The 144179-nt window shown below is 45.5% G+C and overlaps 4 protein-coding genes across 6 annotated transcripts in view; 2 read left to right on the top strand and 2 right to left on the bottom strand.

The window, feature by feature from the left end:
- Positions 1-32130: 32130 nt before the first annotated feature.
- On the bottom strand, positions 32131-72522 carry LOC311115592 (developmentally-regulated GTP-binding protein 2). 3 transcript variants are annotated; one of them, XM_084190752.1, is made up of 14 exons: positions 71928-72522; positions 70991-71097; positions 69822-69982; positions 66847-66936; positions 54944-55004; positions 48733-48823; positions 43115-43187; positions 36939-37029; positions 34651-34748; positions 34424-34500; positions 34244-34332; positions 32909-32967; positions 32745-32798; positions 32131-32632 (listed from the first exon to the last, which is right to left on the bottom strand). In XM_084190752.1, the coding sequence occupies exons 2-14, from the start codon at positions 71052-71054 to the stop codon at positions 32546-32548; spliced, it is 1095 nt and encodes a 364-aa protein (XP_084046878.1). In that variant the 5' UTR covers positions 71055-71097; positions 71928-72522; the 3' UTR covers positions 32131-32545. The 3 variants fall into 3 exon arrangements, with proteins under 3 accessions (XP_084046878.1, XP_084046877.1, XP_084046879.1); XM_084190751.1 differs by having other exon boundaries at positions 71671-71946; XM_084190753.1 differs by having other exon boundaries at positions 71876-71933.
- On the top strand, positions 72178-80250 carry LOC311115593 (FAD-linked sulfhydryl oxidase ALR-like; the record flags this gene model as incomplete). Its single annotated transcript, XM_084190754.1, has 3 exons — positions 72178-72423; positions 78386-78600; positions 78965-80250. 3 exons carry the CDS (start codon positions 72178-72180, stop codon positions 79125-79127), a joined length of 624 nt encoding a protein of 207 aa, XP_084046880.1. The 3' UTR covers positions 79128-80250.
- A 4763-nt stretch (positions 80251-85013) lies between these two features.
- Positions 85014-88306, top strand: LOC311115606 (synaptogyrin-3-like; the record flags this gene model as incomplete). Its single annotated transcript, XM_084190766.1, has 4 exons — positions 85014-85115; positions 86429-86663; positions 86799-86944; positions 88088-88306. The coding sequence occupies 4 exons, from the start codon at positions 85014-85016 to the stop codon at positions 88304-88306; spliced, it is 702 nt and encodes a 233-aa protein (XP_084046892.1).
- A 16328-nt stretch (positions 88307-104634) lies between these two features.
- LOC311115598 (E3 ubiquitin-protein ligase ZNF598-like) overlaps positions 104635-144179 on the bottom strand; it is a 68323-nt gene continuing 28778 nt past the window's right edge. The window contains exons 5-11 of the mRNA XM_084190759.1: positions 135674-135891; positions 135478-135586; positions 119721-120341; positions 116922-117886; positions 109954-110104; positions 109395-109539; positions 104635-106236 (exon numbers count right to left, since the gene is read on the bottom strand). Of these exons, the coding sequence (XP_084046885.1) occupies positions 105871-106236; positions 109395-109539; positions 109954-110104; positions 116922-117886; positions 119721-120341; positions 135478-135586; positions 135674-135891 (2575 nt within the window). The 3' untranslated portion in view covers positions 104635-105870. The remainder of the gene's footprint in view (positions 106237-109394; positions 109540-109953; positions 110105-116921; positions 117887-119720; positions 120342-135477; positions 135587-135673; positions 135892-144179) is intronic.

Consider the following 144179-nt stretch of genomic DNA (forward strand, 5'->3'; position numbering starts at 1 on the left):
GTGTGTTGTGTTGTTGCTGTTGTATTGGTGAGTGTGTTGTGGCTGTTGTGTTGGTGAGTGTGTTGTGTTGTTGCTGTTGTATTGGTGAGTGTGTTGTTGCTGTTGTGTTGGTGAGTGTGTTGTGTTGTTGCTGTTGTGTTGGTGAGTGTGTTGTGTTGTTGCTGTTGTGTTGGTGAGTGTGTTGTTGCTGTTGTGTTGGTGAGTGTGTTGTGTTGTTGCTGTTGTGTTGGTGAGCGTGTTGTGTTGTTGCTGTTGTGTTGGTGAGTGTGTTGTGTTGTCAGAGAGCATTATGTAAATGAATCATGTTAATTCATTGATGACTGGTTGATATGCCAGGAGGTCATGACTGTGGCAGATATACATATTTAATAGCTGCCCTGCATTCAGCCCACGCTGCAGGATAAAACATTCATCACGACCAGCTAAATATACCACTGGGTTAACCTGATAAATATATAATAAATATACCACTGGCTTAACCTGCTAAATATATAATAAATATACCACTGGGTTAACCTGCTAAATATATAATAAATATACCACTGGGTTAACCTGCTAAATATATAATAAATATACCACAGGGTTAACCTGCTAAATATATAATAAATATACCACTGGGTTAACCTGCTAAATATATAATAAATATACCACTGGGTTAACCTGCTAAATATATAATAAATATACCACTGGGTTAACCTGCTAAATATATAATAAATATACCACAGGGTTAACCTGCTAAATATATAATAAATATACCACAGGGTTAACCTGCTAAATATATAATAAATATACCACTGGGTTAACCTGCTAAATATATAATAAATATACCACTGGGTTAACCTGCTAAATATATAATACATATACCACAGGGTTAACCTGCTAAATATATAATAAATATACCACTGGGTTAACCTGCTAAATATATAATAAATATACCACTGGGTTAACCTGCTAAATATATAATAAATATACCACTGGCTTAACCTGCTAAATATACAATAAATATACCACAGGCTTAACCTGCTAAATATATAATAAATATACCACTGGGTTAACCTGCTAAATATATAATAAATATACCACAGGGTTAACCTGCTAAATATATAATAAATATACCACAGGCTTAACCTGCTAAATATATAATAAATATACCACTGGGTTAACCTGCTAAATATATAATAAATATACCACAGGGTTAACCTGCTAAATTTATAATAAATATACCACAGGGTTAACCTGCTAAATATATAATAAATATACCACAGGGTTAACCTGCTAAATATATAATAAATATACCACTGGGTTAACCTGCTAAATATATAATAAATATACCACTGGGTTAACCTGCTAAATATATAATAAATATACCACAGGGTTAACCTGCTAAATATATAATAAATATACCACAGGGTTAACCTGCTAAATATATAATAAATATACCACTGGGTTAACCTGCTAAATATATAATAAATATACCACTGGGTTAACCTGCTAAATATATAATAAATATACCACAGGGTTAACCTGCTAAATATATAATAAATATACCACTGGGTTAACCTGCTAAATATATAATAAATATACCACAGGGTTAACCTGCTAAATATATAATAAATATACCACTGGGTTAACCTGCTAAATATATAATAAATATACCACAGGGTTAACCTGCTAAATATATAATAAATATACCACTGGGTTAACCTGCTAAATATATAATAAATATACCCCCGGGTTAACCTGCTAAATATATAATAAATATACCACTGGGTTAACCTGCTAAATATATAATAAATATACCACAGGGTTAACCTGCTAAATATATAATAAATATACCACTGGGTTAACTTGCTAAATATATAATATATAATAATATATACCCCCCACCCCCCCCCCCCCTCACACACAGCGGAGTCGCTCACCACCTTCCGGAGACATTTGAAACCCCACCTCTTTAAGGAATACCTGGGATAGGATAAAGTAATCCTTCTACCCCCCCCCCCCCCCCCCCCCCACCCCACCCCACAGCGGAGTCACTCACCACCTTCCGGAGACATTTGAAACCCCACCTCTTTAAGGAATACCTGGGATAGGATAAAGTAATCCTTCTACCCCCCCCCCCCCCCCCAAAAAAAAAAAAATTGTAAAGTGGTTATCCCACTGGCTATAGGGTGAATGCATCAATTTGTGAGTCGCTCTGGACTAGAGCGTCTGCTTAATGACGTAAATGTGCCCTTGAGCAAGGCACTTAACCCTAATTGCTCCTGTAAGTCGCTCTGGATAAGAGCGTCTGCTAAATGACTAAAATGTAAAATGTTAACCTGCTAAATATATAATAAATATACCACTGGGTTAACCTGCTAAATATATAATAAATATACCCCCAGGTTAACCTGCTAAATATATAATAAATATACCACTGGGTTAACCTGCTAAATATATAATAAATATACCACAGGGTTAACCTGCTAAATATATAATAAATATACCACAGGGTTAACCTGCTAAATATATAATAAATATACCACAGGGTTAACCTGTTAAATATATAATAAATATACCACAGGGTTAACCTGCTAAATATATAATAAATATACCACAGGGTTAACCTGCTGAATATATAATAAATATACCACTGGGTTAACCTGCTAAATATATAATAAATATACCACTGGGTTAACCTGCTAAATATACAATAAATATACCACAGGCTTAACCTGCTAAATATATAATAAATATACCACTGGGTTAACCTGCTAAATATATAATAAATATACCACTGGCTTAACCTGCTAAATATATAATAAATATACCACAGGCTTAACCTGCTAAATATATAATAAATATACCACTGGGTTAACCTGCTAAATATATAATAAATATACCACTGGGTTAACCTGCTAAATATATAATAAATATACCACAGGGTTAACCTGCTAAATATATAATAAATATACCACAGGGTTAACCTGCTAAATATATAATAAATATACCACAGGGTTAACCTGCTAAATATATAATAAATATACCACTGGGTTAACCTGCTAAATATATAATAAATATACCACTGGGTTAACCTGCTAAATATATAATAAATATACCACAGGGTTAACCTGTTAAATATATAATAAATATACCACAGGGTTAACCTGCTAAATATATAATAAATATACCACTGGGTTAACCTGCTAAATATATAATAAATATACCACTGGGTTAACCTGCTAAATATATAATAAATATACCACTGGGTTAACCTGCTAAATATATAATAAATATACCACTGGGTTAACCTGCTAAATATATAATAAATATACCACTGGGTTAACCTGCTAAATATATAATAAATATACCACTGGGTTAACCTGCTAAATATATAATAAATATACCCCCAGGTTAACCTGCTAAATATATAATAAATATACCACTGGGTTAACCTGCTAAATATATAATAAATATACCACTGGGTTAACCTGCTAAATATATAATAAATATACCACAGGGTTAACCTGCTAAATATATAATAAATATACCACTGGGTTAACCTGCTAAATATATAATAAATATACCACTGGGTTAACCTGCTAAATATATAATAAATATACCACTGGGTTAACCTGCTAAATATACAATAAATATACCACAGGCTTAACCTGCTAAATATATAATAAATATACCACTGGGTTAACCTGCTAAATATATAATAAATATACCACAGGGTTAACCTGCTAAATATATAATAAATATACCACAGGCTTAACCTGCTAAATATATAATAAATATACCACTGGGTTAACCTGCTAAATATATAATAAATATACCACAGGGTTAACCTGCTAAATTTATAATAAATATACCACAGGGTTAACCTGCTAAATATATAATAAATATACCACAGGGTTAACCTGCTAAATATATAATAAATATACCACTGGGTTAACCTGCTAAATATATAATAAATATACCACTGGGTTAACCTGCTAAATATATAATAAATATACCACAGGGTTAACCTGCTAAATATATAATAAATATACCACAGGGTTAACCTGCTAAATATATAATAAATATACCACTGGGTTAACCTGCTAAATATATAATAAATATACCACTGGGTTAACCTGCTAAATATATAATAAATATACCACAGGGTTAACCTGCTAAATATATAATAAATATACCACAGGGTTAACCTGCTAAATATATAATAAATATACCACTGGGTTAACCTGCTAAATATATAATAAATATACCACAGGCTTAACCTGCTAAATATATAATAAATATACCACTGGGTTAACCTGCTAAATATATAATAAATATACCACAGGGTTAACCTGCTAAATATATAATAAATATACCCCCGGGTTAACCTGCTAAATATATAATAAATATACCACTGGGTTAACCTGCTAAATATATAATAAATATACCACAGGGTTATTAACCTGCTAAATATATAATAAATATACCACTGGGTTAACTTGCTAAATATATAATAAATATACCCCCGGGTTAACCTGCTAAATATATAATAAATATACCACTGGGTTAACCTGCTAAATATATAATAAATATACCCCCAGGCTAACCTGCTAAATATATAATAAATATACCACTGGGTTAACCTGCTAAATATATAATAAATATACCACAGGGTTAACCTGCTAAATATATAATAAATATACCACAGGGTTAACCTGCTAAATATATAATAAATATACCACAGGGTTAACCTGTTAAATATATAATAAATATACCACAGGGTTAACCTGCTAAATATATAATAAATATACCACAGGGTTAACCTGCTAAATATATAATAAATATACCACTGGGTTAACCTGCTAAATATATAATAAATATACCACAGGGTTAACCTGCTAAATATATAATAAATATACCACTGGGTTAACCTGCTAAATATATAATAAATATACCACTGGGTTAACCTGCTAAATATATAATAAATATACCACTGGGTTAACCTGCTAAATATACAATAAATATACCACAGGCTTAACCTGCTAAATATATAATAAATATACCACTGGGTTAACCTGCTAAATATATAATAAATATACCACAGGGTTATTAACCTGCTAAATATATAATAAATATACCACAGGCTTAACCTGCTAAATATATAATAAATATACCACTGGGTTAACCTGCTAAATATATAATAAATATACCACAGGGTTAACCTGCTAAATTTATAATAAATATACCACAGGGTTAACCTGCTAAATATATAATAAATATACCACAGGGTTAACCTGCTAAATATATAATAAATATACCACTGGGTTAACCTGCTAAATATATAATAAATATACCACTGGGTTAACCTGCTAAATATATAATAAATATACCACAGGGTTAACCTGCTAAATATATAATAAATATACCACAGGGTTAACCTGCTAAATATATAATAAATATACCACTGGGTTAACCTGCTAAATATATAATAAATATACCACTGGGTTAACCTGCTAAATATATAATAAATATACCACAGGGTTAACCTGCTAAATATATAATAAATATACCACTGGGTTAACCTGCTAAATATATAATAAATATACCACAGGGTTAACCTGCTAAATATATAATAAATATACCACTGGGTTAACCTGCTAAATATATAATAAATATACCACAGGGTTAACCTGCTAAATATATAATAAATATACCACTGGGTTAACCTGCTAAATATATAATAAATATACCCCCGGGTTAACCTGCTAAATATATAATAAATATACCACTGGGTTAACCTGCTAAATATATAATAAATATACCACAGGGTTATTAACCTGCTAAATATATAATAAATATACCACTGGGTTAACTTGCTAAATATATAATAAATATACCCCCGGGTTAACCTGCTAAATATATAATAAATATACCACTGGGTTAACCTGCTAAATATATAATAAATATACCCCCAGGTTAACCTGCTAAATATATAATAAATATACCACTGGGTTAACCTGCTAAATATATAATAAATATACCACAGGGTTAACCTGCTAAATATATAATAAATATACCACAGGGTTAACCTGCTAAATATATAATAAATATACCACAGGGTTAACCTGTTAAATATATAATAAATATACCACAGGGTTAACCTGCTAAATATATAATAAATATACCACTGGGTTAACCTGCTAAATATATAATAAATATACCACTGGGTTAACCTGCTAAATATACAATAAATATACCACAGGCTTAACCTGCTAAATATATAATAAATATACCACTGGGTTAACCTGCTAAATATATAATAAATATACCACTGGCTTAACCTGCTAAATATATAATAAATATACCACAGGCTTAACCTGCTAAATATATAATAAATATACCACTGGGTTAACCTGCTAAATATATAATAAATATACCACTGGGTTAACCTGCTAAATATATAATAAATATACCACAGGGTTAACCTGCTAAATATATAATAAATATACCACAGGGTTAACCTGCTAAATATATAATAAATATACCACAGGGATAACCTGCTAAATATATAATAAATATACCACTGGGTTAACCTGCTAAATATATAATAAATATACCACTGGGTTAACCTGCTAAATATATAATAAATATACCACAGGGTTAACCTGTTAAATATATAATAAATATACCACAGGGTTAACCTGCTAAATATATAATAAATATACCACTGGGTTAACCTGCTAAATATATAATAAATATACCACTGGGTTAACCTGCTAAATATATAATAAATATACCACTGGGTTAACCTGCTAAATATATAATAAATATACCACTGGGTTAACCTGCTAAATATATAATAAATATACCACTGGGTTAACCTGCTAAATATATAATAAATATACCACTGGGTTAACCTGCTAAATATATAATAAATATACCACAGGGTTAACCTGCTAAATATATAATAAATATACCACTGGGTTAACCTGCTAAATATATAATAAATATACCACTGGGTTAACCTGCTAAATATATAATAAATATACCACAGGGTTAACCTGCTAAATATATAATAAATATACCACTGGGTTAACCTGCTAAATATATAATAAATATACCACTGGGTTAACCTGCTAAATATATAATAAATATACCACAGGGTTAACCTGCTAAATATACAGTGCCTTGTTATGTTACAGCCTTATTCTAAAATGGATTTAAATTAATACAAAATCCTCAGCAATCTACACACAATAACCCATAATGACAAAGCAAAAACAGGTTTTTAGACATTTTTGCAAATGTATTAAAAATATAAAACAGAAATACCTTATAGACATAAATACTAAGACCCTTTGCTATGAGACTCAAAATTGAGCAGAAGTGCATTGGTCATCCTTGAGAAGTTTCTACAACTTGATTGGAGTCCACCAGTGGTAAATTCAATTGATTGGACATGATTTGGAAAGGCACACACCTGTCTGTATAAGGTCCCACAGTTGACAGTGCATGTCTGACAGAGGAATTATGATTATGACTAAAATGGTTAACCCCAATACTGATGATGACTGTGTGAACTGTGTTAGGGTTATCATTATGAACCCACTAACACAGGGGGGGGAGTTAGAAACTGCTGAGACAAACATTCCAGGATGAAGGGGACTGAGAAACTGTTTAAAGGCCTCCTAAAGGTGGGCGGAGCAAAGTGCCTTTGTGTGTCAAGGGGTATAAAAGCTGTATATGTGTGTTTTGGCGGCAGAGCTCTCCATGATTAAACATACAGATCATTCTTGCCGGTTGTGGACCTTCGTTTAATTCATGATTAAACCAGAGCCTTACACCCTCTGGGAATTATTCAGAGCATTAAGTTTGATTAATTAGAGATATAAATTCTCGTGACAATGTCAGAGCAAAAACCAAGCCATGAGGTTGAAGGAATTGTCCGTAGAGCTCAGAGACAGGATTGTGTCAAAGCACAGATCTGGGGAAGGGTACCAAAACATTTCTGCAGCATTGAAGGTCCCCAAGAACACAGTGGCCTCCATCATTCTTAAATGGAAGAAGTTTGGAACCACCAAGACTCTTCCTAGAACTGGCCGCCCGGCCAAACTGAGCAATCGCGGGAGAAGGGCCTTGGTCAGGAAGGTGACCAAGAACCCAATGGTCACTCTGAGAGAGCTCCAGAGTTCCTCTGTGGAGATGGGAGAACCTTCCAGAAGGACAACCATCTCTGCAACACTCCACCAATCAGGCCTTTATGGTAGAGTGGCCAGACAGAAGCCACTCCTCAGTAAAAGGCATGACAGCCCGCTTGGAGTTTAACAAAAGGCACCTAAAGACTCTCAGACCATGAGAAACAAGATTCTCTGGTCTGATGAAACCAAGATTAAACTATTTGGCCTGAAAGCCAAGTGTCACATCTGGAGAAAACCTGGCACCATCCCTACGGTGAAGCATGATGGTGGTAGCATCATGCTGTGGGGATGTTTTTCAGCGGCAGGTACTGGGAAACTAGTCAGGATCGAGGCAAATATAAACAGAGCAAAGTACAGAGAGATCCTTGATGAAAACCTGCTCCAGAGCGCTCAGGACCTCAGACTGGGGTGAAGGTTCACCTTCCAACAGGACAACGACCCTAAGCACACAGCCAAGACAACGCAGGAGTGGCTTCGGGACAAGTCTCTGAATGTCCTTGAATGGCCCAGCCAGAGCCCAGACTTGAACCCGATCGAACATCTCAGGAGAGACCTGAAAATAGCTGTGCAATGACGCTCCCCATCCAACCTGACAGAGCTTGAAAGGATCTGCAGAGAAGAATGGGAGAAACTCCCCAAATACAGGTGTGCCAAGCTTGTAGCGTCATACCCAAGAAGACTCAAGGTTGTAATCGCTGCGAAAGGTGTTTCAACAAAGTACTGAGTGAAGGGTCTGAATACTTATGTAAATGTGATATTTGTTTTTTATTTGTAATACATTTGCAAAAAAAATTTAATAAACTGTTTTTGCTTTGTCATTATGGGGTATTGTGTGTAGATTGGTGAGGGGAAAAAACAATTTAATCCATTTTAGAATAAGGCCGTAACGTAACAAAATGTGGAAAAAGTCAAGTGGTCTGAATACTTTCCAAATGCACTGTAGGCATTTTATCTGAGAAAATGTAGCCTATTTCATTAGGAGCCGGTATCTCTCTTTATATTTGGAGCTTCTGGTCAGTGGTGATCAATAACCTGAGTTACTGAGAGCCTCTTAGCTGGTGTGTTTCTGTTATAGAATGAAAGATATATTCTCTGCATAACATAGACAAACAGCACTCACTGCATAATGTTCCTATAACAGACAAACAGCACTCACTGCATAATGTTCCTATAACAGACAAACAGCACTCACTGCATAATGTTCCTATAACAGACAAACAGCACTCACTGCATAATGTTCCTATAACAGACAAACAACACTCTGACTCTGCATAATGTTCCTATAACAGACAAACAACACTCACTGCATAATGTTCCTATAACAGACAAACAACACTCTGACTGCATAATGTTCCTATAACAGACAAACAGCACTCACTGCATAATGTTCCTATAACAGACAAACAACACTCAGACTGCATAATGTTCCTATAACAGACAAACAACACTCTGACTGCATAATGTTCCTATAACAGACAAACAACACTCACTGCATAATGTTCCTATAACAGACAAACAGCACTCACTGCATAATGTTCCTATAACAGACAAACAGCACTCACTGCATAATGTTCCTATAACAGACAAACAGCACTCACTGCATAATGTTCCTATAACAGACAAACAGCACTCACTGCATAATGTTCCTATAACAGACAAACAGCACTCACTGCATAATGTTCCTATAACAGACAAACAGCACTCACTGCATAATGTTCCTATAACAGACAAACAGCACTCACTGCATAATGTTCCTATAACAGACAAACAGCACTCACTGCATAATGTTCCTATAACAGACAAACAGCACTCACTGCATAATGTTCCTATAACAGACAAACAACACTCTGACTGCATAATGTTCCTATAACAGACAAACAGCACTCACTGCATAATGTTCCTATAACAGACAAACAACACTCTGACTCTGCATAATGTTCCTATAACAGACAAACAACACTCACTGCATAATGTTCCTATAACAGACAAACAACACTCTGACTGCATAATGTTCCTATAACAGACAAACAGCACTCACTGCATAATGTTCCTATAACAGACAAACAACACTCAGACTGCATAATGTTCCTATAACAGACAAACAACACTCTGACTGCATAATGTTCCTATAACAGACAAACAACACTCACTGCATAATGTTCCTATAACAGACAAACAGCACTCACTGCATAATGTTCCTATAACAGACAAACAGCACTCACTGCATAATGTTCCTATAACAGACAAACAGCACTCACTGCATAATGTTCCTATAACAGACAAACAACACTCTGACTGCATAATGTTCCTATAACAGACAAACAACACTGACTGCATAATGTTCCTATAACAGACAAACAACACTCTGACTGCATAATGTTCCTATAACAGACAAACGGCACTCACTGCATAATGTTCCTATAACAGACAAACAGCACTCACTGCATAATGTTCCTATAACAGACAAACAGCACTCACTGCATAATGTTCCTAACAGACAAACAACACTCTGACTCTGCATAATGTTCCTAACAGACAAACAGCACTCTGACTGCATAATGTTCCTATAACAGACAAACAACACTCTGACTCTGCATAATGTTCCTATAACAGACAAACAACACTCTGACTGCATAATGTTCCTAACAGACAAACAACACTGACTGCATAATGTTCCTATAACAGACAAACAGCACTCACTGCATAATGTTCCTATAACAGACAAACAACACTCACTGCATAATGTTCCTATAACAGACAAACAGCACTCTGACTGCATAATGTTCCTATAACAGACAAACAACACTCTGACTGCATAATGTTCCTAACAGACAAACAGCACTCACTGCATAATGTTCCTATAACAGACAAACAACACTCTGACTCTGCATAATGTTCCTATAACAGACAAACAACACTCACTGCATAATGTTCCTATAACAGACAAACAACACTCTGACTCTGCATAATGTTCCTATAACAGACAAACAACACTCACTGCATAATGTTCCTATAACAGACAAACAACACTCTGACTGCATAATGTTCCTATAACAGACAAACAGCACTCACTGCATAATGTTCCTATAACAGACAAACAGCACTCACTGCATAATGTTCCTATAACAGACAAACAACACTCTGACTGCATAATGTTCCTATAACAGACAAACAACACTGACTGCATAATGTTCCTATAACAGACAAACAACACTCTGACTGCATAATGTTCCTATAACAGACAAACGGCACTCACTGCATAATGTTCCTATAACAGACAAACAGCACTCTGACTGCATAATGTTCCTAACAGACAAACAACACTCTGACTCTGCATAATGTTCCTATAACAGACAAACAGCACTCTGACTGCATAATGTTCCTAACAGACAAACAGCACTCTGACTGCATAATGTTCCTATAACAGACAAACATCACTCTGACTGCATAATGTTCCTATAACAGACAAACAACACTCTGACTGCATAATGTTCCTATAACAGACAAACAACACTGACTGCATAATGTTCCTATAACAGACAAACAGCACTCTGACTGCATAATGTTCCTAACAGACAAACAACACTCTGACTCTGCATAATGTTCCTATAACAGACAAACAACACTCTGACTCTGCATAATGTTCCTATAACAGACAAACAACACTCTGACTGCATAATGTTCCTATAACAGACAAACAACACTCTGACTGCATAATGTTCCTAACAGACAAACAACACTCTGACTGCATAATGTTCCTATAACAGACAAACAACACTCTGACTGCATAATGTTCCTATAACAGACAAATAACACTCTGACTGCATAATGTTCCTATAACAGACAAACAGCACTCACTGCATAATGTTCCTATAACAGACAAACAACACTCTGACTGCATAATGTTCCTAACAGACAAACAACACTCTGACTCTGCATAATGTTCCTATAACAGACAAACAGCACTCACTGCATAATGTTCCTATAACAGACAAACAGCACTCACTGCATAATGTTCCTATAACAGACAAACAGCACTCACTGCATAATGTTCCTAACAGACAAACAACACTCTGACTCTGCATAATGTTCCTATAACAGACAAACAACACTCTGACTCTGCATAATGTTCCTATAACAGACAAACAACACTCTGACTCTGCATAATGTTCCTATAACAGACAAACAACACTCTGACTGCATAATGTTCCTAACAGACAAACAACACTCTGACTCTGCATAATGTTCCTATAACAGACAAACAGCACTCACTGCATAATGTTCCTAACAGACAAACAACACTCTGACTCTGCATAATGTTCCTATAACAGACAAACAACACTCTGACTGCATAATGTTCCTATAACAGACAAACAACACTCTGACTGCATAATGTTCCTATAACAGACAAACAACACTCTGACTCTGCATAATGTTCCTATAACAGACAAACAACACTCTGACTCTGCATAATGTTCCTATAACAGACAAACAACACTCTGACTGCATAATGTTCCTAACAGACAAACAACACTCTGACTCTGCATAATGTTCCTATAACAGACAAACAGCACTCACTGCATAATGTTCCTATAACAGACAAACAGCACTCACTGCATAATGTTCCTATAACAGACAAACAGCACTCACTGCATAATGTTCCTAACAGACAAACAACACTCTGACTCTGCATAATGTTCCTATAACAGACAAACAACACTCTGACTCTGCATAATGTTCCTATAACAGACAAACAACACTCTGACTCTGCATAATGTTCCTATAACAGACAAACAACACTCTGACTGCATAATGTTCCTATAACAGACAAACAACACTCTGACTGCATAATGTTCCTTAACAGACAAACAACACTCTGACTCTGCATAATGTTCCTATAACAGACAAACAACACTCTGACTCTGCATAATGTTCCTATAACAGACAAACAACACTGACTGCATAATGTTCCTATAACAGACAAACAACACTCTGACTGCATAATGTTCCTATAACAGACAAACAACACTCTGACTGCATAATGTTCCTATAACAGACAAACAACACTGACTGCATAATGTTCCTATAACAGACAAATAACACTGACTACATAATGTTCCTATAACAGACAAACAACACTCTGACTCTGCATAATGTTCCTATAACAGACAAACAACACTGACTGCATAATTTTCCTATAACAGACAAACAACACTGACTACATAATGTTCCTATAACAGACAAACAACACTCTGACTGCATAATGTTCCTATAACAGACAAACAACACTCTGACTGCATAATGTTCCTATAACAGACAAACAACACTCTGACTGCATGATGTTCCTAACAGACAAACATCACTCTGACTGCATAATGTTCCTATAACAGACAAACAACACTGACTGCATAATGTTCCTATAACAGACAAACAACACTCTGACTCTGTATAATGTTCCTATAACAGACAAACAACACTCTGACTGCATAATGTTCCTATAACAGACAAACAACACTCTGACTGCATAATGTTCCTATAACAGACAAACAACACTCTGACTGCATAATGTTCCTATAACAGACAAACAACACTCTGACTGCATAATGTTCCTATAACAGACAAATAACACTGACTACATAATGTTCCTATAACAGACAAACAACACTCTGACTCTGCATAATGTTCCTATAACAGACAAACAACACTCTGACTGCATAATGTTCCTAACAGACAAACAACACTCTGACTGCATAATGTTCCTATAACAGACAAACAACACTCTGACTGCATGATGTTCCTAACAGACAAACATCACTCAGACTGCATAATGTTCCTATAACAGACAAACAACACTCTGACTCTGCATAATGTTCCTATAACAGACAAACAACACTCTGACTGCATAATGTTCCTATAACAGACAAACAACACTCTGACTGCATAATGTTCCTATAACAGACAAACAACACTCTGACTGCATAATGTTCCTATAACAGACAAACAACACTCTGACTCTGCATAATGTTCCTATAACAGACAAACAACACTCTGACTCTGCATAATGTTCCTATAACAGACAAACAACACTGACTGCATAATGTTCCTATAACAGACAAACAACACTCTGACTGCATAATGTTCCTATAACAGACAAACAACACTCTGACTGCATAATGTTCCTATAACAGACAAACAACACTCTGACTGCATAATGTTCCTATAACAGACAAATAACACTGACTACATAATGTTCCTATAACAGACAAACAACACTCTGACTCTGCATAATGTTCCTATAACAGACAAACAACACTCTGACTGCATAATGTTCCTAACAGACAAACAACACTCTGACTGCATAATGTTCCTATAACAGACAAACACCACTCTGACTCTGCATAATGTTCCTATAACAGACAAACAACACTCTGACTCTGCATAATGTTCCTATAACAGACAAACAACACTCTGACTGCATAATGTTCCTATAACAGACAAACAACACTGACTGCATAATTTTCCTATAACAGACAAACAACACTGACTACATAATGTTCCTATAACAGACAAACAACACTCTGACTGCATAATGTTCCTATAACAGACAAACAACACTCTGACTGCATAATGTTCCTATAACAGACAAACAACACTCTGACTCTGTATAATGTTCCTATAACAGACAAACAACACTCTGACTGCATAATGTTCCTATAACAGACAAACAACACTGACTGCATAATGTTCCTATAACAGACAAACAACACTCTGACTCTGTATAATGTTCCTATAACAGACAAACAACACTCTGACTGCATAATGTTCCTATAACAGACAAACAACACTCACTGCATAATGTTCCTATAACAGACAAACAACACTCTGACTCTGCATAATGTTCCTATAACAGACAAACAGCACTCACTGCATAATGTTCCTAACAGACAAACAACACTCTGACTCTGCATAATGTTCCTATAACAGACAAACACTCTGACTACATAATGTTCCTATAACAGACAAACAACACTCTGACTCTGCATAATGTTCCTATAACAGACAAACAACACTCACTGCATAATGTTCCTATAACAGACAAACAACACTCTGACTGCATAATGTTCCTATAACAGACAAACAACACTCTGACTGCATAATGTTCCTATAACAGACAAACGGCACTCACTGCATAATGTTCCTATAACAGACAAACAGCACTCTGACTGCATAATGTTCCTAACAGACAAACAACACTCTGACTCTGCATAATGTTCCTATAACAGACAAACAGCACTCTGACTGCATAATGTTCCTAACAGACAAACAGCACTCTGACTGCATAATGTTCCTATAACAGACAAACATCACTCTGACTGCATAATGTTCCTATAACAGACAAACAACACTCTGACTGCATAATGTTCCTATAACAGACAAACAACACTGACTGCATAATGTTCCTATAACAGACAAACAGCACTCTGACTGCATAATGTTCCTAACAGACAAACAACACTCTGACTCTGCATAATGTTCCTATAACAGACAAACAACACTCTGACTCTGCATAATGTTCCTATAACAGACAAACAACACTCTGACTGCATAATGTTCCTATAACAGACAAACAACACTCTGACTGCATAATGTTCCTAACAGACAAACAACACTCTGACTGCATAATGTTCCTATAACAGACAAACAACACTCTGACTGCATAATGTTCCTATAACAGACAAATAACACTCTGACTGCATAATGTTCCTATAACAGACAAACAGCACTCACTGCATAATGTTCCTATAACAGACAAACAACACTCTGACTGCATAATGTTCCTAACAGACAAACAACACTCTGACTCTGCATAATGTTCCTATAACAGACAAACAGCACTCACTGCATAATGTTCCTATAACAGACAAACAGCACTCACTGCATAATGTTCCTATAACAGACAAACAGCACTCACTGCATAATGTTCCTAACAGACAAACAACACTCTGACTCTGCATAATGTTCCTATAACAGACAAACAACACTCTGACTCTGCATAATGTTCCTATAACAGACAAACAACACTCTGACTCTGCATAATGTTCCTATAACAGACAAACAACACTCTGACTGCATAATGTTCCTAACAGACAAACAACACTCTGACTCTGCATAATGTTCCTATAACAGACAAACAGCACTCACTGCATAATGTTCCTAACAGACAAACAACACTCTGACTCTGCATAATGTTCCTATAACAGACAAACAACACTCTGACTGCATAATGTTCCTATAACAGACAAACAACACTCTGACTGCATAATGTTCCTATAACAGACAAACAACACTCTGACTCTGCATAATGTTCCTATAACAGACAAACAACACTCTGACTCTGCATAATGTTCCTATAACAGACAAACAACACTCTGACTGCATAATGTTCCTAACAGACAAACAACACTCTGACTCTGCATAATGTTCCTATAACAGACAAACAGCACTCACTGCATAATGTTCCTATAACAGACAAACAGCACTCACTGCATAATGTTCCTATAACAGACAAACAGCACTCACTGCATAATGTTCCTAACAGACAAACAACACTCTGACTCTGCATAATGTTCCTATAACAGACAAACAACACTCTGACTCTGCATAATGTTCCTATAACAGACAAACAACACTCTGACTCTGCATAATGTTCCTATAACAGACAAACAACACTCTGACTGCATAATGTTCCTATAACAGACAAACAACACTCTGACTGCATAATGTTCCTTAACAGACAAACAACACTCTGACTCTGCATAATGTTCCTATAACAGACAAACAACACTCTGACTCTGCATAATGTTCCTATAACAGACAAACAACACTGACTGCATAATGTTCCTATAACAGACAAACAACACTCTGACTGCATAATGTTCCTATAACAGACAAACAACACTCTGACTGCATAATGTTCCTATAACAGACAAACAACACTGACTGCATAATGTTCCTATAACAGACAAATAACACTGACTACATAATGTTCCTATAACAGACAAACAACACTCTGACTCTGCATAATGTTCCTATAACAGACAAACAACACTGACTGCATAATTTTCCTATAACAGACAAACAACACTGACTACATAATGTTCCTATAACAGACAAACAACACTCTGACTGCATAATGTTCCTATAACAGACAAACAACACTCTGACTGCATAATGTTCCTATAACAGACAAACAACACTCTGACTGCATGATGTTCCTAACAGACAAACATCACTCTGACTGCATAATGTTCCTATAACAGACAAACAACACTGACTGCATAATGTTCCTATAACAGACAAACAACACTCTGACTCTGTATAATGTTCCTATAACAGACAAACAACACTCTGACTGCATAATGTTCCTATAACAGACAAACAACACTCTGACTGCATAATGTTCCTATAACAGACAAACAACACTCTGACTGCATAATGTTCCTATAACAGACAAACAACACTCTGACTGCATAATGTTCCTATAACAGACAAATAACACTGACTACATAATGTTCCTATAACAGACAAACAACACTCTGACTCTGCATAATGTTCCTATAACAGACAAACAACACTCTGACTGCATAATGTTCCTAACAGACAAACAACACTCTGACTGCATAATGTTCCTATAACAGACAAACAACACTCTGACTGCATGATGTTCCTAACAGACAAACATCACTCAGACTGCATAATGTTCCTATAACAGACAAACAACACTCTGACTCTGCATAATGTTCCTATAACAGACAAACAACACTCTGACTGCATAATGTTCCTATAACAGACAAACAACACTCTGACTGCATAATGTTCCTATAACAGACAAACAACACTCTGACTGCATAATGTTCCTATAACAGACAAACAACACTCTGACTCTGCATAATGTTCCTATAACAGACAAACAACACTCTGACTCTGCATAATGTTCCTATAACAGACAAACAACACTGACTGCATAATGTTCCTATAACAGACAAACAACACTCTGACTGCATAATGTTCCTATAACAGACAAACAACACTCTGACTGCATAATGTTCCTATAACAGACAAACAACACTCTGACTGCATAATGTTCCTATAACAGACAAATAACACTGACTACATAATGTTCCTATAACAGACAAACAACACTCTGACTCTGCATAATGTTCCTATAACAGACAAACAACACTCTGACTGCATAATGTTCCTAACAGACAAACAACACTCTGACTGCATAATGTTCCTATAACAGACAAACACCACTCTGACTCTGCATAATGTTCCTATAACAGACAAACAACACTCTGACTCTGCATAATGTTCCTATAACAGACAAACAACACTCTGACTGCATAATGTTCCTATAACAGACAAACAACACTGACTGCATAATTTTCCTATAACAGACAAACAACACTGACTACATAATGTTCCTATAACAGACAAACAACACTCTGACTGCATAATGTTCCTATAACAGACAAACAACACTCTGACTGCATAATGTTCCTATAACAGACAAACAACACTCTGACTCTGTATAATGTTCCTATAACAGACAAACAACACTCTGACTGCATAATGTTCCTATAACAGACAAACAACACTGACTGCATAATGTTCCTATAACAGACAAACAACACTCTGACTCTGTATAATGTTCCTATAACAGACAAACAACACTCTGACTGCATAATGTTCCTATAACAGACAAACAACACTCACTGCATAATGTTCCTATAACAGACAAACAACACTCTGACTCTGCATAATGTTCCTATAACAGACAAACAGCACTCACTGCATAATGTTCCTAACAGACAAACAACACTCTGACTCTGCATAATGTTCCTATAACAGACAAACACTCTGACTACATAATGTTCCTATAACAGACAAACAACACTCTGACTCTGCATAATGTTCCTATAACAGACAAACAACACTCACTGCATAATGTTCCTATAACAGACAAACAACACTCTGACTGCATAATGTTCCTATAACAGACAAACAACACTCTGACTCTGCATAATGTTCCTATAACAGACAAACAACACTGACTGCATAATGTTCCTATAACAGACAAACAACACTCTGACTGCATAATGTTCCTATAACAGACAAACAACACTCTGACTGCATAATGTTCCTATAACAGACAAACAACACTCTGACTGCATAATGTTCCTATAACAGACAAATAACACTGACTACATAATGTTCCTATAACAGACAAACAACACTCTGACTCTGCATAATGTTCCTATAACAGACAAACAACACTCTGACTGCATAATGTTCCTAACAGACAAACAACACTCTGACTGCATAATGTTCCTATAACAGACAAACACCACTCTGACTCTGCATAATGTTCCTATAACAGACAAACAACACTCTGACTCTGCATAATGTTCCTATAACAGACAAACAACACTCTGACTGCATAATGTTCCTATAACAGACAAACAACACTGACTGCATAATTTTCCTATAACAGACAAACAACACTGACTACATAATGTTCCTATAACAGACAAACAACACTCTGACTGCATAATGTTCCTATAACAGACAAACAACACTCTGACTGCATAATGTTCCTATAACAGACAAACAACACTCTGACTCTGTATAATGTTCCTATAACAGACAAACAACACTCTGACTGCATAATGTTCCTATAACAGACAAACAACACTGACTGCATAATGTTCCTATAACAGACAAACAACACTCTGACTCTGTATAATGTTCCTATAACAGACAAACAACACTCTGACTGCATAATGTTCCTATAACAGACAAACAACACTCACTGCATAATGTTCCTATAACAGACAAACAACACTCTGACTCTGCATAATGTTCCTATAACAGACAAACAGCACTCACTGCATAATGTTCCTAACAGACAAACAACACTCTGACTCTGCATAATGTTCCTATAACAGACAAACACTCTGACTACATAATGTTCCTATAACAGACAAACAACACTCTGACTCTGCATAATGTTCCTATAACAGACAAACAACACTCACTGCATAATGTTCCTATAACAGACAAACAACACTCTGACTGCATAATGTTCCTATAACAGACAAACACTCTGACTACATAATGTTCCTATAACAGACAAACAACACTCTGACTCTGCATAATGTTCCTATAACAGACAAACAACACTCACTGCATAATGTTCCTATAACAGACAAACAACACTCTGACTGCATAATGTTCCTATAACAGACAAACACTCTGACTACATAATGTTCCTATAACAGAAAAACAACACTCTGACTGCATAATGTTCCTAACAGACAAACAACACTCTGACTCTGCATAATATTCCTATAACAGACAAACAGCACTCACTGCATAATGTTCCTATAACAGACAAACACTCTGACTGCATAATGTTCCTATAACAGACAAACAACACTCTGACTGCATAATGTTCCTATAACAGACAAACAACACTCTGACTCTGCATAATGTTCCTATAACAGACAAACAGCACTCACTGCATAATGTTCCTATAACAGACAAACAACACTCTGACTCTGCATAATGTTCCTATAACAGACAAACAACACTCTGACTCTGCATAATGTTCCTATAACAGACAAACAACACTCTGACTGCATAATGTTCCTATAACAGACAAACACTCTGACTACATAATGTTCCTATAACAGACAAACAACACTCTGACTGCATAATGTTCCTATAACAGACAAACAACACTCTGACTCTGCATAATGTTCCTATAACAGACAAACAACACTCTGACTGCATAATGTTCCTATAACAGACAAACAACACTCTGACTGCATAATGTTCCTATAACAGACAAACAACACTCTGACTCTGCATAATATTCCTATAACAGACAAACAACACTCTGACTGCATAATGTTCCTATAACAGACAAACAACACTCTGACTGCATAATGTTCCTATAACAGACAAACAACACTCTGACTCTGCATAATGTTCCTATAACAGACAAACAACACTCACTGCATAATGTTCCTATAACAGACAAACAACACTCTGACTCTGCATAATGTTCCTATAACAGACAAACAACACTCTGACTCTGCATAATGTTCCTATAACAGACAAACAACACTCTGACTGCATAATGTTCCTATAACAGACAAACACTCTGACTACATAATGTTCCTATAACAGACAAACAACACTCTGACTCTGCATAATGTTCCTATAACAGACAAACAACACTCACTGCATAATGTTCCTATAACAGACAAACAACACTCTGACTGCATAATGTTCCTATAACAGACAAACACTCTGACTACATAATGTTCCTATAACAGAAAAACAACACTCTGACTGCATAATGTTCCTAACAGACAAACAACACTCTGACTCTGCATAATATTCCTATAACAGACAAACAGCACTCACTGCATAATGTTCCTATAACAGACAAACACTCTGACTGCATAATGTTCCTATAACAGACAAACAACACTCTGACTGCATAATGTTCCTATAACAGACAAACAACACTCTGACTCTGCATAATGTTCCTATAACAGACAAACAGCACTCACTGCATAATGTTCCTATAACAGACAAACAACACTCTGACTCTGCATAATGTTCCTATAACAGACAAACAACACTCTGACTCTGCATAATGTTCCTATAACAGACAAACAACACTCTGACTGCATAATGTTCCTATAACAGACAAACACTCTGACTACATAATGTTCCTATAACAGACAAACAACACTCTGACTGCATAATGTTCCTATAACAGACAAACAACACTCTGACTCTGCATAATGTTCCTATAACAGACAAACAACACTCTGACTGCATAATGTTCCTATAACAGACAAACAACACTCTGACTGCATAATGTTCCTATAACAGACAAACAACACTCTGACTCTGCATAATATTCCTATAACAGACAAACAACACTCTGACTGCATAATGTTCCTATAACAGACAAACAACACTCTGACTGCATAATGTTCCTATAACAGACAAACAACACTCTGACTGCATAATGTTCCTATAACAGACAAACAACACTCTGACTGCATGATGTTCCTAACAGACAAACATCACTCTGACTCTGCATAATGTTCCTATAACAGACAAACAACACTCACTGCATAATGTTCCTATAACAGACAAACAACACTCTGACTGCATAATGTTCCTATAACAGACAAACACCACTCTGACTCTGCATAATGTTCCTATAACAGACAAACAACACTCTGACTCTGCATAATGTTCCTATAACAGACAAACAACACTCTGACTGCATAATGTTCCTATAACAGACAAACAACACTGACTGCATAATTTTCCTATAACAGACAAACAACACTGACTGCATAATGTTCCTAACAGACAAACAACACTCTGACTGCATAATGTTCCTATAACAGACAAACAACACTCTGACTGCATAATGTTCCTATAACAGACAAACAACACTCTGACTCTGCATAATGTTCCTAACAGACAAACAACACTCTGACTCTGCATAATGTTCCTATAACAGACAAACAACACTCTGACTGCATAATGTTCCTATAACAGACAAACACTCTGACTACATAATGTTCCTATAACAGACAAACAACACTCTGACTCTGCATAATGTTCCTATAACAGACAAACAACACTCACTGCATAATGTTCCTATAACAGACAAACACTCTGACTGCATAATGTTCCTATAACAGACAAACACTCTGACTACATAATGTTCCTATAACAGAAAAACAACACTCTGACTGCATAATGTTCCTAACAGACAAACAACACTCTGACTCTGCATAATATTCCTATAACAGACAAACAGCACTCACTGCATAATGTTCCTATAACAGACAAACACTCTGACTGCATAATGTTCCTATAACAGACAAACAACACTCTGACTGCATAATGTTCCTATAACAGACAAACAACACTCTGACTCTGCATAATGTTCCTATAACAGACAAACAGCACTCACTGCATAATGTTCCTATAACAGACAAACAACACTCTGACTCTGCATAATGTTCCTATAACAGACAAACAACACTCTGACTGCATAATGTTCCTATAACAGACAAACACTCTGACTACATAATGTTCCTATAACAGACAAACAACACTCTGACTGCATAATGTTCCTATAACAGACAAACAACACTCTGACTCTGCATAATGTTCCTATAACAGACAAACAACACTCTGACTGCATAATGTTCCTATAACAGACAAACAACACTCTGACTGCATAATGTTCCTATAACAGACAAACAACACTCTGACTCTGCATAATGTTCCTATAACAGACAAACAGCACTCACTGCATAATGTTCCTATAACAGACAAACAACACTCTGACTCTGCATAATGTTCCTATAACAGACAAACAACACTCTGACTGCATAATGTTCCTATAACAGACAAACACTCTGACTACATAATGTTCCTATAACAGACAAACAACACTCTGACTGCATAATGTTCCTATAACAGACAAACAACACTCTGACTCTGCATAATGTTCCTATAACAGACAAACAACACTCTGACTGCATAATGTTCCTATAACAGACAAACAACACTCTGACTGCATAATGTTCCTATAACAGACAAACAACACTCTGACTCTGCATAATATTCCTATAACAGACAAACAACACTCTGACTGCATAATGTTCCTATAACAGACAAACAACACTCTGACTGCATAATGTTCCTATAACAGACAAACAACACTCTGACTGCATAATGTTCCTATAACAGACAAACAACACTCTGACTGCATAATGTTCCTATAACAGACAAACACTCTATTTTTTACAATTTTAATTGAAAACAATCAGAATTAGGTACTTAATTGTTACCCAGAAATGATTTGATATTGAGATAAAACAGCTACATTGGACCTTTTAATCCCTGCTTCTGACATCTCACCCTAAACAACAGATAGGGGGTTGGGTTAGTGGTAAATGTCTCTAACCACTACATCACCATAGATAGAAGATAAATGTCTCTGTAATGATCAGGTTAGTCCAGAGGAGGCAGCAGAGTCAACACGAACTGACAGGAAATAAACTACATGAGGATGGACGCACACACAATTAGAGCACCACTGAGCTAAACGCAAGGCCTTAGTACGGGGGGAGCTAAATCCAATCTTTCAGGTCTCAGACAAGGTTGTTGATCAGGTGAGTGCAGACCAGCTAGAGGTCTAATGTTTTCCTGCGTGGCGTTAAGGTGGGTTGCAGACAGGGTCTAAATAAGTCATCTGTCTGATAGCCTGCAGGCTGGAAAATATAGGATCTTCTCTTATTATCACACCAGCTGATGGCTGCCACTTGAAAACAGTACTGTAGGCAGGCTCTAAATAAACCATACACACGCTTCCATAGATTTAACAGTGGCTCAAACAGTATTTAGAAATATTGCAGTCTACTACTAACTTATACACAGGTAAAGTAAATATATATGCTGATAAAATGGTGGTGTTGATACTTTACAAAATACAAGCGTAACAGTTACTAACAAACTGTAAACCGAGTTGAGCTAAAGCCTAGGCATTAGTTTTGGGGAGCTAACTCAAATCTTCAGGTCTCAGCCAAGGGTTATTGATCGACATCTAATGAGGCGGCAGGTGGCTTAGTGGTTAAGAGCGTAGTGCCAGTAACCGAAAGGTCGCTGGTTCTAATCCCTGAGCTGACTAGTGGAAAAATCTGTCGATGTGCCCTTGAGCAAGGCACTTAACCCTAATTGCTCCTTCTAAGTCGCTCTGGATAAGAGCATCTGCTAAATGACTAAAATGTAATGTAAATGATGTTCCTGCTGTGAGACAGGCAGACAGACAGACAGACAGACAGACAGACAGGCAGGCAGACAGACAGACAGGCAGGCAGGGCCTACAGGACTACACTACAGCCTGGACAGATATAAAAGAGTGTCACTGCTCATATTAGCTGTTGGCTACCACTATAAAACAGTATTATAAGTAAACCCTTTTATAGGTCAACCACAAACGTATTTATATCTGTGTTGTTGTTGTTTTTAATCGCACTGCTTTGCTTTATCTTGGCCAGGTCGCAGTTGTAAATGAGAACTTGTTCTCAACTGGCTTACCTGGTTAAATAAAGGTTAAATTTTAAATTTTTAAAATAATTTATATTATACATAAGTGTTTGTTCTTGACCTACATATAAACATATAGCCTATACCAGCATTTCCCAAACTCAGTGTTTTGGTTTTTACACTAGCACTACACAGTTTATTCAAATAATCAAAGCTTGACGATTAGTTGATTATTTAAATCAGTTGTGTAGTGTTGGGCAAAAACCAAAACGTGCACTCCCATTGGGGTCCCGAGGACCGAGTTTGGGAAACCCTGACCTCTACTGTTAGACCAGTGTGTAGTAGGCCTTTGTGCTTCCAAATTCAACAGGTGCTGAAAGTAAACTGTTGTTTATAACACTGCAGTCAACTAAATGGCACATACACTAAAACATTATACTGATATAGTAGTGTGGAGTTTACTAAAACATTATACTGATATAGTTGTGTGGAGTTTACTAAAACATTATACTGATATAGTAGTGTGGAGTTTACTAAAACATTATACTGATATAGTTGTGTGGAGTTTACTAAAACATTATACTGATATAGTTGTGTGGAGTTTACTAAAACATTATACTGATATAGTTGTGTGGAGTTTACTAAAACATTATACTGATATAGTTGTGTGGAGTTTACTAAAACATTATACTGATATAGTTGTGTGGAGTTTACTAAAACATTATACTGATATAGTTGTGTGGAGTTTACTAAAACATTATACTGATATAGTAGTGTGGAGTTTACTAAAACATTATACTGATATAGTTGTGTGGAGTTTACTAAAACATTATACTGATATAGTTGTGTGGAGTTTACTAAAACATTATACTGATATAGTAGTGTGGAGTTTACTAAAACATTATACTGATATAGTAGTGTGGAGTTTACTAAAACATTATACTGATATAGTTGTGTGGAGTTTACTAAAACATTATACTGATATAGTTGTGGGGAGTTTACTAAAACATTATACTGATATAGTAGTGTGGAGTTTACTAAAACATTATACTGATATAGTAGTGTGGAGTTTACTAAAACATTATACTGATATAGTAGTGTGGAGTTTACTAAAACATTATACTGATATAGTAGTGTGGAGTTTACTAAAACATTATACTGATATAGTTGTGTGGAGTTTACTAAAACATTATACTGATATAGTTGTGTGGAGTTTACTAAAACATTATACTGATATAGTTGTGTGGAGTTTACTAAAACATTATACTGATATAGTAGTGTGGAGTTTACTAAAACATTATACTGATATAGTAGTGTGGAGTTTACTAAAACATTATACTGATATAGTAGTGTGGAGTTTACTAAAACATTATACTGATATAGTAGTGTGGAGTTTACTAAAACATTATACTGATATAGTTGTGTGGAGTTTACTAAAACATTATACTGATATAGTTGTGTGGAGTTTACTAAAACATTATACTGATATAGTAGTGTGGAGTTTACTAAAACATTATACTGATATAGTTGTGTGGAGTTTACTAAAACATTATACTGATATAGTTGTGTGGAGTTTACTAAAACATTATACTGATATAGTTGTGTGGAGTTTACTAAAACATTATACTGATATAGTTGTGTGGAGTTTACTAAAACATTATACTGATATAGTAGTGTGGAGTTTACTAAAACATTATACTGATATAGTAGTGTGGAGTTTACTAAAACATTATACTGATATAGTTGTGTGGAGTTTACTAAAACATTATACTGATATAGTAGTGTGGAGTTTACTAAAACATTATACTGATATAGTTGTGTGGAGTTTACTAAAACATTATACTGATATAGTTGTGTGGAGTTTACTAAAACATTATACTGATATAGTTGTGTGGAGTTTACTAAAACATTATACTGGTATAGTAGTGTGGAGTTTACTAAAACATTATACTGATATAGTAGTGTGGAGTTTACTAAAACATTATACTGATATAGTAGTGTGGAGTTTACTAAAACATTATACTGATATAGTTGTGTGGAGTTTACTAAAACATTATACTGATATAGTAGTGTGGAGTTTACTAAAACATTATACTGATATAGTTGTGTGGAGTTTACTAAAACATTATACTGATATAGTTGTGTGGAGTTTACTAAAACATTATACTGATATAGTAGTGTGGAGTTTACTAAAACATTATACTGATAAAGTAGTGTGGAGTTTACTAAAACATTATACTGATCAAGTTGTGTGGAGTTTACTAAAACATTATACTGATATAGTAGTGTGGAGTTTACTAAAACATTATACTGATATAGTTGTGTGGAGTTTACTAAAACATTATACTGATATAGTTGTGTGGAGTTTACTAAAACATTATACTGATAAAGTAGTGTGGAGTTTTAAAATACAACGTCCTAGCTAGCTGCTAGCTAGCTACTTCCAAACAATAACACACAGCCATATGATCCAGCATCAAGTGTAATGCCTACCCCATAACGTTACAACACAATGCGCCGCTCTCCCTCTGTATCTCCTGTCACAGTCCCTCCATCTTCTCTCCTCCTCAGCTCAGGTTATTCCAAAACAGAATCTCTCCATCCATTCCTCTCTCATCTTTAAAACTCCCGCTTACTAACTCTCACACCTGTTGATATAACCACTATCACTAGTAAACTCCCTCTCTCGCTTTCTTCCTAGTCTCTACCTCTTCGCCGTGTCGTACAGGCGGAATGGATGCGTTTGCATTTTTTATGTCGTTATTATGCCGGTGTTGTGTTGGCTGGTGAATGGAGCAGCCGCTAACCGCTCTACTCGGGAGGCGGAATGGATGCGTTATTCTGCCGGGTGTTGTGTTGGCTGGTGAATGGAGCAGCCGCTAACCGCTCTACTCGAGAGGCGGAAAGCAGGGCGACCGTTGGTAAAGGCGCCAACAGCAGGTCCACGAGGAGGACAGGTGAGTCGCGTGGGCGAGGTCAAAGTTGAAGGGTTGAGGGGGGGGGGGGTCAAGGAGCGCGGGCGTTGCCGTGGCGACTCACAACTAATTCATTATTTTGATTATTTTATTAATTCATCCACTACTGGAGAGAAAAGAGGGAAGAGGATGTAGGTATTTCACTGAGTTTCATTCACAGGTGCAACCATATAATTAGTCATTAGAATACTAGAATGGACATGAACCTTCTTATGATTATCCAAAGGTCAGCCAGTGCTGTGATAAGATATTGTGTAAAATAATGAATATATCTGCACTGTATGTGTGTTAGCTAGCTATCCAGACAGTTTTAGAGGAATGATTCCATACATTTTTCTAATTAAATGCCAATTTGCCAAAAAATGTCATTCAAACAATGCCATCAGTCCACAGCCATACCCTGGCTCAAATCTGTTGATGATAGGATTTAGACAAGTTGTAAATGAAACACATACTGATATTGTATCATACAATAGCACTCAGCTTTCCAAGAGAACCAAATCTGAGACATGTACGGCCTGTTTATATATATTCTAGAGGCTATTTATATAGAAAATATGTATAAAACCCATATAAACAGTATTTATAATTATATGACTATATTTTAGGTTGACTATAATTCCATTACACAATTTCTGATACATCACATGCCTTACATTTATTTTCCTGCATAAATAAAAGCACCTATGCCTCTACTGCCATTCATTCCAATTAGACTGGTTTTGGATTTCTCCCTGACCAAGATGGCTGCCATGTTCGCCCGATTTGGAACTTTGAGGGTTTATGACATAGCCCCTCTAGTAATTTAATAGGATCTCTATGGGTGCAACGTTTAATCTTTATTTAAACAGGGAGTCCCATTGAGAAGAAAGTCTCTTTTGCAAGGGACCCCTCCAAACATCAGTCACATTCTGTGCTGTAGAGTTTATTCGAGGGGTATCATATTTCCAGGTCCCCTGCCAGATTATTAAACCCAGAGAGGAAAAGGTGAAGCAAGAGGTATAACTGGGCCCAAAATCAGTCTTATCCAGCATTTTTTTTATTTTTTTATTTCACCTTTATTTAACCAGGTAAGGCAGTTGAGAACAAGTTCTCATTTACAACTGCGACCTGGCCAAGATAAAGCAAAGCAGTTCAATAAAAACAACAACACAGAGTTACATGTGGCGTTTTTTCGCCTATTTCTAAAATGTTTCTTCTTAAAATGTGACTTTAAACCTAACCTAAACCATACTGCTAACCTTATGCCTAACCCTAAATTTAAAAAAAAGCAACGTTTTGTTTTCATGAATTTTTAACGATATTTTGACTTTGTGGCTGTGGTAACTATTGGAATAAAGGAATTTTTATTGTTAGAGCGGCACCTACAGTTTCTGGTCAATATAATTAAGCAATAAGGCATGAGGGGGTGTGTTATATGGCTCAATATACCACGGCCCAAGGCTGTTCTTAAGCGCGACGCAACTCGGAGTGCCCTTAGCCGTGGTATATTGGCCATATAGGTGCCGTATTGCTATTATAAACTGTCTACCAACATAATTAGAACAGTAAAAAATAAAATGTGTCATACCTTTCAGCCAATCAGCATTCAGGGCTCGAACCACCCAGTTTATAATGGATAATATGCGTTAGAACCAATGATGTAAATTTAAATAAACCCTGGATTGCAGATGCTATGCATTGGCCATTGAGAGGCTTTGAAGCCACCGGTCCCATCAGTCATCTAGTGTATATATACACCATATTGAACCATATTGAAGGTCTGATACACTGAGCCATTTATGCGCTACAGTATTTAGACTAGAGTCTGAAGTCTGTTATAGCTCCTGAAACTGAGCCATATTGAACATAATGCTGAACATTACCAACTAGCTCAGAAAGTCTAGACATTTTTAAGGAAAGACCTTAAGACACCTTTATAGCTGTGTAATGCATTAGGCCTCTCAGGTTTTAACATTTTAACGTCTCATTTAAGAAAATGTAGTTTTTAGCTTTCTCACCTTACATTTGTTTAATCACTTTGAAACGCACGCCCAGTACGAAATATGCTCTAGAGAGTGTGATTTGACGCTCCAAATAGAGAAACGTGTTCCATGACTTACCTACGGGCTGGAAACGACCTCTTCAACCGTCTGAGCCAGCTCCTTCTGCTGCACTGTGAACCCTCCTCACTTCCGACAGTTTAACATTACATTTCCCTGACACACACACACACACTATAGGAGAGTTTAGCTGTTAATGTTTAACTAGTCCGAGGTGAAGATTACCAAAGATAATCAAATCTGTCCCTGACAAGCGTGTTAAATGTGATGGACCACACACCCAGAGCTTTCTATCACAAAAAAGGGGCTCCTCGTACCTTCCAGTAGCCCAATCTAGCCCTCCCTCATTTACATTTTAGTCAGTTAGCAGACGCTCTTATCCAGAGCCACTTACAGTTGTGAGTGCATACATTATTTTATTTTTTCATACTGGCCCCCCCGTGGGAATTGAACCCACAACCCTGGCGTTGCAAACGCCATGCTCTACCAACTGAGCTACATCCCCTGCCGGCCATTCCCTCCCCTACCCTGGGCCAATTGTGCGCCGGCCCATGGGGTCTCCAGGTCGCCGGCCGGCCTACGACAGAGCCTGGATTCGAACCAGGATCTCTAGTGGCACAGCTAGCACTGCGATGCAGTGCCTTAGACCACTGTCCACCACCCAAAGGACATCCAGCCAAGGAGGGAGAGGGAAAAAGGGGCTCCTCGTAACCTTTCAGTAGCCCACTCTAGCCCTCTCTCCTCTGCCACTGGTTTGAATAGGAGTAGGGTGAAGTTGGGGCTCATCGTTCCTTTCAGTAGCCCACTCTAGCCCTCTCTCCTCTGCCACTGGTTTGAATAGGAGTAGGGTGAAGTTGGGGCTCATCGTTCCTTTCAGTAGCCCACTCTAGCCCTCTCTCCTCTGCCACTGGTTTGAATAGGAGTAGGGTGAAGTTGGGGCCCCTCGTACCTTTCAGTAGCCCACTCTAGCCCTCTCTCCTCTGCCACTGGTTTGAATAGGAGTAGGGTGAAGTTGGGGCTCATCGTTCCTTTCAGTAGCCCACTCTAGCCCTCTCTCCTCTGCCACTGGTTTGAATAGGAGTAGGGTGAAGTTGGGGCTCATCGTTCCTTTCAGTAGCCCATTCTAGCCCTCTCTCCTCTGCCACTGGTTTGAATAGGAGTAGGGTGAAGTTGGGGCTCATCGTTCCTTTCAGTAGCCCATTCTAGCCCTCTCTCCTCTGCCACTGGTTTGAATAGGAGTAGGGTGAAGTTGGGGCTCATCGTTCCTTTCAGTAGCCCACTCTAGCCCTCTCTCCTCTGCCACTGGTTTGAATAGGAGTAAGGTGAAGTTGCCCTGAGATGCTGATCTTGGCCAGTTTGGCATGTTCAGGATATGGGGCGAGGGGAAGCTGATCCTAGACATGTACCTAACAGGGCTGGGGTCAATTCCAATTGAAAGGCAGTCAATTCAGGAAGTGATTTTAATTAAACATTTCAAAAATGAAAAAACTTGAAATGAAATCGTTTCTACTGCTCAGTTTGAGGTCATTGAAAATATATAGTTATTTCAAATTGTAATTTAAGTTTACTTCCTGAATTGTCTGCCTTCAATTTGAATTGACCCCAGCCCTTGTACCTTGGGGGGGGAAACTGTCATTTCAATTCAACACCTCGCTCTCTGCTGTCAGTCGCCTTACTTCTGCAGACTACAGAACCTGCTGGATTGGAATTCAAAAAACAAGACAAATTGCAACCAATGGAAAAACAAAACCAAAGAAGCAAGCCGTGTCCATTTCAAGTTCTTAGAATTTATTTAGTTTCCCTGTTCATTCTGGATGCGTTTCCATGTCAACAAAGATCAAATATGCTGATCCTGTCCTCTTGTAACTCAGATCACATCTGGTTCTTGATTGGTTATTTTTAGTTTCATACACAAAATAAGAATCAGGACTTTAGAATCTACTGTACACTGGTTCTGCATAAATCAACTTCCTGTTTTGTTTTTAACTCCTCCCACCCAGCCCGTCATCTGTCTAATCAGAAGCCCTGTTTTACTAACTCTTCCCACCCAGCCAATCATCTGTCCAATCAGAAGCCCTGTTTTACTAACTCTTCCCACCCAGCCCATCATCTGTCCAATCAGAAGCCCTGTTTTACTAACTTTCCCACCCAGCCCGTCATCTGTCCTATCAGAAGGGCTGTTTCACTTCTTAACAATCTGGATGACGTCCTCGTGCTCCATGATGTGTGTTAGCCCCACCCGCTGGGGGTCGAACTTGGTGCTGGTGCCCTGGAACACAACAGGAAGACAGTCACAAAATGGAGTCATGAAAGAAAGATCCAGTGTTTTTTAACGCAGAGAGCCAACCCAACGTTGCTAGCATGGAGTGCTGCTAACTTACCCAGACCAGGGCGTACTTGAACTGGCTGGCTAACGTTCTGTGGATCCGATGGCACTGCAGGGAGAGAGGGAGACCGTCTTTAAGGCTTTAGCTCAGCGGGTTAACAGTCTGGTGCCGAGCACCTGGGTTCAAAGCCAGGATGTAAGTGTGTGTGTTCAGCTCACCACATGTTCTACAGACGCTCCTCTCCTCATGATGATGGCGTCACTGAAGTCAGGCCTCTCTGAAACAACAAGACCACAATTCAACAGGAGACACCAGGGTTCTAAACACAGTGTGGGAGACACCAGGGGTTCTAAACACAGTGTGGGAGACACCAGGGCTTCTAAACACAGTGTGGGAGACACCAGGGCTTCTAAACACAGTGTGGGAGACACCAGGGGTTCTAAACACAGTGTGGGAGACACCAGGGGTTCTAAACACAGTGTGGGAGACACCAGGGGTTCTAAACACAGTGTGGGAGACACCAGGGGTTCTAAACACAGTGTGGGAGACACCAGGGGGTTCTAAACACAGTGTGGGAGACACCAGGGGTTCCAAACACAGTGTGGGAGACACCAGGGGGTTCTAAACACAGTGTGGGAGACACCAGGGGCTTCTAAACACAGTGTGGGAGACACCAGGGGCTTCTAAACACAGTGTGGGAGACACCAGGGGTTCTAAACACAGTGTGGGAGACACCAGGGGCTTCTAAACACAGTGTGGGAGACACCAGGGGCTTCTAAACACAGTGTGGGAGACACCAGGGCTTCTAAACACAGTGTGGGAGACACCAGGGCTTCTAAACACAGTGTGGGAGACACCAGGGGTTCCAAACACAGTGTGGGAGACACCAGGGGTTCGAAACACCGTGTGGGAGACACCAGGGCTTCTAAACACAGTGTGGGAGACACCAGGGGCTTCTAAACACAGTGTGGGAGACACCAGGGGCTCTAAACACAGTGTGGGAGACACCAGGGCTTCTAAACACAGTGTGGGAGACACCAGGGGGTTCTAAACACAGTGTGGGAGACACCAGGGGGTTCTAAACACAGTGTGGGAGACACCAGGGGGTTCTAAACACAGTGTGGGAGACACCAGGGCTTCTAAACACAGTGTGGGAGACACCAGGGGTTCTAAACACAGTGTGGGAGACACCAGGGGGTTCTAAACACAGTGTGGGAGACACCAGGGGGTTCTAAACACAGTGTGGGAGACACCAGGGGTTCTAAACACAGTGTGGGATTGTTGTGTTTGAGTGTGTGTGCCTGTGTGTGTGTGTGGCCGTGTCTGAATACCCTTGCATCCTAAATAGTAGGCCGTTTGAGTATGAGAAAATATAAAGTAAAATAGTATGCGACCATTTGAAAATCTAGTGTACTTTAAATGGCTGATGTCATACTCATTTAGGCTTTGACAACAGCTGATCAGTTAGATATGGGGAGGAGCTCCCGAGATCAACCAATAAGCAGGAAACAACATGACGCATTCTCAGTATGAGGTGGGGGGGGGAAGTGTACCTCCTCTCTTCTTAGTGTAAAGACAGATGAGGGCCAGGTATTCCCACAGCCTCTCCAACAGGTAATCCAGGTTCAGCTTCATCCCACAGCTAAACACAGAGGAGACACGGGCAGTGAGATCTCTGCTTACCATTAACACATGATCAACAGTGTTGACAGACACACAGGGTGGTTTCTGACCTGATGACGACACTGTGGGGTTCGTGAGCCAGTCTGTCCACCTCCTCTATAGAGATCTGATCCACCTTGTTGTACACCTACACACACACACACACACACACACACACACACACACACACACACACACACACACACACACACGACTGCATATTCATTGTGGACTGGTACAGATATAGATCAGGTACGTACATATAAACATGGAGCTAGATCATAGATCAGGTACGTACGTATAAACAGGGCATGTAAACTCTGTTCCCAACAATGACGTCGATGAAGTCATCAGGAGTGCTGTCTTCTCGGAACAGAACCTCAGCGTTGAAGATTTCTGAGGTGGATCGTTAAGGTTCTACCTACTGTTCTGAGGTGGAACGTTAAGGTTCTACCTACTGTTCTGAGGTGGAACGTTAAGGTTCTACCTACTGTTCTGAGGTGGATCGTTAAGGTTCTACCTGCTGTTCTGAGGTGGATCGTTAAGGTTCTACCTACTGTTCTGAGGTGGAACGTTAAGGTTCTACCTACTGTTCTGAAGTGGATCGTTAAGGTTCTACCTACTGTTCTGAGGTGGATCGTTAAGGTTCTACCTACTGTTCTGAAGTGGATCGTTAAGGTTCTACCTACTGTTCTGAGGTGGATCGTTAAGGTTCTACCTACTGTTCTGAGGTGGATCGTTAAGGTTCTACCTACTGTTCTGAGGTGGATCGTTAAGGTTCTACCTACTGTTCTGAGGTGGATCGTTAAGGTTCTACCTACTGTTCTGAGGTGGATCGTTAAGGTTCTACCTACTGTTCTGAGGTGGATCGTTAAGGTTCTACCTACTGTTCTGAGGTGGAACGTTAGGTTTGAATGTCAGTAGTAACTCTAACCTGTATCACCTTGCTGTCTGGTTCATGTCTACTGAGAGAGAGATACTGTTGTGTCTGTCAGCTAACATTCTCAGTCTGGAGGTTATCAACTGTGGGGTGTCAGTACTGATCTGGAGTAGGCCGTCTGCTGTGTCAGTACTGATCTGGAGTAGGCCGTGTGCTGTGTCAGTACTGATCTGGAGTAGGCCGTGTGCTGTGTCAGTACTGATCTGAAGTAGGCCGTCTGCTGTGTCAGTACTGATCTGAAGTAGGCCGTGTGCTGTGTCAGTACTGATCTGAAGTAGGCCGTGTGCTGTGTCAGTACTGATCTGAAGTAGGTCGTCTGCTGTGTCAGTACTGATCTGAAGTAGGCCGTCTGCTGTGACAGTACTGATCTGGAGTAGGCCGTCTGCTGTGTCAGTACTGATCTGAAGTAGGCCGTCTGCTGTGTCAGTACGGATCTGAAGTAGGCCGTGTGCTGTGTCAGTACTGATCTGAAGTAGGCCGTCTGCTGTGTCAGTACGGATCTGAAGTAGGCCGTGTGCTGTGTCAGTACTGATCTGAAGTAGGCCGTCTGCTGTGTCAGTACTGATCTGAAGTAGGCCGTCTGCTGTGTCAGTACGGATCTGAAGTAGGCCGTGTGCTGTGTCAGTACTGATCTGAAGTAGGCCGTCTGCTGTGTCAGTACTGATCTGAAGTAGGCCGTGTGCTGTGTCAGTACTGATCTGGAGTAGGCCGTGTGCTGTGTCAGTACTGATCTGAAGTAGGCCGTGTGCTGTGTCAGTACTGATCTGAAGTAGGCCGTGTGCTGTGTCAGTACTGATCTGGAGTAGGCCGTGTGCTGTGTCAGTACTGATCTGAAGTAGGCCGTGTGCTGTGTCAGTACTGATCTGAAGTAGGCCGTGTGCTGTGTCAGTACTGGTCTGGTCTGATGTCTGTAGTGTCAGTAGTGATCTGATGTCTGTAGTGTCAGTGCTGGTCTGATGTCTGTAGTGTCAGTAGTGGTCTGGTGTCTGTAGTGTCAGTGCTGGTCTGGTGTCTGTAGTGTCAGTAGTGATCTGATGTCTGTAGTGATCTGATGTCTGTAGTGTCAGTAGTGATCTGATGTCTGTAGTGTCAGTAGTGATCTGATGTCTGTAGTGTCAGTAGTGGTCTGATGTCTGTAGTGTCAGTAGTGGTCTGATGTATGTAGTGTCAGTAGTGGTCTGGTGTCTGTAGTGTCAGTAGTGATCTGATGTCTGTAGTGTCAGTAGTGATCTGATGTCTATAGTGTCAGTAGTGGTCTGATGTCTGTAGTGTCAGTGCTGGTCTGATGTCTGTAGTGTCAGTGCTGGTCTGGTGTCTGTAGTGTCAGTAGTGGTCTGATGTCTGTAGTGTCAGTAGTGGTCTGGTGTCTATAGTGTCAGTAGTGGTCTGATGTCTGTAGTGTCAGTAGTGGTCTGGTGTCTGTAGTGTCAGTAGTGGTCTGGTGTCTGTAGTGTCAGTAGTGATCTGATGTCTGTAGTGTCAGTAGTGATCTGATGTCTATAGTGTCAGTAGTGGTCTGATGTCTGTAGTGTCAGTGCTGGTCTGGTGTCTGTAGTGTCAGTGCTGGTCTGGTGTCTGTAGTGTCAGTGCTGGTCTGGTGTCTGTAGTGTCTGTAGTGATAGTGTGTTAGTATGTCAGAAGGATACTGTATTCGTGGAGGATGAGCTGGACCAGTTTCTCAGAACACATAGTCAGAGGCACCATAGAGTTATAGGACAAACCCCCTCCCTTCTTGGGCTGAACACAAACACAGAGTTGGAGTTATAGGACACACCCCCTCCCTTCTTGGGCTGAACACAAACACAGAGTTGGAGTTATAGGACAAACCCCCTCCCTTCTTGGGCTGAACACAAACACAGAGTTGGAGTTATAGGGACAAACCCCCTCCCTTCTTGGGCTGAACACAAACACAGAGTTGGAGTTATAGGACAAACCCCCTCCCTCCTTGGGCTGAACACAAACACAGAGTTGGAGTTATAGGACAAACCCCCTCCCTCCTTGGGCTGAACACAAACACAGAGTTGGAGTTATAGGACAAACCCCCTCCCTCCTTGGGCTGAACACAAACACAGAGTTGGAGTTATAGGACAAACCCCCTCCCTCCTTGGGCTGAACACAAACACAGAGTTGGAGTTATAGGACAAACCCCCTCCCTTCTTGGGCTGAACACAAACACAGAGTTGGAGTTATAGGACAAACCCCCTCCCTCCTTGGGCTGAACACAAACACAGGGTTGGAGTTATAGGACAAACCCCCTCCCTCCTTGGGCTGAACACAAACACAGAGTTGGAGTTATAGGACAAACCCCCTCCCTCCTTGGGCTGAACACAAACACAGAGTTGGAGTTATAGGACAAACCCCCTCCCTCCTTGGGCTGAACACAAACACAGAGTTGGCACAACATTATATACTAGCATCATACACATGTTGTTTGAATACTACCGTCATACATACACTTCATGACCAACAGTATGTGGACACCTGCTGGTCCGACATCTCATTCCTAAATCATGGGCATTAATATGGAGTTGGTCCCCCCCTTTGCTGCTATAACAGCCTCCACTCTTCTGGGAAGGCTTTCCACTAGATGTTGGAACTTTGCTGCTGGGACTTGCTTCCATTCAGCCACGAGAGCATTAGTGAGGTCGGGCACTGATGTTGGGCGATTAGGCCTGGCTCGCAGTCGGCGTTCCAATTCATCCCAAAGGTGTTCGATAGGGTTGAAGGTCAGGGCTCTGTAAAGGCCGGTCAAGTTCTTCAACACCGATCTCGACAAACCATTTCTGAATGGACCTCGCTTTGGGGTTGAAGAAACGGTTTATGCTCCAAGGTTTGCCTAAAGCCCGGCCCACTCTGGGTACAAGGGCTCCGGTGATCAATGACGTACCCCGATTGGCAATGCCACCTGGGGGGTACTGTTGTCACAACGAGCCTCGCTGGTTTTAGGCGTTAAGATTCATTCCGGTAACCGGCTGGCACCCAGCGCTTGACCGCACGCATTAAAAATAGACCCAGGGAAAAACACGTTACCATGGAGGTTACCATACCGACCAGAGCCTTGTAACCTAGCTGGGAATGAGACAGACCATAATCTGTGGTAACAGACAGGGGCGATTCGTAACGGAATCCAATTCCCAGGAATGAAAAGCGCTGAGCTGGAGAAAGACTGCTCATTTTGGGGGGGGGGGGGGGGGGGGGGGGGATCATATGAACCAGAGACTGTGTGTGGGATAATGGCATGGTCCAACCACCAATCACCTACAGGCCCCATAACCTGTATCACTAGACCCCTCACAGGAAGGAACCAGCAATGAATTCCAGTAATGAGCCACCTATGGAGGAGGGGTGCCCCCTTGTGGACAGAGAACATTACTCCCACCCTGGGGGAGATTGATATACCCCTTGAACACCATGGAACGTGGGGTACCACAGGGGCATTAAACATGGACAAGCTTCCAATACAATGTTGTGCTTCTGTGAGACTGTGGAGCCTGCATGAAGCCCGGCCACCGTTATGGGCACAGAGGGCTCTGGCAATGGCTGACGTAGTCCACCGTTCGGCTGACGTAGTCCACCGTTCGGCTGACGTAGTCCACCGTTCGGCTGACGTAGTCCACCGTTCGGCTGACGTAGTCCACCGTTCGGCTGACGTAGTCCACCGTTCGGCTGACGTAGTCCACCGTTTGGCTGACGTAGTCCACCGTTTGGCTGACGTAGTCCACCGTTTGGCTGACGTAGTCCACCGTTTGGCCGACGTAGTCCACCGTTTGGCTGACGTAGTCCACCGTTTGGCTGACGTAGTCCACCGTTTGGCTGACGTAGTCCACCGTTTGGCTGACGTAGTCCACCGTTTGGCTGACGTAGTACACCGTTTGGCTGACGTAGTCCACCGTTTGGCTGACGTAGTCCACCGTTTGGCTGACGTAGTCCACCGTTTGGCTGACGTAGTCCACCGTTTGGCTGACGTAGTCCACCGTTTGGCTGACGTAGTCCACCGTTTGGCTGACGTAGTCCACCGTTTGGCTGACGTAGTCCACCGTTTGGCTGACGTAGTACACCGTTTGGCTGACGTAGTCCACCGTTTGGCTGACGTAGTCCACCGTTTGGCTGACGTAGTCCACCGTTTGGCTGACGTAGTCCACCGTTTGGCTGACGTAGTCCACCGTTTGGCTGACGTAGTCCACCGTTTGGCTGACGTAGTCCACCGTTTGGCGTCACAGTAATGTTTTTGTGGAGTGGCGCAGCCGCTCGGAGGCTACTTCCTCATCGGAGGAGCACACAAGCCTCGCTCTCTCTACTCCCTCCAACTGGAGGAGCACAAGCCTCGCTCTCTCTACTCCCTCCAACTGGAGGAGCACAAGCCTCTCTCTCTCTACTCCCTCCAACTGGAGGAGCACAAGCCTCTCTCTCTCTACTCCCTCCAACTGGAGGAGCACAAGCCTCGCTCTCTACTCCCTCCAACTGGAGGAGCACAAGCCTCTCTCTCTACTCCCTCCAACTGGAGGAGCACAAGCCTCGCTCTCTCTACTCCCTCCAACTGGAGGAGCACAAGCCTCGCTCTCTCTACTCCCTCCAACTGGAGGAGCACAAGCCTCTCTCTCTCTACTCCCTCCAACTGGAGGAGCACAAGCCTCGCTCTCTCTACTCCCTCCAACTGGAGGAGCACACAAGCCTCGCTCTCTCTACTCCCTCCAACTCCAGGAATTGAAAATAGGAATGGTTGCCATAGCGCCGGGGGAATGCTAGTAAGCTTAATTCACTGGAAGTTACTAAACGTATGCTAGCCAAGAGGCTGTTTAGTCTAAGCTAATCTAGCGAGCCTCTTTGACCACAGCACGGTCCGTTTAGAATAATCAAGTGACTTAACGCTACAATACTAAACAAGAGAGCTACCCAAGCAACTCCCCCCGTGGGGAGGCAGGAGTAGCTAGCTCGCCTCGATGAGTTAGCAAACCTGGCTAGCACGCTATGCAGGGCTTGTTAGCTAGTCTGGTCTCAGAAGTCTACGTAGGACCGGATCACCCAGGTGGAACGAGAGGTAGGCGGTGCTTCACCAAGGCAGACCCAGGCAGCGGGGCACCCCAGGTGGAACGAGAGGTAGGCGGTGCTTCCCCAAGGCAGATACAGGCAGCGGGGGACCCCAGGTGGAACGAGAGGTAGGCGGTGCTTCACCAAGGCAGACCCAGGCAGCGGGGGACCCCAGGTGGAACGAGAGGTAGGCGGGGCTTCACCAAGGCAGACCCAGGCAGCGGGGGACCCCAGGTGGAACGAGAGGTAGGCGGGGCTTCACCAAGGCAGACCCAGGCAGCGGGGGGACACCCACAGAACCTGGCCCCCCTTTCTCTTCCAGCAGCCTCCCGGAACCGGAACCGGGAAACATTCCATCCAGACCATGACCCAAACCATCTCTGGGTCCCAGCAACTCAGAGTCAGCCGAGGTACGGGCAGCCGGGAGAGGAAGTCACTACGGGAAACGTCAACCCCCCTAAAGAATGCTACATGATTGTCAAGAGAACCTGTGGGTGGACTAGTATGGGGAACGGTGCCAGCCGTCCCCTGGTCTCACACACAAACCGATTGGAGCGAGGGCAGCCTGAGCACGCAGCGAGCCGAGACATGCAAGACAACAAACGTATCTTTTAATTAAATTGGTGCAAGGTCGCGAACCCGAAACCGGCCTATTAGCCGTAGTCGTTTCGGTCGCGTCAGCCATCTTACTTATTTGCTATAGCCAGGTCAGGCAATTTGAAGAATAACTAATTGTTCGTGATTAGGAAACTCCAGCACACAACGTCCAGGGGTTGAGCACGCTCTACCGCTTAGGGACAGTTTAGTTAGCGCAACGCAAGACAGTCTCGTGTTCCAAATATTTGTTTTAGTAGCGTGAATCGTTCCTGTTCCCGCCAAGGTGAACAGCGTAATAATCGAAGGAATGAATTCCGAGCCGCACGCTTATCACCTGTGGAAGGCGGGACTTCCAGCGAGGCGCAGATTTCATTGGCCTCGTCAGGCGTGATTGTAGATCCTTCAACCAAAGTGGCGAGAGTGCGACTCCCTATAGTATGTTGTACCGAAGTTCACTGACTGAAAGGGAATTGACCTTGAAGTAGATGTTAGTTCATTAATGTGATGGAGAAACTGACCTTGAAGTAGATGTTAGTTCATTAATGTGATGGAGAAACTGACCTTGAAGTAGATGTTAGTTCATTAATGTGATGGAGAAACTGACCTTGAAGTAGATGTTTAGTTCATTCATGTGATGGAGAAACTGACCTTGAAGTAGATGTTAGTTCATTCATGTGATGGAGAAACTGACCTTGAAGTTGATGTTAGTTCATTAATGTGATGGAGAAACTGACCTTGAAGTAGATGTTAGTTCATTAATGTGATGGAGAAATTGACCTTGAAGTAGATGTTAGTTCATTAATGTGATGGAGAAACTGACCTTGAAGTAGATGTTAGTTCATTCATGTGATGGAGAAACTGACCTTGAAGTAGATGTTAGTTCATTAATGTGATGGAGAAACTGACCTTGAAGTAGATGTTAGTTCATTAATGTGATGGAGAAACTGACCTTGAAGTAGATGTTAGTTCATTAATGTGATGGAGAAACCGACCTTGAAGTAGATGTTAGTTCATTAATGTGATGGAGAAACTGACCTTGAAGTAGATGTTAGTTCATTAATGTGATGGAGAAACTGACCTTGAAGTAGATGTTAGTTCATTAATGTGATGGAGAAACCGACCTTGAAGTAGATGTTAGTTCATTAATGTGATGGAGAAACTGACCTTGAAGTAGATGTTAGTTCATTAATGTGATGGAGAAACTGACCTTGAAGTAGATGTTAGTTCATTCATGTGATGGAGAAACTGACCTTGAAGTAGATGTTAGTTCATTCATGTGATGGAGAAACTGACCTTGAAGTAGATGTTAGTTCATTAATGTGATGGAGAAACTGACCTTGAAGTAGATGTTAGTTCATTAATGTGATGGAGAAACTGACCTTGAAGTTGATGTTAGTTCATTAATGTGATGGAGAAACTGACCTTGAAGTAGATGTTTAGTTCATTAATGTGATGGAGAAACTGACCTTGAAGTAGATGTTAGTTCATTAATGTGATGGAGAAACTGACCTTGAAGTAGATGTTAGTTCATTAATGTGATGGAGAAACTGACCTTGAAGTTGATGTTAGTTCATTAATGTGATGGAGAAACTGACCTTGAAGTAGATGTTAGTTCATTAATGTGATGGAGAAACTGACCTTGAAGTAGATGTTAGTTCATTAATGTGATGGAGAAACTGACCTTGAAGTAGATGTTAGTTCATTAATGTGATGGAGAAACTGACCTTGAAGTAGATGTTAGTTCATTAATGTGATGGAGAAACTGACCTTGAAGTAGATGTTAGTTCATTAATGTGATGGAGAAACTGACCTTGAAGTAGATGTTAGTTCATTAATGTGATGGAGAAACTGACCTTGAAGTAGATGTTAGTTCATTAATGTGATGGAGAAACTGACCTTGAAGTAGATGTTAGTTCATTAATGTGATGGAGAAACTGACCTTGAAGTAGATGTTAGTTCATTAATGTGATGGAGAAACTGACCTTGAAGTAGATGTTAGTTCATTAATGTGATGGAGAAACTGACCTTGAAGTAGATGTTAGTTCATTAATGTGATGGAGAAACTGACCTTGAAGTAGATGTTAGTTCATTAATGTGATGGAGAAACTGACCTTGAAGTAGATGTTAGTTCATTAATGTGATGGAGAAACTGACCTTGAAGTAGATGTTAGTTCATTAATGTGATGGAGAAACTGACCTTGAAGTAGATGTTGGGTTTAGAGCGGTTGAGTCTGATGCCGACCGACTCCAACTCCTTCTCCAGTAGTTTCCTGAGGAGACAGACAGAACACACTAACTAACTAACTAACCTGGGGAGACAGACAGAACACACTAACTAACTAACCTGAGGAGACAGACAGAACACACTAACTAACTAACCTGAGGAGACAGACAGAACACACTAACTAACTAACCTGAGGAGACAGACAGAACACACTAACTAACTAACCTGAGGAGACGGACAGAACACACTAACTAACTAACCTGAGGAGACAGACAGAACACACTAACTAACTAACCTGAGGAGACAGACAGAACACACTAACTAACTAACCTGAGGAGACAGACATAACACACTAACTAACTAACCTGAGGAGACAGACAGAACACACTAACTAACTAACCTGGGGAGACAGACAGAACACACTAACTAACTAACCTGAGGAGACAGACATAACACACTAACTAACTAACCTGAGGAGACAGACAGAACACACTAACTAACTAACCTGGGGAGACAGACAGAACACACTAACTAACTAACCTGAGGAGACAGACAGAACACACTAACTAACTAACCTGAGGAGACAGACAGAACACACTAACTAACTAACCTGAGGAGACAAACAGAACACACTGACTAACTAACCTGAGGAGACAGACAGAACACACTAACTAACTAACCTGAGGAGACAGACAGAACACACTAACTAACTAACCTGAGGAGACAGACAGAACACACTAACTAACTAACCTGAGGAGACAGACAGAACACACTAACTAACTAACCTGAGGAGACAGACAGAACACACTAACTAACTAACCTGAGGAGACAGACAGAACACACTAACTAACTAACCTGAGGAGACAGACAGAACACACTAACTAACTAACCTGAGGAGACAGACAGAACACACTAACTAACTAACCTGGGGAGACAGACAGAACACACTAACTAACTAACCTGAGGAGACAGACAGAACACACTAACTAACTAACCTGAGGAGACAGACAGAACACACTAACTAACTAACCTGGGGAGACAGACAGAACACACTAACTAACTAACCTGAGGAGACAGACAGAACACACTAACTAACTAACCTGAGGAGACAGACAGAACACACTAACTAACTAACCTGAGGAGACAGACAGAACACACTAACTAACTAACCTGAGGAGACAGACAGAACACACTAACTAACTAACCTGAGGAGACGGACAGAACACACTAACTAACTAACCTGAGGAGACAGACAGAACACACTAACTAACTAACCTGAGGAGACAGACAGAACACACTAACTAACTAACCTGAGGAGACAGACAGAACACACTAACTAACTAACCTGGGGAGACAGACAGAACACACTAACTAACTAACCCGAGGAGACAGACAGAACACACTAACTAACTAACCTGAGGAGACAGACAGAACACACTAACTAACTAACCTGGGGAGACAGACAGAACACACTAACTAACTAACTAACCTGAGGAGACAGACAGAACACACTAACTAACTAACCTGAGGAGACAGACAGAACACACTAACTAACTAACCTGAGGAGACGGACAGAACACACTAACTAACTAACCTGAGGAGACAGACAGAACACACTAACTAACTAACCTGAGGAGACAGACAGAACACACTAACTAACTAACCTGAGGAGACAGACAGAACACACTAACTAACTAACCTGAGGAGACAGACAGAACACACTAACTAACTAACCTGAGGAGACAGACAGAACACACTAACTAACTAACCTGAGGAGACAGACAGAACACACTAACTAACTAACCTGAGGAAACAGACAGAACACACTAACTAACTAACCTGAGGAGACAGACAGAACACACTAACTAACTAACCTGAGGAGACAGACAGAACACACTAACTAACTAACCTGGGGAGACAGACAGAACACACTAACTAACTAACCTGGGGAGACAGACAGAACACACTAACTAACTAACCTGGGGAGACAGACAGAACACACTAACTAACTAACCTGAGGAGACAGACAGAACACACTAACTAACTAACCTGAGGAAACAGACAGAACACACTAACTAACTAACCTGAGGAGACAGACAGAACACACTAACTAACTAACCTGAGGAGACAGACAGAACACACTAACTAACTAACCTGAGGAGACAGACAGAACACACTAACTAACTAACCTGAGGAGACAGACAGAACACACTAACTAACTAACCTGAGGAGACAGACAGAACACACTAACTAACTAACCTGAGGAGACAGACAGAACACACTAACTAACTAACCTGAGGAGACAGACAGAACACACTAACTAACTAACCTGGGGAAACTGGCTGTCCAGATGTGTAAGGAGGAGACTCAGCATAGGAGGAAGTTATAACTACATTATATGTGCTTGTGTAAACAGGTTTTTGTCTTTGCAGCTGTTTGACCCAGTGGGTGAATAAACTTGGTTTGAGCGTTTCCTAGTTGTCCGTTAGATTCTAAATAAACAGAGTAAAAACTAACAATATTGATAATGATCATTTGTCATACAATTGCTACATTTATTATCAATAAAGCATTAAGACCTGCACATTTTGGTCATCTTTTCCTTCTGCAATGAGAATATCAGGTCGCGACTGAGGCAACCAGGCTAACTGTGTGTCCAGAGGTAAAACCAGTTGGGAAACCACTGGTCTAACTAACCAGATGGGACAACCAGTTGAGAACCACTGGTCTAACTAACCAGATGGGACAACCAGTTGAGAACCACTGGTCTAACTAACCAGATGGGACAACCAGTTGGGAAACCACTGGTCTAACTAACCAGATGGGACAACCAGTTGGGAACCACTGGTCTAACTAACCAGATGGGACAACCAGTTGGGAAACCACTGGTCTAACTAACCAGATGGGACAACCAGTTGAGAACCACTGGTCTAACTAACCAGATGGGACAGACGGAACAATACACAAAAACACATGCTAGACGGTTAGCAGTCAGTCAGTAACTAGCTGCCAGTACTAAGAACACATGCTAGACGGTTAGCAGTCAGTCAGTAACTAGCTGCCAGTACTAGGAACAGCACAGAAACACACGCTAGACGGTTAGCAGTCAGTCAGTAACTAGCTGCCAGTACTAAGAACACATGCTAGACGGTTAGCAGTCAGTCAGTAACTAGCTGCCAGTACTAAGAACACCACAGAAAAACACGCTAGACGGTTAGCAGTCAGTCAGTAACTAGCTGCCAGTACTAAGAACACATGCTAGACGGTTAGCAGTCAGTCAGTAACTAGCTGCCAGTACTAAGAACACATGCTAGACGGTTTAGCAGTCAGTCAGTAACTAGCTGCCAGTACTAAGAACACACGCTAGACGGTTAGCAGTCAGTCAGTAACTAGCTGCCAGTACTAAGAACACATGCTAGACGGTTAGCAGTCAGTCAGTAACTAGCTGCCAGTACTAAGAACAGCACAGAAACACACGCTAGACGGTTAGCAGTCAGTCAGTAACTAGCTGCCAGTACTAAGAACACACGCTAGACGGTTAGCAGTCAGTCAGTAACTAGCTGCCAGTACTAAGAACACATGCTAGACGGTTAGCAGTCAGTCAGTAACTAGCTGCCAGTACTAAGAACACATGCTAGACGGTTAGCAGTCAGTCAGTAACTAGCTGCCAGTACTAAGAACACATGCTAGACGGTTAGCAGTCAGTCAGTAACTAGCTGCCAGTACTAAGAACAGCACAGAAACACACGCTAGACGGTTAGCAGTCAGTCAGTAACTAGCTGCCAGTACTAAGAACACACGCTAGACGGTTAGCAGTCAGTCAGTAACTAGCTGCCAGTACTAAGAACACATGCTAGACGGTTAGCAGTCAGTCAGTAACTAGCTGCCAGTACTAAGAACAGCACAGAAACACACGCTAGACGGTTAGCAGTCAGTCAGTAACTAGCTGCCAGTACTAAGAACACACGCTAGACGGTTAGCAGTCAGTCAGTAACTAGCTGCCAGTACTAAGAACACATGCTAGACGGTTAGCAGTCAGTCAGTAACTAGCTGCCAGTACTAAGAACAGCACAGAAACACACGCTAGACGGTTAGCAGTCAGTCAGTAACTAGCTGCCAGTACTAAGAACACATGCTAGACGGTTAGCAGTCAGTCAGTAACTAGCTGCCAGTACTAAGAACAGCACAGAAACACATGCTAGACGGTTAGCAGTCAGTCAGTAACTAGCTGCCAGTACTAAGAACAGCACAGAAACACACGCTAGACGGTTAGCAGTCAGTCAGTAACTAGCTGCCAGTACTAAGAACAGCACAGAAACACACGCTAGACGGTTAGCAGTCAGTCAGTAACTAGCTGCCAGTACTAAGAACACATGCTAGACGGTTAGCAGTCAGTCAGTAACTAGCTGCCAGTACTAAGAACACATGCTAGACGGTTAGCAGTCAGTCAGTAACTAGCTGCCAGTACTAAGAACACACGCTAGACGGTTAGCAGTCAGTCAGTAACTAGCTGCCAGTACTAAGAACACACGCTAGACGGTTAGCAGTCAGTCAGTAACTAGCTGCCAGTACTAAGAACACATGCTAGACGGTTAGCAGTCAGTCAGTAACTAGCTGCCAGTACTAAGAACACACGCTAGACGGTTAGCAGTCAGTCAGTAACTAGCTGCCAGTACTAAGAACACATGCTAGACGGTTAGCAGTCAGTCAGTAACTAGCTGCCAGTACTAAGAACACATGCTAGACGGTTAGCAGTCAGTCAGTAACTAGCTGCCAGTACTAAGAACACATGCTAGACGGTTAGCAGTCAGTCAGTAACTAGCTGCCAGTACTAAGAACACATGCTAGACGGTTAGCAGTCAGTAAGTAACTAGCTGCCAGTACTAAGAACAGCACAGAAACACACGCTAGACGGTTAGCAGTCAGTCAGTAACTAGCTGCCAGTACTAAGAACACACGCTAGACGGTTAGCAGTCAGTCAGTAACTAGCTGCCAGTACTAAGAACACATGCTAGACGGTTAGCAGTCAGTCAGTAACTAGCTGCCAGTACTAAGAACACAAGCTAGACGGTTAGCAGTCAGTCAGTAACTAGCTGCCAGTACTAAGAACACATGCTAGACGGTTAGCAGTCAGTCAGTAACTAGCTGCCAGTACTAAGAACACACGCTAGACGGTTAGCAGTCAGTCAGTAACTAGCTGCCAGTACTAAGAACACATGCTAGACGGTTAGCAGTCAGTCAGTAACTAGCTGCCAGTACTAAGAACACACGCTAGACGGTTAGCAGTCAGTCAGTAACTAGCTGCCAGTACTAAGAACACATGCTAGACGGTTAGCAGTCAGTCAGTAACTAGCTGCCAGTACTAAGAACACATGCTAGACGGTTAGCAGTCAGTCAGTAACTAGCTGCCAGTACTAAGAACACACGCTAGACGGTTAGCAGTCAGTCAGTAACTAGCTGCCAGTACTAAGAACACATGCTAGACGGTTAGCAGTCAGTCAGTAACTAGCTGCCAGTACTAAGAACACATGCTAGACGGTTAGCAGTCAGTCAGTAACTAGCTGCCAGTACTAAGAACCGCACACACAGACCTCTGTACGTCTCCCTTGGTGGCGTCCAGCATCATGATGACCACGTCTGCTGTCCTGGCAACAGCGATGACCTGCCGACCTCGACCCTTACCTACGGAACACACACACACAGGTCAGAGGTCACCCAATCACAACAAAGAGTTCAAATCATCATCCAATCACAAAAGGCATCTTATTGGTGGTGGAAGAGGTGAGTTCCACAGTACTCTATATTAATCCCACCCACATTATTCAGAGATAACAGTTTTCTAAATTAATAATTAACCCACATTACTCAGAGATAACTAGTGTCCTCTGTAGCTCAATTGGTAGAGCATGGCGCTTGTAACGCCAGGGTAGTGGGTTCGATCCCTGGGACCACCCATACGTAAAAATGTATGCACACATGACTGTAAGTCGCTTTGGATAAAAGCGTCTGCTAAATGGCATATTATTATATTAATAATTAACCCACATTCCTCAGAGATAACCACAGTGTTCTATATGAATAATTAACCCACATTCCTCAGCGATAACAACCGTGCTCTATATTAATAATTAACCTACATTACTCAGAGATAAGTGTTCTATATTAATAATTAACCCACATTCCTCAGAGATGAACACAGTGACGGGGCTGTAGTGGAGCCGGTCAAGAGCTTCAGGTTCCTCTGTGTCCACATCACTAAGGACCTATCATGGTCCAAACACACCAACACAGTGATGAAGAGGACACGGCAATGCCTCTTCCCCCTCAGGAGGCTGAAAAGGTTTGTCATGGGCCCTCAGACCATCAAAACCTTCTACAGCTGCACCATTGAGAGCATCTTGACTGGCTGCATCACCGCCTGGTATGGCAACTGCTTGGCATTCGACCGCATGGCGCTACAGAGGGTAGTCCGTACAGCCCAGTACATCACTGGGGCAGAGTTCCCTGCGATCCAGGACCTCTATACCAGGCGGTGTCAGAGAAAGGCCCTAAAAATTGTCAAATTGGGCTCCCGAGTGGCGCAGCGGTCTAAGGCACTGCATCTCAGTGCTTGAGGCGTCACTACAGACCCCCTGGTTCGATTCCAGGCTGTATCACAACCGGCCGTGATTGGGAGTCCCATAGGGCGGCGCACAATCGGCCCAGCGTCGTCCCGGTTTGGCCGGTGTAGGCCGTCATTGTAAATAATAATTTGTTCTTAACTGACTTGCCTAGTTAAATAAAGGTAAAAAATAAAAATAAAAAAGACTCCAGCCACCCAAGTCATTGACTGTTCTCTCTGCTACCGGAGCGCCAAGTCTGGGACCAAAAGGCTTCTGAGCAGCTTCTACCCCCAAGCCATAAGACTGCTGAACAAATAATAAAATGGCTACCCGGACTATTTGCTTTGACACCCGTTTTTTTTGCACCCTCTCTTGCACTGTACTCTATACACACACTCACACATACTACACTGACACTCCAACACGCAAATACTACATACGCTCACGCACACACACACACACACTGACGCCACACACACACACACACACACACACACACTGACGCCACACACACATTCACACAGACACACTTTCACCCTCTTCACATGCACTGCTGCTACTCTGTTTATTACCTATCCTGATTGGCTAGTCTCTTTTACCCCTACCTACATGTACATATTACCTCAACTACCAACACTGCTGCTACTCTGTTTATTATCTATCCTGATTGACTAGTCACTTTTACCCCTACCTACATGTACATATTACCTCAACTACCAACACTGCTGCTACTCTGTTTATTATCTATCCTGATTGACTAGTCACTTTTACCCCTACCTACATGTCCATATTACCTCAACTACCAACACTGCTGCTACTCTGTTTATTATCTATCCTGATTGACTAGTCACTTTTACCCCTACCTACATGTACATATTACCTCAACTACCAACACTGCTGCTACTCTGTTTATTATCTATCCTGATTGGCTAGTCACTTTTACCCCTTCCTACATGTACATATTACCTCAACTACCAACACTGCTGCTACTCTGTTTATTATCTATCCTGATTGGCTAGTCACTTTTACCCCTACCTATATTAATAGCTCAGAGATAACACAATGCTCTATATTAATAGCTCAGAGATAACACAGTGCTCGATATTAATAGCTCAGAGATAACACAGTGCTCTATATTAATAGCTCAGAGATAACACAATGCTCTATATTAATAGCTCAGAGATAACACAATGCTCTATATTAATAGCTCAGAGATAACACAATGCTCTATATTAATAGCTCAGAGATAACACAGTGCTCTATATTAATAGCTCAGAGATAACACAATGCTCTATATTAATAGCACAGAGATAACACAATGCTCTATATTAATAGCACAGAGATAACACAGTGCTCTATATTAATAGCTCAGAGATAACACAGTGCTCTATATTAATAGCTCAGAGATAACACAGTGCTCTATATTAATAGCTCAGAGATAACACAATGCTCTATATTAATAGCTCAGAGATAACACAATGCTCTATATTAATAGCTCAGAGATAACACAATGCTCTATATTAATAGCACAGAGATAACACAATGCTCTATATTAATAGCACAGAGATAACACAGTGCTCTATATTAATAGCTCAGAGATAACACAGTGCTCTATATTAATAGCTCAGAGATAACACAGTGCTCTATATTAATAGCTCAGAGATAACACAGTGCTCTATATTAATAGCTCAGAGATAACACAGTGCTCTATATTAATAGCTCAGAGATAACACAGTGCTCCATATTAATAGCACAGAGATAACACAATGCTCTATATTAATAGCACAGAGATAACACAATGCTCTATATTAATAGCTCAGAGATAACACAGTGCTCTATATTAATAGCTCAGAGATAACACAGTGCTCTATATTAATAGCTCAGAGATAACACAGTGCTCTATATTAATAGCTCAGAGATAACACAGTGCTCTATATTAATAGCACAGAGATAACACAGTGCTCTATATTAATAGCTCAGAGATAACACAGTGCTCTATATTAATAGCACAGAGATAACACAATGCTCTATATTAATAGCTCAGAGATAACACAGTGCTCTATATTAATAGCTCAGAGATAACACAATGCTCTATATTAATAGCACAGAGATAACACAATGCTCTATATTAATAGCACAGAGATAACACAGTGCTCTATATTAATAGCACAGAGATAACACAGTGCTCTATATTAATAGCTCAGAGATAACACAGTGCTCTATATTAATAGCTCAGAGATAACACAGTGATCTATATTAATAGCTCAGAGATAACACAGTGCTCTATATTAATAGCTCAGAGATAACACAGTGCTCTATATTAATAGCTCAGAGATAACACAGTGCTCTATATTAATAGCTCAGAGATAACACAGTGCTCTATATTAATCCCACCCACATTATTGAGAGATAACAAAAGTCTCTCAGGAGTTCCACCAGGGGCGCGTTCAGCAGGACGCAATGTTTGGGAACGTTCAAGATAGACAGAAATCCGTTATGTAGGACACACAAGCCTCTCCGACATGTATAATAAGGCTCTACTCGTGGCATTTGTATCTGTAACGTTTCAACACCGTTTTGGCTCCTAATCGCGGCAGCAACCCCCTCTACAGTAGATAACCATCGTGGTAACCAGTTACTGTACCTTGGGAAGCCCCTTCTATGATTCCAACCCCCTCTACAGTAGATAGCCATCATGGTAACCAGTTACTGTACCTTGGGAAGCCCCTTCTATGATTCCAACCCCCTCTACAGTAGATAACCATCGTGGTAACCAGTTACTGTACCTTGGGAAGCCCCTTCTATGATTCCAACCCCCTCTACAGTAGATAGCCATCGTGGTAACCAGTTACTGTACCTTGGGAAGCCCCTTCTATGATTCCAACCCCCTCTACAGTAGATAGCCATCGTGGTAACCAGTTACTGTACCTTGGGAAGCCCCTTCTATGATTCCAACCCCCTCTACAGTAGATAACCATCGTGGTAACCAGTTACTGTACCTTGGGAAGCCCCTTCTATGATTCCAACCCCCTCTACAGTAGATAACCATCGTGGTAACCAGTTACTGTACCTTGGGAAGCCCCTTCTATGATTCCAACCCCCTCTACAGTAGATAGCCATCGTGGTAACCAGTTACTGTACCTTGGGAAGCCCCTTCTATGATTCCAACCCCCTCTACAGTAGATAGCCATCGTGGTAACCAGTTACTGTACCTTGGGAAGCCCCTTCTATGATTCCAACCCCCTCTACAGTAGATAGCCATCGTGGTAACCAGTTACTGTACCTTGGGAAGCCCCTTCTATGATTCCAACCCCCTCTACAGTAGATAACCATCGTGGTAACCAGTTACTGTACCTTGGGAAGCCCCTTCTATGATTCCAACCCCCTCTACAGTAGATAACCATCGTGGTAACCAGTTACTGTACCTTGGGAAGCCCCTTCTATGATTCCAACCCCCTCTACAGTAGATAGCCATCGTGGTAACCAGTTACTGTCCCTTGGGAAGCCCCTTCTATGATTCCAACCCCCTCTACAGTAGATAGCCATCGTGGTAACCAGTTACTGTACCTCGGGAAGCCCCTTCTATGATTCCAACCCCCTCTACAGTAGATAGCCATCGTGGTAACCAGTTACTGTACCTCGGGAAGCCCCTTCTATGATTCCAACCCCCTCTACAGTAGATAGCCATCGTGGTAACCAGTTACTGTACCTCGGGAAGCCCCTTCTATGATTCCAACCCCCTCTACAGTAGATAGCCATCGTGGTAACCAGTTACTGTACCTCGGGAAGCCCCTTCTATGATTCCAACCCCCTCTACAGTAGATAGCCATCGTGGTAACCAGTTACTGTACCTCGGGAAGCCCCTTCTATGATTCCAACCCCCTCTACAGTAGATAGCCATCGTGGTAACCAGTTACTGTACCTTGGGAAGCCCCTTCTATGATTCCAACCCTCTCTACAGTAGATAGCCATCGTGGTAACCAGTTACTGTACCTAGGGAAGCCCCTTCTATGATTCCAACCCCCTCTACAGTAGATAGCCATCGTGGTAACCAGTTACTGTACCTTGGGAAGCCCCTTCTATGATTCCAACCCCCTCTACAGTAGATAGCCATCGTGGTAACCAGTTACTGTACCTTGGGAAGCCCCTTCTATGATTCCAACCCCCTCTACAGTAGATAGCCATCGTGGTAACCAGTTACTGTACCTTGGGAAGCCCCTTCTATGATTCCAACCCCCTCTACAGTAGATAGCCATCGTGGTAACCAGTTACTGTACCTTGGGAAGCCCCTTCTATGATTCCAACCCCCTCTACAGTAGATAGCCATCGTGGTAACCAGTTACTGTACCTTGGGAAGCCCCTTCTATGATTCCAACCCCCTCTACAGTAGATAACCATCGTGGTAACCAGTTACTGTACCTTGGGAAGCCCCTTCTATGATTCCAACCCCCTCTACAGTAGATAGCCATCGTGGTAACCAGTTACTGTACCTTGGGAAGCCCCTTCTATGATTCCAACCCCCTCTACAGTAGATAGCCATCGTGGTAACCAGTTACTGTACCTTGGGAAGCCCCTTCTATGATTCCAACCCCCTCTACAGTAGATAGCCATCGTGGTAACCAGTTACTGTACCTTGGGAAGCCCCTTCTATGATTCCAACCCCCTCTACAGTAGATAGCCATCGTGGTAACCAGTTACTGTACCTTGGGAAGCCCCTTCTATGATTCCAACCCCCTCTACAGTAGATAGCCATCGTGGTAACCAGTTACTGTACCTTGGGAAGCCCCTTCTATGATTCCAACCCCCTCTACAGTAGATAGCCATCGTGGTAACCAGTTACTGTACCTTGGGAAGCCCCTTCTATGATTCCAACCCCCTCTACAGTAGATAGCCATCGTGGTAACCAGTTACTGTACCTTGGGAAGCCCCTTCTATGATTCCAACCCCCTCTACAGTAGATAGCCATCGTGGTAACCAGTTACTGTACCTTGGGAAGCCCCTTCTATGATTCCAACCCCCTCTACAGTAGATAGCCATCGTGGTAACCAGTTACTGTACCTTGGGAAGCCCCTTCTATGATTCCAACCCCCTCTACAGTAGATAGCCATCGTGGTAACCAGTTACTGTACCTTGGGAAGCCCCTTCTATGATTCCAACCCCCTCTACAGTAGATAGCCATCGTGGTAACCAGTTACTGTACCTTGGGAAGCCCCTTCTATGATTCCCGGCAGATCCAGCAGCTGGATGTTGGCACCATTATACTGGAGAGGACAACAGGATGGATTATTATACACCACTCATAGCACTGGCTGTCTGTCTGTCTGTCTGTCTGTCTGTGTGTGTGTGTGTGTGTGTGTGTGTGTGTATAGGTGCGTGTATATGTGTGGTACGGTGTGTGTGTGTGTATGGGTGCGTGTATATGTGTGGTACGGTGTGTGTGTGTGTGTGTGTGTGAATAGGTGCGTGTATATGTGTGGTACGGTGTGTGTGTGTGTGTGTGTGTGTGTGTGTGTATAGGTGCGTGTATATGTGTGGTACGGTGTGTGTGTGTGTGTGTGTGTGTGTGTGTGTATAGGTGCGTGTATATGTGTGGTACTGTGTGTGTGTGTGTGTGTGTGTATAGGTGCGTGTATATGTGTGGTACGGTGTGTGTGTGTGTGTGTGTGTGGGGGTATGGTGTGGTACGGTGCGAGGGGGTGTGGTATGGTGTGGTACGGTGTGAGGGGGTGTGGTATGGTGTGTGGTATGGTGTGTGGGGGCGTGGTATGGTGTGTGGTATGGTGTGTGAGGGTGTGTGGGGGTGTGGTATGGTGTGTTGGGGTGTGGTACGGTGTGTGGTATGGTGTGTGGTATGGTGTGTGGGGGTGTGGTACGGTGTGAGGGGGTGTGGTACAGTGTGAAGGTGTGTGGGTGGTGTGGTATGGTGTGTGGGGGTGTGGTACGGTGTGAGGGGGTGTGGTACAGTGTGGTACGGTGTGAGGGGGTGTGGTATGGTGTGGTACGGTGTGTGGGGGTGTGGTACGGTGTGAGGGGGTGTTGTATGGTGTGTGGGGGTGTGGTATGGTGTGGTACGGTGTGAGGGCGTATGGTATGGTGTGGTACGGTGTGTGGGGGTGTGTATGGTGTGTGGGGGTGTGGTATGGTGTGGTACGGTGTAGGGGGTGTGGTATGGTGTGGTATGGTACGGTGTGGGTGGTGTGGTATGGTGTGTGGGGGTGTGATATGGTGTGTGGGGGTGTGGTATGGTGTGTGAGGGTGTGGTATGGTACGGTGTGTGGGGGTGTAGTACGGTGTGAGGGGGTGTGGTACGGTGTGTGGGGGTGTGGTATGGTACGGTGTGAGGGGGTGTGGTGTGGTATGGTACGGTGTGAGGGGGTGTGGTATGGTGTGGTACCGTGTGTGGGGGTGTAGTATGGTGTGTGGTATGGTGTGTGGGGGTGTGGTATGGTGTGGTACGGTGTGTGGGGGTGTGGTATGGTGTGGTTCGGTGTGGGGGTGTGGTATGATGTGTGGTATGGTGTGTGGGGGTGTGGTATGGTGTGTGGTGTGGGGGTGTGGTGTGGGGGTGTGGTATGGTGTGTGAGGGTGTGGTATGGTGTGTGGGGGTGTGGTACGGTGTGTGGTATGGTGTGTGGGGGTGTGGTATGGTGTGTGGGGGGGTGGTACAGTGTGAGGGTGTGTGGGTGGTGTAGTATGGTGTGTGGGGGTGTGAGGGGGTGTGGTACGGTGTGAGGGGGTGTGGTATGGTGTGGTACGGTGTGTGGGGGTGTGGTAAGGTGTGTGGGGGTGTGGTACGGTGTGTGGGGGTGGGGTACGGTGTGAGGGGGTGTGGTATGGTGTGGTACGGTGTAGGGGGTGTGGTATGGTGTGGTATGGTACGGTGTGGGGGTGTGGTACGGTGTGGGTGGTGTGGTATGGTGTGTGGTATGGTGTGGGGGTGTGGTGTGGGGGTGTGGTATGGTGTGTGAGGGTGTGGTATGGTGTGTGGGGGTGTGGTACGGTGTGTGGTATGGTGTGTGGGGGTGTGGTATGGTGTGTGGGGGTGTGGTATGGTGTGTGGGGGGTGTGGTACAGTGTGAGGATGTGGGTGGTGTGGTATGGTGTGTGGGGGTGTGGTACGGTGTGAGGAGGTGTGGTATGGTATGGTACATTGAGTGTGGGGGTGTGGTACAGTGTGAGGATGTGGGTGGTGTGGTATGGTGTGTGGGGGTGTGGTACGGTGTGAGGAAGTGTGGTACGGTATGGTACATTGTGTGTGGGAGTGTGGTACGGTGTGAGGGGGTGTGGTATGGTGTGGTAGAGTGTGTGGGGGTGTGGTATGGTGTGTGGTATGGTGTCCGGTATGGTGTGTGGGGGTGTGGTACGGTGTGAGGGGGTGTGGTATGGTGTGGTATGGTGTGGGGGTGTGGTACAGTGTGAGGGGGTGTGGGTGGTGTGGTATGGTGTGTGGGGGTGTGGTATGGTGTGTGGTATGGTGTGTGGGGGTGTGGTATGGTGTGTGGGGGTGTGGTGTGGGGGTGTGGTATGGTGTGTGAGGGTGTGGTATGGTGTGTGGGGGTGTGGTACGGTGTGTGGTATGGTGTGTGGGGGTGTGGTATGGTGTGTGGGGGGGGTGGTACAGTGTGAGGGTGTGTGGGTGGTGTGGTATGGTGTGTGGGGGTGTGGTACGGTGTGAGGGGGTGTGGTATGGTGTGGTACGGTGTGTGGGGGTGTGGTAAGGTGTGAGGGGGTGTGGTATGGTGTGTGGGGGTGTGGTATGGTGTGGTACGGTGTGGTACGGTGTGTGGGGGTGGGGTACGGTGTGAGGGGGTGTGGTATGGTGTGAGGTATGTTGTGTGGGGGTGTGGTATGGTGTGGTACGGTGTAGGGAGTGTGGTATGGTGTGGTATGGTACGTGTGGGGGTGTGGTACGGTGTGGGTGGTGTGGTATGTGGTATGGTGTGGTGTGGGGGTGTGGTGTGGGGGTGTGGTATGGTGTGTGAGGGTGTGGTATGGTGTGTGGGGGTGTGGTACGGTGTGTGGTATGGTGTGTGGAGGTGTGGGATGGTGTGTGGGGGTGTGGTATGGTGTGTGGGGGGTGTGGTACAGTGTGAGGATGTGGGTGGTGTGGTATGGTGTGTGGGGGTGTGGTACGGTGTGAGGGGGTGTGGTACGGTATGGTACGGTGTGTGGGGGTGTGGTACGGTGTGAGGGGGTGTGGTATGGTGTGTGGGGGTGTGGTATGGTGTGTGGTATGGTGTCTGGTATGGTGTGTGGGGGTGTGGTATGGTGTGGGGGGGTGTGGTATGGTGTGGTATGGTGTGGGGGTGTGGTACAGTGTGAGGGGGTGTGGGTGGTGTGGTATGGTGTGTGGGGTGTGGTATGGTGTGTGGTATGGTGTGTGAGGGTGTGGTATGGTGTGTGGGGGTGTGGTACGGTGTGTGGTATGGTGTGTGGGGGTGTGGTATGGTGTGTGGGGGGGTGGTACAGTGTGAGGGTGTGTGGGTGGTGTGGTATGGTGTGTGGGGGTGTGGTACGGTGTGAGGGGGTGTGGTATGGTGTGAGGGGGTGTGGTATGGTGTGTGGGGGTGTGAGGGGGTGTGGTACGGTGTGAGGGGGTGTGGTATGGTGTGTGGGGGTGTGGTAAGGTGTGAGGGGGTGTGGTATGGTGTGTGGGGGTGTGGTATGGTACGGTGTGAGGGGGTGTGGTATGGTGTGGTACGGTGTGTGGGGGTGGGGTACGGTGTGAGGGGGTGTGGTATGGTGTGTGGTATGGTGTGTGGGGGTGTGGTATTGGGTGGTACGGTGTAGGGGGTGTGGTACGGTGTGGTGTGGTACGGTGTGGGGGTGTGGTACGGTGTGGGTGGTGTGGTATGGTGTGGGGTATGGTGTGGTGTGGGGGTGTGGTTGGGGGTGTGGTATGGTGTGTGAGGGTGTGGTATGGTGTGTGGGGGTGTGGTACGGTGTGTGGTATGGTGTGTGGGGGTGTGGTACGGTGTGTGGGGGTGTGGTATGGTGTGTGGGGGGTGTGGTACAGTGTGAGGGTGTGGGTGGTGTGGTATGGTGTGTGGTACGGTGTGAGGGGGTGTGGTACGGCATGGTACGGTGTGTGGGGGTGTAGTACGGTGTGAGGGGGTGTGGTACGGTGTGTGGGGGTGTGGTACGGTGTGAGGGGGTGTTGTATGGTGTGTGGGGGTGTGGTATGGTGTGGTACGGTGTGTGGGGGTGTGGTACAGTGTGTGTGGGTGTGGTATGGTGTGTGGCGGTGTGGTATGGTGTGAGGGGGTGTGGGTGGTGTGGGGGTGTGGTATGGTGTGAGGGGGTGTGGGGGTGTGGTAAGGTGTGAGGGGGTGTGGTGTGGGGGTGTGGTATGGTGTGTGAGGGTGTGTGGGGGTGTGGTATGGTGTGTGGTATGGTGTGTGGGGGTGTGGGTGGTGTGGTATGGTGTGGTACGGTGTGAGGGGGTGTGGGTGGTGTGGTATGGTGTGTGGGGGTGTGGTATGGTGTGGTATAGTGTGTGAGGGTGTGTGGGGATGTGGTATGGTGTGTGGGGGTGTGGTATGGTGTGGGTGGTGTGGTATGGTGTGGGGTATGGTGTGGTGTGGGGGTGTGGTATGGTGTGTGGGGGTGTGGTACAGTGTGAGGGTGTGGTATGGTGTGGTGTGTGGTGGTGTGGTACGGTGTGTGGTATAGTGTGTGGGGGTGTGGTACGGTGTGTGGGGGTGTGGCACGGTGTGTGGGGGTGTGGCACTGTGTGTGGGGGTGTGGCACGGTGTGAGGGGGTGGTGTGGTACGGAGAGTGAGGGTGTGTTGGTGTATATAGGTGTGTGTGTAGGAAGGCAGGTAGCCTAGCGTTGGGCCACTAACTAAAAGTTGCTGGTTTTAATCCCCTGTAAATTCCTCCAGGTGGGGATGTACCTCTATAACTCCAGGGGATACAGGTGAGGGTGGGGGGGGGGATGTACTTCTATAACTCCAGGGATACAGGTGAGGGTGGGGGGGGATGTACCTCTATAACTCCAGGGGATACAGGTGAGGGTGGGGGGGGATGTACCTCTATAACTCCAGGGGATACAGGTGAGGGTGTTGGGGATGTACCTCTATAACTCCAGGGGATACAGGTGAGGGTGGGGGGGATGTACCTCTATAACTCCAGGGGATACAGGGTGAGGGTGGGGGGGGATGTACCTCTATAACTCCAGGGGATACAGGTGAAGGTGGGGGGGGGGGGGGGTGTACTTCTATAACTCCAGGGATACAGGTGAGGGGGGGGGGATGTACCTCTATAACTCCAGGGATACAGGTGAGGGGGGGGGGGGTGTACCTCTATAACTCCAGGGGATACAGGTGAGGGTGGGGGGGGATGTACCTCTATAACTCCAGGGGATACAGGTGAGGGTGGGGGGGGATGTACCTCTATAACTCCAGGGGATACAGGTGAAGGTGGGGGGGGGATGTACTTCTATAACTCCAGGGATACAGGTGAGGGGGGGGGTGTACCTCTATAACTCCAGGGGATACAGGTGAGGGTGGGGGGGGGGGATGTACCTCTATAACTCCAGAGGATACAGGTGAGGGGTGGGGGGGGATGTACCTCTATAACTCCAGGGGATACAGGTGAGGGTGGGGGGGGGGGATGTACCTCTATAACTCCAGGGGATACAGGTGAGGGGGGGGGGGGGGATGTACCTCTATAACTCCAGGGATACAGGTGAGGGTTGGGGGGGGGGTGTACTTCTATAACTCCAGGGATACAGGTGAGGGGGGGGGGTGTACCTCTATAACTCCAGGGGATACAGGTGAGGGTGGGGGGGGTGTACCTCTATAACTCCAGGGATACAGGTGAGGGGTGGGGGGGGATGTACCTCTATAACTCCAGAGGATACAGGTGAGGGGTGGGGGGGGATGTACCTCTATAACTCCAGGGGATACAGGTGAGGGTGGGGGGGGGTGTACCTCTATAACTCCAGGGGATACAGGTGAAGGTGGGGGGGGTGTACCTCTATAACTCCAGGGATACAGGTGAGGGTGTTGGGGGGGGGTGTACCTCTATAACTCCAGGGATACAGGTGAGGGTGGGGGGGGGGGGTGTACCTCTATAACTCCAGAGGATACAGGTGAGGGTGGGGGGGGGATGTACCTCTATAACTCCAGGGGATACAGGTGAGGGTGGGGGGGGATGTACCTCTATAACTCCAGGGATACAGGTGAGGGGGGGGGGGGGTGTACCTCTATAACTCCAGGGATACAGGTGAGGGTGGGGGGGGGGTGTACCTCTATAACTCCAGGGGATACAGGTGAAGGTGGGGGGGGGATGTACTTCTATAACTCCAGGGATACAGGTGAGGGTGGGGGGGTGTACCTCTATAACTCCAGGGGATACAGGTAAGGGTGGGGGGGGGGTGTACCTCTATAACTCCAGGGATACAGGTGAGGGGGGGGGGGGGGGTGTACCTCTATAACTCCAGGGATACAGGTGAGGGTGGGGGGGGGGGATGTACTTCTATAACTCCAGGGGATACAGGTGAAGGTGGGGGGGGGTGTACCTCTATAACTCCAGGGGATACAGGTGAGGGTGGGGGGGGGGATGTACCTCTATAACTCCAGAGGATACAGGTGAGGGTGGGGGGGGATGTACCTCTATAACTCCAGGGATACAGGTGAGGGGGGGGGGGGGGGGGGTGTACCTCTATAACTCCAGGGGATACAGGTGAGGGTGGGGGGGATGTACCTCTATAACTCCAGGGGATACAGGTGAAGGTGGGGGGGGGATGTACTTCTATAACTCCAGGGATACAGGTTGGGGGGGGGGGGGTGTACCTCTATAACTCCAGGGGATACAGGTGAGGGTGGGGGGGGGATGTACCTCTATAACTCCAGGGATACAGGTGAGGGTGGGGGGGGGGGATGTACCTCTATAACTCCAGGGGATACAGGTGAAGGTGGGGGGGGGGATGTACTTCTATAACTCCAGGGATACAGGTGAGGGGGGGGGTGTACCTCTATAACTCCAGGGGATACAGGTGAGGGTGGGGGGGGGGGATGTACCTCTATAACTCCAGAGGATACAGGTGAGGGGTGGGGGGGGATGTACCTCTATAACTCCAGGGGATACAGGTGAGGGTGGGGGGGATGTACCTCTATAACTCCAGGGGATACAGGTGAAGGTGGGGGGGGGGATGTACTTCTATAACTCCAGGGATACAGGTGAGGGGGGGGGGGGGGTGTACCTCTATAACTCCAGGGGATACAGGTGAGGGTGGGGGGGGGATGTACCTCTATAACTCCAGGGGATACAGGTGAGGGGGGGGGGGGGATGTACCTCTATAACTCCAGGGATACAGGTGAGGGGGGGGGGGGGTGTACTTCTATAACTCCAGGGATACAGGTGAGGGGGGGGGTGTACCTCTATAACTCCAGGGGATACAGGTGAGGGTGGGGGGGGTGTACCTCTATAACTCCAGGGATACAGGTGAGGGGTGGGGGGGGATGTACCTCTATAACTCCAGAGGATACAGGTGAGGGGTGGGGGGGGATGTACCTCTATAACTCCAGGGGATACAGGTGAGGGTGGGGGGGGGTGTACCTCTATAACTCCAGGGGATACAGGTGAAGGTGGGGGGGGGTGTACCTCTATAACTCCAGGGATACAGGTGAGGGTGGGGGGGGGGGGTGTACCTCTATAACTCCAGAGGATACAGGTGAGGGTGGGGGGGGGATGTACCTCTATAACTCCAGGGGATACAGGTGAGGGTGGGGGGGGGATGTACCTCTATAACTCCAGGGATACAGGTGAGGGGGGGGGGGGGGTGTACCTCTATAACTCCAGGGATACAGGTGAGGGTGGGGGGGGGGTGTACCTCTATAACTCCAGGGGATACAGGTGAAGGTGGGGGGGGGATGTACTTCTATAACTCCAGGGATACAGGTGAGGGGGGGGGGTGTACCTCTATAACTCCAGGGGATACAGGTGAGGGGGGGGGGGGGGTGTACCTCTATAACTCCAGGGGATACAGGTGAGGGTGGGGGGGGGTGTACCTCTATAACTCCAGGGGATACAGGTGAGGGGTGGGGGGGGATGTACCTCTATAACTCCAGGGGATACAACAGGTGAGGGGGGGGGGGGGGGGGGATGTACCTCTATAACTCCAGGGGATACAGGTGAAGGTGGGGGGGGGGGATGTACTTCTATAACTCCAGGGATACAGGTGAGGGTGGGGGGGTGTACCTCTATAACTCCAGGGGATACAGGTGAGGGTGGGTGTACCTCTATAACTCCAGGGATACAGGTGAGGGGGGGGGGGGGGGGTGTACCTCTATAACTCCAGGGATACAGGTGAGGGTGGGGGGGGGGGATGTACTTCTATAACTCCAGGGGATACAGGTGAAGGTGGGGGGGGGTGTACCTCTATAACTCCAGGGGATACAGGTGAGGGTGGGGGGGGGGATGTACCTCTATAACTCCAGAGGATACAGGTGAGGGTGGGGGGGGATGTACCTCTATAACTCCAGGGATACAGGTGAGGGGGGGGGGGGGGGGTGTACCTCTATAACTCCAGGGGATACAGGTGAGGGTGGGGGGGATGTACCTCTATAACTCCAGGGGATACAGGTGAAGGTGGGGGGGGGATGTACTTCTATAACTCCAGGGATACAGGTTGGGGGGGGGGGGTGTACCTCTATAACTCCAGGGGATACAGGTGAGGGTGGGGGGGGGGATGTACCTCTATAACTCCAGGGATACAGGTGAGGGTGGGGGGGGGGATGTACCTCTATAACTCCAGGGATACAGGTGAGGGTGGGGGGGGGGAGTGTACCTCTATAACTCCAGGGATACAGGTGAGGGGTGGGGGGGGGATGTACCTCTATAACTCCAGGGGATACAGGTGAGGGGGGGGGGGGGGGGGATGTACCTCTATAACTCCAGGGATACAGGTGAGGGTAGGGGGGGGGGGGGGTGTACCTCTATAACTCCAGAGGATACAGGTGAGGGGTGGGGGGGGGATGTACCTCTATAACTCCAGGGATACAGGTGAGGGTAGGGGGGGGGGGGGGGTGTACCTCTATAACTCCAGAGGATACAGGTGAGGGGTGGGGGGGGGATGTACCTCTATAACTCCAGGGATACAGGTGAGGGTGGGGGGGGGGAGTGTACCTCTATAACTCCAGGGGATACAGGTGAGGGTGGGGGGGGGGATGTACCTCTATAACTCCAGGGGATACAGGTGAGGGGGGGGGTGTACCTCTATAACTCCAGGGATACAGGTGAGGGTGTTGGGGGGGGGGTGTACCTCTATAACTCCAGGGATACAGGTGAGGGTGGGGGGGGGGGGGTGTACCTCTATAACTCCAGGGGATACAGGTGAGGGGGGGGGGGTGTACCTCTATAACTCCAGGGATACAGGTGAGGGTGTTGGGGGGGGGGTGTACCTCTATAACTCCAGGGATACAGGTGAGGGTGGGGGGGGGGGGTGTACCTCTATAACTCCAGAGGATACAGGTGAGGGTGGGGGGGGGATGTACCTCTATAACTCCAGGGGATACAGGTGAGGGTGGGTGGGGGGGAGATGTACCTCTATAACTCCAGGGATACAGGTGAGGGGGGGATGTACCTCTATAACTCCAGGGGATACAGGTGAGGGTGGGGGGGGGGGGTGTACCTCTATAACTCCAGGGGATACAGGTGAGGGTGTTGGGGGGGGGAGGTGTACCTCTATAACTCCAGGGGATACAGGTGAGGGTGGGGGGGCGGGGTGTACCTCTATAACTCCAGGGGATACAGGTGAGGGTGGGGGGGGGGGGGGGGTGTACCTCTATAACTCCAGAGGATACAGGTGAGGGTGGGGGGGGATGTACCTCTATAACTCCAGAGGATACAGGTGAGGGTGGGGGGGGTGTACCTCTATAACTCCAGGGATACAGGTGGGGGGGGGGGGTGTACCTCTATAACTCCAGGGATACAGGTGAGGGTGGGGGGGTGTACCTCTATAACTCCAGGGATACAGGTGAGGGTGGGGGGGGTGTACCTCTATAACTCCAGGGATACAGGTGAGGGTGGGGGGGGGGGGGGTGTACCTCTATAACTCCAGGGATACAGGTGAGGGTGGGGGGGGGGGGGTGTACCTCTATAACTCCAGGGATACAGGTGAGGGTGGGGGGGGGGGGATGTACTTCTATAACTCCAGGGGATACAGGTGAAGGTGGGGGGGGGTGTACCTCTATAACTCCAGGGGATACAGGTGAGGGTGGGGGGGGGGATGTACCTCTATAACTCCAGAGGATACAGGTGAGGGTGGGGGGGGATGTACCTCTATAACTCCAGGGATACAGGTGGGGGGGGGGGGGGGTGTACCTCTATAACTCCAGGGGATACAGGTGAGGGTGGGGGGGATGTACCTCTATAACTCCAGGGGATACAGGTGAAGGTGGGGGGGGGATGTACTTCTATAACTCCAGGGATACAGGTTGGGGGGGGGGGGTGTACCTCTATAACTCCAGGGGATACAGGTGAGGGGTGGGGGGGGGATGTACCTCTATAACTCCAGGGGATACAGGTGAGGGGGGGGGGGGGGGATGTACCTCTATAACTCCAGGGATACAGGTGAGGGTAGGGGGGGGGGGGGGGTGTACCTCTATAACTCCAGGGATACAGGTGAGGGTGGGGGGGGGGATGTACCTCTATAACTCCAGGGATACAGGTGAGGGTGGGGGGGGGGAGTGTACCTCTATAACTCCAGGGGATACAGGTGAGGGTGGGGGGGGGGATGTACCTCTATAACTCCAGGGGATACAGGTGAGGGGGGGGGTGTACCTCTATAACTCCAGGGATACAGGTGAGGGTGTTGGGGGGGGGGTGTACCTCTATAACTCCAGGGATACAGGTGAGGGTGGGGGGGGGGGGTGTACCTCTATAACTCCAGGGGATACAGGTGAGGGGGGGGGGGTGTACCTCTATAACTCCAGGGGATACAGGTGAGGGGGGGGGGGGTGTACCTCTATAACTCCAGGGGATACAGGTGAGGGGGGGGGGTGTACCTCTATAACTCCAGGGATACAGGTGAGGGTGTTGGGGGGGGGGTGTACCTCTATAACTCCAGGGATACAGGTGAGGATGGGGGGGGGGGGGTGTACCTCTATAACTCCAGAGGATACAGGTGAGGGTGGGGGGGGGATGTACCTCTATAACTCCAGGGGATACAGGTGAGGGTGGGTGGGGGGGGGATGTACCTCTATAACTCCAGGGATACAGGTGAGGGGGGGATGTACCTCTATAACTCCAGGGGATACAGGTGAGGGTGGGGGGGGGGGGTGTACCTCTATAACTCCAGGGGATACAGGTGAGGGTGTTGGGGGGGGGGGGTGTACCTCTATAACTCCAGGGGATACAGGTGAGGGTGGGGGGGCGGGGTGTACCTCTATAACTCCAGGGGATACAGGTGAGGGTGGGGGGGGGGGGGGGGGTGTACCTCTATAACTCCAGAGGATACAGGTGAGGGTGGGGGGGGATGTACCTCTATAACTCCAGAGGATACAGGTGAGGGTGGGGGGGGATGTACCTCTATAACTCCAGGGATACAGGTGGGGGGGGTGTGTGTACCTCTATAACTCCAGGGATACAGTTGAGGGTGGGGGGGTGTACCTCTATAACTCCAGGGATACAGGTGAGGGTGGGGGGGGTGTACCTCTATAACTCCAGGGATACAGGTGAGGGTGGGGGGGTGTACCTCTATAACTCCAGGGATACAGGTGAGGGTGGGGGGGGGGGGGGGGTGTACCTCTATAACTCCAGGGATACAGGTGAGGGTGGGGGGGGGGGGGGGGTGTCCCTCTATAACTCCAGGGATACAGGTGAGGGTGGGGGGGTGTACCTCTATAACTCCAGGGATACAGGTGAGGGTGGGGGGGGTGTACCTCTATAACTCCAGGGATACAGGTGAGGGTGGGGGGGGTGTACCTCTATAACTCCAGGGATACAGGTGAGGGTGGGGGGGTGTACCTCTATAACTCCAGGGATACAGGTGAGGGTGGGGGGGGTGTACCTCTATAACTCCAGGGATACAGGTGAGGGTGGGGGGGTGTACCTCTATAACTCCAGGGATACAGGTGAGGGTGGGGGGGGTGTACCTCTATAACTCCAGGGATACAGGTGAGGGTGGTGAACTCATAGGAAGCTGCTTCACTGGCTGTTGCTGTCATCAGACTGAGGAAGGTGGACTAGAGGAGACAGAGACATGAGTTAACACAGAGGACTAGAGGACAGAGACATGAGTTAACACAGAGGACTAGAGGACAGAGACATGAGTTAACACAGAGGACTAGAGGAGAGAGACATGAGTTAACACACAGGACTAGAGGAGAGAGACATGAGTTAACACACAGGACTAGATGACAGAGACATGAGTTAACACAGAGGACTAGAGGACAGAGACATGAGTTAACACACAGGACTAGAGGACAGAGACATGAGTTAACACACAAGACTAGAGGAGGGGACAGAGACATGAGTTAACACACAGGACTACAGGACAGAGACATGAGTTAACACACAGGACTAGAGGAGAGAGACATGAGTTAACACACAGGACTACAGGACAGAGACATGAGTTAACACACAGAACTAGAGGACAGGACAGAGACATGAGTTAACACACAGGACTACAGGACAGAGACATGAGTTAACACACAGGACTAGAGGAGAGAGACATGAGTTAACACACAGGACTAGAGGACAGAGACATGAGTTAACACACAGGACTAGAGGAGAGAGACATGAGTTAACACACAGAACTAGAGGACAGGACAGAGACATGAGTTAACACACAGGACTAGAGGACAGGACAGAGACATGAGTTAACACAGAGGACTAGAGGACAGAGACATGAGTTAACACAGAGGACTAGAGGACAGAGACATGAGTTAACACACAGGACTAGAGGACAGAGACATGAGTTAACACACAGGACTAGAGGACAGAGACATGAGTTAACACACAGAACTAGAGGAGAGGACAGAGACATGAGTTAACAAACAGGACTAAAGGAGGGGACAGAGACATGAGTTAACACACAGGACTAGAGGACAGAGACATGAGTTAACACACAGGACTAGAGGACAGAGACATGAGTTAACACACAGGACTAGAGGAGGGGACAGAGACATGAGTTAACACACAGGACTAGAGGAGAGAGACATGAGTTAACACACAGGACTAGAGGACAGAGACATGAGTTAACACACAGGACTAGAGGAGAGAGACATGAGTTAACACACAGGACTAGAGGACAGGACAGAGACATGAGTTAACACACAGGACTAGAGGACAGAGACATGAGTTAACACACAGGACTAGAGGACAGAGACATGAGTTAACACACAGGACTAGAGGACAGAGACATGAGTTAACACACAGGACTAGAGGAGGAGACATGAGTTAACACAGAGGACTAGAGGAGGAGACATGAGTTAACACAGAGGACTAGAGGACAGAGACATGAGTTAACACACAGGACTAGAGGACAGAGACATGAGTTAACACACAGGACTAGAGGACAGAGACATGAGTTAACACACAGAACTAGAGGAGAGGACAGAGACATGAGTTAACACACAGGACTAAAGGAGGGGACAGAGACATGAGTTAACACACAGGACTAGAGGACAGAGACATGAGTTAACACACAGGACTAGAGGACAGAGACATGAGTTAACACACAGGACTAGAGGAGGGGACAGAGACATGAGTTAACACACAGAACTAGAGGACAGAGACATGAGTTAACACACAGGACTAGAGGACAGAGACATGAGTTAACACACAGGACTAGAGGACAGAGACATGAGTTAACACACAGGACTAGAGGACAGAGACATGAGTTAACACACAGGACTAGAGGACAGAGACATGAGTTAACACAGAGGACTAGAGGAGGGGACAGAGACATGAGTTAACACACAGAACTAGAGGACAGGACAGAGACATGAGTTAACACACAGGACTAGAGGACAGAGACATGAGTTAACACACAGGACTAGAGGAGGGGACAGAGACATGAGTTAACACACAGGACTAGAGGACAGAGACATGAGTTAACACAGAGGACTAGAGGACAGAGACATGAGTTAACACACAGGACTAGAGGACAGGATAGAGACATGAGTTAACACACAAGACTAAAGGACAGAGACATGAGTTAACACAGAGGACTAAAGGACAGGACAGAGACATGAGTTAACACAGAGGACTAGAGGAGAGAGACATGAGTTAACACACAGGACTAGAGGACAGAGACATGAGTTAACACACAGGACTAGAGGACAGGATAGAGACATGAGTTAACACACAAGACTAAAGGACAGAGACATGAGTTAACACAGAGGACTAGAGGACAGAGACATGAGTTAACACACAGGACTAGAGGACAGAGACATGAGTTAACACACAGGACTAGAGGACAGAGACATGAGTTAACACAGAGGACTAGAGGACAGAGACATGAGTTAACACACAGGACTAGAGGACAGAGACATGAGTTAACACACAGGACTAGAGGAGAGAGACATGAGTTAACACAGAGGACTAGAGGAGAGAGACATGAGTTAACACACAGGACTAGAGGACAGAGACATGAGTTAACACAGAGGACTAGAGGACAGAGACATGAGTTAACACACAGGACTAGAGGACAGAGACATGAGTTAACACAGAGGACTAGAGGAGAGAGACATGAGTTAACACAGAGGACTAGAGGAGACAGAGACATGAGTTAACACACAGGACTAGAGGAGAGAGACATGAGTTAACACACAGGACTAGAGGACAGAGACATGAGTTAAGACACAGGACTAGAGGACAGAGACATTAGTTAATACAGAGGACTAGAGGAGAGAGACATGAGTTAACACACAGGACTAGAGGACAGAGACATGAGTTAACACAGAGGACTAGAGGACAGAACAGAGACATGAGTTAACACAGAGGACTAGAGGAGAGAGACATGAGTTAACACACAGGACTAGAGGAGAGAGACATGAGTTAACACACAGGACTAGAAGAGGGGACATGTTGTGAGCGTGCTCAGTCTGTTTCCTGTCTGACCCACCTTTCCAACGGAGGGGAAGCCTATCAGTGCGACACGTGCGTCTCCAGACTTCATGACATCGAAGCCCTCTCCTTTGGCTCCTGCTGACTTCGAGGGCTCCAGCAGCTGGGCGCGGTACTTAGCTAGCTTAGCCTTCAGCAGACCCAGATGGTACTCAGTGGCTGCACACACACACACACACACACACACACACACACACAGGGGAAAATAGTGGGAAGATTAGGTTGGTTCAACAACTTATAGTTTCTCAGGTACTGAGGTACCAGGCAGTCAGCCCACTAATTAGTGTTCAGAGCCCAGGCAGTCAGCCCACTAATTAGTGTTCAGAGACCAGGCAGTCAGCCCACTAATTAGTGTTCAGAGCCCAGGCAGTCAGCCCACTAATTAGTGTTCAGAGCCCAGGCAGTCAGCCCACTAATTAGTGTTCAGAGCCCAGGCAGTCAGCCCACTAATTAGTGTTCAGAGCCCAGGCAGTCAGCCCACTAATTAGTGTTCAGAGCCCAGGCAGTCAGCCCACTAATTAGTGTTCAGAGCCCAGGCAGTCAGCCCACTAATTAGTGTTCAGAGCCCAGGCAGTCAGCCCACTAATTAGTGTTCAGAGCCCAGGCAGTCAGCCCACTAATTAGTGTTCAGAGCCCAGGCAGTCAGCCCACTAATTAGTGTTCAGAGCCCAGGCAGTCAGCCCACTAATTAGTGTTCAGAGCCCAGGCAGTCAGCCCACTAATTAGTGTTCAGAGCCCAGGCAGTCAGCACACTAATTAGTGTTCAGAGACCAGGCAGTCAGCACACTAATTAGGGTTCAGAGCCCAGGCAGTCAGCACACTAATTAGTGTTCAGAGCCCAGGCAGTCAGCCCACTAATTAGTGTTCAGAGCCCAGGCAGTCAGCCCACTAATTAGTGTTCAGAGCCCAGGCAGTCAGCCCACTAATTAGTGTTCAGAGCCCAGGCAGTCAGCCCACTAATTAGTGTTCAGAGCCCAGGCAGTCAGCCCACTAATTAGTGTTCAGAGCCCAGGCAGTCAGCACACTACTTCGTGCTCCCACTCTCATTGTGACATGGGTTGATTGAAATGTCCTGGGTAGACAGACCCCACTAGCGAGGCGTGACTGACATCAGAGTAACTGGCTAGCTAATCAGCCGGCCACTCTCGGCAGACCTCTCCGTCTTACCTTTGTTTTTCTGTGTTCGAGAGATCTCTCTCTCTATCTCTCCTATCTTCTCCAGGATACCCATGTTGATGGCAATGGGCAGGTTACACTTCTAGACTGGTTACTGCCTGGAGAGAGACAGACACATCAGACTGGTTACTGCCTGGAGAGAGACAGACACATCAGACTGGTTACTGCCAGGAGAGAGACAGACACATCAGACTGGTTACTGCCTGGAGAGAGACAGACACATCAGACTGGTTACTGCCTGGAGAGAGACAGACACATCAGACTGGTTACTGCCAGGAGAGAGACAGACACATCAGACTGGTTACTGCCTGGAGAGAGACAGACACATCAGACTGGTTACTGCCTGGAGAGAGACAGACACATCAGACTGGTTACTGCCTGGAGAGAGACAGACATCAGACTGGTTACTGCCTGGAGAGAGACAGACACATCAGACTGGTTACTGCCTGGAGAGAGACAGACACATCAGACTGGTTACTGCCTGGAGAGAGACAGACACATCAGACAAACAAGTGGAGGCTGCTGGGGGGGAGGACGGCTCATAATAATGGCTGGAACAGAGCGAATGGACGAGCAAACCCATAGAAACCATGTGTTTGACACCATTCCGCTCCAGCCATTACCACGAGCCCCCCCCCCCCCCCGTCCTCCCGAATTAAGGTGCTACCAACCTCCTGTGAATGAAACGTGTTAGCACTGCACCTCCACAATAACCGGGCTAACTAGCGTTAGCTTTCTGTGTTAGCCAAGTGGTGAAAAGGATAACCACGATAATTGGTCAATCAAATGAAAACTACAGATTTTAACTATAAAACAAAGAAGTTAACAAACAAACACAAAAACTGATTAGCATGTAGTAATATCTATGAAATATACACTTTAAATGTGTTCGGCTCAGCTGCATGCATAGAAAAATGACATCACAAACCGGAACTGGAGGGTTCCGTTCTCTTTTCAATCCGGTGGGGAACAAAACATCTAACTACCTGGAAATATATTTCCTAGTCAATTCTCTAATAGTTTACAGAACACTGTTCGAGTGGACTTACTGTCCTACAAGTTTAGAATTAATTCAGACATGTGTAGTTGGTGAAAATAGAGGCCGGGTGTCATGTACAGAACACATGGAGGAGTAGTTATAAAGCGTTATAACGGAAGCGTCCTTCAGTTCTGTTCCGATGACAGATCCATCCCACAGTTACACAGCGGACATGGCCGCGTCCACCGGAGGATCATCCACCGCGAGCCTGCCCGCGGTCCAGAGGTTCCCCATCATAACCGGCAGGCCCCCGGAGGCCAGCCCCGGTAAGGACCCGGAGCAGACCGGAGAACCGAAGAAGAAGCCGTGCAGGGCTTGTACCGACTTCAAGTCGTGGATGAAGGTCCAGAAAACGCCGCAGAGCCCAGCAGCAGCAGCGTCACAGGTGAGCTGGGTTCACCACGGGGAGCAGCCAGGCAGACTGTGAGAAACATCAACTACAGTTAAGCCCAAATCACACAGAAAAGAAGCCGTCAATTACGTCAAATTTTGCGAGCGAGAGTCAATTCACATACACTGCGTAGCGTATGCCAACGTAATTATCAGGAGAATCCATAATAAACCGTTGTATTTGTTATGTTCGCTATGTAGCCCTTGTGAATGGTTGTTGTGTGTTCCTTTTCACTCATACGGATACGGGAACCACCGGGAACCACCGGGAGCCACCGTACCTGCCTCCTGTTATATTTGGTCATGAAAGTGAGGAAAGTTCTAGCTAAAACACCCTAGCGGTTTATAAAGAATTTAGCTGGTCTCCTTCTTTCTAGATAACAGTATTCTCTCTTGAATGGAGTTCCTCGACTTTCCCAGCCGCCTGCCAAGGGTAAATGCCTGTACTCGAAATCAATAAAGGAAGGCATAAAGTTAATTGTTTTCAGATATGTATTATTGGCACTGGCAGCTAAACGTATCAACACTAAATAGACCCATGTTTAACTATACGTGTCACAATTCCAGACGTAACAATGCACAAACAGTCTATTTTCAGACAATTTATCTGCTCACTTGACCAGCATTGCTTCGCGTAGACATGAGGAAAATAGACTTGTTTTGTCATTTGAAGCGCAGGACGGCCTGTGAACACTAGTGGGCGGCACCGCGCGGTGAAACACCGCTTCCCATTCATTTCACATTTACATTTTAGTCATTTAGCAGACGCGACTTACAGTTAAGTGAGTGCATACATTTTCATACTGGCCCCCCGTGGGAATCGAACCCACAACCCTGGCGTTGCAAACGCCATGCTCTACCAACAGAGCTACATCCCTACCGGCCATTCCCTCCCCTACCCTGGATGACTTGTGCGCCGCCCCATGGGTCTCCCGGTCGCAGCCGGCTACAACAGAGCCTGGATTCAAACCAGGATCTCTAGTGGCACAGCTAGCACTGCAGTGCCTTAGACCACTGCGCCACTCGGGAGATGAGAACCTCCTTTCCTCAGCCAGGGCATTGAAAATGGGTCGTGGATGGGTATTCCAGCATGACAATGACCCAAAACACACGGCCAAGGCAACAAAGGAGTGGCTCAAGAAGAAGCACATTAAGGTCCTGGAGTGGCCTAGCCAGTCTCCAGACCTTAATCCCATAGAAAATCTGTGGAGGGAGCTGAAGGTTCGAGTTGCCAAACGTCAGCCTCGAAACCTTAATGACTTGGAGAAGATCTGCAAAGAGGAGTGGAACAAAATCCCTCCTGAGATGTGTGCAAACCTGGTGGCCAACTGCCAGAAACGTCTGACCTCTGTGATTGCCAACAAGGGTTTTGCCACCAAGTACTAAGTCATGTTTTGCAGAGAGGTCAAATACTTATTTCCCTCATTAAAATGCAAATCAATTTATAACATTTTTGACATGCGTTTTTTTCTGGATTTTTTTGTTGTTATTCTGTCTCTCACTGTTCAAATAAACCTACCATTAAAATGATAGACTGATCATGTCTTTGTCAGTGGGCAAATATACAAAATCAGCAGGGGATCAAATACTTTTTCCCTCACTGTACCTGTATGCCTATGGATGTGTAGTAGATCTGTGTTTGGACCCTAAAACGTTTGGTATAAATATTAGTTCAGAACAGGAGTTTTAATTGCTTCCACCAGTCAATCATTAATGGCAGAAAATGACTGTTACATGTCAATATTATAATGTCAATATTAGCTATGAACATAACCCAAGTTAACAAACAGATCACCGACCATTTCGAATCCCACCGTACCTTCTCCGCTATGCAATCCGGTTTCCGAGCTGGTCATGGGTGCACCTCAGCCACGCTCAAGGTCCTAAACTATATTATAACCGTGATCGATAATAGACAGTACTGCGCAGCCGTCTTCATCGACCTGGCCAAGGCTTTCGACTCTGTCAATCACCGCATTCTTATTGGCAGACTAAATAGCCTTGGTTTCTCAAATGACTGCCTCGCCTGGTTCACCAACTACTTCTCAGATAGAGTTCAATGTGTCAAATCGGAGGGCCTGTTGTCTGGACCTATGGCGGTCTCTATGGGGGTGCCACAGGGTTCAATTCTTGGGCCGACACTTTTCTCCGTGTATATCAATGATGTCGCTCTTGCTGCTGGTGACTCTCAGATCCACCTCTACGCAGACGACACCATTTTGTATACATCTGGCCCTTCATTGGACACTGTGCTAACAAACCTCCAAACGAGCTTCAATGCCATACAACACTCCTTCAGTAGCCTCCAACTGCTCTTAAACACTAGTAAAACTAAATGCATGCTTTTCAATCGAACGCTGCTGGCACCCGCCCACCCGACTAGAATCACCACTCTCGACGGGTCTGACCTAGAGTATGTGGACAACTACAAATACCTAGGTGTCTGGTTAGACTGTAAACTCTCCTTCCAGACTCACATTAAGCATCTCCAATCCAAAGTTAGATCTAGAATCGGCTTCCTATTTCGCAACAAAGCCTCCTTCACTCATGCTGCCAAACATGCCCTCGTAAAACTGACTATCCTACCGATCCTTGACTTCGGCGATGTCATTTACAAAACAGCCTCCAACACTCTACTCAGCAAATTGGATGTAGTCTATCACAGTGCCATCCGTTTTGTCACCAAAGCCCCATATACTACCCACCACTGTGACCTGTACGCTCTTGTTGGCTGGTCCTCACTACATATTCGTCGCCAAACCCACTGGCTCCAGGTCATCTATAAATCACTGCTAGGCAAATCCCTGTCTTACCTTAGCTCACTGGTCACCATAGCAACACCCACCCGTAGTCTGCGCTCCAGCAGGTATATCTCACTGGTCATCCCCAAAGCCAACACCTCCTTTGGCCGCCATTCCTTCCAGTTCTCTGCTGCCAATGACTGGAACGAACTGCAAAAATCTCTGAAGCTGGAGACTCTTATCTCCCTCACTAACTTTAAGCATCAGTTGTCAGAGCACCTTACCGATCACTGCACCTGTACACAGCCCATCTGAAATTAGCCCACCCAACTACCTCATCCCCATATTGTTATTTATTTTGCTAATTTGCACCCAGTATCTCTATTTGCACATCATCTCTTGCACATCTATCATTCCAGTGTTAATACTAATTGTAACTATTTTGCACTATGGCCTATTTATTGCCTTACCTCCATAACTTACTACATTTGCACACACTGTATATATATTTTCTGTTGTATTTTTTGACTTTATGTTTTGTTTACCCCATATGTAACTCTGTGTTGTTGTTTTTATCGCACTGCTTTGCTTTATCTTGGCCAGGTCGCAGTTGTAAATGAGAACTTGTTCTCAACTGGCTTACCTTGTTAAATAAAGGTGAAATAAATCAATACAAATAAAGCTATGAACCTCCGCTATCATAGCCAGTTGTAAAACACTTTGAATGGCATCAATGAAGTCTATGGATTGAGTAGAATATTGTGCCAAGGATGCACGTGGTATATACATGTAGTTATTACCAAGCATGAGTTTCCCCACATTGTAGCCTGTACATTGAATATATTCACTGATCATGTAGGTAGCTTAGTGGTTAAGAGCGTTGTGCCAGTAACCGAAAGGTTGCTGGTTCTAATTCCCGAGCCGACTAGGTGAAAAATCTGTCGATGTGCCCTTGAGCAAGGCACTTAACCCTAATTGCTCCTGTAAGTCGCTCTGGATAAGAGCGTCTGCTAAATGACTAAAATGTAAAATGTACTCTACCTTGGCAAATAAAGGTGCGGTTCAGGTATGAATGTCTGTGAGACGTTATTTTTCAGTCATATCCAATACCAGGAGTATCACACTCCAGTCTCTGAATGATTCTGTATGTATTACAATTATACACTTCAACAGTGTTTACCGATCCTGGTCCTGGGACATCAATGGTTACACATTGTAACGCTGCAGTAGACTAGAACACATGATTTAACTAGTTAAAGGCTGATTTTGTAATTCATATACAGCACCAGTCAAAAGTTTGGACACACCTACTCATTCCAGGGTTTTTCTTAATTTTTTTACTATTTTCTACATTGTAGAATAATAGTGAAGACATCAAAACTATGAAATAACACATATGGAGTCATGTAGTAACCAAAAAATTGTTAAACAAATCTAAATATATTTTATATTTGAGATTCTTCAAAGTAGCCACCTTTTGCCTTGATGACAGCTTTGCACGCTCTTGGCATTCTCTCAACCAGCAGAAATGTTTTGGTACCCATCCCCAGATCTGTGCCTCGACACAATCCTGTCTCGGAGCTCTAGGGACAATTCCTTCGACCTCATGGCTTGGTTTTTCCTCTGACATGCACTGTCAACTGTGGGACCTTATATAGACAGGTGTGTGCCTTTCCAAATCATGTCCAATCAATTGAATTTACCAAAGGTGGACTCCAATCAAGTTGTAGAAACATCTCAAGGATGATCAATGGAAACAGGATGCACCTGAGCTCAATTTCGAGTCTCATAGCAAAGGGTCTGAATACTTACGTAAATAAGGTATTTAATTATTTTATGTAAATCTTATGTAAATCTATTTTTAAAAATATTTTTTATACATTTGCACACATTTCTAAAAACCTGTTTTCGCTTTGTCGTTATAATATATAACAATATAACTGTTTTCATTATGGGGTATTGTGTGTAGGTTGATGAGGGGGGAAAATGATTAAATCCATTTTAGAATAAGGCCGTAACGTAACAACATGTGGAAAAAAAGGGAAGGGGTCTGAATACTTTACAAAATGCTCATTATCTGTAAGAATATGGAAGATAATGTCATTATTCGACTTTTACATGACCAGGTCATTGTGGATTACTAAAGTATAATATCTCTTATAACAAATCATGTGCATGTGACAACAGCAGGATCATATCAAGGATAGCATCACAAATGAATACATAAATACCACTTGAAGCTTGATGATGAGTTGATCCTTTGAATCAGCTGTGTAAGGCTAAGGCAAAAACTAAAACGTGCACCCCTTTGAGTCCCCGGGACCAGGACAGAGAACCACCGCTCTTCACTGGGACCTCTTCATCTGCGGACAGGCTTCCACAGCTCTCTGTATCCGAGGACAGAAAACATCACAAAGAAACAGGCTTCATTATACTCATATTAGACAGCACTGAATATGATGTTGCTATTATCTCCGTCCTCACTTCTAGGGAAGGACACAACAGAACCTGCCACTCTGGGCGGCCGGGGCGTTACGTGGCTTTACCGCGTACTGACGTTCGCGGCCCGTTTCAACTAACGTGCATTCTTAATTCCAGCGTGTACACGCTCGTTCACTCGAGTAAAAAACACGCGTTTCTTTCAATTTGGCCTTTAGAAACTGACGGACTGTCCTCTTGACTGAAGTTTATTAGCGCCAAACCTACCGTAAAGCTACTTGTTTGAGACAAACGTCACTGTTTATGGAGCTGATAAACTGTTTATGGAGCTGATAAACTGTTTATGGAGCTGATAAACTGTTTATGGAGCTGATAAACTGTTTATGGAGCTGATAAACTGTTGCCTCGTGGACTCCTCTGGAAACGGTCACGTTGTTATGACTCAGCCAGGGCTCTACTGTTCACGAAAATGTTGATGAAACGATGTTATTATCTAGTCCTAGAGGACCTATTTAGATTAGAAACAAGGTTATTATCTAGTCCTAGAGGACCTATTTAGATTAGAAACAAGGTTATTATCTAGTCCTAGAAGACCTATTTAGATCAGTAAACCTGAACGATGTCAGTGTGGATAGCCCCACTAACTCTGCCTGCGTTTCATCATGTTGTGTAATGATGACTTGGTAATGCCCATCAGACCAGTCAGTCAAGCAGAATGTGTCTGTCTGTCTGTCTCCCTGTGTGTGTGTGTGTGTGTGTGTGTGTGTGTGTGTGTAGGTGGCCCAGGCTGAGCGCGTGGAGCCCCAGCGGCAGCCGGAGTGTCCGCTGGACAGGGAAGAGTTAGGGCGTAACACCTGGTCCTTCCTGCACACCATGGCAGCCTACTACCCAGACCGGCCCTCCCCCAGACAGCAGACAGACATGGGACAGTTCATCAACCTCTTCTCTAAGGTCTTCCCCTGCCAGGAGTGTGCTGAGGACCTGCGGACAAGGTCAGGGGTCAGGTGTTTTTGGTCGTGGGTTAGAGGTCAGAGGTCATGGGGTTAGGTGTTATGTTAACGTGTGTTACGTTAGCTGCTTTTGTGGCTGGTGTTGAGCGTTTGTATTATTTGGTTCTAGTGGGTTAAAGGTCACAGATGGCTGGGTGACTGGCAGCAGACACAGGTCCACTTCCTGTCCAACTAGATACCCAGGAGTTGCATTGCATGTCACGTAATCCACTATGCAGTCGGGCGTCAGATTGCTATATCATATGTGGTTAGCTGATGTGTTAAATACCTATCCAGGCATTGTCAGATCCAGGCAGGAACCCCGACCACAGTGTTTACTAATGACATCACTTCCTGTTTCCTCAAGGTTGAAGACCAATCAGCCAGACGCCAGTAGTCGTCATGCCCTCTCCCAGTGGCTGTGTGGTATCCATAACGACGTTAACGCTCGGCTGGGGAAGCAGCGGTTTGACTGTTCCCGCGTGGATGAGCGGTGGAGGGACGGATGGAAGGATGGGAGCTGTGACTGATCAATCCATTGATTGATTGATTGATTGATTTAATTGATTTGTTCGTTACTATAGCTGGGAACTCAGAGATACAGAAGACGTCTATTTGACACCCTGTCCCCATATATAGTACTGTTTAGGGAACTATATGGCATCTGAGACAGAGAAAAATGTTATATTTTCTGATTGGCTACGGATCTCTCTGCTCTGTCCATATCAAAATGATGCACACTATCAATCTGTTGTGCAGTGCATTCAGGAAGTATTCATACCCCCCTGGACTCATTCCACATGTTGTTGTGTTTCAGCCTCAGTTCAAAATGGATTACATTGGTTTTTTTCCCCCTCACCCATCTACACACAAGACCCCATAATGACAAAAGTGAAAATGTGTTTTTAGATATTTTAGCAAATGTATTGAAAAGGAAATACAGAAATATCTCATTTTACATAAGTATTCACACCCCTGAGTCAATGTTAAAATCACATTTGGCAGATTACAGCTGTGAATCTTTCTGGTAAATCTCTAAGAACTTTGCACACCTGGATTGTAAAATATTTTCATATTATTATTTTTATAATTCTTCAAGCTCTGTCAAGTTGGTTGTTGATCATTGCTAGACAACCATTTTCAAGTCTGCCATAGATTTTCAAGCCGATTTAAGTCAAAACTGTAACTAGGCCACTCAGGAACATTCAATGTCTTCTTGGTAAGAAACTCCAGTGTATATTTGGCCTTGTGTTTTAGGTTATTGTCCTGCTGAAAGGTGAATTTGGCTCCCAGCGTCTGTTGGGAAGCAGACTGAACCAGGTTTTCCTCTAGGAATTTGTCTGTGCTTAGCTCCATTCCGTTTCTTTTTTTATCCTGAAAAACTCCCTAGTCCTTGCCGTTGACAAGCATACCCATAACATGATGCAGCCACCACCATGCTTGAAAATATGAAGAGTGGTACTCAGTGTTGTGTTTGCCTGAAACATAACGCTTTGCAGTTTTACTTTCGTACCTTGTTGCAAACAGGATGCATGTTTTGGAATATTTTCACTCTGTCATTTAGCTTAGTATTGTGGAGTAACTACAATGTTGTTGATCCATCCTCAGTTTTCTCCTAATCACAGCCATTAAACTCTAACTGTTTTAAATTCACCATTGGCCTCATGGTGAAATCCCTGAGCGGTTTCCTTCCTCTCCGGCAACTGAGTTAGGAAGGACACCTGTATCTTTGTAGTGACTGGGTGTATTGATACACCATCCAAAATGTAATTAATAACTTCACCATGCTCAAGGGTTTGATTCTGTGTTTGAAATTCACTGCTCGACTGAGGGACCTTACAGATAATTGTATGTGTTGGGGTACAGAGATGAGGTAGTCATACAAAAATCATGTTAAATGCTATTATTGCACACAGTGATTCCATGCAACTTATTACAGTGCCTTGCAAAAGTATTCATCCCCCTTGGCTTTTTCCAATTTTCTTGCATTACAACCTGTAATTTAAATTGATTTTTATTTGGATTTCATGTAATGGACATACACAAAATAGTCCAAATTGGTGAAGTGAAATGAAAAATTATAAGAAATAAATAACGGAAAAGTGGTGCGTGGATATGTATTCACCCCCTTTGCTATGAAGCCCCTAAATAAGAAGTCATATAATTAGTTAGATTGCACACAGGTGGACTTTATTTAAGTGTCACATGATCTTAGTATATATACACACCAGTTCTGAAAGGCCCCAGAGTCTACAACACCACTAAGCAAGGGGCACCACCAAGCAAGCGGCACCATGAAGACCAAGGAGCTCTCCAAACAGGTCAGGGACAAAGTTGTGGAGAAGTACAGATCAGGGTTGGGTTATAAAAAAAAATCTGAAACTTTGAACATCCCACGGAGCACCATTAAATCCATTATTAAAAAAATGGAAAGAATATGGCACCACAACAAACCTGCCAAGAGAGGGCCGCCCACCAAAACTCACGGACCAGGCAAGGAGGGCATTAATCAGAGAGGCAACAAAGAGACCAAAGATAACCCTGAAGGAGCTGCAAAGCTCCACAGCGGAGATTGGAGTATCTGTCCATAGGACCACTTTAAGCCGTACACTCCACAGAGCTGGGCTACCTTCTTCGTACCTTCTTCCATATGTTTGGGGAGTGGATTATCTATATAGTGGATGATCTATATAGTGGATGATCTATATAGTGGATGATCTATACAGTGGATGATCTATATAGTGGATGATCTATATAGTGGATGATCTATATAGTGTATGATCTATATAGTGGATGTTAGTGGATGATCTATATAGTGGATGATCTATATAGTGGATGATCTATATAGTGGATGTTAGTGGATGATCTATATAGTGGATGTTAGTGGATGATCTATATAGTGGATGTTAGTGGATGATCTATATAGTGGATGTTAGTGGATGATCTATATAGTGGATGATCTATATAGTGGATGTTAGTGGATGATCTATATAGTGTATGATCTATATAGTGGATGTTAGTGGATGATCTATATAGTGGATGTTAGTGGATGATCTATATAGTGGATGTTAGTGGATGATCTATATAGTGTATGATCTATATAGTGGATGTTAGTGGATGATCTATATAGTGGATGTTAGTGGATGATCTATATAGTGGATGTTAGTGGATGATCTATATAGTGTATGATCTATATAGTGGATGTTAGTGGATGATCTATATAGTGGATGATCTATATAGTGGATGTTAGTGTATGATCTATATAGTGGATGTTAGTGTATGATCTATATAGTGGATGTTAGTGGATGATCTATATAGTGGATGATCTATATAGTGGATGTTAGTGGATGATCTATATAGTGGATGTTAGTGGATGATCTATATAGTGGATGATCTATATAGTGGATGTTAGTGGATGATCTATATAGTGGATGTTAGTGGATGATCTATATAGTGGATGTTAGTGGATGATCTATATAGTGGATGTTAGTGGATGATCTATATAGTGGATGTTAGTGGATGATCTATATAGTGGATGTTAGTGGATGATCTATATAGTGGATGTTAGTGGATGATCTATATAGTGGATGATCTATATAGTGGATGATCTATATAGTGGATGTTAGTGTATGATCTATATAGTGGATGTTAGTGGATGATCTATATAGTGTTTCTACAGAAGAGGTGATGTGGTTCATGTTGACAGCAGAGTTCTGCTTCCCCCTGGTGGCCAGAGCTGAGAACCGCAACCAGAGTACCGTGACTCTGACAGGATAGCCTACTGGACCACAGAGTGGAGAGGAGTGATGCCCAATAATACATGTGACTGTTATTGAACAAGCGTTTGGAATGCTTGACCCTGCCCTATACACGTTGCTGTCTGACCACTGGGCTATTATACCTGCCAGTCTGAGTCTCCTATCCACTGTGCCTCAGATGTATAGTCCAGACCTCCTTCCTCCTATAGCTCCTCAACAGATGTATAGTCCAGACCTCCTTCCTCCTATAGCTCCTCAACAGATGTATAGTCCAGACCTCCTTCCTCCTATAGCTCCTCAACAGATGTATAGTCCAGACCTCCTTCCTCCTATAGCTCCTCAACAGATGTATAGTCCAGACCTCCTTCCTCCTATAGCTCCTCAACAGATGTATAGTCCAGACCTCCTTCCTCCTATAGCTCCTCAACAGAGTCCAGACCTCCTTCCTCCTATAGCTCCTCAACAGATGTATAGTCCAGACCTCCTTCCTCCTATAGCTCCTCAACAGATGTATAGTCCAGACCTCCTTCCTCCTATAGCTCCTCAACAGATGTATAGTCCAGACCTCCTTCCTCCTATAGCTCCTCAACAGATGTATAGTCCAGACCTCCTTCCTCCTATAGCTCCTCAACAGATGTATAGTCCAGACCTCCTTCCTCCTATAGCTCCTCAACAGAGTCCAGACCTCCTTCCTCCTATAGCTCCTCAACAGATGTATAGTCCAGACCTCCTTCCTCCTATAGCTCCTCAACAGATGTATAGTCCAGACCTCCTTCCTCCTATAGCTCCTCAACAGATGTATAGTCCAGACCTCCTTCCTCCTATAGCTCCTCAACAGATGTATAGTCCAGACCTCCTTCCTCCTATAGCTCCTCAACAGATGTATAGTCCAGACCTCCTTCCTCCTATAGCTCCTCAACAGATGTATAGTCCAGACCTCCTTCCTCCTATAGCTCCTCAACAGATGTATAGTCCAGACCTCCTTCCTCCTATAGCTCCTCAACAGATGTATAGTCCAGACCTCCTTCCTCCTATAGCTCCTCAACAGATGTATAGTCCAGACCTCCTTCCTCCTATAGCTCCTCAACAGATGTATAGTCCAGACCTCCTTCCTCCTATAGCTCCTCAACAGAGTCCAGACCTCCTTCCTCCTATAGCTCCTCAACAGATGTATAGTCCAGACCTCCTTCCTCCTATAGCTCCTCAACAGAGTCCAGACCTCCTTCCTCCTATAGCTCCTCAACAGAGTCCAGACCTCCTTCCTCCTATAGCTCCTCAACAGATGTATAGTCCAGACCTCCTTCCTCCTATAGCTCCTCAACAGATGTATAGTCCAGACCTCCTTCCTCCTATAGCTCCTCAACAGATGTATAGTCCAGACCTCCTTCCTCCTATAGCTCCTCAACAGATGTATAGTCCAGACCTCCTTCCTCCTATAGCTCCTCAACAGATGTATAGTCCAGACCTCCTTCCTCCTATAGCTCCTCAACAGATGTATAGTCCAGACCTCCTTCCTCCTATAGCTCCTCAACAGATGTATAGTCCAGACCTCCTTCCTCCTATAGCTCCTCAACAGATGTATAGTCCAGACCTCCTTCCTCCTATAGCTCCTCAACAGATGTATAGTCCAGACCTCCTTCCTCCTATAGCTCCTCAACAGATGTATAGTCCAGACCTCCTTCCTCCTATAGCTCCTCAACAGATGTATAGTCCAGACCTCCTTCCTCCTATAGCTCCTCAACAGATGTATAGTCCAGACCTCCTTCCTCCTATAGCTCCTCAACAGATGTATAGTCCAGACCTCCTTCCTCCTATAGCTCCTCAACAGATGTATAGTCCAGACCTCCTTCCTCCTATAGCTCCTCAACAGATGTATAGTCCAGACCTCCTTCCTCCTATAGCTCCTCAACAGATGTATAGTCCAGACCTCCTTCCTCCTATAGCTCCTCAACAGATGTATAGTCCAGACCTCCTTCCTCCTATAGCTCCTCAACAGAGTCCAGACCTCCTTCCTCCTATAGCTCCTCAACAGATGTATAGTCCAGACCTCCTTCCTCCTATAGCTCCTCAACAGATGTATAGTCCAGACCTCCTTCCTCCTATAGCTCCTCAACAGATGTATAGTCCAGACCTCCTTCCTCCTATAGCTCCTCAACAGATGTATAGTCCAGACCTCCTTCCTCCTATAGCTCCTCAACAGATGTATAGTCCAGACCTCCTTCCTCCTATAGCTCCTCAACAGATGTATAGTCCAGACCTCCTTCCTCCTATAGCTCCTCAACAGATGTATAGTCCAGACCTCCTTCCTCCTATAGCTCCTCAACAGATGTATAGTCCAGACCTCCTTCCTCCTATAGCTCCTCAACAGATGTATAGTCCAGACCTCCTTCCTCCTATAGCTCCTCAACAGATGTATAGTCCAGACCTCCTTCCTCCTATAGCTCCTTAACAGTAGATGCTACCGCTGTGTTGACGTCACAGCAGCCCTGTGCGTATTCCCGCTAGGTCTAGCACGCCCCCGCACAGTAGCAGCGTGCACGTCGTGTGCGCTCAGGACCCTTCGCTACACTACAAGACAGTACCAAACCGAGCCTGGAGCCTGACGCAAGGTAGCGCACCCAGAGAACAGAGAGAGAGAGAGAGAGAGAGAGAGAGAAGATGGACGGGGTGGGATCGTTCGGAGCGGGCCTTGCGGGTGCTGCCTTCGACCCGGTTCCCTTCATCAAGCAGCCGACCACCATCCTCAGGGTCCTGTCCTGGGTAAGAGACCGAGAGAGCACGGGAGTCTGTCGGGGCGTCCTCCGTGGCGGGGGCGGGGGGGGGATCGCTCCGTGGAGCACCACAGATAGAGGCTGGAAACGGCAGTAAGCTAATAGATGGGCGGGGTCCATGGGAGACGGAGGCTGTCGAATAACGGTCCATCCCGTTCAGATTAGATCCATGATTTAGACCTCATGTCGTTTTCTAAAACAGATCTGAAATAATGTCAAAATGGATGTGGCGGTAAAATGTATTGAATTAGGTAGCTAGGATGATAACGGGCTGGTTAGACTGTTGCGTTTAGATACATGTATCTTTATCATGTCTATCTCTTGGCCTAAAGCATTATCTAGATCACATTATTATTATTATTATTATTATTATAGTCTGTGTGTCGCCATGTGTTTGAGATATGGAACATTCCACCGCCCCTATCGTGGCGTCTCATCCTCTCTCTCTATTCGCCAGGTCGATCATTCCCCCGGTGGTTGTCGTTATAGTGGCGTCTCATCCTCTCTCTCTATTCGCCAGGTCGATCATTCCCCCGGTGGTTGTCGTTATAGTGGCGTCTCATCCCCTCTCTCTATTCGCCAGGTCGATCAACCCCCCGGTGGTTGTCGTTATAGTGGCGTCTCATCCCCTCTCTCTATTCGCCAGGTCGATCATCCCCCCGGTGGTTGTCGTTATAGTGGCGTCTCATCCCCTCTCTCTATTCGCCAGGTCGATCATCCCCCCGGTGGTTGTCGTTATAGTGGCGTCTCATCCCCTCTCTCTATTCGCCAGGTCGATCAACCCCCCGGTGGTTGTCGTTATCGTGGCGTCTCATCTTCTCTCTCTATTCGCCAGGTCGATCATTCCCCCGGTGGTTGTCGTTATAGTGACGCGGTAGTTTTACTACAGAGGGAAGAGTGTGTGATCTACAGGGCAGTGAAAAGGGGATTTGCCCCCTTTCTGATTTTCTCTATTTGTGCATATTTTTTTTTAAAAACTGAATGTTATCAGATCTTACATTGGTCCTCTGTAGCTCAGCTGGTAGAGCGCGGCGCTTGTAACGCCAAGGTAGTGGGTTCCATCCCCCGGGGACCACCCATACGTAAAAATGTATGCGCCCATGACTGTAAGTCGCTTTGGATAAAAGCGTCTGCTAAATGGCATATTATCTTCAATCAAAACCTATTAGATTAAAGGGAACCTGAGTTTACAAATAACAAATAAATGTTATACCTCTCTTATGTAATTAATAAAATGAAATAAGTATGTAATTGTTGTTATTGGTTGGCTCAGGTGCATCTCCTCTCCTCTCCTCTCCTCAGGTTTTCTCCCTGGTGGTGTTTGCCTCGATAGTGAATGAAGGCTACGTGAACCTGGGTAGTGAACGTCTCCACTGCGTGTTCAATAAGAACGGGGATGCGTGTAACTACGGAGTGTTCTGTGGTGTAGGGGGCTTGTTGCTGTGCTCCTTCTTCTTCCTGGTGGATGTCAAGTTTCAGCAGATCAGCTCTATTAAAGACAGGAAGAAGGTTGTGATGCTGGAGGTCGGCGTTTCCGGTAGGCTACAACACTCATACAAAACAGACATTTACTTTTTATTTAAATGAAAGTTGGAGGAAAATGTCAACCTTGTGTGTGTGCTGTGATTGGTTGGCTGTCCTCTGACTGCGTGCTGTGATTGGTTGTTTTCAGGTTTCTGGACGTTCCTGTGGTTTGTGAGTTTCTGTTTCCTGACCAATCAGTGGTCTAGGACCGCCCCCGACGACCTGCCACTCAACCAGGGGGCGGACGCAGCCAGGGCCTCTATAACCTTCTCATTCTTCTCCGTCCTCACCTGGGTACGAACACACACACACACACACACACACACACACACACACACACTTCTCCGTCCTCACCTGGGTCCATACAGACCCCCTATAGCAGCTCCAGGGCCACTGCACTGTGGCATTCTACAACTACAAATATCTAGGTGTCTGGTTAGACTGTAAACTCTCCTTCCAGACTCACATAAAGAATCTCCAATCCAAAGTTAAATCTAGAATCGGCTTCCTATTTCGCAACAAAGCCTCCTTCACTCATGCTGCCAAACATGCCCTCGTAAAACTGACTATCCTACCGATCCTTGACTTCGGCGATGTCATTTACAAAATAGCCTCCAACACTCTACTCAGCAAATTGGATGTAGTCTATCACAGTGCCATCCGTTTTGTCACCAAAGCCCCATATACTACCCACCACTGTGACCTGTACGCTCTTGTTGGCTGGTCCTCACTACATGTTCGTCGTCAAACCCACTGGCTCCAGGCCATCTATAAATCACTGCTAGGCAAATCCCTGTCTTACCTTAGCTCACTGGTCACCATAGCAGCACCCACCCGTAGTCTGCGCTCCAGCAGGTATATCTCACTGGTCATCCCCAAAGCCAACACCTCCTTTGGCCGCCCTTCCTTCCAGTTCTCTGCTGCCAATGACTGGAACGAATTGCAAAAATCTCTGAAGCTGGAGACTCTTATCTCCCTCACTAACTTTAAGCATCAGTTGTCAGAGCACCTTACCGATCACTGCACCTGTACACAGCCCATCTGAAATTAGCCCACCCAACTACCTCATACCTATATTGTTATTTATTTTGCTCTTTTGCACCCCAGTATCTCTATTTGCACATCATCTCTTGCACATCTATCATTCCAGTGTTAATACTATTGTAATTATTTTGCACTATAGCCTATTTATTGCCTTACCTCCATAACTTGCTACATTTGCACACACTGTATATATATTTCCTGTTGTATTTTTGACTTTATGTTTTTTACCCCATATGTAACTCTGTGTTGTTGTTTTTATCGCACTGCTTTGCTTTATCTTGGCCAGGTCGCAGTTGTAAATGAGAACTTGTTCTCAACTGGCTTCTTACCTGGTTAAATAAAGGTGAAATAAAAAAATAAATAAAAAAATTCTCCTTCTTCCTCTTCTTCCAGGCTGGTCTGACGGTTCGTGCAGTCCAGAAGTATCTCCTGGGAACAGACATGACCCTCTTCACCACGGACCATCTGGACGGAGTCGCCCCGGTAACGCCATACCTCCCCCCCACCACCACCACCGGGGGCGCCATCGAGCCCAGCGACAACTACCAGAGCCCCCCGTTCACTGAGGGGCTAGATGACCCCGCACCCACATACCAGGTCCCCATATATTAGTGTCACCTCCCTCTCCTACTAGTCCCTCCCTCTCCTACTAGTCCCTCCCTCTCCTACTAGTCCCTCCCTGTCCTACTAGTCCCTCCCTGTCCTACTAGTCCCTCCCTCTCCTACTAGTCCCTCCCTCTCCTACTAGTCCCTCCCTCTCCTACTAGTCCCTCCCTCTCCTACTAGTCCCTCCCTCTCCTACTAGTCCCTCCCTCTCCTACTAGTCCCTCCCTCTCCTACTAGTCCCTCCCTCTCCTACTAGTCCCTCCCTCTCCTACTAGTCCCTCTCCTACTAGTCCCTCCCTCTCCTACTAGTCCCTCCCTCTCCTACTAGTCCCTCCCTCTCCTACTAGTCCCTCCCTCTCCTACTAGTCCCTCCCTGTCCCACTAGTCCCTCCCTCTCCCACTAGTCCCTCCCTCTCCCACTAGTCCCTCCCTCTCCTACTAGTCCCTCCCTCTCCTACTAGTCCCTCCCTGTCCTACTAGTCCCTCCCTCTCCTACTAGTCCCTCCCTCTCCTACTAGTCCCTCCCTCTCCTACTAGTCCCTCCCTGTCCTACTAGTCCCTCCCTCTCCTACTAGTCCCTCCCTCTCCTACTAGTCCCTCCCTCTCCTACTAGTCCCTCCCTCTCCTACTAGTCCCTCCCTCTCCTACTAGTCCCTCCCTCTCCTACTAGTCCCTCCCTGTCCCACTAGTCCCTCCCTCTCCTACTAGTCCCTGCCTCTCCTACTAGTCCCTCCCTCTCCTACTAGTCCCTCCCTCTCCTACTAGTCCCTCCCTCTCCTACTAGTCCCTCCCTGTCCTACTAGTCCCTCCCTCTCCTACTAGTCCCTCCCTGTCCTACTAGTCCCTCCCTGTCCTACTAGTCCCTCCCTGTCCTACTAGTCCCTCCCTCTCCTACTAGTCCCTCCCTCTCCTACTAGTCCCTCCCTGTCCTACTAGTCCCTCCCTCTCCTACTAGTCCCTCCCTGTCCTACTAGTCCCTCCCTCTCCTACTAGTCCCTCCCTGTCCTACTAGTCCCTCCCTCTCCTACTAGTCCCTCCCTCTCCTACTAGTCCCTCCCTCTCCTACTACAGTAGGACTAGTCCCTCCCTGTCCCCACCTCCCTGTCCCTCCCTGTCCCCACCTCTCTGTCCCCACATACCAGGTCCTATCCACTAGAGAACATAGTGCTGGAAGTGCCGGAGGGGACCTAGTTCCATGGACAGTACCTCCATGGTGATGTTTTGAAGGGGATGTCCTGTTCTTGGGTCAGGTGTGCTATCTGCATGTTCTGTGAGACTGACTAAGTGCCAAACTGTCCTGTGTGTCTTGACAGTGACCTGGAGATAGTAGCTTTCACCACTATGATGTTAACGTGACCAAGGGCAATATCTCCCTCCGTCCAGTAGCTAGTCTGCAGACCAGTCATACACTATTCCCTATGTAGTGGATTACTGATGGCCAGCTGAGCCTTACCACCAGTGTACTATGGAAGGCAATAGTGGTTTCAGATGTTCCCTAACTAGTGTGCGCAAACATCACAGAAGATTTTGAATGAATCTGGCTTGTTTATGTTTACGTTCTAGAAGCTGTTTGTTTACATTCTAGAAGCTGTATGTTTACATTCTAGAAGCTGTATGTTTACATTCTAGAAGTTGTATGTTTACATTCTAGAAGTTGTTTGTTTACATTCTAGAAGTTGTTTGTTTACATTCTAGAAGCTGTTTGTTTACATTCTAGAATTTCCCTGTTTATTTTCTAGAAGCTGTTTGTTTATGTTCTAGAAGCTGTTTGTTTACATTTAGAAGCTGTTTGTTTACATTCTATAATCTTTTCAATGTTTATTTTCTAGAAGCTGTTTGTTTATGTTCTAGAAGTTGTTTGTTTACATTCTAGAAGCTGTTTGTTTACATTCTAGAATTTCCCTGTTTATTTTCTAGAAGCTGTTTGTTTATGTTCTAGAAGCTGTTTGTTTACATTTAGAAGCTGTTTGCTTACATTCTATAATCTTTTCAATGTTTATTTTCTAGAAGCTGTTTGTTTATGTTCTAGAAGCTGTTTGTTTACATTCTAGAAGCTGTTTGTTCCCATTCTGGAAGCTGCCAAACTGCCCTGCTAGTTGCCTTCCTTCATAGAGTATGAGTCAGTCAGCTACCCAGAGATAAACTAGAAATACCATGATGACTCTTTATTACTGCATATACCCTGGGTCTGGGTCTCTCGAAATCTGATTATTTGCTCTGTGGAATACAACCCTGACCATTGTTACCATGGTGACAATTCACTCACACACACACACTCACTAGCAACCCTCACTGCCCAGTGTGTGTGTGTGTGTGTGTGTGTTGGTATTTGTTGTTTCAGGTCTGAAGAAAAAGAAAGACAAGTAAAGCGTTCTTCTGTTGGTGGTGTTTGAGTAGAGGTGTTCTACAGAGACAGTCTGAACCAGCCTGTCTCACCATCTTGTACAGTGTCTCTAGGTGAAGGCCGGACATTATTTAACTGTCTGTATTGACAGTCATATTGTATATTATATTAGAATCTAAGAGGTCTTGTGTTTGTTGAATATAATGCTGAATATAACGGACCTCCAGAAAGCCTGGTCTGTCGTGCACTCTGCTCCCTGTAACACTAGCAGTGTAACAGCGCCCCCTAGGGACCGTGCACTCTGCTCCCTGTACCACTAGCGGTGTAACAGCGCCCCCTAGGGACTCTGCTCCCTGTAACACTAGCGGTGTAACAGCGCCCCCTAGGGACCGTGCACTCTGCTCCCTGTACCACTAGCGGTGTAACAGCGCCCCCTAGGGACTCTGCACTCTGCTCCCTGTACCACTAGCGGTGTAACAGCGCCCCCTAGGGACTCTGCTCCCTGTAACACCAGCGGTGTAACAGCGCCCCCTAGGGACTCTGCACTCTGCTCCCTGTACCACTAGCGGTGTAACAGCGCCCCCTAGGGACTCTGCACTCTGCTCCCTGTAACACTAGTGGTGTAACAGCGCCCCCTAGGGACTCTGCACTCTGCTCCCTGTACCACTAGCGGTGTAACAGCGCCCCCTAGGGACCGTGCACTCTGCTCCCTGTAACACTAGCGGTGTAACAGCGCCCCCTAGGGACCGTGCACTCTGCTCCCTGTAACACTAGCGGTGTAACAGCGCCCCCTAGGGACTCTGCTCCCTGTACCACTAGCGGTGTAACAGCGCCCCCTAGGGACCGTGCACTCTGCTCCCTGTACCACTAGCGGTGTAACAGCGCCCCCTAGGGACCGTGCACTCTGCTCCCTGTAACACCAGTGGTGTAACAGCGCCCCCTAGGGACTCTGCTCCCTGTACCACCAGCGGTGTAACAGCGCCCCCTAGGGACCGTGCACTCTGCTCCCTGTAACACTAGCGGTGTAACAGCGCCCCCTAGGGACCGTGCACTCTGCTCCCTGTAACACCAGTGGTGTAACAGCGCCCCCTAGGGACTCTGCTCCCTGTACCACTAGCGGTGTAACAGCGCCCCCTAGGGACTCTGCTCCCTGTACCACTAGCGGTGTAACAGCGCCCCCTAGGGACTCTGCTCCCTGTACCACTAGCGGTGTAACAGCGCCCCCTAGGGACTCTGCTCCCTGTAACACTAGCGGTGTAACAGCGCCCCCTAGGGACTCTGCACTCTGCTCCCTGTACCACTAGCGGTGTAACAGCGCCCCCTAGGGACTCTGCACTCTGCTCCCTGTACCACTAGCGGTGTAACAGCGCCCCCTAGGGACTCTGCTCCCTGTAACACCAGTGGTGTAACAGCGCCCCCTAGGGACTCTGCACTCTGCTCCCTGTACCACTAGCGGTGTAACAGCGCCCCCTAGGGACCGTGCACTCTGCTCCCTGTACCACTAGCGGTGTAACAGCGCCCCCTAGGGACTCTGCACTCTGCTCCCTGTACCACTAGCGGTGTAACAGCGCCCCCTAGGGACTCTGCTCCCTGTACCACTAGCGGTGTAACAGCGCCCCCTAGGGACTCTGCACTCTGCTCCCTGTAACACTAGTGGTGTAACAGCGCCCCCTAGGGACTCTGCACTCTGCTCCCTGTACCACTAGCGGTGTAACAGCGCCCCCTAGGGACTCTGCACTCTGCTCCCTGTAACACTAGCGGTGTAACAGCGCCCCCTAGGGACTCTGCACTCTGCTCCCTGTAACACTAGTGGTGTAACAGCGCCCCCTAGGGACTCTGCACTCTGCTCCCTGTACCACTAGCGGTGTAACAGCGCCCCCTAGGGACCGTGCACTCTGCTCCCTGTAACACTAGCGGTGTAACAGCGCCCCCTAGGGACCGTGCACTCTGCTCCCTGTAACACTAGCGGTGTAACAGCGCCCCCTAGGGACTCTGCTCCCTGTACCACTAGCGGTGTAACAGCGCCCCCTAGGGACCGTGCACTCTGCTCCCTGTACCACTAGCGGTGTAACAGCGCCCCCTAGGGACCGTGCACTCTGCTCCCTGTAACACCAGTGGTGTAACAGCGCCCCCTAGGGACTCTGCTCCCTGTACCACCAGCGGTGTAACAGCGCCCCCTAGGGACCGTGCACTCTGCTCCCTGTAACACTAGCGGTGTAACAGCGCCCCCTAGGGACCGTGCACTCTGCTCCCTGTAACACCAGTGGTGTAACAGCGCCCCCTAGGGACTCTGCTCCCTGTACCACTAGCGGTGTAACAGCGCCCCCTAGGGACTCTGCTCCCTGTACCACTAGCGGTGTAACAGCGCCCCCTAGGGACTCTGCTCCCTGTACCACTAGCGGTGTAACAGCGCCCCCTAGGGACTCTGCTCCCTGTAACACTAGCGGTGTAACAGCGCCCCCTAGGGACTCTGCACTCTGCTCCCTGTACCACTAGCGGTGTAACAGCGCCCCCTAGGGACTCTGCACTCTGCTCCCTGTACCACTAGCGGTGTAACAGCGCCCCCTAGGGACTCTGCTCCCTGTAACACCAGTGGTGTAACAGCGCCCCCTAGGGACTCTGCACTCTGCTCCCTGTAACACTAGTGGTGTAACAGCGCCCCCTAGGGACTCTGCACTCTGCTCCCTGTACCACTAGCGGTGTAACAGCGCCCCCTAGGGACCGTGCACTCTGCTCCCTGTACCACTAGCGGTGTAACAACGCCCCCTAGGGACTCTGCACTCTGCTCCCTGTACCACTAGCGGTGTAACAGCGCCCCCTAGGGACTCTGCTCCCTGTACCACTAGCGGTGTAACAGCGCCCCCTAGGGACTCTGCACTCTGCTCCCTGTAACACTAGTGGTGTAACAGCGCCCCCTAGGGACTCTGCACTCTGCTCCCTGTACCACTAGCGGTGTAACAGCGCCCCCTAGGGACCGTGCACTCTGCTCCCTGTACCACTAGCGGTGTAACAGCGCCCCCTAGGGACCGTGCACTCTGCTCCCTGTACCACTAGTGGTGTAACAGCGCCCCCTGGGGACTCTGCACTCTGCTCCCTGTAACACTAGTGGTGTAACAGCGCCCCCTAGGGACCGTGCACTCTGCTCCCTGTACCACTAGCGGTGTAACAGCGCCCCCTAGGGACCGTGCACTCTGCTCCCTGTACCACTAGCGGTGTAACAGCGCCCCCTAGGGACTCTGCTCCCTGTACCACCAGCGGTGTAACAGCGCCCCCTAGGGACCGTGCACTCTGCTCCCTGTACCACTAGTGGTGTAACAGCGCCCCCTAGGGACTGGAGGTTTTAAAGGTCCAAGGCAGCCGTTAAAAAAAAATCTTAAATATCAAATCATTTCTGAGTAACAACTAAGTACATTTCTGTGATTCTTTTTTTTAACCATTTTAATTGAAAACAAACAAAAATAGCTTCTTAGCCAAGAGTAATTTCTCAAGCTTTCTGTCTGGGAGTGGTCCGAGTGGTGAGGAGAAAACTAGCTGTTATTGGCAGAGAGGTTTCGAACTCTCTTATTGGTCTATTAACTAATTTACCGCCTGCTGATGTCACCAGGAAGGCCAAAACTCCATCCCACCAAAACAGGCAGAAATTTCAGGCGGTCTTTTCAAATAGCGCTTACACTAAAATGGCATTATCAACATCACAGTATTATTCCAACCTCATAGCGTGGAATTATACAGAACCAGTCAAAACTTTGGACACACCTACTCATTCAATGGTTTTTCTTTATTTTTTACATTGTAGAATAATAGTGAAGACATCAAAACTATGAAATAACACATATGGAATCATGTAGTAACCAAAAAAGTTTTAAACAAATCAAAATATATTTTATATTTGAGATTCTTCAAATAGCCAACCTTTGCCTTGATGACAGCTTTGCACACTCTTGGCATTCTCTCAACCAGCTTCACCTGGAATGCTTTTCCAACAGTCTTGAAGGAGTTCCCACATATGCTGAGCACTTGTTGGCTGCTTTTCCTTCACTCTGCGGTCCAACTCATCCCAAACCATCTCAATTGGGTTGAGGTCGGGTGATTTGTGGAGGCCAGGTCACCTGATGCAGCACTCCATCACTCTCCTTCTTGGTCAAATAGCCCTTACACAGCCTGGATTGTGTGTTGGGTCATTGTCCTGTTGAAAAACAAATGATAGTCCCACTAAGTGCAAACCAGATGGGATGGTGTATCGCTGCAGAATGCTGTGGTAGCCATGCTGGTTAAGTGTGCCTTGAATTCTAAATAAATCACAGACAGTGTCACCAGCAAAGCACCACCACACCATCACACCTCCTCCTCCATGCTTCACGGTGGGAACCACACATGCAGAGATCATCCGTTCACCTACTCTGCGTCTCACAAAGACACGGCGGTTGGAACCAAAAATCTCAAATTTGGACTCATCAGACCAAAGGACAGATTTTCACCGGTCTAATGTCCATTGCTCGTGTTTCTTGGCCCAAGCAAGTCTCTTCTTATTATTGGTGTCCTTTAGTAGTGGTTTCTTTACAGCAATTCGACCATGAAGGCCTGATTCACCCAGTCTCCTCTGAACAGTTGATGTTGAGATGTGTCTGTTACTTGAACTCTGTGAAGCATTTATTTGGGCTGCAATTTCTGAGGCTGGTAACTCTAATGTAACTTATCCTCTGCAGCAGAGGTAACTCTGGGTCTTCCATTCCTGTGGCGGTCCTCATGAGAGCCAGTTTCATCATAGTGCTTGATGGTTTTTGTGACTGCACTTGAAGAAACGTTCAAAGTTCTTGACATTTTCTGTATTGACTGACCTTCATGTCTTAAAGTAATGATGGACTGTCGTTTCTCTTTGCTTATTTGAGCTGTTCTTGCCATAATATGGACTTGGTCTTTTACCAAATAGGACTATCTTCTGTATACCCCCCCAACCTTGTCACAACACAACTGATTGGCTCAAACGCATTAAGAAGGAAAGAAATTCCACAAATTAACTTTTAACAAGGCACACCTGTTAATTGAAATGCATTCCAGGTGACTACCTCATGAAGCTGGTTGAGAGAATGCCAAGAGTGTGCAAAGCTGTCATCAAGGAAAAGGGTGGCTACTTTGAAGAATCTCAAATATAAATATGAATTGTTTAACACTTTTTTGGTTACTACATAATTCCATATGTGTTATTTCATAGTTTTGATGTCTTCACTATTATTCTACAATGTAGAAAATCGTAAAAAATTAAGAAAATCCCCGGAATGAGTAGGTGTGTCCAAATCTTTTGACTGGTACTGTATATCAAACACAGGAAAATCACATTTTTGACTGCCCTGAGCCTTTAAAATAAGTTTAAAAGTGATGCATGTAATATGGTGTGACAAAATGTTCTGTTGAATTCTGTGACATTCTTCATTTGATTTAAAAGAGGCGTTTTGATTTGAGAATTCATTTGATCTGAATTGAGATGGAAAAAAGTTGATTACCGCTAAAATATACTGAAAGGGTGAATAAAATGACTTACACATCGGACCTACAATATAACGGACGGAGTTCTATTTTCAGATAAAGATTATGTTTTAGTATGTAGATCAGGGATGGGTAACTCAGATGGGCAATATTCAGGAAAGTATTCAGACCCCTTGAATTTTTCCCCATTTTGTTACGTTACAGCCTTATTCTAAAATGGATTAAACTAAAAAAATCAAATCTACACACAATAACCCATAATGACAAAGCAAAAACAGATTTTTAGAAATTGTTGCTAATTTATTACAAATAAAAAAGTCTGTGTGTGATAGAGGAGGGGTCAGCAGTCTGTGTGTGATAGAGGAGGAGGGGTCAGCAGTCTGTGTGATAGAGGAGGAGGGGTCAGCAGTCTGTGTGATAGAGGAGGAGGGGTCAGCAGTCTGTGTGTGATAGAGGAGGAGGGGTCAGCAGTCTGTGTGTGATAGAGGAGGGGTCAGCAGTCTGTGTGATAGAGGAGGAGGGGTCAGCAGTCTGTGTGTGATAGAGGAGGAGGGGTCAGCAGTCTGTGTGATAGAGGAGGAGGGGTCAGCAGTCTGTGTGATAGAGGAGGAGGGGTCAGCAGTCTGTGTGTGATAGAGGAGGAGGGGTCAGCAGTCTGTGTGATAGAGGAGGAGGGGTCAGCAGTCTGTGTGTGATAGAGGAGGAGGGGTCAGCAGTCTGTGTGTGATAGAGGAGGAGGGGTCAGCAGTCTGTGTGATAGAGGAGGAGGGGTCAGCAGTCTGTGTGATAGAGGAGGAGGGGTCAGCAGTCTGTGTGATAGAGGAGGAGGGGTCAGCAGTCTGTGTGTGATAGTGGAGGGGTCAGCAGTCTGTGTGATAGAGGAGGAGGGGTCAGCAGTCTGTGTGATAGAGGAGGGGTCAGCAGTCTGTGTGTGATAGAGGAGGGGTCAGCAGTCTGTGTGATAGAGGGGGAGGGGTCAGCAGTCTGTGTGATAGAGGAGGAGGGGTCAGCAGTCTGTGTGTGATAGAGGAGGAGGGGTCAGCAGTCTGTGTGTGATAGAGGAGGAGGGGTCAGCAGTCTGTGTGTGATAGAGGAGGAGGGGTCAGCAGTCTGTGTGTGATAGAGGAGGGGTCAGCAGTCTGTGTGTGATAGAGGAGGAGGGGTCAGCAGTCTGTGTGTGATAGAGGAGGGGTCAGCAGTCTGTGTGATAGAGGAGGGGTCAGCAGTCTGTGTGATAGAGGAGGAGGGGTCAGCAGTCTGTGTGTGATAGAGGAGGAGGGGTCAGCAGTCTGTGTGTGATAGAGGAGGAGGGGTCAGCAGTCTGTGTGTGATAGAGGAGGGGTCAGCAGTCTGTGTGTGATAGTGGAGGGGTCAGCAGTCTGTGTGATAGAGGAGTGGTCAGGACAGGGAAATGTCTGTCCTGTAGAATAAGGAATAATTTCAGATCAACTCATTTCTGTTCGGTTATGTCCTGAACTGTTCATCCTCCTAAACACACTCCGCCTGTGTGTGTGTGTGTGTGTGTGTGTGTGTGTGTGTGTGTGTGTGTGTGTGTGTGTGTGTGTGTGTGTGTGTGTGTGTGTGTGTGTGTGTGTGTGTGTGTGTGTGTGTGTGTGTGTGTGTGTGTGTGTGTGTGTGTGTGTGGTCCACTCCAGTGCTGTTGGTTGTAAAGTATCTCAGTGTGTATTATTGAAGTGGTTGTAAAGCCGTCCAGTTGTGCTTCTGTATTATAAATAACTCTGTTGGAAATGAACCAATCCCATCTGATCTGCCCCTGGTTGTTGTTTTAACAGTGTTCCTCCTCAACGTGCCCATTATGTACAGAGGTCTGTCCTTCTAGCTGTCTGAATGTCTGACTGCTGTCAGAGCACCTCACTGAAATAAAGCAGAACATTTTTGATGACTGGTCTCTGTTGTGTTACGTCTATAAAGGTCCCCCCTCTGTTGTGTTACGTTTATGAAGGTCCCCCCTCTTGTGTTACGTTTATAAAGGTCCCCCCTCTGTTGTTACGTCTATAAAGGTCCCCCCTCTGTTGTGTTACGTCTATAAAAGGTCCCCCCTATTCCATGCGAGAAATTGCCAAGAAACTGAAGATCTCGTACAACGCTGTGTACTACTCCCTTCACAGAACAGCGCAAACTGGCTCTAACCAGAATAGAAAGAGGAGTGGGAGGCCCCGGTGCACAACTGAGCAAGAGGACAAATACATTAGAGTGTCTAGTTTGAGAAACAGACGCCTCACAGGTCTTCAACTGGCAGCTTCATTAAATAGTACCCGCAAAACACCGGTCTCAACGTCAACAGTGAAGAGGCGATTCCGGGATGCTGACCTTCTAGGCAGAGTTGCAAAGAAAAATATCTCAGACTGGCCAATAAAAAGAAAAGATTAAGATGGGCAGTCTGAGATATGGCTTTTTCTTTGCAACTCTGCCTAGAAGGTCAGCATCCCGGAATCGCTTCTGGTTAGAGCCAGTTTGCGCTGTTCTGTGAAGGGAGTAGTACACAGCGTTGTACGAGATCTTCAGTTTTTTGGCAATTTCTCGCATGGAATAGCCTTCATTTCTCAGAACAAGAATAGACTGACGAGTTTCAGAATAAAGTTATTTGTTTCTGGCCATTTTGAGCCTGTAATCGAACCCACAATTGCTGATGCTCCAGATACTCAACTAGTCTCAAGAAGGCCAGTTTTATTGCTTCTTTAATCAGCACAACAGTTTTCAGCTGTGCTAACATAATTGCAAAAGGGTTTTTGAATGATCAATTAGCCTTTTAAAATGATAAACTTGGATTAGCAAACACAACGTGCCATTGGAACACAGGACTGATGGTTGCTGATAATGGGCCTCTGTACGCTTATGTAGATATTCCATTAAAAATCAGCTGTTTCCAGCTACAATAGCCATTTACAACATTAACAATGTCTACACTGTTTTTCTGATAAATTTAATGTTCTTTTAAATGGACAAAAAAATAGCTTTTCTTTCAAAAACAAGGACATTTCTAAGTGACCCTAAACTTTTGAATGGTAGTGTATATATATATATATATATATATATATATATATATATATATATATATATATATATATATATATACAGTGGGGAGAAGAAGTATTCGATACACTGTCGATTTTGCAGGTTTTCCTACTTACAAAGCATGTAGAGGTCTGTAATTTTTATCATATGTACACTTCAACTGTGAGAGACGGAATCTAAAACAAATATCCAGAAAATCACATTGTATGATTTTTAAGTAATTCATTTGCATTTTATTGCATGACATAAGTATTTGATCACCTACCAACCAGTAAGAATTCCGGCTCTCACAGACCTGTTAGTTTTTCTTTAAGAAGCCCTCCTGTTCTCCACTCATTACCTGTATTAACTGCACCTGTTTGAACTCGTTACCTGTATAAAAGACACCTGTCCACACACTCAATCAAACAGACTCCAACCTCTCCACAATGGCCAAGACCAGAGAGCTGTGTAAGGACATCAGGGATAAAATTGTAGACCTGCACAAGGCTGGGATGGGCTACAGGACTATAGGCAAGCAGCTTGGTGAGAAGGCAACAACTGTTGGCGCAATTATTAGAAAACGGAAGAAGTTCAAGATGATGGTCAATCACCCTCGGTCTGGGGCTCCAGTTGAAGTGTACCTATGATACAAATTACAGACCTCTACATGCTTTGTAAGTAGGAAAACCTGCAAAATCGGCAGTGTATCAAATACTTGTTCTCCCCACTGTATATATATATAGATATATATACAGTACCAGTCAAAAGTTGACACACCTATTCATTCAAGGGTTTTTCTTTATTTGTACTATTTTCTACATTGTAGAATAATAGTGAAGACATCAAAACTATGAAATAACACATATGGAATCATGTAGTAACCAAAAAAGTTTTAAACAAATCAAAACATATTTTATATTTGAGATTCTTCAAATAGCCAACCTTTGCCTTGATGACAGCTTTGCACACTCTTGGCATTCTCTCAACCAGCTTCACCTGGAATGCTTTTCCAACAGTCTTGAAGGAGTTGCCACATATGCTGAGCACTTGTTGGCTGCTTTTCCTTCACTCTGCGGTCCAACTCATCCCAAACCATCTCAATTGGGTTGAGGTCGGGTGATTTGTGGAGGCCAGGTCACCTGATGCAGCACTCCATCACTCTCCTTCTTGGTCAAATAGCCCTTACACAGCCTGGAGGTGTGTTTGGTCATTATCCTGTTGAAAAACAAATGATAGTCCCACTAAGTCCAAACCAGATGGGATGGCAGAATGCTGTGGTAGCCATGCTGGTTAAGTGTGCCTTGAATTCTAATTAAATCACTGACAGTGTCACCAGCAAAGCACCCCCACACCTCCTCCTCCATGCTTCACGGTGGGAACCACACATGCGGAGAACATCCGTTCACCTACTCTGCGTCTCACAAAGACACAGCGGTTGGAACCCAAAATCTCACATTTGGACTCATCAGACCAAAGGACAGATTATCACCGGTCTAATGTCCATTGCTCGTGTTTCTTGGCCCAAGCAAATCTCTTCTTCTTATTGGTGTCCTTTAGTAGTGGTTTCTTTGCAGCAATTCGACCATGAAGGCCTGATTCACGCAGTCTCCTCTGAATAGTTGATGTTGAGATGTGTCTGTTACTTGAACTCTGTGAACCATTTATTTGGGCTGCAATTTCTGAGGCTGGAAACTTTAATTAACTTATCCTCTGCAGCAGACGTAACTCTGGGTCTTCCTTTCCTGTGGCGGTCCTCATGAGAGCCAGTTTCATCATAGCGCTTGATAGTTTTTGCGACTGCACTTGAAGAAACGTTCAAAGTTCTTGAAATGTTCTGTATTGACTGACCTTCATGTCTTAAAGTAATGATGGACTGTCGTTTCTCTTTGCTTATTTGATCTGTTCTTGCCATAATATGGACTTGGTCTTTTACCAAATAGGGCTATCTTCTGTATACCACCCCTACCTTGTCACAACACAACTGATTGGCTCAAATGCATTAAGAAGGAAAGAAATTCCACAAATTAACAAGGCACACCTGTTAATTGAAATGCATTCCAGGTGACTACCTCATGAAGCTGGTTGAGAGAATGCCAAGAGTGTGCAAAGCTGTCATCAAGGCAAAGGGTGGCTATTTGAAGAAACTCAAATATAAAATATATTTTGAATTGTTTAACACTTTTTTTTGGTTACTACATGATTCCATATGTAATATTTCATAGTTTTGATGTCTTCACTATTATTCTACAACGTAGAAAATAGTAAAAAATTAAGAAAAACCCTGGAATGAGTAGGTGTGTCCAAACCTTTCACTAGTAGTTGATGAAACCAAGATTGAAGTCTTCGGCGTGAATGCCAAGCGTCACGTCTGGAGGAAACCTGGCACCATCCCTACGGTGAAGCATGGTGGTGGCAGCATCATGCTGTGGGGATGTTTTTCAGCGGCAGGGACTGGGAGACTAGTCAGGATCGAGGGAAAGATGAACGGAGCAAAGTACAGAGAGATCCTTGATGAAAACCTTCTCCAGAGCGCTCAGGACCTCAGACTGGGGCCAAGGTTCACCTTCCGACAGGACAACAACCCTAAGCACACAGCCAAGACAACGCAGGAGTGGCTTCGGGACAAACCTCAATGACCTTGAGTGGCCCAGTCAGAGCCCGGACTTGAACCCGATCAAACATCTCTGGAGAGACCTGAAAATAGCTGTGCAGCGACGCTCCTCATCCAACCTGACAGAGCTTGAGAGGATGTCCCAGCCTTTATACCCCTGTTCCCTTATCCTTACCCCCATGTCCCTTATCCTTTCCCCCCATGTCCCAGCCTTTATACCCCTTTTCCCTTATCCTTTCCCCCATGTCCCAGCCTTTATACCCCTGTTCCCTTATCCTTTCCCCCCCATGTCCCAGCCTTTATACCCCTGTTCCCTTATCCTTTCCCCCATGTCCCAGCCTTTATACCCCTGTTCCCTTATCCTTTCCCCCATGTCCCAGCCTTTATACCCATGTTCCCTTATCCTTACCCCCCATGTCCCAGCCTTTATACCCCTGTTCCCTTATCCTTACCCCCCCATGTCCCAGCCTTTATACCCCCTGTTCCCTTATCCTTTCCCCCCCATGTCCCAGGCTTTATACCCCTGTTCCCTTATCCTTTCCCCCCCATGTCCCAGCCTTTATACCCCTGTTCCCTTATCCTTTCCCCCCATGTCCCAGCCTTTATACCCCTGTTCCCTTATCCTTTCCCCCCCATGTCCCAGCCTTTATACCCCTGTTCCCTTATCCTTTCCCCCCCATGTCCCAGCCTTTATACCCCTGTTCCCTTATCCTTTCCCCCATGTCCCAGCCTTTATACCCCTGTTCCCTTATCCTTTCCCCCATGTCCCAGCCTTTATACCCCTGTTCCCTTATCCTTACCCCCATGTCCCTTATCCTTTCCCCCATGTCCCAGCCTTTATACCCCTGTTCCCTTATCCTTCCCCCCATGTCCCATCCTTTATACCCCTGTTCCCTTATCCTTTCCCCCCATGTCCCAGCCTTTATACCCCTGTTCCCTTATCCTTTCCCCCCTGTCCCAGCCTTTATACCCCTGTTCCCTTATCCTTTCCCCCCCATGTCCCAGCCTTTATACCCCTGTTCCCTTATCCTTTCCCCCATGTCCCTTATCCTTTCCCCCATGTCCCAGCCTTTATACCCCTGTTCCCTTATCCTTTCCCCCCATGTCCCAGCCTTTATACCCCTGTTCCCTTATCCTTTCCCCCCCATGTCCCAGCCTTTATACCCCTGTTCCCTTATCCTTTCCCCCCATGTCCCAGCCTTTATACCCCTGTTCCCTTATCCTTTCCCCCCCATGTCCCAGCCTTTATACCCCTGTTCCCTTATCCTTTCCCCCATGTCCCAGCCTTTATACCCCTGTTCCCTTATCATTCCCCCCCCATGTCCCAGCCTTTATACCCCTGTTCCCTTATCCTTTCCCCCATGTCCCAGCCTTTATACCCCTGTTCCCTTATCCTTTCCCCCCCATGTCCCAGCCTTTATACCCCTGTTCCCTTATCCTTCCCCCCCCCCATGTCCCAGCCTTTATACCCCCTGTTCCCTTATCCTTCCCCCCCATGTCCCAGCCTTTATACCCCTGTTCCCTTATCCTTTCCCCCCATGTCCCAGCCTTTATACCCCTGTTCCCTTATCCTTTCCCCCCCATGTCCCAGCCTTTATACCCCTGTTCCCTTATCCTTTCCCCCCCATGTCCCAGCCTTTATACCCCTGTTCCCTTATCCTTACCCCCATGTCCCAGCCTTTATACCCCTGTTCCCTTATCCTTTCCCCCATGTCCCAGCCTTTATACCCCTGTTCCCTTATCCTTTCCCCCATGTCCCAGCCTTTATACCCCTGTTCCCTTATCCTTTCCCCCCCATGTCCCAGCCTTTATACCCCTGTTCCCTTATCCTTTCCCCCCATGTCCCAGCCTTTATACCCCTGTTCCCTTATCCTTTCCCCCCCATGTCCCAGCCTTTATACCCCTGTTCCCTTATCCTTACCCCCATGTCCCTTATCCTTTCCCCCCCATGTCCCAGCCTTTATACCCCTGTTCCCTTATCCTTTCCCCCCATGTCCCAGCCTTTATACCCCTGTTCCCTTATCCTTTCCCCCCATGTCCCAGCCTTTATACCCCTGTTCCCTTATCCTTTCCCCCACATGTCCCAGCCTTTATACCCCTGTTCCCTTATCCTTTCCCCCATATGTCCCAGCCTTTATACCCCTGTTCCCTTATCCTTTCCCCCATATGTCCCAGCCTTTATACCCCTGTTCCCTTATCCTTTCCCCCCATGTCCCATCCTTTATACCCCTGTTCCCTTATCCTTTCCCCCCATGTCCCATCCTTTATACCCCTGTTCCCTTATCCTTTCCCCCCATGTCCCAGCCTTTATACCCCTGTTCCCTTATCCTTCCCCCCACATGTCCCAGCCTCTATACCCCTGTTCCCTTATCCTTTCCCCCCATGTCCCAGCCTTTATACCCCTGTTCCCTTATCCTTTCCCCCCCATGTCCCAGCCTTTATACCCCTGTTCCCTTATCCTTTCCCCCCATGTCCCAGCCTTTATACCCCTGTTCCCTTATCCTTTCCCCCCCATGTCCCAGCCTTTATACCCCTGTTCCCTTATCCTTTCCCCCCCATGTCCCAGCCTTTATACCCCTGTTCCCTTATCCTTTCCCCCACATGTCCCAGCCTCTATACCCCTGTTCTCTTATCCTTTCCCCCCCCATGTCCCAGCCTTTATACCCCTGTTCCCTTATCCTTTCCCCCCATGTCCCAGCCTTTATACCCCTGTTCCCTTATCCTTTCCCCCCCATGTCCCAGCCTTTATACCCCTGTTCCCTTATCCTTTCCCCCCCATGTCCCAGCCTTTATACCCCTGTTCCATTATCACTTAGAGTACTACAGTAGGAGACAGACTAGGACCTCCTGCAACACTACTTGGACAAATAGAAGGGACCAAAGCAAGAAAGCTGTTTAATCAAAATGGGGCAAACAGAAATGTTCTGATATTACAGACTGGTTGTGGGGGTTACAGACTGGTTGTGGGGGTTACAGACTGGTTGTGGGGGTTACAGACTGGTTGTCAGGGTTACAGACTGGTTGTCAGGGTTACAGACTGGTTGTGGGTTTACAGACTGGTTGTGGGGGTTACAGACTGGTTGTCAGGGTTACAGACTGGTTGTGGGGGTTACAGACTGGTTGTGGGGGTTACAGACTGGTTGTGGGGGTTACAGACTGGTTGTGGGTTTACAGACTGGTTGTGGGTTTACAGACTGGTTGTGGGGGTTACAGACTGGTTGTGGGGGTTACAGACTGGTTGTGGGGGTTACAGACTGGTTGTCGGGGTTACAGACTGGTTGTGGGGGTTACAGACTGGTTGTGGGGGTTACAGACTGGTTGTGGGGGTTACAGACTGGTTGTCAGGGTTACAGACTGGTTGTGGGGGTTACAGACTGGTTGTGGGGGTTACAGACTGGTTGTCGGGGTTACAGACTGGTTGTCGGGGTTACAGACTGGTTGTGGGGGTTACAGACTGGTTGTGGGGGTTACAGACTGGTTGTCAGGGTTACAGACTGGTTGTGGGGGCTACAGACTGGTTGTGGGTTAGAAGAGAGAGACAGAAGAGAAACAGGAGAACCAGCAGTGTCCCTCCCCACAGCTACATATCGTCCCAAATAGTCTGACTCCCTCCAGACTTCTCCCATCTGATGACCCTCCACAGCCCTGACAGTAGACCTCTACCTTTTAACCAGGTTCCTCCGGACAGTCAGTCTCTATGGGGTTTAACTTAATAAACACTCATCAACCCTGATAAATGAACCACTCCTTCAACACTTTATCAACCTCATGGACATTTGATGGAGATCAGAAGAGAGAGAAAAATAAAAAAATTATATAGAATCATTCTTCTTATTAATTCACCAACATGTGGTACTTGTAGGGTCCTCCAGGGTCGGGTTGCCAGGCTGGTGCCAGGTCCAGCCGGAGTCACACCGGGAGTCAGCTCAATATCTGGCAACCTTTAGCTCAGAATTCAGTTCATCCTCCTGCTGATCCCAGCCTCGCCATCAAATACACTACCCCAGCATCCTCTGTGGCCATGGTCACCATGGAAACAGGCTCCCCCCCCCCTGAATGGCAACAGGCAGGGCTGTGATTGGGCAGTGCGCGTGTCCGTCCCCGGGGCCAGGGCTAGCTGATGATGCGGCTGATGGCCTGCAGGGAGGGGAAGTCCTCGTTGTCCCCCAGGTGCAAGGTCTTATGGGAGTTGAAGTCTTTGGGGGCCAGCACCTGGCAGCAGGTGGGGCACACCTGGCAGTCCAGTGCGGCTGCGTTAGCGTTAGCGCTGGAGGGGGTCTGCCAGGCGCTCTTCTTGTTCTTCCTGGCCCCGCCGCCTCCTGGTCTCTCCATGGCCCGGTCGTCTGCGTGGGCTGTCAGCAGCTCCTGCTGTTTCCCCGTGTCTGGAAGTAACACCAGCAGCTCATTGAAGACGCCGCCAAAGTTCTCCCCTAACAGAGTCTTACAGTTCCGATGATACAGCACCGCTGACATCAGACCCTGTTAGAGATGGAGATGTATAGATATGGGTTAGAGATATATAGATATGGGTTAGAGATATATAGATATGGGTTAGAGATGTATAGATATGGGTTAGAGATATATAGATATGGGTTAGAGATATATAGATATGGGTTAGAGATCTATAGATATGGGTTAGAGATAGAGATCTATAGATATGGGTTAGAGATAGAGATCTATAGATATGGGTTAGAGATAGAGATCTATAGATATGGGTTAGAGATAGAGAAATATAGATATGGGTTAGAGATATATAGATATGGGTTAGAGATATATAGATATGGGTTAGAGATATATAGATATGGATTAGGGTTAGAGATATATAGATATGGCTTAGAGATATATAGATATGGCTTAGAGATATATAGATATGGGTTAGAGATAGAGATATATAGATATGGGTTAGAGAGATAGAGATATGGGTTAGAGATATATAGATATGGGTTAGAGATATAGAGATATGGGTTAGAGATATATAGATATGGATTAGAGATAGAGATATATAGAAATGGGTTAGAGATATATAGATATGGGTTATAGATATGGGTTAGAGATATATAGATATGGGTTAGAGATATATAGATATGGATTAGAGATAGAGATATATAGATATGGGTTAGAGATATATAGATATGGGTTAGAGATATATAGATATGGGTTAGATATATATAGATATGGGTTAGAGATATATAGATATGGGTTAGAGATATATAGATATGGGTTAGAGATAGAGATATATAGATATGGGTTAGAGATATATAGATATGAGTTAGAGATATATAGATATGGGTTAGAGATATATAGATATGGGTTAGAGATATATAGATATGGGTTAGAGATAGAGATATATAGATATGGGTTAGAGATATATAGATATGGGTTAGAGATCTATAGATATGGGTTAGAGATCTATAGATATGGGTTAGAGATCTATAGATATGGGTTAGAGATCTATAGATATGGGTTAGAGATCTATAGATTTGGGTTAGAGATCTATAGATATGGGTTAGAGATCTATAGATATGGGTTAGAGATCTATAGATATGGGTTAGAGATCTATAGATATGGGTTAGAGATAGAGATCTATAGATATGGGTTAGAGATATAGATCTATAGATATGGGTTAGAGATATATAGATATGGGTTAGAGATATATAGATATGGGTTAGAGATCTATAGATATGGGTTAGAGATCTATAGATATGGGTTAGAGATCTATAGATATGGGTTAGAGATCTATAGATATGGGTTAGAGATAGAGATATATAGATATGGGTTAGAGATATATAGATATGGCTTAGAGATATATAGATATGAGTTAGAGATATATAGATATGGGTTAGAGATAGAGATATATAGATATGGGTTATAGATATGGGTTAGAGATATATAGATATGGGTTAGAGATATATAGATATGGATTAGAGATAGAGATATATAGAAATGGGTTAGAGATATATAGATATGGGTTAGAGATATATAGATATGGGTTAGAGATATATAGATATGGGTTAGAGATATATAGATATGGGTTAGAGATATATAGATATATAGATATGGGTTAGAGATATATAGATATGGATTAGAGATAGAGATATATAGAAATGGGTTAGAGATATATAGATATGGGTTAGAGATATATAGATATGGGTTAGAGATATATAGATATGGGTTAGAGATATATAAATATGAGTTAGAGATACACTATATATACACAAAAGTATGTGGTCACCCCTTCAAATTAGTGGATTCGGCTATTTCAGCCACACCTGTTGCTGAGAGGTGTATAAAATCGAGCACACAGCCTTGCAATCTCCATATACAAACATTGGCAGTAGAATGGCCTTACTGAAGAGCTCAGTGACTTTCAACGTGGCACCGTCATAGGATGCCACCTTTCCAACAAGTCAGTTCGTCAAATTTCTGTCCTGCTAGAGCTGCCCCGGTCAACTGTAAGTGCTGTTATTGTGAAGTGGAAACGTCTAGGAGCAACAACGGCTCAGCCGTGAAGTGGTCGGCCACACAAGCTCAAAGAACGGGACCGCGAGTGCTGAAGTGCGTAAAAATCGTCTGTCCTCGGTTGCAACACTCACTACCGAGTTCCAAACTGCCTCTTGAAGCAACGTCAGCACAAGAACTGTTCGTCGGGAAGAATCCTGAAAATGGGTTTCCATGGCCGAGCAGCCGCACACAAGCCTAAGATCACCATGCGCAATGCCAAGTGTCAGCTGGAGTGGTGTAAAGCTCGCCGCCATTGGACTCTGGAGCAGTGGAAACACGTTCTCTGGAGTGATGAATCACGCGTCACCATCTGGCAGGCCAACGGACTAATCTGTGTTTGGCGGATGCCAGGAGAGCGCATAGTGCCAACTGTAAAGTTTGGTGGAGGAGGAATAATGGTCTGGGGCTGTTTTTCATGGTTTGGGCTAGGCCCCTTAGTTCCAGTGAAGGGAAATCGTAACGCTACAGCATACAATCACATTCTAGACGATTCTGTGCTTCCAACTTGGTGGAAACAGTTTGGGGAAGGCCCTTTCCTGTTTCAGCATGACAATGCCCCCGTGCACAAAGCGAGGTCCATACAGAAATAGTTTGTCGAGATCGGTGTGGAAGAACCTGACCGGCCTGAACAGAGCCCTGACCTTCAACCCTATCAAACACCTTCGGGATGAATTGGAACGCTGACTGCGAGCCAGGCCTAATCACCCAACATCAGTGCCCGACCTCACTAATGCTCTTGTGGAGTGGAAGCAAGTCCCCGCAGCAATATTCCAACATCTAGTGGAAAGCCTTCCCAGAAGAGTGGAGGCTGTTATAGCAGCAAAGGGGGGGACCAACTCTATATTAATGCCCATGGTTTTAGAATGAGATGTTTGACGAGCAGGTGTCCACATACTTTTGGCCATGTAGTGTATATAGATATGGGTTAGAGATATAGAGACTTCTCCCCCAACAGTCTTACACCTCGGATGGTAATATCCTGTCTGAACTGTCCAGAGTAGTTCTTAGGGTCAGGGTTAGAGAGGTTAAGGTTAGGGTCAGGGGTCAGGGAGGTTAAGGTTAGGGTCAGGGAGGTTAGGGTCAGGGGTCAGGGAGGTTAGGGGTCAGGGGTCAGGGAGGTTAGGGTCAGGGCTCACCTGTCTGAACTGTCCAGAGTAGTCCTTGAACTGGTTGAATCGTGACTGGTCGTTCTGCAGGAGGTTCTTAATGGACTGGATCAGTTCCATATTCCGCTGCTGGAAGTTCTCTGGAACCAGGTACACCCCCGGGGACTGGGGAGGGCTGCACACACACACACACACACACACACACACACACACAGGCGCATACACACACACACACAGGCACACACACAGACAGGCACACACACACACACACACACACACACAGGCACACACACACACACACACAGGCACACACACACACAGGCACACACACACAGGCACACACACAGACAGGCACACACACAGACAGGCACACACACAGACAGGCACACACACACACACACACACACACAGGCACACACACACACACACACAGGCGCACACACAGGCACACACACACACAGGCACACACACAATATGGAGTCATTTAAATGATACACTGAGTTTGAATAAAATCTGTGTGTTGTATAAAGGTGGTGGTCTGTCTGGTCTGTAAAGGTGATGTGATGTCTGGTCTGTCTGTCTGTCTCACCGGGGGCTGGGTGCAGGGGGGACGGGCTCCACCACGTTGCTGTTGAGGGGGATGCCGGTAAACCCTGGGGGGGGCTTACTGGGCGGGGGGGCGCTGCCCTGGCCGGGGGGAGAGGGGGACAGGGCGCTGGGGGGGGCAGAACTCTTAAAGCCTGTAGAAGACAAACAGCATGGTCAACATCACAACACAATCACCGTTACTTTCATCCAGAACCACAACTTAAAGCTGCGATATGGAACTTTTTGGGCCACCTGACTAAATTCACATAGAAATGTGAGTTCTAGATCTGTCAAAAGCCAGTCTAAGACGCGGTAGATCTGTTCTATGAGCGATATTTCTATGCTTCCTGTTCTTACGTTTTGTTTTTGCGTCTTTTACTTTCAGTTTTGTAAACCAGCTTCAAAACAACTGAAAATACAATATTTTTGGTTATTGAAAATATATTTCACAGCGGTTTAGACGGGACAAATTATTCTCTACACTATGCATTGCTTGTTTTGTCACAAACTGAAATTAGGCAAACTATTCGAATTTTAGCAACCAGGAAACGGCAGAGCGATTTAGTTGTGTGTCGGTCCCCGTCACATTGGTATAATAACACCACTCTACTATATTTAGTTGTGTGTTGGTCCCTGTCACGTTGGTATAATAACACCACTCTACTATATTTAGTTGTGTTGGTCCCTGTCACGTTGGTATAATAACACCACTCTACTATATTTAGTTGTGTGTTGGTCCCTGTCACGTTGGTATAATAACACCACTCTACTATATTTAGTTGTGTGTTGGTCCCTGTCACGTTGGTATAATAACACCACTCTACTATATTTAGTTGTGTGTTGGTCCCTGTCACGTTGGTATAATAACACCACTCTACTATATTTAGTTGTGTTGGTCCCTGTCACGTTGGTATAATAACACCACTCTACTATATTTAGTTGTGTGTTGGTCCCTGTCACGTTGGTATAATAACACCACTCTACTATATTTAGTTGTGTGTCGGTCCCCGTCACGTTGGTATAATAACACCACTCTACTATATTTAGTTGTGTGTCGGTCCCTGTCACGTTGGTATAATAACACCACTCTACTATATTTAGTTGTGTGTTGGTCCCTGTCACGTTGGTATAATAACACCACTCTACTATATTTAGTTGTGTGTTGGTCCCTGTCACGTTGGTATAATAACACCACTCTACTATATTTAGTTGTGTGTCGGTCCCCGTCACGTTGGTATAATAACACCACTCTACTATATTTAGTTGTGTGTCGGTCCCCGTCACATTGGTATAATAACACCACTCTACTATATTTAGTTGTGTGTCGGTCCCCGTCACGTTGGTATAATAACACCACTCTACTATATTTAGTTGTGTGTTGGTCCCTGTCACGTTGGTATAATAACACCACTCTACTATATTTAGTTGTGTGTTGGTCCCTGTCACGTTGGTATAATACCACCACTCTACTATATTTAGTTGTGTCGGTCCCCATCACCTTGGTATAATAACACCACTCTACTATATTTAGTTGTGTGTTGGTCCCTGTCACGTTGGTATAATAACACCACTCTACTATATTTAGTTGTGTTGGTCCCTGTCACGTTGGTATAATAACACCACTCTACTATATTTAGTTGTGTTGGTCCCTGTCACGTTGGTATAATAACACCACTCTACTATATTTAGTTGTGTGTTGGTCCCTGTCACGTTGGTATAATAACACCACTCTACTATATTTAGTTGTGTTGGTCCCTGTCACGTTGGTATAATAACACCACTCTACTATATTTAGTTGTGTGTTGGTCCCTGTCACGTTGGTATAATAACACCACTCTACTATATTTAGTTGTGTGTTGGTCCCTGTCACGTTGGTATAATAACACCACTCTACTATATTTAGTTGTGTTGGTCCCTGTCACGTTGGTATAATAACACCACTCTACTATATTTAGTTGTGTTGGTCCCTGTCACGTTGGTATAATAACACCACTCTACTATATTTAGTTGTGTGTTGGTCCCTGTCACGTTGGTATAATAACACCACTCTACTATATTTAGTTGTGTTGGTCCCTGTCACGTTGGTATAATAACACCACTCTACTATATTTAGTTGTGTCGGTCCTCGTCACGTTGGTATAATAACACCACTCTACTATATTTAGTTGTGTGTTGGTCCCTGTCACGTTGGTATAATAACACCACTCTACTATATTTAGTTGTGTGTCGGTCCCTGTCACGTTGTTATAATAATACCACTCTACTATATTAAGTTGTGTGTCGGTCCCTGTCACGTTGGACCACTCTACTATATTTAGTTGTGTGTTGGTCCCTGTCACGTTGGTATAATAACACCACTCTACTATATTTAGTTGTGTCGGTCCCCGTCACGTTGGTATAATAACACCACTCTACTATATTTAGTTGTGTCGGTCCCCGTCACGTTGGTATAATAACACCACTCTACTATATTTAGTTGTGTCGGTCCCCGTCACGTTGGTATAATAACACCACTCTACTATATTTAGTTGTGTCGGTCCCCGTCACGTTGGTATAATAACACCACTCTACTATATTTAGTTGTGTCGGTCCCCGTCACGTTGGTATAATAACACCACTCTACTATATTTAGTTGTGTCGGTCCCCGTCACGTTGGTATAATAACACCACTCTACTATATTTAGTTGTGTGTTGGTCCCTGTCACGTTGGTATAATAACACCACTCTACTATATTTAGTTGTGTGTTGGTCCCTGTCACGTTGGTATAATAACACCACTCTACTATATTTAGTTGTGTGTTGGTCCCTGTCACGTTGGTATAATAACACCACTCTACTATATTTAGTTGTGTGTCGGTCCCCGTCACGTTGGTATAATAACACCACTCTACTATATTTAGTTGTGTGTCGGTCCCCGTCACATTGGTATAATAACACCACTCTACTATATTTAGTTGTGTGTCGGTCCCCGTCACGTTGGTATAATAACACCACTCTACTATATTTAGTTGTGTGTTGGTCCCTGTCACGTTGGTATAATAACACCACTCTACTATATTTAGTTGTGTGTTGGTCCCTGTCACGTTGGTATAATAACACCACTCTACTATATTTAGTTGTGTGTCGGTCCCCGTCACATTGGTATAATACCACCACTCTACTATATTTAGTTGTGTCGGTCCCCATCACATTGGTATAATAACACCACTCTACTATATTTAGTTGTGTGTTGGTCCCTGTCACGTTGGTATAATAACACCACTCTACTATATTTAGTTGTGTTGGTCCCTGTCACGTTGGTATAATAACACCACTCTACTATATTTAGTTGTGTTGGTCCCTGTCACGTTGGTATAATAACACCACTCTACTATATTTAGTTGTGTGTTGGTCCCTGTCACGTTGGTATAATAACACCACTCTACTATATTTAGTTGTGTGTTGGTCCCTGTCACGTTGGTATAATAACACCACTCTACTATATTTAGTTGTGTGTCGGTCCCCGTCACATTGGTATAATAACACCACTCTACTATATTTAGTTGTGTGTTGGTCCCTGTCACGTTGGTATAATAACACCACTCTACTATATTTAGTTGTGTTGGTCCATGTCACGTTGGTATAATAACACCACTCTACTATATTTAGTTGTGTTGGTCCCTGTCACGTTGGTATAATAACACCACTCTACTATATTTAGTTGTGTGTTGGTCCCTGTCACGTTGGTATAATAACACCACTCTACTATATTTAGTTGTGTTGGTCCCTGTCACGTTGGTATAATAACACCACTCTACTATATTTAGTTGTGTGTTGGTCCCTGTCACGTTGGTATAATAACACCACTCTACTATATTTAGTTGTGTCGGTCCCCGTCACGTTGGTATAATAACACCACTCTATTATATTTAGTTGTGTCGGTCCCCGTCACGTTGGTATAATAACACCACTCTACTATATTTAGTTGTGTCGGTCCCCGTCACGTTGGTATAATAACACCACTCTACTATATTTAGTTGTGTCGGTCCCCGTCACGTTGGTATAATAACACCACTCTACTATATTTAGTTGTGTGTCAGTCCCTGTCACGTTGGTATAATAACACCACTCTACTATATTTAGTTGTGTCGGTCCCCGTCACGTTGGTATAATAATACCACTCTACTATATTTAGTTGTGTGTTGGTCCCTGTCACGTTGGTATAATAACACCACTCTACTATATTTAGTTGTGTGTTGGTCCCTGTCACGTTGGTATAATAACACCACTCTACTATATTTAGTTGTGTCGGTCCCTGTCACATTGGTATAAAAATACCACTCTACTATATTTAGTTGTGTTGGTCCCCGTCACGTTGGTATAATAACACCACTCTACTATATTTAGTTGTGTCGGTCCCCATCACGTTGGTATAATAACACCACTCTACTATATTTAGTTGTGTGTCGGTCCCTGTCACGTTGGTATAATAACACCACTCTACTATATTTAGTTGTGTGTCGGTCCCTGTCACGTTGGTATAATAACACCACTCTACTATATTTAGTTGTGTGTTGGTCCCTGTCACGTTGGTATAATAACACCACTCTACTATATTTAGTTGTGTCGGTCCCCGTCACATTGGTATAATAACACCACTCTACTATATTTAGTTGTGTCGGTCCCCGTCACGTTGGTATAATAACACCACTCTACTATATTTAGTTGTGTGTTGGTCCCTGTCACGTTGGTATAATAACACCACTCTACTATATTTAGTTGTGTCGGTCCCCGTCACGTTGGTATAATAACACCACTCTACTATATTTAGTTGTGTGTCGGTCCCCGTCACATTGGTATAATAACACCACTCTACTATATTTAGTTGTGTGTCGGTCCCTGTCACGTTGGTATAATAACACCACTCTACTATATTTAGTTGTGTGTCGGTCCCTGTCACGTTGGTATAATAACACCACTCTACTATATTTAGTTGTGTGTTGGTCCCTGTCACGTTGGTATAATAACACCACTCTACTATATTTAGTTGTGTGTCGGTCCCTGTCACGTTGGTATAATAACACCACTCTACTATATTTAGTTGTGTGTCGGTCCCCGTCACATTGGTATAATAACACCACTCTACTATATTTAGTTGTGTGTCGGTCCCTGTCACGTTGGTATAATAACACCACTCTACTATATTTAGTTGTGTGTCGGTCCCTGTCACGTTGGTATAATAACACCACTCTACTATATTTAGTTGTGTCGGTCCCTGTCACATTGGTATAAAAATACCACTCTACTATATTTAGTTGTGTTGGTCCCCGTCACGTTGGTATAATAACACCACTCTACTATATTTAGTTGTGTCGGTCCCCATCACGTTGGTATAATAACACCACTCTACTATATTTAGTTGTGTGTCGGTCCCTGTCACGTTGGTATAATAACACCACTCTACTATATTTAGTTGTGTGTCGGTCCCTGTCACGTTGGTATAATAACACCACTCTACTATATTTAGTTGTGTGCTGGTCCCTGTCACGTTGGTATAATAACACCACTCTACTATATTTAGTTGTGTGTCGGTCCCTGTCACGTTGGTATAATAACACCACTCTACTATATTTAGGTGTGTCGGTCCCCGTCACATTGGTATAATAACACCACTCTACTATATTTAGTTGTGTCGGTCCCCGTCACGTTGGTATAATAACACCACTCTACTATATTTAGTTGTGTGTCGGTCCCCGTCACATTGGTATAATAACACCACTCTACTATATTTAGTTGTGTGTCGGTCCCTGTCACGTTGGTATAATAACACCACTCTACTATATTTAGTTGTGTGTCGGTCCCTGTCACGTTGGTATAATAACACCACTCTACTATATTTAGTTGTGTTGGTCCCTGTCACGTTGGTATAATAACACCACTCTACTATATTTAGTTGTGTTGGTCCCTGTCACGTTGGTATAATAACACCACTCTACTATATTTAGTTGTGTTGGTCCCCGTCACGTTGGTATAATAACACCACTCTACTATATTTAGTTGTGTTGGTCCCTGTCACGTTGATATAATAACACCACTCTACTATATTTAGTTGTGTTGGTCCCTGTCACGTTGGTATAATAACACCACTCTACTATATTTAGTTGTGTTGGTCCCCGTCACGTTGGTATAATAACTCCACTCTACTATATTTAGTTGTGTGTTGGTCCCTGTCACGTTGGTATAATAACACCACTCTACTATATTTAGTTGTGTGTTGGTCCCTGTCACGTTGGTATAATAACACCACTCTACTATATTTAGTTGTGTGTTGGTCCCTGTCACGTTGGTATAATAACACCACTCTACTATATTTAGTTGTGTGTTGGTCCCTGTCACGTTGGTATAATAACACCACTCTACTATATTTAGTTGTGTGTTGGTCCCTGTCACGTTGGTATAATAACACCACTCTACTATATTTAGTTGTGTCGGTCCCTGTCACGTTGGTATAATAACACCACTCTACTATATTTAGTTGTGTCGGTCCCTGTCACGTTGGTATAATAACACCACTCTACTATATTTAGTTGTGTGTTGGTCCCCGGAGGACGCCCTAATGCGTTGCCCACCATTTTACATTTTTAGTCATTTAGCAGACGCTGTCATCCAGAGCGACTTACAGTTAGTGAGTGCATACATTTTCATACTGGCCCCCCTTGTGGGAATCGAACCCACAACCCTGGCGTTGCAAGCGCCATGCTCTACCAACTGAGCTACCGGAGGCACCCCAATGCATATGGATGTCCGTTAAATTTCTCAAATGTCCGAAAAAATTAAAAAATCTTACCGGTCACGTTGCCCGGCGCCAAATGTTCCTACCGGAAACCCCTGCTAACACCCCTAAACCCTACCAGCGGGGATACTGCACAACTGGCACGTAGAAATGTATTGTGTAGAGCAGATATGAACGGGTTAGGGAGAGGTCTGTACCTGGGGGGGGTTTCCTGGAGATGAGGGCAGGGAACTCCTCCTCTACTTCCAGGGGGGGTTCAGGCTGCGCTTTGGGGAGGGGGGCCACTGTGATTGGTTTATCCAGGTGGCCGTTAGCCAATCCACCTGCTTTGACCGTTGCTTTTACAGCGGCTTTAACCGCCGCCGTTGTCGTCGCGGCAACCACTGGTTTGGAGGCGTGGCTCTCCGGAACGTTCTCCTTCTGTACCCTGGAGACCGTTTCCATGGAGACAGGAACTTTGTTCCCAAGTGATGGAGGGGGCGTGGCCTGTTGTTGTTTCTTCTTCTTGGCTGTCTTGGATGTGGGGATAGGGGCGGGACTAGGAGTGGGGATAGAGGTCACAGGGGAGGGCTTAGAGGTCGGTGGGAGGGGCTTAGAGGTCGGTGGGAGGGGCTTAGAGGTCGGCGGGAGGGGCTTAGAGGTCGGCGGGAGGGGCTTAGAGACAGTGGGGGCAGACTTGGAGGGTCCTTTGACGATGAGAAGAGAGGAGATATCCAACATGGTCGGAACTGCTCGGTGCTCCTGCATCGTCTTGGCACCGCCGTTGTCATCGTCAGAGGGGGGGGAGGGGCGGCGGGCGGGGGGCTTCTTCCTCCGAGAGGAAGAGGAGGAGAGGAGCTGGGGGCCGGCGGGGAGAGGGAGAGGAGGGTTGTTAGGGGGAGGTCTAGAGGAAGAGGATGAGGAGGGAAGGATGACTGTCTTGGAGGCGTTGCTGCTGCCGGCTTGGCTCCAGGCTGAGGTTGCTCCGCCAGCTGGTCTGGGAGAGCGGATCTTAGAGACCAGGGCAGGGAAGTCTTCTTCTTGGAAGGAGGAGTGCTTCCTGGGTTGGGCGGAGTAGGCGGGGGTCATGGGGGTCGTAACCATGGCAGCAGATAGACTGGGGAAGTCATCCTCCTTCATTGGGACCTGGGCCGGAGTCTTCAGGGCTGGGGGGGGCTTTCCACTGTAACATACACATTAATATACAGTGGGGGAAAAAAGTATTTAGAGATATATAGATATGGGTTAGAGATATATAGATATGGGTTAGAGATATATAGATATGGGTTAGAGATATATAGATATGGGTTAGAGATATATAGATATGGGTTAGAGATATATACAGTGGGGGGAAAAAGTATTTAGTCAGCCACCAATTGTGCAAGTTCTCCCACTTAAAAAGATGAGAGAGGCCTGTAATTTTCATCATAGGTACACGTCAACTATGACAGACAAACTGAGAAAAAATAATCCAGAAAATCACATTGTAGGATTTTTTATGAATTTATTTGCAAATTATGGTGGAAAATAAGTATTTGGTCACCTACAAACAAGCAAGATTTCTGGCTCTCACAGACCTGTAACTTCTTCTTTAAGAGGCTCCTCTGTCCTCCACTCGTTACCTGTATTAATGGCACCTGTTTGAACTTGTTATCAGTATAAAAGACACCTGTCCACAACCTCAAACAGTCATACTCCAAACTCCACTATGGCCAAGACCAAAGAGCTGTCAAAGGACACCAGAAACAAAAGTGTAGACCTGCACCAGGCTGGGAAGACTGAATCTGCAATAGGTAAGCAGCTTGGTTTGAAGAAATCAACTGTGGGAGCAATTATTAGAAAATGGAAGACATACAAGACCACTGATAACTTCCCTCGATCTGGGGCTCCACGCAAGATCTCACCCCGTGGGGTCAAAATGATCACAAGAACGGTGAGCAAAAATCCCAGAACCACACGGGGGGACCTAGTGAATGACCTGCAGAGAGCTGGGACCAAAGTAACAAAGCCTACCATCAGTAACACACTACGCTGCCAGGGACTCAAATCCTGCAGTGCCAGACATGTCCCCCTGCTTAAGCCAGTACATGTCCAGGCCCGTCTGAAGTTTGCTAGAGTGCATTTGGATGATCCAGAAGAGGATTGGGAGAATGTCATATGGTCAGATGAAACCAAAATAGAACTTTTTGGTAAAAACTCAACTCGTCGTGTTTGGAGGACAAAGAATGCTGAGTTGCATCCAAAGAACACCATACCTACTGTGAAGCATGGGGGTGGAAACATCATGCTTTGGGGCTGTTTTTCTGCAAAGGGACCAGGACGACTGATCCGTGTAAAGGAACGAATGAATGGGGCCATGTATCGTGAGATTTTGAGTGAAAACCTCCTTCCATCAGCAAGGGCATTGAAGATGAAACGTGGCTGGGTCTTTCAGCATGACAATGATCCCAAACACACCGCCCGGGCAACGAAGGAGTGGCTTCATAAGAAGCATTTCAAGGTTCTGGAGTGGCCTAGCCAGTCTCCAGATCTCAACCCCATAGAAAATCTTTGGAGGGAGTTGAAAGTCCGTGTTGCCCAGCGACAGCCCCAAAACATCACTGCTCTAGAGGAGATCTGCATGGAGGAATGGGCCAAAATACCAGCAACAGTGTGTGAAAACCTTGTGAAGACTTACAGAAAACGTTTGACCTGTGTCATTGCCAACAAAGGGTATATAACAAAGTATTGAGAAACTTTTGTTATTGACCAAATACTTATTTTCCACCATAATTTGCAAATAAATTCATTAAAAATCCTACAATGTGATTTTCTGGATTTTTTTTTCTCATTTTGTCTGTCAAAGTTGACGTGTACCTATGATGAAAATTACAGGCCTCTCTCATCTTTTTAAGTGGGAGAACTTGCACAATTGGTGGCTGACTAAATACTTCCCCCCCCCCCACTGTATACCTATAACATAACATACATCACTACAAAGAGACCTGGGAAGGGGTCAGGAGGGCTGGAACATTCACCTGGAGGTGGGGGCTGCCGCCCCCAGGAGAGCAGGGAAGTCCTCTCCAGTCTGAGGGTTACTCTTCATGGTCCTCACTGGGGGAGCGTCAGGTGGAGGTTTGATAGGAACACTCCTGTGTCTCTCCTCAGTCTCCATCCTCTCCGGTCTCTCCATCATCCTCTCCGGTCTCTCCATCATCCTCTCCATCCTCTCCGGTCTCTCCATCCTCTCCATCCTCTCCGGTCTCTCCATCATCCTCTCGGGTCTCTCCATCATCCTCTCCATCCTCTCCGGTCTCTCCATCATCCTCTCCGGTCTCTCCATCATCCTCTCCGGTCTCTCCATCATCCTCTCGGGTCTCTCCATCCTCCTCTCCGGTCTCTCCATCCTCCTCTCCGGTCTCTCCATCATCCTCTCCGGTCTCTCCATCATCCTCTCCGGTCTCTCCATCATCCTCTCCGGTCTCTCCATTATCCTCTCCGGTCTCTCCATCCTCCTCTCCGGTCTCTCCATCCTCTCCTCTTTGCGGTATTTGGGTGCTCCGCTCCTGTCCTGGGCGTCTCCTCCTCTGTCTTCCTGTCTCCTCTGCTGCATCATAGAGGCTCGGACTGCTACTGCCATCTCCCTGTCCTCCTCCTCACTACCAACACAACATTGTTATATGTCTACCACAGTACGAGTCATAATACCCAGAAAACCTAGTGGTGAAAACACGCAAAACGGTTCCAATCGGTTTTTTTCCCCCCACCATTCATTTGATCCATTGTAAATTTTAGAAATCACTTCAAATAAGGACTGTGTTTCGTGCAGGCTTACCCTGGCGTGACGTTTCGATAACCATGTAAATCTCTCTAGGACAAGGTGACTTTTATCAATATACTTGCCAACTAGGTCAGCTGTTTCAACCTGGAACACTATTCTGAGTCTCATCACCTCTCAACCAGGTCAGCTGTTTCAACCTGGAACACTGTTCTGAGTCTCATCACCTCTCAACCAGGTCAGCTGTTTCAACCTGGAACACTATTCTGAGTCTCATCACCTCTCAACCAGGTCAGCTGTTTCAACCTGGAACACTGTTCTGAGTCTCATCACCTCTCAACTAGGTCAGCTGTTTCAACCTGGAACACTGTTCTGAGTCTCATCACCTCTCAACCAGGTCAGCTGTTTCAACCTGGAACACTATTCTGTGGTCCTCTGTAGCTCAGCTGGTAGAGCACGGCGCTAGTAACGCCAGGGTAGTGGGTTCGATCCCCGGGACCACCCATACGTAAAAATGTATGCACACATGACTGTAAGTCGCTTTGGATAAAAGCGTCTGCTAAATGGCATTATATTATATATTATTCTGAGTCTCATCACCTCTCAACTAGGTCAGCTGTTTCAACCTGGAACACTATTCTGAGTCTCATCACCTCTCCACTAGGTCAGCTGTTTCAACCTGGAACACTATGTCTGAGTCTCATCACCTCTCAACCAGGTCAGCTGTTTCAACCTGGAACACTATTCTGAGTCTCATCACCTCTCAACCAGGTCAGCTGTTTCAACCTGGAACACTATTCTGAGTCTCATCACCTCTCAACCAGGTCAGCTGTTTCAACCTGGAACACTATTCTGAGTCTCATCACCTCTCAACCAGGTCAGCTGTTTCAACCTGGAACACTATTCTGAGTCTTATCACCTCTCAACCAGGTCAGCTGTTTCAACCTGGAACACTGTTCTGAGTCTCATCACCTCTCAACCAGGTCAGCTGTTTCAACCTGGAACACTATTCTGAGTCTCATCACCTCTCAACCAGGTCAGCTGTTTCAACCTGGAACACTATTCTGAGTCTCATCACCTCTCAACCAGGTCAGCTGTTTCAACCTGGAACACTATTCTGAGTCTTATCACCTCTCAACCAGGTCAGCTGTTTCAACCTGGAACACTGTTCTGAGTCTCATCACCTCTCAACCAGGTCAGCTGTTTCAACCTGGAACACTATTCTGAGTCTCATCACCTCTCAACTAGGTCAGCTGTTTCAACCTGGAACACTGTTCTGAGTCTCATCACCTCTCCACTAGGTCAGCTGTTTCAACCTGGAACACTATTCTGAGTCTCATCACCTCTCAACCAGGTCAGCTGTTTCAACCTGGAACACTGTTCTGAGTCTCATCACCTCTCAACCAGGTCAGCTGTTTCAACCTGGAACACTATTCTGTGGTCCTCTGTAGCTCAGCTGGTAGAGCACGGCGCTAGTAACGCCAGGGTAGTGGGTTCGATCCCCGGGACCACCCATACGTAAAAATGTATGCACACATGACTGTAAGTCGCTTTGGATAAAAGCGTCTGCTAAATGGCATTATATTATATATTATTCTGAGTCTCATCACCTCTCAACTAGGTCAGCTGTTTCAACCTGGAACACTATTCTGAGTCTCATCACCTCTCCACTAGGTCAGCTGTTTCAACCTGGAACACTATGTCTGAGTCTCATCACCTCTCAACCAGGTCAGCTGTTTCAACCTGGAACACTATTCTGAGTCTCATCACCTCTCAACCAGGTCAGCTGTTTCAACCTGGAACACTATTCTGAGTCTCATCACCTCTCAACCAGGTCAGCTGTTTCAACCTGGAACACTATTCTGAGTCTCATCACCTCTCAACCAGGTCAGCTGTTTCAACCTGGAACACTATTCTGAGTCTTATCACCTCTCAACCAGGTCAGCTGTTTCAACCTGGAACACTGTTCTGAGTCTCATCACCTCTCAACCAGGTCAGCTGTTTCAACCTGGAACACTATTCTGAGTCTCATCACCTCTCAACTAGGTCAGCTGTTTCAACCTGGAACACTGTTCTGAGTCTCATCACCTCTCCACTAGGTCAGCTGTTTCAACCTGGAACACTATTCTGAGTCTCATCACCTCTCAACCAGGTCAGCTGTTTCAACCTGGAACACTGTTCTGAGTCTCATCACCTCTCAACTAGGTCAGCTGTTTCAACCTGGAACACTATTCTGAGTCTCATCACCTCTCAACCAGGTCAGCTGTTTCAACCTGGAACACTGTTCTCCAGCTTTGGTCGGTTTCAGTCATTGCAGGAAGTCCTGAAGAGCAGGAGTGTGTGCAGGGTTTTGTCCCAGCCCAGCTGTAACACCTGACTTAAATAATCAACATACCGAATCACGGCGACAGGCTATGATTTTTAATCAGGTATGAGCTGGAACAAGGGCTTATATACACTCCTGCCATTCAGACCTGGGCTGGGCTGGAACAAGGGCTTATATACACTCCTGCCATTCAGACCTGGGCTGGGCTGGAACAAGGGCTTATATACACTCCTGCCATTCAGACCTGGGCTGGGCTGGAACAAGGGCTTATATACACTCCTGCCATTCAGACCTGGGCTGGGCTGGAACAAGGGCTTATATACACTCCTGCCATTCAGACCTGGGCTGGGCTGGAACAAGGGCTTATATACACTCCTGCCATTCAGACCTGGGCTGGGCTGGAACAAGGGCTTATATACACTCCTGCCATTCAGACCTGGGCTGGGCTGGAACAAGGGCTTATATACACTCCTGCCATTCAGACCTGGGCTGGGCTGGAACAAGGGCTTATATACACTCCTGCCATTCAGACCTGGGCTGGGCTGGAACAAGGGCTTATATACACTCCTGCCATTCAGACCTGGGCTGGGCTGGAACAAGGGCTTATATACACTCCTGCCATTCAGACCTGGGCTGGGCTGGAACAAGGGCTTATATACACTCCTGCCATTCAGACCTGGGCTGGGCTGGAACAAGGGCTTATATACACTCCTGCCATTCAGACCTGGGCTGGGCTGGAACAAGGGCTTATATACACTCCTGCCATTCAGACCTGGGCTGGGCTGGAACAAGGGCTTATATACACTCCTGCCATTCAGACCTGGGCTGGGCTGGAACAAGGGCTTATATACACTCCTGCCATTCAGACCTGGGCTGGGCTGGAACAAGGGCTTATATACACTCCTGCCATTCAGACCTGGGCTGGGCTGGAACAAGGGCTTATATACACTCCTGCCATTCAGACCTGGGCTGGGCTGGAACAAGGGCTTATATACACTCCTGCCATTCAGACCTGGGCTGGGCTGGAACAAGGGCTTATATACACTCCTGCCATTCAGACCTGGGCTGAGCTGGAACAAGGGCTTATATACACTCCTGCCATTCAGACCTGGGCTGGGCTGGAACAAGGGCTTATATACACTCCTGCCATTCAGACCTGGGCTGGGCTGGAACAAGGGCTTATATACACTCCTGCCATTCAGACCTGGGCTGGGCTGGAACAAGGGCTTATATACACTCCTGCCATTCAGACCTGGGCTGGGCTGGAACAAGGGCTTATATACACTCCTGCCATTCAGACCTGGGCTGGGCTGGAACAAGGGCTTATATACACTCCTGCCATTCAGACCTGGGCTGAGCTGGAACAAGGGCTTATATACACTCCTGCCATTCAGACCTGGGCTGGGCTGGAACAAGGGCTTATATACACTCCTGCCATTCAGACCTGGGCTGGGCTGGAACAAGGGCTTATATACACTCCTGCCATTCAGACCTGGGCTGGGCTGGAACAAGGGCTTATATACACTCCTGCCATTCAGACCTGGGCTGGGCTGGAACAAGGGCTTATATACACTCCTGCCATTCAGACCTGGGCTGGGCTGGAACAAGGGCTTATATACACTCCTGCCATTCAGACCTGGGCTGGGCTGGAACAAGGGCTTATATACACTCCTGCCATTCAGACCTGGGCTGGGCTGGAACAAGGGCTTATATACACTCCTGCCATTCAGACCTGGGCTGGGCTGGAACAAGGGCTTATATACACTCCTGCCATTCAGACCTGGGCTGGGCTGGAACAAGGGCTTATATACACTCCTGCCATTCAGACCTGGGCTGGGCTGGAACAAGGGCTTATATACACTCCTGCCATTCAGACCTGGGCTGGGCTGGAACAAGGGCTTATATACACTCCTGCCATTCAGACCTGGGCTGGGCTGGAACAAGGGCTTATATACACTCCTGCCATTCAGACCTGGGCTGGGCTGGAACAAGGGCTTATATACACTCCTGCCATTCAGCTCTGGAGCTGTCCACCCCTTTAAGGCATCAGTGATCTCCGTAATTATTGGGACAGTGAAGCATTTTTTCTTCTTTTGTCTCTTGAAATTAAACAATGATGAAGTTAAAGTGCAGACTGTCCTCTTTAATTTGAGGGTATTTTCTTTTTTTTTGAGAACTCTGTTTATTAAGTTTTACACACACACAGACAAGACAAAGCAATATAAATAATATACTCAACTAGACAAAAATACAAATAATACATATAAAAAAAAAATAATAACTTTAAAGATACCATACTTTAGACAAGTTAAACACACCAGGCAGAAGGCTACAAAAGGTTAAAGGGCAATCTATAGTATAGGGACAGAGCAAATACCTCACCATTGTTCCTGTAAACAGTTAAGGGATGGGGTGGAGAAATGCAACCACTCACAGACAGTCAAGGCCACAGACCAATCATCCACTGGACCAAAAATAAAAAGTTACAATGCTTTAAAAATAAAAAATGAATATTGATAATTTTATGTAGGCGTGAACAGAATTAAAAAAATTAAAATAACTGGGAAAAACAAGCTCACACCTTAGTCTCTGCCCGGGCGAGATGAACAGGGCATCCGCAGGTCACAATCAATAAGGACATCAACCTTAATGCCCCCCACCCCCACCCCAGAAAAAAAACACAGAGAAATGCTCATCCAACCCCTAAGTCACAGGGAGGTCAAATACAGACTTATTTTGGTTTTAATAGGAATGCTATCAGAGGATGGACTGTTTAAAGTAAGACCGGAATGGAGCCCAAGCCTCATTAAACAGTTTGGGGTTCCCACGTGAATTGAATTTAATTTTTTCTAGTTTCAGAGAGCACAACACATCTCTCACCCAATATTTATAAGATGGGGGAGCTGCCATCTTCCAGTTCTGTAGTATTAGCCGTCTAGCTAAAAGAGTTGTATAAGCAACAGTGTCCGACTGGATTCTTGACAGGGGGGTGCTTATGGGCAGTACTCCAAAAAGGGCTGTAAGGGGAGAGGGATCTATAACAGTGTTATATATATCAGAGAAACATTTAAATATTAATTCCCAGAAACCTGACAGTTTATGACAGCCCCAGAACATATGCAACAGTGTGGCCGGTTCAATTTTACATCTGACACAGGTAGGATCAAAATCAGAGAATATTCTTCCAAGTCTGGCCCCAGACCAGTGGATACGGTGAACCACCTTGAATTGAATGAGGCTGTGTCTAGTGCTAAAAGAGGACGAATGCACCCTGCGCAGCACAGATTCCCAGGTGTCTTCCCCAAGTTCCTCCCCCAAATCCTTTTCCCATCGAGTCTTTAAAGGCACCAAAGAAGGGTTCTGTAAGTCATGAATGATTGCATATACATCTGAAATTGCGCCCCTAGGAAGCTTGTTCAGCTCCAGGATGCTCTCTATAGCTGTATTCACAGGCCTATGGGGAAATTCAGGTGTGTTAGCTCTGACAAAGTTCCTAGTCTGGAGATAGCGGAAAAAGTGGGATTGGGGGAGGTTGAACCTTTCCTGTAGCTGAGCAAAAGAGGCAAATGTATCATCAAAGAATAATTGGGCTAGTGAGGAGAGGCCTAGTGAGTGCCAGATGTCAAAAGCCCCATCATTCAAAGATGGAGGAAATAAAATGTTCTGATTGATTGGGCCTGATAGAGAAAAGCCTCGGAGGCCAAAGGCTAAGCGGAACTGATTCCAAATTTTAAGAGACTGCTTTACAATTGGGTTGACACACCTTTTGCCAAGGGACACTGGGAGAGACGAGCACAACACAGAAGAAAGTGCAGCAGGTTTACACGATTCAGACTCCATCTGGACCCAGATTGGTCTAGGGCCAGTAGGATCAGTCTGCAGCCAGTACAGAAGGGCTCTGAAATTTGCAGCCCAATAGTATGTCTGAAAATTTGGTAGAGCTAAACCCCCCAATGACTTAGGCTTCTGTAAATGTTTTCTACCAATCCGTGGTACCTTGCCATCCCAAATAAAATGCATGAATGTTTGATCCAGTGAAATAAAAAAAGATTTTGGAATAAAAATGGGTAGACATTGAAATAAATATAGAAATTTGGGCAACACACTCATTTTAATGACATTAATCCTTCCGATAAGAGAAAGAGGTAGCGCTTTCCAAAAAGCAAAAGATTGTTTCAAACTGTCTGCTAGAGCAACCAAGTTTTCCTGAAACAGATTTGAATATTTCCTTGTCACTTTGACTCCCAAGTAGGTGAATTGATCCCGGACAATCCTAAACTGAGAGCTTGTAAAAGAGCACTTTAAAGCAGCCTTGTTTACAGGAAAAAGCTCACTCTTGCCTAGATTCAGCTTGTACCCTGAGATTGATCCAAACTTTTTAAGAACAGATAAGGCGCGTGGCAATGAGGTATCAGGGTTAGAGATAAACAAAAGGAGGTCATCCGCATATAGCGAGACTTTCTGCTCTGAGCCCGTCCGGATTATTCCTTGAATGGCATCATTAGAGCGTAATGCAATGGCGAGAGGTTCGATTGCCAAAGCAAACAACAAGGGGGAGAGTGGACAGCCCTGTCTGGATCCGCGGTGCAAGGGAAAATAGTCAGAGGACAAGTTGTTAGTCCGTACCGAAGCCATGGGGGAAAAATAAAGAATCTTTATCCACGCAATGAATTTGGGGCCAAAGCCAAATCTATAAAGGGTGGCTGTTAGGTAATCCCACTCAACGCGGTCAAACGCTTTTTCTGCATCAAGTGAGACCACCACCTCTGGGTCCTCCGACGCAGGGGAGTACAGTATATTCATAAGGCGCCTAATATTGAAAAACAAATGCCTATTTCTCACAAAGCCAGTCTGGTCAGAGTGTATTACTTGATGCAGCGAGCCTTCCATACGGATGGCTAAAAGCTTGGCTAGGATTTTGTAATCACAGTTTAAAAGCGAGATTGGGCGAAAGGATCCACATTCCAGAGGGTCTTTGTTTTTCTTTAATAGTAATGAAATTGAAGCTTGATAAAGACTAGGCGGTAGCTTTGAGGTATTAAGGCACTCTGCAAATAGTCGAAACAAGAATGGGCAAAGCAGACCAGAAAACGTCCTGTAAAATTCGGTTGGAAAACCATCCGGACCCGGTGATTTACCGCTTTTCATTGCGGACACTGCTGTTGCAATCTCCTCAGGTGTAAATTCTTCTTCTAGATAGTCATGGGTGTCTGTATCAATTGAAGGCATATTCAGGCCATTAAAGAAGGAATCAATCAGCAAAGGGTCTTGAGGGGATTCAGAGGTGTATAGCGCAGAATAAAATTGTTTGAATTGATCATTGATCTCTTTATGTATAACTGTGGTGGCACCAGACGGGGTCCTTATTTGTGGGATTAAACGTGAGGCCTCAGATTTACGGATCTGATGTGCAAGGAGTTTACTGGCCTTGTCGCCTTGTTCATACACTCTGTACCGAGCTCGCAAGAGTAGCTGTTCAGCTTGCCTGGTAGAAAGCTCATCAAATTCAGATTGGAGTAGTTGGCGCTCTTTATGCAGATCAGAGGAAGGAACCGTGGCATACTTCTCATCCAATGTGGCTATGGATTCGCTCAGGTCCCGAAGTCGCTGAGAGCGAACTCTGTTTTGGTTGGCTGTATAAGAAATAATTTGGCCACGTAGGTATGCTTTGAGAGACTCCCATATGGTAGAGCAGGACATACCTGGTGTTGAATTAGTTTCTAGGAATAAGGTGATTTCAGAAGAAATGAAATTGACAAACTCCTTATCTGAGAGTAAAATGGGGTTAAGACGCCATTGATAACACATAGGAGGTCGCTGGGGAAACTCTAGTTCAAGCACTAATGGAGAATGGTCCGAAATAACAATACTCTTGTAAGTACACTGCCGAAGGTTAGGCAAAAGTTTTTTGTCCAAAAAGAAGTAATCAATCCGGGAGTATGTTTGATGAACATGAGAATAAAAGGAATACTGTCTATCTGTAGGATGTAGGAAACGCCAGGCCTCAAACATGGCATATTTCTGAAGAAAGGCTTGAATAAGTAGGGCACATTTAGATGGGCCTGTAGTTGTTCGTGAGGACTTGTCAAGAACTGGGGACATTTTGCAGTTGAAATCCCCCCCTAAAATCAATAAATGAGAGTCTAAATTGGGTATAGCAGACAAAAAGGAAGAAATGAAACTTGTGTCATCCCAATTGGGAGCATAAACACTAGCCAAAACAAGAGGGGTAGAAAACAGTTTACCGGTTACTATGATGTATCGTCCCTTAGGATCAGCGATAACCTCAGAAGCTACAAAGGGAGTGACTTTATCAACCAAAATGGCAGCCCCTCTTGATTTACTATGAAAGTTAGAGTGGAACACTTGACCAACCCAGTCCCTACGCATCCTGAAGTGCTCACCAGTCCTCAAGTGAGTCTCTTGTAGAAATGCAACATTTGCATTCAAACCCTTTAAGTGTGTCAACACCCTCTTACGTTTCACTGGGTTATTAACCCCTTTGGTGTTCCACGAAATGTATTTGATCGCATTGTTTCGGCCCCTCTGGGCATTCCCATTATACAACCCTGTCATTAGAGCATAGAATGGAAAAGCAATGAGCGCCCAGAAACCCCAGTATAACTTGTCTCAGAGTAATAATGTACGGTGGTAGATGTTGAGAAAAAGTACCGAAAAAAAAACAAAAAAGACAGAATGACAACATTAGAACTGAACAATTCAACCCCTCCCCCCACCCCCTCCCCCCATCCCAGACAGTACCTCCCCAAACGAGGTACAAGCCTAAATAGAGCATGTTCTCTTCGCACAGTATGTCTGTGAGAGTGCGGTCTTAAACCTAAACCCACAGTCCCGCTCTTTAAAGTCGTGTTTTGTTAGTGGATCAAACAGCAAAAAGAGATAATCATTTTTTAAATAAAAGAAATTAAGGTGAATCCCTTGTGCAGACGAAATTACAAAAGCACCACTTGTAGATGTATATAATTATATTCCCAGTCTTATAGCAGGCATTTGAGAGAGAAAATAAAGAAAATAAATAGAATGTGTAACGGCTCTCAGCCAAAAACCTAATTTGAAGTAAGGAAATCGTAGTAAGACAATCAAAAATGATAATAATTATTATTATTATAATAGTTGTCTAGTTGAATGCTGAGACAGCTTACAACCAAGACCAAAAAACTACGTGTGCGCAACGTTTAACGCTTGCTGGGCATAAATGACGCTCTGAGCCTTAAAATTTAAGTGAAGACCCCAAAAAAACGTGTCGCCTCGGGAAGCATTTACTGTTTACTGGGTCAATGCAAACGGCTGCAGTAAGCAAATAACCAAGAATATTTTGAGTCACTGAGACACTATGTAAACAAACTGAATAGGTGAGCAAGACAGCCTGGAAAACACAGGAGTATAGTAAAACCGCAATACAATGAGATTAAAATGACAATGCTTGTAAGGCAAGCACACTAGATGATCAAAACATTAGATCACATCAAATAAGCCTGAATGGGTACGCCAACCCCCCAACTATACAAAATTAGCATGTTGTAGCTAAACAGTTGTACCACAGGTGGGTTACTTACTATCCACAGTTCGCTAGCAACAATTGCTGAACTATGAGCAAGTTCAAGACTTCTTGATGTGACGTTGAATGTGAGAGAGAGCCTCATCCGGAGATTCAAATGTGTAGTCTTTACCATCATGAGATAGCCATAAACGGGCCGGGAATCGCAGTCCGTACTTCACACCTGGGTGGTCCCGAAGTAGTCGTTTGGCCTGTCCAAAGGCTGCGCGCTGCCTGGAAACAGTGGGGGAGTAGTCCTGGTAGATGGAGAAGCTCTGTCCTTGAAAGCTCAGAGTGGTATTGCGGGCTCGTCGGAGAATCTCCATCTTCTCATGGAAAAAGTGCACTCGAAGAATTATGTCACGGGGCCTCTCCCCCTCCCGGGGCTTTGGGCGCAGCGACCGGTGGGCACGATCAATCAGGGGCTTTTCATCCAAGGCTAGAACATCCTTCAGCAGCCCAGAAACGAAATCCGTGGCGCGAGGCATTTCCGCTGACTCTGGGACTGATACAAGTCTCAGGTTATTGCGGCGAGAGAATCCCTCCAAACTTACACAGCTCTCCTTCACCTTTTTCAAGTCCGCAGCTAGGCGTTTCACGTCAGCCTCCAGGGATGTAGTTAAGTCGGAGACATTTGTAGCGAAGGTCTCCAGTGCTGCAATCGTTGTAGTGTGCGACTCCATTGTTGTTTTGAGTGATGCGATTGCCGGCACTGTCTCGTTCCGCAGGATGGTTAGATCTGCTTTTAAAGTATCAGAAACCTCCTTTATTCGGGCCTCAATCGTAGCAACCACCTCCGTTTTCATTTCAACTATCTCAGAGCGTAGTAGTTTGATGGCCTCGAGAATGTTCACTTCGGCGCCGCCAGGCCAAGCCGCCCCCCCGGGTAGAGTATCAGTCCCCGGGTCGTCAGGCTCAGGGGAGGGCGGTGATGAGAGTGTGTCTTGTAGGCCGGGTTTTCTCAAAGTCATGCTTTTGGCCTTATGTTTCGTCGACATGCTGATATTTGGAAGTAAAGTAGTCTTGGTTTTTACGGGAAGGGATCACCAAAATAATATATGAAAATAAATACGGTTTTGCTGCTAAATTCACATAAACTTTAAAAATACCACGGGAGCAAACGGAAAACACGTCAGTCGCACATGGCGTCCCTCCAATCCCCCCAATTTGAGGGTATTTTCATCCATATCGGGCGAACCGTTTAGAAACTACAGCACCTTTTGTACATAGATCCCCCCCATTTTAGCGGACCAAAAGTAGTGGGACAAATTCACTTATATGTGTATTAAAGTAGTAAAGGGTTAAGTATTTGGTCCCATATTGAATCTGAGAGTAAATATAGTTGAATATATTAATAAAAAGTCACCTTGTCCGAGAGAGATTTACCACGGTTATCGAAACGTCACGCCAGGGTAACCACGGTTATCGAAACGTCACGCCAGGGTAAGCCTGCACGAAACACAGGCCTTGTTTGAAGTGGTTCTAAAATCCACAATGGATCAAATTAATGGTAAAAACTAATTGGAAACCACTTCCGTGTTTGACCGCTAGGTTTCATGGGTATTATGAAGCATCCACTGTGGGGCTCAATTAAAAAGGGGAAGTTGGGTATTTTACAACTTGATGTTAGGATGGTTCCTCACCCTGACAGTAGCCTATGGGGCCAGGAGAAACTGGAATTAGGATGGTTCCTCACCCTGACAGTAGCCTATGGGGCCAGGAGAAACTGGAATTAGGATGGTTCCTCACCCTGACAGTAGTCTATGGGGCCAGGATAAACTGGAATTAGGATGGTTCCTCACCCTGACAGTAGCCTATGGGGCCAGGAGAAACTGGAATTAGGATGGTTCCTCACCCTGACAGTAGTCTATGGGGCCAGGAGAAACTGGAATTAGGATGGTTCCTCACCCTGACAGTAGCCTATGGGGCCAGGAGAAACTGGAATTAGGATGGTTCCTCACCCTGACAGTAGTCTATGGGGCCAGGAGAAACTGGAATTAGGATGGTTCCTCACCCTGACAGTAGCCTATGGGGCCAGGAGAAACTGGAATTAGGATGGTTCCTCACCCTGACAGTAGTCTATGGGGCCAGGAGAAACTGGAATTAGGATGGTTCCTCACCCTGACAGTAGTCTATGGGGCCAGGAGAAACTGGAATTAGGATGGTTCCTCACCCTGACAGTAGCCTATGGGGCCAGGAGAAACTGGAATTAGGATGGTTCCTCACCCTGACAGTAGCCTATGGGGCCAGGAGAAACTGGAATTAGGATGGTTCCTCACCCTGACAGTAGTCTATGGGGCCAGGAGAAACTGGAATTAGGATGGTTCCTCACCCTGACAGTAGTCTATGGGGCCAGGAGAAACTGGAATTAGGATGGTTCCTCACCCTGACAGTAGTCTATGGGGCCAGGAGAAACTGGAATTAGGATGGTTCCTCACCCTGACAGTAGTCTATGGGCCAGGAGAAACTGGAATTAGGATGGTTCCTCACCCTGACAGTAGCCTATGGGGCCAGGAGAAACTGGAATTAGGATGGTTCCTCACCCTGACAGTAGCCTATGGGGCCAGGAGAAACTGGAATTAGGATGGTTCCTCACCCTGACAGTAGCCTATGGGCCAGGAGAAACTGGAATTAGGATGGTTCCTCACCCTGACAGTAGCCTATGGGGCCAGGAGAAACTGGAATTAGGATGGTTCCTCACCCTGACAGTAGTCTATGGGGCCAGGAGAAACTGGAATTAGGATGGTTCCTCACCCTGACAGTAGCCTATGGGGCCAGGAGAAACTGGAATTAGGATGGTTCCTCACCCTGACAGTAGCCTATGGGGCCAGGAGAAACTGGAATTAGGATGGTTCCTCACCCTGACAGTAGTCTATGGGGCCAGGAGAAACTGGAATTAGGATGGTTCCTCACCCTGACAGTAGTCTATGGGGCCAGGAGAAACTGGAATTAGGATGGTTCCTCACCCTGACAGTAGTCTATGGGGCCAGGAGAAACTGGAATTAGGATGGTTCCTCACCCTGACAGTAGTCTATGGGCCAGGAGAAACTGGAATTAGGATGGTTCCTCACCCTGACAGTAGCCTATGGGGCCAGGAGAAACTGGAATTAGGATGGTTCCTCACCCTGACAGTAGCCTATGGGGCCAGGAGAAACTGGAATTAGGATGGTTCCTCACCCTGACAGTAGCCTATGGGGCCAGGAGAAACTGGAATTAGGATGGTTCCTCACCCTGACAGTAGCCTATGGGCCAGGAGAAACTGGAATTAGGATGGTTCCTCACCCTGACAGTAGCCTATGGGGCCAGGAGAAACTGGAATTAGGATGGTTCCTCACCCTGACAGTAGTCTATGGGGCCAGGAGAAACTGGAATTAGGATGGTTCCTCACCCTGACAGTAGTCTATGGGGCCAGGAGAAACTGGAATTAGGATGGTTCCTCACCCTGACAGTAGTCTATGGGGCCAGGAGAAACTGGAATTAGGATGGTTCCTCACCCTGACAGTAGTCTATGGGGCCAGGAGAAACTGGAATTAGGATGGTTCCTCACCCTGACAGTAGTCTATGGGGCCAGGAGAAACTGGAATTAGGATGGTTCCTCACCCTGACAGTAGTCTATGGGGCCAGGAGAAACTGGAATTAGGATGGTTCCTCACCCTGACAGTAGTCTATGGGGCCAGGAGAAACTGGAATTAGGATGGTTCCTCACCCTGACAGTAGTCTATGGGGCCAGGAGAAACTGGAATTAGGATGGTTCCTCACCCTGACAGTAGTCTATGGGGCCAGGAGAAACTGGAATTAGGATGGTTCCTCACCCTGACAGTAGTCTATGGGGCCAGGAGAAACTGGAATTAGGATGGTTCCTCACCCTGACAGTAGTCTATGGGGCCAGGAGAAACTGGAATTAGGATGGTTCCTCACCCTGACAGTAGTCTATGGGGCCAGGAGAAACTGGAATTAGGATGGTTCCTCACCCTGACAGTAGTCTATGGGGCCAGGAGAAACTGGAATTAGGATGGTTCCTCACCCTGACAGTAGCCTATGGGGCCAGGAGAAACTGGAATTAGGATGGTTCCTCACCCTGACAGTAGCCTATGGGGCCAGGAGAAACTGGAATTAGGATGGTTCCTCACCCTGACAGTAGCCTATGGGGCCAGGAGAAACTGGAATTAGGATGGTTCCTCACCCTGACAGTAGCCTATGGGGCCAGGAGAAACTGGAATTAGGATGGTTCCTCACCCTGACAGTAGTCTATGGGGCCAGGAGAAACTGGAATTAGGATGGTTCCTCACCCTGACAGTAGTCTATGGGGCCAGGAGAAACTGGAATTCATACTTTGGTTCTTTAAAACACACATGAGTGTGATCAGCTAACTTCAGCCACCGCTAGCTAGCTAGAAATCAATGAGAGTGATCAGCTAACTTCAGCCACCGCTAGCTAGCTAGAAATCAATGAGAGTGATCAGCTAACTTCAGCCACCGCTAGCTAGCTAGAAATCAATGAGAGTGATCAGCTAACTTCAGCCACTGCTAGCTAGCTAGAAATCAATGAGAGTGATCAGCTAACTTCAGCCACCGCTAGCTAGCTAGAAATCAATGAGAGTGATCAGCTAACTTCAGCCACCGCTAGCTAGAAATCAATGAGAGTGATCAGCTAACTTCAGCCACCGCTAGCTAGCTAGAAATCAATGAGTGTGATCAGCTAACTTCAGCCACCGTTAGCTAGAAATCAATGAGAGTGATCAGCTAACTTCAGCCACCGCTAGCTAGAAATCAATGAGAGTGATCAGCTAACTTCAGCCAACGCTAGCTAGAAATCAATGAGAGTGATCAGCTAACTTCAGCCAACGCTAGCTAGAAATCAATGAGAGTGATCAGCTAACTTCAGCCAACGCTACCTAGCTAGAAGTCAATGAGCGTGATCAGCTAACTTCAGCCACCGCTAGCTAGAAATCAATGAGCGTGATCAGCTAACTTCAGCCACCGCTAGCTAGAAATCAATGAGAGTGATCAGCTAACTTCAGTGATGGGGGCAACCCAGCAATGTTTCAGACAAACGAACTGGTTTGACGTTACTTAAAGCTGATTAGTGTGATGACGTGTCATGGTGATGTCATAGCGACGATGTCATACTGACCGGTTGTATCTCCAGCTTCCTCTGGTGTTCTGTTGGTTCCCTTGGCTCCTCCCTCTCCCCCCACGTCCCGACCTCCCCTCCTCATAGTCCTCTCCAGACACCACGCCTCCTGGAACGAACAAACAGCGTGTTACCAAAGCAGGCCCGAAACCCAGTTTGGCGTTTAGACAGAAAGCGGTGTAGTGTCCAGTCTCACCGTCGTTGCGTCGGTTCTGGCGCGGGGCGTAGTTGAACTGCAGGTCTATGTGTCGGTTCTGTCGCGCTTCGGCCCGGTTCTTGCTGTGCGCCGAGGCCTTGTGGGCCTTGTAGTCGATCTCGCTCCTGAAGGCGTGGGTGAACTGCTCCGTAGCGCAGTGCCCTTCCTCACACAGATAGTGGGCCTCACGGAAGTGCTCACTCAGGTACTGGTAGTCACTGGAGAGAGGGGGGTTACAACATGCTTAGGACAGATACTGGTAGTCACTGGAGAGAGGGGGGTTACAACATGCTTAGGACAGATACTGGTAGTCACTGGAGAGAGGGGGGTTACAACATGCTTAGGACAGATACTGGTAGTCACTGGAGAGAGAGGGGGGTTACAACATGCTTAGGACAGATACTGGTAGTCACTGGAGAGAGAGGGGGGGGGGTTACAACATGCTTAGGACAGATACTGGTAGTCACTGGAGAGAGGGGGGTTACAACATGCTTAGGACAGATACTGGTAGTCACTGGAGAGAGGGGGGTTACAACATGCTTAGGACAGATACTGGTAGTCACTGGAGAGAGGGGGGTTACACCATGCTTAGGACAGATACTGGTAGTCACTGGAGAGAGAGGGGTTACAACATGCTTAGGACAGATACTGGTAGTCACTGGAGAGAGAGGAGGGGGGTTACAACATGCTTAGGACAGATACTGGTAGTCACTGGAGAGAGAGGGGGGTTACAACATGCTTAGGACAGATACTGGTAGTCACTGGAGAGAGGGGGGTTACAACATGCTTAGGACAGATACTGGTAGTCACTGGAGAGAGAGGGGGGTTACAACATGCTTAGGACAGATACTGGTAGTCACTGGAGAGAGAGAGGGGGGTTACAACATGCTTAGGACAGATACTGGTAGTCACTGGAGAGAGAGGGGGGTTACAACATGCTTAGGACAGATACTGGTAGTCACTGGAGAGAGAGGGGGGGGGGTTACAACATGCTTAGGACAGATACTGGTAGTCACTGGAGAGAGGGGGGTTACAACATGCTTAGGACAGATACTGGTAGTCACTGGAGAGAGGGGGGTTACAACATGCTTAGGACAGATACTGGTAGTCACTGGAGAGAGGGGGGTTACACCATGCTTAGGACAGATACTGGTAGTCACTGGAGAGAGAGGGGTTACAACATGCTTAGGACAGATACTGGTAGTCACTGGAGAGAGAGGAGGGGGGTTACAACATGCTTAGGACAGATACTGGTAGTCACTGGAGAGAGAGGGGGGTTACAACATGCTTAGGACAGATACTGGTAGTCACTGGAGAGAGGGGGGTTACAACATGCTTAGGACAGATACTGGTAGTCACTGGAGAGAGAGGGGGGTTACAACATGCTTAGGACAGATACTGGTAGTCACTGGAGAGAGAGGGGGGGGGTTACAACATGCTTAGGACAGATACTGGTAGTCACTGGAGAGAGGGGGGTTACAACATGCTTAGGACAGATACTGGTAGTCACTGGAGAGAGGGGGGTTACAACATGCTTAGGACAGATACTGGTAGTCACTGGAGAGAGGGGGGTTACACCATGCTTAGGACAGATACTGGTAGTCACTGGAGAGAGAGGGGTTACAACATGCTTAGGACAGATACTGGTAGTCACTGGAGAGAGAGGAGGGGGGTTACAACATGCTTAGGACAGATACTGGTAGTCACTGGAGAGAGAGGGGGGTTACAACATGCTTAGGACAGATACTGGTAGTCACTGGAGAGAGAGGGGGGTTACAACATGCTTAGGACAGATACTGGTAGTCACTGGAGAGAGAGGGGGGTTACAACATGCTTAGGACAGATACTGGTAGTCACTGGAGAGAGAGGGGGGTTACAACATGCTTAGGACAGATACTGGTAGTCACTGGAGAGAGAGGAGGGGGGTTACAACATGCTTAGGACAGATACTGGTAGTCACTGGAGAGAGAGGGGGGGGGGTTACAACATGCTTAGGACAGATACTGGTAGTCACTGGAGAGAGAGGGGGGGTTACAACATGCTTAGGACAGATACTGGTAGTCACTGGAGAGAGAGGGGGGGGGTTACAACATGCTTAGGACAGATACTGGTAGTCACTGGAGAGAGAGGGGGGTTACAACATGCTTAGGACAGATACTGGTAGTCACTGGAGAGAGAGGGGGGTTACAACATGCTTAGGACAGATACTGGTAGTCACTGGAGAGAGAGGAGGGGGGTTACAACATGCTTAGGACAGATACTGGTAGTCACTGGAGAGAGAGGGGTTACAACATGCTTAGGACAGATACTGGTAGTCACTGGAGAGAGGGGGGGGGTTACAACATGCTTAGGACAGATACTGGTAGTCACTGGAGAGAGAGGGGGGTTACAACATGCTTAGGACAGATACTGGTAGTCACTGGAGAGAGGGGGGTTACAACATGCTTAGGACAGATACTGGTAGTCACTGGAGAGAGGGGGGTTACAACATGCTTAGGACAGATACTGGTAGTCACTGGAGAGAGGGGGGTTACAACATGCTTAGGACAGATACTGGTAGTCACTGGAGAGAGAGGAGGGGGGTTACAACATGCTTAGGACAGATACTGGTAGTCACTGGAGAGAGAGGAGGGGGGTTACAACATGCTTAGGACAGATACTGGTAGTCACTGGAGAGAGAGGGGGGGGGTTACAACATGCTTAGGGCAGATACTGGTAGTCACTGGAGAGAGAGGGGGGTTACAACATGCTTAGGACAGATACTGGTAGTCACTGGAGAGAGAGGAGGGGGGTTACAACATGCTTAGGACAGATACTGGTAGTCACTGGAGAGAGAGGGGTTACAACATGCTTAGGACAGATACTGGTAGTCACTGGAGAGAGGGGGGGTTACAACATGCTTAGGACAGATACTGGTAGTCACTGGAGAGAGGGGGGTTACAACATGCTTAGGACAGATACTGGTAGTCACTGGAGAGAGAGGGGGGTTACAACATGCTTAGGACAGATACTGGTAGTCACTGGAGAGAGAGGAGGGGGGTTACAACATGCTTAGGACAGATACTGGTAGTCACTGGAGAGAGGGGGGTTACAACATGCTTAGGACAGATACTGGTAGTCACTGGAGAGAGAGGGGGGTTACAACATGCTTAGGACAGATACTGGTAGTCACTGGAGAGAGGGGGGGGTTACAACATGCTTAGGACAGATACTGGTAGTCACTGGAGAGAGGGGGGTTACAACATGCTTAGGACAGATACTGGTAGTCACTGGAGAGAGAGGGGGGGGGTTACAACATGCTTAGGACAGATACTGGTAGTCACTGGAGAGAGAGGGGTTACAACATGCTTAGGACAGATACTGGTAGTCACTGGAGAGAGAGGGGGGTTACAACATGCTTAGGACAGATACTGGTAGTCACTGGAGAGAGGGGGGTTACAACATGCTTAGGACAGATACTGGTAGTCACTGGAGAGAGAGGGGGGTTACAACATGCTTAGGACAGATACTGGTAGTCACTGGAGAGAGAGGGGGGTTACAACATGCTTAGGACAGATACTGGTAGTCACTGGAGAGAGAGGGGGGTTACAACATGCTTAGGACAGATACTGGTAGTCACTGGAGAGAGAGGAGGGGGGTTACAACATGCTTAGGACAGATACTGGTAGTCACTGGAGAGAGAGGAGGGGGGTTACAACATGCTTAGGACAGATACTGGTAGTCACTGGAGAGAGAGGAGGGGGGTTACAACATGCTTAGGACAGATACTGGTAGTCACTGGAGAGAGAGGGGTTACAACATGCTTAGGACAGATACTGGTAGTCACTGGAGAGAGAGGGGGGTTACAACATGCTTAGGACAGATACTGGTAGTCACTGGAGAGAGAGGAGGGGGGTTACAACATGCTTAGGACAGATACTGGTAGTCACTGGAGAGAGGGGGGTTACAACATGCTTAGGACAGATACTGGTAGTCACTGGAGAGAGAGGAGGGGGGTTACAACATGCTTAGGACAGATACTGGTAGTCACTGGAGAGAGGGGGGTTACAACATGCTTAGGACAGATACAGGTAGTCACTGGAGAGAGAGGGGGGTTACAACATGCTTAGGACAGATACTGGTAGTCACTGGAGAGAGAGGAGGGGGGTTACAACATGCTTAGGACAGATACTGGTAGTCACTGGAGAGAGGGGGGTTACAACATGCTTAGGACAGATACTGGTAGTCACTGGAGAGAGAGGGGTTACAACATGCTTAGGACAGATACAGGTAGTCACTGGAGAGAGGGGGGTTACAACATGCTTAGGACAGATACTGGTAGTCACTGGAGAGAGAGGAGGGGGGTTACAACATGCTTAGGACAGATGCTGGTAGTCACTGGAGAGAGGGGGGTTACAACATGCTCACTCAGGTACTGGTAGTCACTGGAGAGAGGGGGGTTACAACATGCTTAGGACAGATACTGGTAGTCACTGGAGAGAGGGGGGTTACAACATGCTTAGGACAGATACTGGTAGTCACTGGAGAGAGAGGAGGGGGGTTACAACATGCTTAGGACAGATACTGGTAGTCACTGGAGAGAGAGGAGGGGGGTTACAACATGCTTAGGACAGATACTGGTAGTCACTGGAGAGAGAGGAGGGGGGTTACAACATGCTTAGGACAGATACTGGTAGTCACTGGAGAGAGGGGGGTTACAACATGCTCACTCAGGTACTGGTAGTCACTGGAGAGAGAGGGGTTACAACATGCTTAGGACAGATACTGGTAGTCACTGGAGAGAGAGGGGGGTTACAACATGCTTAGGACAGATACTGGTAGTCACTGGAGAGAGAGGAGGGGGGTTACAACATGCTTAGGACAGATACTGGTAGTCACTGGAGAGAGGGGGGGGGGGGTTACAACATGCTTAGGACAGATACTGGTAGTCACTGGAGAGAGAGGGGGGTTACAACATGCTTAGGACAGATACTGGTAGTCACTGGAGAGAGGGGGGTTACAACATGCTTAGGACAGATACTGGTAGTCACTGGAGAGAGAGGGGGGTTACAACATGCTTAGGACAGATACTGGTAGTCACTGGAGAGAGGGGGGTTACAACATGCTTAGGACAGATACTGGTAGTCACTGGAGAGAGAGGGGTTACAACATGCTTAGGACAGATACTGGTAGTCACTGGAGAGAGAGGGGGGTTACAACATGCTTAGGACAGATACTGGTAGTCACTGGAGAGAGAGGAGGGGGGTTACAACATGCTTAGGACAGATACTGGTAGTCACTGGAGAGAGAGGGGTTACAACATGCTTAGGACAGATACTGGTAGTCACTGGAGAGAGGGGGGCGGTTACAACATGCTTAGGACAGATACTGGTAGTCACTGGAGAGAGAGGGGGGTTACAACATGCTTAGGACAGATACTGGTAGTCACTGGAGAGAGGGGGGTTACAACATGCTTAGGACAGATACTGGTAGTCACTGGAGAGAGAGGGGGGTTACAACATGCTTAGGACAGATACTGGTAGTCACTGGAGAGAGGGGGGTTACAACATGCTTAGGACAGATACTGGTAGTCACTGGAGAGAGAGGAGGGGGGTTACAACATGCTTAGGACAGATACTGGTAGTCACTGGAGAGAGAGGAGGGGGGTTACAACATGCTTAGGACAGATACTGGTAGTCACTGGAGAGAGAGGGGGGGGGTTACAACATGCTTAGGACAGATACTGGTAGTCACTGGAGAGAGAGGGGGGTTACAACATGCTTAGGACAGATACTGGTAGTCACTGGAGAGAGAGGAGGGGGGTTACAACATGCTTAGGACAGATACTGGTAGTCACTGGAGAGAGAGGGGTTACAACATGCTTAGGACAGATACTGGTAGTCACTGGAGAGAGAGGAGGGGGGTTACAACATGCTTAGGACAGATACTGGTAGTCACTGGAGAGAGGGGGGTTACAACATGCTTAGGACAGATACTGGTAGTCACTGGAGAGAGAGGGGGGTTACAACATGCTTAGGACAGATACTGGTAGTCACTGGAGAGAGAGGAGGGGGGTTACAACATGCTTAGGACAGATACTGGTAGTCACTGGAGAGAGGGGGGTTACAACATGCTTAGGACAGATACTGGTAGTCACTGGAGAGAGAGGGGGGTTACAACATGCTTAGGACAGATACTGGTAGTCACTGGAGAGAGGGGGGGGTTACAACATGCTTAGGACAGATACTCGTAGTCACTGGAGAGAGGGGGGTTACAACATGCTTAGGACAGATACTGGTAGTCACTGGAGAGAGAGGGGGGTTACAACATGCTTAGGACAGATACTGGTAGTCACTGGAGAGAGAGGGGGGTTACAACATGCTTAGGACAGATACTGGTAGTCACTGGAGAGAGAGGAAGGGGGTTACAACATGCTTAGGACAGATACTGGTAGTCACTGGAGAGAGAGGAGGGGGGTTACAACATGCTTAGGACAGATACTGGTAGTCACTGGAGAGAGAGGAGGGGGGTTACAACATGCTTAGGACAGATACTGGTAGTCACTGGAGAGAGAGGGGTTACAACATGCTTAGGACAGATACTGGTAGTCACTGGAGAGAGAGGGGGGTTACAACATGCTTAGGACAGATACTGGTAGTCACTGGAGAGAGAGGAGGGGGGTTACAACATGCTTAGGACAGATACTGGTAGTCACTGGAGAGAGGGGGGTTACAACATGCTTAGGACAGATACTGGTAGTCACTGGAGAGAGAGGAGGGGGGTTACAACATGCTTAGGACAGATACTGGTAGTCACTGGAGAGAGGGGGGTTACAACATGCTTAGGACAGATACAGGTAGTCACTGGAGAGAGAGGGGGGTTACAACATGCTTAGGACAGATACTGGTAGTCACTGGAGAGAGGAGGGGGGTTACAACATGCTTAGGACAGATACTGGTAGTCACTGGAGAGAGGGGGGTTACAACATGCTTAGGACAGATACTGGTAGTCACTGGAGAGAGAGGGGTTACAACATGCTTAGGACAGATACAGGTAGTCACTGGAGAGAGGGGGGTTACAACATGCTTAGGACAGATACTGGTAGTCACTGGAGAGAGAGGAGGGGGGTTACAACATGCTTAGGACAGATACTGGTAGTCACTGGAGAGAGGGGGGTTACAACATGCTCACTCAGGTACTGGTAGTCACTGGAGAGAGGGGGGTTACAACATGCTTAGGACAGATACTGGTAGTCACTGGAGAGAGGGGGGTTACAACATGCTTAGGACAGATACTGGTAGTCACTGGAGAGAGAGGAGGGGGGTTACAACATGCTTAGGACAGATACTGGTAGTCACTGGAGAGAGAGGAGGGGGGTTACAACATGCTTAGGACAGATACTGGTAATCACTGGAGAGAGAGGAGGGGGGTTACAACATGCTTAGGACAGATACTGGTAGTCACTGGAGAGAGGGGGGTTACAACATGCTTAGGACAGATACTGGTAGTCACTGGAGAGAGAGGGGGGTTACAACATGCTTAGGACAGATACTGGTAGTCACTGGAGAGAGAGGGGGGTTACAACATGCTCACTCAGGTACTGGTAGTCACTGGAGAGAGAGGGGTTACAACATGCTTAGGACAGATACTGGTAGTCACTGGAGAGAGAGGGGGGTTACAACATGCTTAGGACAGATACTGGTAGTCACTGGAGAGAGAGGAGGGGGGTTACAACATGCTTAGGACAGATACTGGTAGTCACTGGAGAGAGAGGGGGGTTACAACATGCTTAGGACAGATACTGGTAGTCACTGGAGAGAGGGGGGTTACAACATGCTTAGGACAGATACTGGTAGTCACTGGAGAGAGAGGGGGGTTACAACATGCTCACTCAGGTACTGGTAGTCACTGGAGAGAGGGGGGTTACAACATGCTTAGGACAGATACAGGTAGTCACTGGAGAGAGAGGAGGGGGGTTACAACATGCTTAGGACAGATACTGGTAGTCACTGGAGAGAGAGGAGGGGGGTTACAACATGCTTAGGACAGATACTGGTAGTCACTGGAGAGAGGAGGGGGGTTACAACATGCTTAGGACAGATACTGGTAGTCACTGGAGAGAGGGGGGTTACAACATGCTTAGGACAGATACTGGTAGTCACTGGAGAGAGGGGGGTTACAACATGCTTAGGACAGTTACTGGTAGTCACTGGAGAGAGAGGAGGGGGGTTACAACATGCTTAGGACAGATACTGGTAGTCACTGGAGAGAGGAGGGGGGTTACAACATGCTTAGGACAGATACTGGTAGTCACTGGAGAGAGGGGGGTTACAACATGCTCACTCAGGTACTGGTAGTCACTGGAGAGAGAGGGGTTACAACATGCTCACTCAGATACTGGTAGTCACTGGAGAGAGAGGAGGGGGGTTACAACATGCTTAGGACAGATACTGGTAGTCACTGGAGAGAGAGGAGGGTTACAACATGCTTAGGACAGATACTGGTAGTCACTGGAGAGAGAGGAGGG

The sequence above is a fragment of the Coregonus lavaretus genome, assembly GCF_964263955.1.
Source record: "Coregonus lavaretus genome assembly, contig: HAP1_SCAFFOLD_145, whole genome shotgun sequence".
In the NCBI taxonomy this organism is placed as follows: Eukaryota; Metazoa; Chordata; class Actinopteri; order Salmoniformes; family Salmonidae; genus Coregonus; species Coregonus lavaretus.

Bases quoted from the DNA above. Each gene is read 5' to 3' on its own strand.
- LOC311115592 (XM_084190752.1), bottom strand. From the start codon at position 71,054: ATGGGTATCCTGGAGAAGATAGGAGAGATAGAGAGAGAGATCTCTCGA. The intron at 43,188-48,732 runs GTCTGTGTGTGC...CTGTCTCCTCAG, and splicing joins ACCAAGGGAGACGTACAGAG to GAAACTACTGGAGAAGGAGT. The intron at 32,633-32,744 runs GTAAGTTAGCAG...GTTGTGTTCCAG, and splicing joins TCAAGTACGCCCTGGTCTGG to GGCACCAGCACCAAGTTCGA.